This window comes from Cricetulus griseus, chromosome X (assembly GCF_003668045.3).
Source record: "Cricetulus griseus strain 17A/GY chromosome X, alternate assembly CriGri-PICRH-1.0, whole genome shotgun sequence".
NCBI classification, from domain to species: Eukaryota; Metazoa; Chordata; class Mammalia; order Rodentia; family Cricetidae; genus Cricetulus; species Cricetulus griseus.
In genome coordinates, this window is record NC_048604.1 from 10,831,424 (window position 1) to 10,975,602 (window position 144,179).

Sequence of the window (144,179 nt, forward strand, 5' to 3'; positions counted from 1 at the left end):
ACCATGATCAAGTAGACTTCATATTAGAGATGCAGGGATGATTCAAAATATGAAGCACAAAATAATAAAAAAAAGTAATCCAACATATAAACAAACTGAAGGCCAAAATCACATGATCATCTCCTTAGAGGCAGAAAAATCCTTTGACTAAAATCTAATACCACTTCATGATAAAAGTCCTGGAGAGATTGGGGATAAAATGGATTTCTCTCAACATAATAAAGACAATTCATAGCAATCCCATAGTCAACAGCATCTAAACAGAAAAAAATATCAAAGCAATTCCACTAAAGTCAGGAACAAAGCAAGGTAGTCCACTTTATCGACACCTATTCAGTATAGTACTTAAAGACTTAGCTAGTGCAAGAAGACAGCTGAAGGAGATCAAGGGGATACAAATAGAAAAGGAAGAAATCAGCATATCTTTATTTGCAGATTTATAATTTTATACATAAGTGACATGAAAAATTCCACAGGAACATTCTACAGCTAAGAAACTATTGTCAGAGTTTCTGTTCTGCCTGGTTCTGTAGCTGTTTAGGTCCAAATTAACACAGAGAAGCTTATATTAATTATAAACTGTTTGGCCAATGGCTCAGACTTAATATTGGCTAGCTCTTTCTTAATTATTAACTCATTTCTACTAATCTATGTATTTCCATGTGGTCTCAGCTTACTGGAGAATGCCCAGGCATCCTATCTTCCCAATAGTTAAATGGCATCTCTCTGGTGGCTCCTCTCTGCCTTCCTACTCCCTGAAATCTCCTATTCTAGTAGCACCACCTTTATCATCAACCAATGAGAAAGAGCATATATTCTCAGTATACAGAAGGACCTCCCCATCAAGAAACACTTCCATGCTTATGTATCAGAAGAACTAACAGTGAAAATGGCTTTCCTACCAAAATCAATTTGCAGATTCAATGCAATTCCCATCAAATTTCAAAATAATTTCTCACAGACCTTGAAAGGACAATTTTCAGCTTCATATTGAAACACACACACACACACACACACACACACACACACACACACACACACACACACACGATTTAAACAAAAAAAAATTGGTTAGATAAAAGAATCCTGACTAATAAAAGAACTGCTGGAGGTATCACTATCCCTATGTCAAATTGTACTATAGAGCAATAGTAATAAGAACAGCATGGTCCTGACCCCTTTGCTCTTCGCTCCTCCCTCTCTGCCCCCGGATTCCGGAAGTTCAGCTCAGTACTTAGCTGTGTGTGTCTGCTTCAGCTTCTATCAGCTACAGGATCAATACGGCATTTAAGGTAGTCATCAATCTCATTATAGGGGAAGACCATGCTGGGGAAACTCACAGATAGAGCTGACCTGAGCAAGTGGGAGCTCACATACTGCAGACTGACAGCTGTGGAACCTGCATAAGACCGGATTAGGCCCCCTGAATGTGGGTGTCAGTTGGGGTGTGCTGGGAAGTCTATGGAACTGCTGGCAATGGAACCAGTATTCATCCCCAGTGCATGAACTGGCTTTTTGGAGCCCATTCCCGATGGAGAGATACTCTCTCATCCTACATACATGGGGCAGGGACTTGGTCCTGCCACAAATGATGTGACAGAATTTGATGATCCACATGGGAGGCCTCACCCTCTCTGAGGCTTTGATAGCTGGGTGGGATGGGGAGAGGGTGGGAGTGGGAGGGCAGGAGGGATAAAGTTCTTGGAATGGTATGTAAAAGAATATTGTTTTTAATTTAAATAAATAAATTCAAATATAAAAATAAGAACAGTATGGTGTTTTCATTAAAACAGACATATTGATCAATGGAATCAACATGAAGATCTAAAAAATAAAGTCTACACGCATATGGAAACTTGATATTTTGTAAAAAAAAAAAAAAGCCAGAAATACACACTGAGGAAAAAAGACAACATACTTAACAAATGGTGCTGGTCAAAATGAACAGCTGCAAAAGAAGAACCCAAATAGAAGCATACATATAAGCCTTTACAAGCTCAACTACAAATGGATTAAATACCTGAATTAAGGCCAGATACACTGAGTATGACAGAAGGAATAGTCTTGAACTCATTGTCAGTAGAAAAGAGTTTCTGAGCAGAATACAACAGCAGAGGCATTGAGAATAAAAACTAATAAATGGGACACTATGAAACTGAAAAACTTCTGTGTGGCAAAGCATGCCATCATTCAGACAAAGTAGTAGACTAAAGAATAGGAAAACAATTTTATCAATTTTACCAACTACATATCTGATAGAGTGCTCTAATCTAAAATATATAAAGAACTCCAAAATTGAGGCAGGTGGGAGAGCTGGCCCTGAGTTCCTAAGAGCAGGAGAGCTGTCCCTGCCCCCATCAGCTGCAGCACTCAGGAGAGTGACCATTACATGACTACCTGAAGGTAGGAGGTGTGGGAAAACCCACCCTGGGGATGTGAAAGCATGAGAACTGGCCTCACTGCTTGCTCATTGCTGCAAGGAGGGAACTAGTCAGGACATTCCAGGAGAGCTCACTCTGGTGCTGAGGACAAGGGAGAGCTGGGGAACTGAGCAACACTACAAAACTACTCAGGCCCAAATCCAGGGTCATGAATTGGCCCACCCCAACATCCACCACATCTATGATCTGCTAGAGTGCTTGAAGGAACCAGTCCTGCAGACACAAAGCCGCAAGATCTCCAGGACACAAGGAAAGGACAGGATGTCAAGGAAGAGTCCCAGTGAGGGCCCGGCATAGACAGTGCAGCAGAAACCAGAGGACTCAAACCAGACCAATGACCTTTTGAAATGAATACTCAAAAGCAAAAATATATGAATAAAAGGGCTTGCTGCATGACTCACCATATGACACTGCAGCTTCCATGATGGGATTGATTTTTTTCTTTTTTTCCTTCTTTTTTCTCTTAAATTATATTTTACTTTATATTATTTGGGTGGAGTAGGTTGCAAGATTAGAGGGAGGATACGAAGAGATGGGGAAATAAATGGGATGGAGATGCATGATGTGAAGGACACAAAGAACAAACTTAAAAAAGGAAGTTAAAAAATTGGGTAAAGATCAAAACATAATCCTCAAAACAGTAAACTCAAATCTCTGATAAATCACTAAAAGAAATGTTCAAAATCCTTAGTCATCAGGGAAATGTAAATCAAAATTACATTGGAATTTCATCTTACAGGACTCAGAACGGCCAAGATCAATAAAATAAGTGACAGCTCATGCTTCAAAGGATGTGGAATTAAAGGAACACTCATTCACTGCTGATGCAATAGAAGACTAGTACAGCCACCATGGAAATTAGTGTTTCTCTTTCATTGGAAGCTGGGAATAGATCTACTGCAATAGCTAGGTTTATAACTCTTGGGCATATACCCAAAGGACAGTCCATCATACTGCAGAGACATTTTCTCAACAATACTCGTTGCTGCACTATTCAGAGTAGCCAGAAATTTGAAACAACTTCAATGTCCTTCAACAGATGAATGGATAAAGAAAATGTGGTACATTTACACAATAGAATATTATTCAGCTGTTTAAAAAATGAAGCCATGAAATTCTTAGGTAAGTGGAAAGAGCTATAAAAATCATCATGAATGACTTATCCCAGACCCAGAAAGATAATTATAATAGATAAGTGTCTTGCTCAGCCACGATCAGAGAAGCAGTAGATGGGAACAAATGCAGTTACACAACTGGGGTAAAAGTGCAGAGTTCAGAGACTTTGAACACTCAATAGACACAAAAGCCCTTATGCCTAGCCTAGACACTGTTTTCAATTGATAACTGCTCTCAAAGGAAAATTAGTTTACTCCAATGATGTCTCACAGTGCAAAAGACACACTTAAGTGTAGGCCTCATGCCTAGAAATTTAGATCACCAGCACAAAACAAACTCAGTGGTATTGTAAAAGTTTTTGTCTTATAATTCTTTGTTTAGGCATTTTGTCCACTAAAACTGTTTTACTTATATTTTATGGTTTCCAATTTTGTGTCTTTATGAAACTTTCTGTGCCTTAATGTTTGTGTCTGTGTCTATGTATTTCTTGTGCTTTGATTAGTTTTGTATTCCCTGTTAATTTGTTTGTTTTAGTTTTATCTTATTTGGTTTTTCTTCTTTTTAGATGCCTACTTGTTTTCTAATAATAAAGAACAAAAAGGGGTATGGATTTCTGGGTGGGGAAGTTGGGATAATTTGGTGGAGTTGGTGGAGAAAAAACCATAATTAGAAAGTATTCTATTTTTAAAAATTGGATTTTAATAAAAAAACATGGATGCAGACATAAGAATCGTATTTATTTTATAGTGATCTTTAGACACTGAAGCTCCTGTTTTCACTTCAGTTAGTGAAAAACCATTAAACTATGTGGTGCACTAGATACTCTATTAAGTTTAATGCTTATTTTTATGTATATGTTTGTGTTTCTTTGTTTGGGTATGTGCAAGTGAGTGTACTTTTCTGTGGAGTCCAGAAGAAGGTGTCAGATCCTTCGTAGCTCTTTGATCAACAGGGGATGCCTTAGAAAAATAACTACTAAGCATACAGGAAATTAGTTTGACCCTGTGATAAAGGCTAAGAATATCTTGTTTCTTCCACTTTGTGATGAGCAGCTTTGATTATATCAGCCTTCCCAGAAGTGAGGGGAAAAGGAAGAGACAATGATGAAAGCTTATGAGCTGTCAGCATTTGCCACACTCTGAATATTGCTACTAAAATGCATGTTGAATTGTTTTCACATTTAGGTATTAAGGGGTGAGATTCAATGGATATTTTAACTGGTGATTAGTTTCTAAATCCATAAGACTAGTGATAGCTTAAGGAGTGATGGGTTATTTCTTTTTTATTTTTCCATTTTTTATTTAAATTAAAAATATGTTTTACATGTCAATCCCAGTTCCCTGTCTCTCCCCTCCTCCCCTGCTCCTCACCAACTCCCTACCCATCCCTTACCTTTTCTGCTTCCCAGGGAGGGTGAGGCTTTCTATGGGGATCTTCAGAGTCTGTCATATCCTTTGGGATAGGGCCTATGCCACGCCCACCCCACCCCCCGTGTGTCTAGGCTGAGGGAATATCCCTCTATGTGGAATGGACTCCCAAAGTCCACTCTTTTGATAGGGATCTGTACTGATCTACTACCAGAGGTCCCATAGATTTCTGAGGTCTCCTCACTGACACCCACGTTCAGGAGGCCTGGATCAGTCCTATTCTGGTTTCCCAGCTATCAGTCTGGGGTTCATGAGTTCCCCTTGTTCAGGTCAGCTGTTTCTGTGGGTTTCACCAGCCTGGTCTGGACCCCTTTGCTCATCACTCTTCTCTCTCTGCAATGGATTCCTGTTCAGTTCGGCAGATATGTTGCTGTCCTTCCTGTATGCTCTTCTCACTATTTCATGCTCTGCTCCCCATTGGACTCTACAGTTTCCATACCTCCAAGAAGATGGCCATCAAATCTGGCACTCCCTCTTCCCAGCCCCAAGATGTTTTATTCTAATGAAACAGATCAAGGTAACAATCAAATAAAAATGAGGCTAATTATTATACCCCTCTTTTCCACAAATATCACACTTTGCCCCCTCTACCCTTGCTTCACAACCCTACTGAAGCACCAAACCCATTTCTTCCTCCCCAGTGCAAGACAGTCTTGATGAAATTCTTCAGTGCCCAGCCTTTTTTCCTGTCCCCATTTACTGTCAACTAGAAGTTCCACCCAACAACCCTAAGGCATCCCATGTCTCTTCTTCCTCAAACCCTTTCCCCTTGACTGCTTTTCCTCCCTTCCCACCAACCAACCAAAACACACAGTGAAACAAAACTCATTTTCATTTGATATTTTATTACATTTGAATAAACAATGATCATTTAATGATGTAATACGCAGTTTATTTAGTAGGGTGAGGGAGGAAACAGAAGGACCTCGAACGACGTTGGAACCAGATGGAAAAACTGCATTGTTTGGAGTATGATGTTCTTCAGGACCTTCTTCATTATCGTTTTCTTGATGTTTTTACTTTTCTTCATTCGGCTGGCAATAAAACACCATTATGATAGGTTGTCTTTCTTCCTTATCATTTTCCGAATTGTATTCAAATACAGATGTTGTTTTTATCACCACTTTCCAGACCTGTTAAAACAAAAGTATAGCACTTTCTATCAAAACATAAGAGAAAATGGCTATCGGTTGAAGATCTATTCTGTAGCAGATAAAAGCAAGGAAGGAATAATAGGTGAGGAACTTGGGAGAAAAGAAGAGAAACATAAGATCGTCTGACCTTTTTGCTTCTTTTGCTCTTCGGAAGACAACTATCATGCTTCCTCTTCTTGATATTGGTGCTTTTGCCTCCGGTGTTTGTGATCGTTTTAAGTTCACCCTCACAGTTGGATTCAGAGATGACCTGTGACCCACAGCCTTCCGGCTTCTCACTAACGATCATCTGCTCACTAACCTCTGGCTCCTGGATAAGTGCAGGCTCCTTAGTAAAAGCTGCCATGTCTTGGCTGAATTGGTTACAACTGACTTCAATACCTGCGAGACAGCTCTATATATACCCACCCAGGACAATGGAGTTCCGTGGCCTTTGTTTCTGATTGGTGAACAGGAAACCGCGTCAGCCAATGACATGTCTAGGATTCTGTGGCTTTCAGAAAGCCACACCCCTTAACAATTCCATGTTCTGAGTGGGAAGGACGGTTATAATGACGCAGTTTAGATGAGCTGCTTTAAACGGAAAGTGTTTCTACAGTACTACCTGAAATAATTTTAAAGTGATCGTGCACCCTTTCTAGCTTCCTGTTTCAAAAATATTAATGAAATGGTGAAATAAATTCTCCCATTTATTTTCCATAACAAACTCATTCATTATTTGCTAATTTTGTGGTATAGCCCTCAGATTTGCATAGAGCTTTAGATGTTATCTCTGAAATCCTTCTAAATATGTGGGCCTGTATTTAAGTCACCATAGATTTGTAAATTATCAGCCTTCTCTTGAACAATTGTCTCCACCGGGCAATTTTGTCCGTATGTGTGTTGTAGGGAGGAACTGAAAGTCAAGTCCAGTTCTTTTGTCACTAAATGATAATTAGCTCAATTTGTGGCTTAGATTTTGGATCTTTACTGGTTGTTTAGGACTATATCAGTGTACCACAAACTTTCACAATTCTATGCACAGCCTGGCTGGAAGCAGAATTGGGAACTGTATACTCATCAGCAGTCAGAATAATTCCAGAAACTAAAACAGAGCAAAGCCTATTAATGATAGTCAACAATAGTTGGACATTCTGATTGAAATGCCAACTATGTGATTGCTACATGGATAGGATGGACCCTATTTATACCCACAAGATGGTTCTTATGTTAAGAATGGTGGTACATGCACCAAAAGTATATGACATGATGAGAATTTCTGGAGTGCGGATGACAGATAAAAAGAAAGGGGACTGGGTAAACTTCTGGTAGCCAAATGATGAGGATGGAACTAGTTGCTCTCACTTTCCTAATCCCATGGTAATTGCCATGTAGGAGAAAATAGGAGCTGTTCAAAGAATTACACAATTTTTTGATGTTCTCAAACAGTTATTTCAATTTCTAGATACTATAAATATATCATCTAGCATGGAAAAGTAGAACTCACAAGGATGTTAGAGTAAGAGATGATGACATAGAGACATTACTTTGGATTACATTGTTGAAAAAAATTGCTTTTTCCTTATACACTAAAGAGTTCATAAGAAGCAGAATGAAGGACAGGGGTTTCATGACTGAGAATGCGCCAATACAAACTTCAAATACACCTTTAGTGTTACAAGAAACGTCAAGGGATTTGGTGAGTATATTATGTCCTCCTTCATTGTTGACAAAACCAACTCCAGGGAGGGAAGGTATATTTTTAATCACAATATGGTGAAAAGGATCTGTAGCATAGGCAATACAAGCTATTGTCTTCTTCATAAGATGGCTGATTGATAAAGACAAGAACATAACTGAAGGGGTTTTAAAAGTTAGTTTAGAATACTTCCATTTGAAAGAAATATACTTCTACTAGCTCCTTTTCCAGGCAGAGAAGATGCTCATAGTGGTTCATACATATTCTGCCCTGAACCAAAATAAAGCTTTACAATCCTCAACTCAGCAATCCAGCCAGATTGCCATAGTCAACCAGAGTGAAACTTGCTGCTTTTCTCAAAAATGTCTGCTGAAATGTTACCAGGAAGGCATGTGCTCCTGTAATTCTGATGCACTGATTCCTTTACTAGCATTTTAAAACTAGACTTATGCAGGCAAAATGGCACTTGCCCATAGAAGCAGGTGCTGACACAGGATGGAGTCAGGGTCATTTCAACAACATAGCAAGATTCATCTATCTTTTCTGTAAATATATCTTTCACCCAAGTTATTAAATGTAGTCTCCTAGTCAATTAATTTATTTAATGAATTTTGGTTTTAGTGAAGGCCCTCCCCCAAATGATGGGACAGACTTTGATAATCCCCCATTAAATGCCTCATTATCCTTGGGGAGTGTGTGGGGTCAGGTTGGGGGGTCGGGGACATGGGAGGATGGGAGGGAGAAGCAATGGGGGATTGATATGTAAAATAAGATTGTTTCGAAATAAAAATAAAAAATATATGAATGAGTTTTGTTTTGCTCAAAAGAAAACTGAAGTTGAAATTTTACAAGAAAATGTACATACTCAGAATGTATAATGTTATACATATAATATAATAATGTTACACAATCACAGAAAGAAACAATACATTATCTTTGTGAGTTTGTACTATTTCTATTCATGTGTACCAGCATTTTAGTGTAATTTTAAGGCATATAGTGAAGCAAAGAATTTAGTGTACTAAACTAAATGAAAGTCATTTAATAAGTACTGGAAAAAATAGTTAATAGCAAACAAGGTATGAACCAAGGTTTAAATATGAATATATGAAGCTTCTTGTGAACTGAGAATGATAACATCCTTTGGGCACTTTAAGTTCATAATTCTTAAGCATCAGAAAAATGGCTAATATTAAAATGGGGACTGAAGACAGTAAACTAGCATGTATAATTATGTAATTGCAAACATTTTTAATTTTTATTTAAATTGAAATTAATCAATCTTATTTCCCATACCTATCCCAGTCCCCTCCCCCACCCATCCTCACATGATGTCCACCCATCCCATCACCATCCAGTCCTCAGAGAGGATGAGGTCTTCCATAGGGATCATCAAAGACTGTCACATCATTTGGGGCAGGACCAAAGCCCTCCCCAGTGTATCTAGGCTGATAGAGTCTCCCTCCATAGGGAATGGGCTCCCAAAAGCCTTTCATGCACTAGGGATAAATACTGTTCCACTGACAGCAGCACCATAGACTGCCCAAGCCCCGCATCTGACACCTACATTCAAGGGGCTTAGTTTGGTCTTAGTTTGCAGGTTCCCCAGATGTCAGTCTGCAGTCCATGAAGTCCCACTTGTTCAGGTCAGCTCTTTCTGTGGGTTTCTCCAGCCTGGTCTTGACCCCTTTGCTCATCACCCCTCCCTCTCTACAATTGGATTCCAGGAGTTTGGCTCAGTGCTTAGCTGTGGATCACTGTTTCTGCTTTCATCAGCTATTGGATGAAGGTTCTACGATAGCATTTAAGGCAGTCATCAATCTTATTATAGGGGAAGGACATTTAAGACAGCCTCTCCACTATTGCTTAAATTCTTAGTTGGGGGTCATGCTTGTGGATACCTGTGCATTTCCCTAGTGCCAGGTTTCCCCATAAGCCCATAAAGACTCCCTTTATCAAGGTGTCTCTTTCCCTGATCTCCTGCTCTGTTATTCCCACAACTCCACCTTCCTGATCCCTACCATTCTCCTCTCCACTCCTCTTCTCCCCTCCTCTTTAACCTACCTCTCATGCCTCCCACATGCTCCCAATTTACTCTGAAGATCTTGTCCCTTTCCCTTTCTTGTGGGTCCAAGTATGTCTCTCAAACCTAGATGCCCCTGAACTGAAGAGTGGATAAAGAAAATGTGGTACATTTACACAATGGAGTACTACTCAGCAGAAGAAAGCAATGGAATCTTGAAATTCGCAGGCAAATGGATGGTATTAAAAGAAACCATCCTGAGTGATGTAACCCAGACACAGGAAGACAAACATGGTATGTACTCACTCATAAGTGCATGTTAGACATAAAGCAAAGAATAGCCAGCCTACAATCCACATCTCCAGAGAAGCTGGGAAACAAGGAGGAACCTAAGAGAGTCATACATGGATCCCCTGTGAAGGGGAAAGGGACAAGATCTCCAGAGTGAACTTTTCTTTACTTATTCACCTACATTTGGCAGTGAATTAAAGTTACTAAAATACCTTCACTACTTTAAATTGTTATCCAAAGTTGGTAGCTAGTGAGTCATTTTTGAAGATAAGAAAACAGAATCCTATAGTTTTCTTATCTTCTCACCTTTTCATCTCTATGGTAAATGACCTGACATGAACAAATTAAAAGAAGAAAGACTCATTTTGGTTATGATTTCATAAATTTCCATACAGCAGTGCTTGGCCTCACCCTTTTATGCTTCCATCAGGTGCCTTGTAGTGGAACAAAGATAATCATATACTGAAGATCAAAAAGAAGGAGGTGACATAACTCCAATATCCTTTTCAAGTCTAAAGACCTAACTTGCTTCAAGTGTGTTCTACTTCCTAAAGATTTCACTACTTTCCAATGCTGCTACCCCGGGGCCTAAGCATGCAACCCATGGAGTGTTACAGAATTATCCCATTTACAATCTTCAACAAGTCACTTTGCTCAATATTAACCATTAAGCCAGTGATAAGTGTACATATTCAACGCATACATGCTGATTCTTAAGCTTTTCACTGCTTAACGTAGCTTAAGATCTCTAAAGACCATTTCTAGCTGCAATAAATTTGTGAAAAGTGTAGTATTCTCTAAAAAAGGAGTAAGTAATAAATTAATGAGTAAGAACAGTGGAATGATTGTAGTCCTTATATTGATTTAGAAAATACTATATGGACTTAGAATCTTACCTAATATCAATTGAAAATTGGAGTTCTTTATTAAAATGTTAATGTATTTGCAATTCAAACTTGCCACACTGGCATATCTCCTTCTGTTATAATTAACATTAAAAAGCACCCATTTTCAAAAGTAAGCTAAAAATGTTTGAACCCCAATTGCCAAGTCATTTCATAAAATATATATTTAGCCAAAATTTATGCAATATTTAGTGTCTCTAATAGGAGCTATTTGGATAAAATGACTTAATACTATGCCATTTAAACATCTTTTCTTCATATCTTTTCAAAGGTTATTCTTCTAGTTATTAATATAATTTTAGTGCTATTATTTTAATCATATGATATGACTATTTATGGATCTAAAATAAGATATAATGTTGCCATGATCTGAATATTTAGTTATACTTCATTTGCATAATGATTAAATGAATTTCCCGAAGCTGGTGTAATCGCTTCCTTATCTTACATCTCAGGAATTTACAGACAAATATGATACGAAATGATTATGATTATAGGAACACAAAGCTTTTTCTTTTCAATCTGGAAAAATGGTTTTAGTCTTTTCAAAACTGATTTCAGACTCTAAGCAAGAATAAAATTGATTTCTGATAATTAAGGAACAGGATAAAGGGGGACTGATAGTATTGTTGCTTAATACATTTACTGATTGATAAACTGCATTGTTTCTGTCATGAACAGACAGAACTTATTAATGGATACAGCTGTGATCCAAGGAGGCCAAAATACGTTTCAAGCTGGCAACAAAATTTGGCAGTGTTCTGTAAGTGGTACCAGTTTTGCAGGTATGAAAGATGCAGGATTGAGGGTATTCTGAGCTTACTTTGATGTTTTACAGAAAAGCTGGAAGCAAGGAGAGTGTAGCTGTGCCAGAATCCCTAAAAGGAGTCCCTGGGAGGCTAGTTAATGAAGCCATGAAGACACTTAAGTTGCAATGAAGCCACCTAGAATGTTGGAAATGCCAGAGCTATTGGATGTCCATAAAACAAAGCTGTAGGTATGGAATGGAATCAGCCCAAGATAGAAGTGTAGGAGCTACAGGCTGCATAGCTAGAGGGGTGAGACTACTCAAGCCCTCTGGAGTCAAGATGAATCAATCACAAGCTTCCAAATCCATACACACAGATGAAGGATTGATTTTGTGTTTCTTTTTTTCTTTCTTGTTTAGTTTTACCATTAATATTAATTATGTTCCATTCTTTTCTTTTGGAGAAGAAATGTTATATTTTTGTGATATTTTAAACTGGTTGCCTGTGAGTTGTTTTTTGGATTTTGGAAGACTGATAGGTAAGGCATTGCCTCAGTCTCAGAAGAGACTGGATTCATTATTTCAAGCAGTGCAGGAGTTGATAAAGATTGGAGGGTTGTGAGATTTAATGTACTTCGAATTATGAGATGGCCATGAGCTTATGGGGCACAATGGTGGGTGATTGTCACTTAAAAACAATGAATTTGATGTCATGATGCTAAGGGGTAGAGCTTTGAATATTAAAATTGATTATTAATCCGACAAGGTCCTGGAACAACTAGGAGAAAAGACCCTAAGCATATTAGTAAGGGATTATCTAGATTAGATTATTTGAGGTGAGAAGAGCTACCTTATCTTTCAGATATGCTATTCCTTAGGCTAAGGTTGGAGAGTGAATACAAAATAAAAGCAATATACAGTAAACCAACAGCCAACATGAAACTAAATGGAGAGAAACTCAACATAATTCCTCTAAAATCAGAAACAAGACAAGGCTGTCCACGCTCTCCATTTCTTTTCAATATTGTCCTTGAAGTGCTAGCTAGAGCAATAAGACAACAAAAGGAGATCAAGGGGATACAAATTGGAAAGGAAGAAGTCAAACTTTCACTATTTGCAGATGATATGACAGTTTACATAAGTGACCCAAATACTCTACCAGGGAACTCCTACAACTGGTAAACACATTCAGTAAAGTGGCAGGATATAAGATTAATTCAAAAAAATCAGTAGCCCTGCTATAGACAGACGATAAGAGGGCTGAGAAAGAAATCAGAGAAACATCACCCTTTACGACAGCCAAAAACAACATAAAATATCTTGGGGTGATGCTAACTAAACAAGCGAAAGACCTGTATAGCAAGAACTTTGATTCTTTAAAGAAAGAAATTAAAGAAGATACCAGAAAATGGAAAGATCTCCCATGCTCTTAGATAGGTGGGATCAACATAGTAAAAATGGCAATCTTGCCAAAAGAAATCTACAGATTCAATGCAATCTCCATCAAAATCCCAACACAATTCTTCACAGACTTTGAAAGAATAATACTCAACTTTTTATGGAGAAACAAAAGACCCAGGATAGCCAAAATAATCCTGTACAATAAAGGAACTTCTGGAGGCATCACCAATCTTGATTTCAAGCTCTATTATAGAGCTATATTCCTAAAAACAGCTTGGTTCTGGAACAAAAATAGACAGGTAGAAAAATGTAATTGAATTGAAAACCCTAATAGTAACCCACATACCTACGAATACCTGATTTTTGACAAAGAAGCTAAAGCTATACAATAAAGAAATAAAGCATCTTCAACCAATGGTGTTGGCATAACTGGATGTGGTATGTAGAAAACTGCAGATAGATCCATGTCTATTGCCATGCACAAAACTTAATTCCAAATGGATCAAAGACCTCAACATAAATCCAGCCACACTGAACCTCTTAGAAGTGAAAGTGGGAAGTACCCTTGAATTAATTGGTACAAGAGACAGCTACCTGAACATTACACCTGTAGCATAGACACTGAGGTCAACAATTAATGAATGGGACCTCCTGAAACTGAGAAGCTTTTGTAAGGCAAAGAACACAGTTAACAAGACAAAACAGCAGCCCACAAATTAGGAAAAGATATTCATCAACCCCATATCTGACAGAGCGTTAATGCCCTGTTCGAAACAAGCAGAAAGTTAAGGGGCCTGAAGGACCTGACAGAGAATCTGAAGACATATCATGAAGAAGTTTGTGCATGCTAAGGAGATTATCATCATATTGTTGACCGCATGTAACCACTGACAGAATGAAAGACACAGTGTGACAAAGTTAGATCTGTTTGGGTAGATTATTCCTGGTGTAAATCTAGAGGAAAAACGAGAATAAAAATTGGAGAGGAAGCCAATAAATATATTTTTTTCCTAAAGTGAATCTAGATTTGAAGATATGTGTTCATGTGTAGCTGTGTGTGCATGGGTATACACACATGACCACAGTTTCTCAGGAAGAATTGGATCAGTGAGTTAAGGAAATGAATGAGAGGTAAAAGTGGCATACAAATAAGCAAAGACACTGTATACATATGTACAATTATATGTGTGTGTAATTTTGTATAACTAAAATACATATCCTCATGAAACTCATTTTTTTACATGAAAGCCTACTAAAAATGAAAGATAATTTCAGAGTTAAAGGGAGTGTGGAAGTTTCATTGCTATTGTACTCTATAATCACATTGGGAGGGGTACTATTAGGAAGCATGGCTTTGTTGGAGTGGGTATGAACTTGTCACTGTGGGGGTGGGCTTTCAGTTTTCCTATGCTCAGGATACCATGTAATGTCTCAGTCCATTTCCTGTTCCTTGCAAGATTTAGTACTCTCAGCTACTTCTCCACCACCATGTCTGCCTGAATGTCACCATAATCTCTCTGCGATGATATTAATGGACTTAACCTCTGAACTATAAGTGAGCGATTCTAATTAAATGTTTTTCATTGTAAAAGTTGCCTTGGTTATGGTGTCTCTTCACAAAAAATGTTGAGATTACCTGAATAATTAAAATATTTCATATATATGGTTGATTTTCAGGAAAATTTGTATAGGTAACTGACGTCTTTTGTTTATCAGCATATCACTTCAGAATATATTTGTACTTTTGCCCATAGTACTGTTATCTCTTCAGAATATAAGACTTAGTGTTACTATTGAAATTTTTTTCTTCTCTATGTTTTATCTGGTTATTTTGGTAAATGAGAATATGCTTTTTGGGCAAAATTACTTGTATTTTGTCTGATCAGAAAAATCAAACAAAGTGTCAGGGAAATGCTTATGGGATTTTTATAGTGGAGGGGTGGGGGAGTTTACTACAATGGTGCCCTGAAGAAAACCTATTTGAACAGGAAATTTGAAATACCTCTCAAAAGAGGAATTTTCTTCCATGAGTAAATGTCAAATCACAAACTTCTTTCTTATCTTTATATTCCCACAACAGCAATATTGGAAAGATTTTCAAGGTCTCTATCTAGAGAGCAAAACACAAAATTATGAGTTATGATAAAAGAGATAAGCTAGATATTGAAAAGGTCTCAAAACATGACTTTTATTTCAGATGCAACTCATAATATGGGCTCTCATTGTTGCTGATAATTTTAAAAATGCTCAATTTAAATTCAAGAACATGCTATTTAACTGAATTATTTTATTAGATGTTCCCAAAGGAACCTAATTAGCAATTTAGTAATCAAGAAATATTTTGGGGGTCTCCTTTTTGTATTTTCAGTTGATAAATAATAACTGTGTATTTATGAAGCATAATATGACATTGTAATCTTTGTATGCATTTTTGGAAAATTCAATCGAGCTAAGTAAATCACACAGACATATATACACACTATATCATCATAATACAAAGAGCATCATAACTTCACCAATTTATCATATTGGCAAGCTTGTTAGTTTTTATGAAACTCCTAACAGTGGGAGTAGGTGTGTCTCTGACACTTTTGACTGCTCTTGACACTTTTATTCTTCTTAGTTTGGATTGTCCTGCAGGCTTTCACCTTGTATTGTTGTATTTTGTTTTCTGTTTGACTGTTGCCTCTTTGAGAAGAGTAGATCTTGGGAAGAAGGGATGCGGTGGGAGCTAGGAAGAGGAAACTGCATTTGGGATGCATTGTATGAAAGAATAATCCATCTTCAATACAAAGAATTTTGAGGTTTATATTGAAATCTGTAAATACATTTTTGGAATCTGAAAATATATTATTACTGTTGATTCTATGTAGGTCAGTAGATCAGAAAAAAATGGTTTGGTTTTGTTTTTAGCTGAAACCACTGTATTTTTCAGAAATATTTTCTTTTCCACATCACTACGCCCCCTAACCTCTGTAAAACATCTTTTATACTCACAATTTCTTTGAGTTAAACATATTCAATTCTTTGTCTCATTAAATCATGGTTTATTTGTATTTTCATTCATGACTTATGTCATTTAGCATGACTTTTTCTAGTGTTATATGTCTTGTTATGAATGATATGTTTTCTGTTGTATAGTATTCATATATGGTATATATGGTATACATGGTATTCATATATGGTATACATGTACATGCATGCATTTAAAATAACTTCTTTATATATTTGTTTAGCAATGAACATCTGTTTGCTTCTATATTTTGACATTTAATAATAATGCTAAAATAGATGGTGTGGGTCTCAGAAAGTCTCACTCCTAGTCTAGGATCTATTGGTATGGCCAATGGGATATGGAGAACAAGGTTTTCTCAGGGATGTTCTAGTAATAGGCTGCCAGTTCTCAAGTAGTTAGCCATACACACATGTATAGTAATGATAGTACTCAGTAGACTTAATATATTGCAAAACAGGACATGGAATTGAAAAGAAAAAGTAGCTGTTTGGGAGAACTGAAAGGGAGGGAATAAGGAGAGGAATTGACCATAGAACATTATATGAAATTCTGAAACAAATTAAAAACAATAAAACTGAGGAGCTAAAGATATCACTCAGAAGTTAACAGTGCTTGCTGCTCTTTCTGAGGACCCAAGTTCAGTTCCCACCACTTAAATCTGGGTGTCCATAACTGACTGTGACTCCAGCTTCAGAGGATCCAATGACTCTTCTGGACATTGTGGGGTCCAGCACACATGTGACACACAGATACATGCACATAAATAAAAAAGTAAATCTTAAAATAAAAAAAATATTCTCAACATTCAACCTTAATGGCCTAAGAACCATCCTTAAGGCATGTGGTGGAAGAAAGAAGAAAGTTGTACTTTAATCTCCATACACGTTCCATAGCATGCATGCTCATGAACAAAGAAGAATGGTAAAATAAAATTTTTGAAAAACCAAAAAAGAATACAGCAGTTAACATTGAAACATATGCTTTTCCATCATAATAATTTCCACTACATCATATATTTATGGAGAAGTAGGAATACAGGTCATAGGGTAATTCTGGTTTTAACAACTTAATGGAACTTCCACACAGTTTTCCAAAATAACATCCCTTATTTACATCCCAATCAATATTGAACATTTAATTCTCATTAAAGTTTGTAATTTCAGTAATACATATTCCTTTATATGAAGGAAATATTCATTGAGATGTGAGTCTGCATTTTTCAGAAGATTAGAGATCTTAAGCTTTTTCATCTAATAATTGTACTTCCATATCTCTTCTATTTGGAAATTTCTGGTTTTTTGTTCATTTTCAACTAAGTTATTTGTTTCCTTGCTATTTATTTGTTGAAACTCATTGTACATTTTGGATATTAGACACTTGTTAGAATGTAGTTTGTATATATTTACTCCATTGTGTAAATATTCTCTTCACCATGATGACTGCCCCTGTCTGTCCAGTAGATTTTTATGAAATTTCTGCTTGTTTCTTATGTTTTTGTAATTATGTAAATGAATACTTTCCCCAAAAATGTCATATGCGTGAGAATAGAAATGAATTATTTTCTTCTCTACCCACACTTTTAGGTATGATCTGCAATCTCTGCTAGTGGTTTAACTGCCAAAAGCTTTTCAAAAGTGCAAAAAAACCTCAAAACTAAAGCAATAAAGTGAACAAGACAATAAGCTGTAGTTTGGCTCATTCTGTTAGAAGTTTGCTTTTCTTCAGCAAATCTAAAAGAAAATAGTCAATAAGCATGAATAATTAATGACACTTTGACTAAAGAAATGAAGATTTTCAGAACACAGTATTGGGTTGCATGTGAAATAATCTGCCACTTATTTTGTTGTTTACAGTCCTATAAATGGTATAATAATAAAGTTATTGAGTCAGATAAAAGTAATTTTTTTAATATTTTATTGACAGTCTTATAATTCAGGCATAATTCCAGTAGCTGTAGTTTAAAATGTGAACAAGCCTTATGCAGTTCTCACTTAGGGAGTAATAACAGACACCATTTTCAACTTCTAGGAGTTTACAGTCTGGAAGAAGACACAAATAAGTGTAGCAAAGGATGATAACTGCTATGGTGAGGTAAGAAAAGACAAGACGACAGAACATAGAATGATTCCTAACCCAGAGATTGCAAGCAAAACAAGGGGACAAGACAGCTAAACTGGGCTTAGATATCGAGAATTGCCAAGGGAATTAAGGTAGACAGCTTTGGGGGAAAGTTTGTTCCTGGCAAATGGTACCTCTTATGGAACAGTTAATTTATTTCATTCTGAGAGACTATCCATAAAGTCAAGGCAAAATTCATGGAATTAGTCTGTAAGGTCAGTGTATGTTATGTCATGCTTCTTGGCAATGTGCCCTTTCTACCTAATCTTTCTAAAAACATAAATAAAATTGCTGAGTAAATATAATTCTACCAACTCACTCAAATAGACTTGAATTATTCAAATACCATGGACCTTTCCCTTATTAATATAAGTTACTAATACAATCAAATTGTTGCTTCAAATTAGCACACTCATACCACATCCAAGGTACTTTTCCATGGAATTCTATGAAATAATTTTTGCAATGCTTTGAATCAAACCTTGCAACTTGCATAGGCTAGGTCACCTCACTCTGTGACTGAACTATAGCTCTAGTCCTTGTTCTCTAATATTAATGAACATAATTATTAATCCTTTAAAATATTATAGTGTTTCATTATTCTCATTAATAAATTATGAATGCATTTTTCTTCTATTTGGACACCTTCACATTTTGTTGCCTTTTAAAAATTACAATTAACATTTTAATAAATTTCTATAGAAATCAATTTTTGTTGCTACTACTTGTATGCATTGAGCATTAAGAATAGAACTACAGTATTGCTGAAGTTAAGTATTCATGGAAAAAATGGAGCTAAGATTGAGATGCATTTGTATCTGTTCCTGGGACAATAACTTCATTTGTTTTATCTATGGTTCTATCATCTGTAAATTGTGGAGACAAATAGATCTTGTCTCAAAACTAAAGAAGTTAAGGTAAACAATGTATATAATAAAGTATTTGAAATGTATAAAATACAAATGCAAAGGGACTACTCTACTATTTACCTGCCCAGAATAGATGCTAGAAATGACTGGTAAGGCTAATCATAAAAGAATTGGAGGTTATTGGGTAACTTTAAAGATTTTACATGTAGTGTAAACACACATATGTACAGGTGTGTACATTTTCTTTACATATTCACCTTACAAAATCAAATCCTACTCTGTATTGTGACAGTATAGTAATGACACTTACCTATAAACTGTGGTATTACGTAGGAACTGAATGAGTTAATTTTTTTTTCTGAAATAGGTAACTACGCTGAGCTCTGCTAAACTCCTCTTATCCAAGGAAGGAAAATGCTTGCAGGAACCTGACTTAAGAAATGATTAGCACTCTGTCTGGTCAAAAGTCAAGTTGCAAATGCTGTTTGCTGAGAAAGGAATGTTTGAACTGCTACCTGTAATGTTTGTTCCTGCAATCATGTCTGACTGGGATGGAAATTTACCTTGGTGGTCATGGGACTCACAGATCTCCCTTAAATGGTCATGTAGAGTGGGATTTCTACACTATAATCTAACCTATCTGTAAGAAACTGTAGGTAGAACCTGGATTTTACAAAGCCCACATGAATAAAGCTGAGTTCTTTAATCAAGTGCATGTTTGGTTCTTTACTGTCTTCTGTATTTCTATCATTAGGAATGAAAATAATATAATTGATAAATTCAGAATTGGGAAGACTAAGGGAAGAGGATTTTAGTATGCACCAAATTGACACCAAAAACAGACCAAAGTATGGTTCCACCAAAGGTCAACTTAGCTCAACAATCAGTTTATTGAGCATCCTTGTAAAGCCCAAGTGAAGAATTACTTATAAGGGTTTCAGTTTCCCCATTGCAGATATATATAGCAAAGTCTCTCTCCCCATGAGAGATGAGGGCCACATAGAAGCTGTATGATGTAGTCCTGCCTTTAATCAACCTCCCAATTCCTACATAGTCTAACATCTCTCAAGATCACGTGCATTTGGGAAGAAAGTAGAGAAACAAACCTGGAATATTAGGTAAAGATCTCCCAACTCTTTTTTCCTCTATTTACTAAGAAGTACTAATAGTTCTAATATTGTTACAATAGACTTCGCTACCACTGTATTGTTTTTCTATAGTTGCCATTGGCTACAAGGAAGGGTCCAGAATGGCTACTTGCAATGACAGAAGGAAAAATATACTATGGAACAAGAACTCACTTTATAAGTGTTTATATGTGTGAATACTTTTAGACATGAAGCAGAGATGTCAACTAGGTAATTGTAAATACAAGCAGCATTAGCTTCTTATTTAAAGAAAAACTTCCTCAGTTATATATGGGAAAGAGTTATACTTATAAGTTATTTTTATAACTATGCAGTGAGGCAAGATTGCCAAAAAAATGCAAGTAGATAGAATATAGAAGAGCGTAGGGATTGATTCATGGGCTTCTCCAACATTTACTGTGCAGGTGCATGACAAGCAAGTAGAACAGTGATTAAGGATGAACTGGTGAGATAGGAGAAGAGCGAGTGAAGTATGGTGTTGCAGAACCCTGGGGAAGCAAAATATGATCATAACAGCCTTGGATAAGAGATTTTGTAAATGTAATAATTTACTAATTCTTTGAAACTTCCATGCATTGTATTTTGATCATGATCATTCTCCTCCTACAGGATCCTCCCCAAATTTCTTGCTCACTTTACCCACCCAACTTCCAACACCCCACATACACTCTAATGTGTGCTATAGTGCTCTAAATAATATAATCTTGCTTTTCTCAGGAGCATTTGTTCATCAGCAAGGCATGGGATTTTATGCCCACCTCCCCTCCATCACGTTGGGATTTTGGCTGACTACAGTTTTCACACCTCTCATGTATGCTATCATAATCACTGTGAGTTCATATTGCACTATCCCTATGGTGTGTAGAACAGCTTCCTTGAAGTCATCTAGCATATCTGGCTTGACCCCCCCTTTTCTTCATAGCTCCCACAGCTTTAAGGGGAAGGGTTTGCTAAAGATACCCAATTTATACTAGTGTTCCAAAGTATTTCACTCTCTGCCCATTGTGCCATTGTTATTCTCTGTGTTAACTACCATCTACTACAAGAATAAGTCCCACTAGTGACAAATAAGTGATGCACTGATCTATGGGTACAGTAGGTGTCAGGAGTCATTTTGTATATATATATATTATATATATAATATATATATGCTTCACATGTCAATCCCAGCTCCCTCTCCATCTCCATCCCCTTCTCCCCATCCCCCACCCTGATGGGGAAGTACTTCTTTGTATGTTTATCTTGTTGGTTATTGAATAACATACTGTTTGGAAAATGAAACAGCACGTTAGAAGGGACTAGGAGTCAAAGAGGATTCTGGGAAATGTAGTAGAGAAGTGGTGATCCAGGCAGGAGGTGACACAGCAAGGAGACTCATATTTAAACAAGGAGAAACAGGAAGTGTCGCTCTTTTCCCCTCCCATCCTGCTCCAGCGGCATAATGTGATCCACTGGCAAGGAGGGACACCAATAAGGCGTCCGATAAGTCTTATAAAATATATAGGTTTATGATAGCTAAGACTGAGCTAACAGATGAGAATCCTAATCATTGGCCAAGCAGTATTTGAACCTAATACAAGTTTCTGTGTATTCATTTGGGCCCTAACTTGGGAGGGCGGCTGGTGTAGAGCACACACATGACGGTGGGGGGCAGCGGCTTTTGGAGGAAAGATTTATTATAACACCATCCCATCCTCCCTCAGCTACCCAGGGAGGGTGAGACCCTCCATGGGGGATTGCCTAAGTCTCTCATCATCCTGGGCAGGACCTAGGCCCTCCCACATGTGTCCAGGCTGAGAGAGAATCCCTGCACTTGAACTGGGCTCCCAAAGTCCATTCATATACACCAGGGATAAATACTGGTCTACTACCAGAGGTCCAATATATTACTGAGGCCTCCTCACTGTCACCCACATTCAGGAGGGTCTGGATCAGCCCCATGCTGGCCTCCCAGTCATTAGCCTGGGGTCCATGAGTTCCCCCTTACCTCTGGCGGGCTATCTTCTGACTTGGATAGCTCCCTTCTTACAGCCTCAGCAACCATCCCACTTCCTATTGCTAATATTTTCAATTTCCCAAAGTCAGTTTCCTGGTCAACAAGATTTGTACCATTTTTGAGTCATTCAAACTTGCCAAACTGGACATCAGCCACTTTGAAGAATCCCTCTTAGTTCTAGTAAAAACCCTAGCTCCCTTAACTTCTCTGTTGACAGTCCTTCTCAGATTTAGTCCTAAATAAATCTATGTCCACCTCAGGTGTCCTTATATGAAAAGTAGCACTAATCTATCAGTTGCTACTATTCTTAATTCAAGTTTTATCCATGGGTTTTGGTTTATTGTCATTACCCCAGGTCTTGGATTTACCGCAGTCCCCTTATGCATTACACAGATAATCTCTTAATGGTCTCTAGACATAATAAAAAAATCTTTTTATCAACAAGTTTTGTTGGAAGTTTTTGAAATAAGTGGTACCTTACCTTTGTTTCAATTGTTTCATGTTTTTAAGTGCCTTCTGTTATCTGTTGCTGTTTGTCTTACTGAATTATGATATTATGATTTCACTGACTTATTCTGTTTAACATGGAGGAGAAGATGGGCATTCTCCCATTGTTAATGATAAGTTCTAACAATCTAAAGATATATAAATGAAGATATTTTCAGTATGTTTTCTTAAATAAAAAGAAAACCTGTCCTCAAATCAGTGATTAAATGTATGTATCTTTTTAGTAACTGTTCATAATGAAGTATCAAAAATGCTAGCTATTTGATTGCAGTTCTAATGAGGTCATGGAAAATCAGGAGGATATAAATTCCTATTGAAAGACATACTGAAGAATGAACTATATTTAACATAACATAACTATGTATATATACTTTCTGCCCTTGAAAATATTGGATCTTTGGGACCTTATATGGATTCCTTCATTGAAATTTATTTCCTTTTTTCATATAAATATATTTGTTTTCTCTTTTTCTAAAGAAAATAATTATTACTGACTTTGAAGTTTCACTGAGGAATGCAATATTTTAAAACTTAAAACATAGGAAAACATAAGGAATTCTGTAGTATGAAGTCATGATAAGAACTCATGGACTCAAAAAAATCAGAAACAAACAAAACAAACAGGTGTGTTCTGATTCTGATTCTTCCTCTAATTCTACTGCTTATATCTGCTAATTCCCTAAGAATCCTATGGGCATAGTCTTCTCATCCAGAAAAAGAGACAATAGTTAAATTATATTAGTGCTTTTACATCATTATTCCATAGTGGTATCTCTATAAGCAATGGATTTGCATATTACAAGTATCTAAAATCAGAGTCCTTGAGGTCAGTCACTGAGACTCTTATGCCTTGAAGAAAAACAAAAACAATAGTAATTATTTAAATATAAAATTTAATTATCTAATTATCCATTTACCATATGTTGTTTGAGAAAATATTGCCCCACTTAGAGTTAAATAGTAATGTGAGTACTGAGAAAACAACAGGGGTGAGTATGCTGGCTTATATCCTATACATGTATATACTTGTGAAACAAACTAAAAAACATCTGGATTTACAAGCAATTTAAATTCCATTTGACAGATTTGCCTAAAACCACACTGTGGTCACTGTGTTCCTTACTAAACTAAGTATAAATCTCCTTCATATTTTAGCTCCTTAAAAACAGGGCACAATTTATTAAATACTATTCAGTAGATACCCCTGTTTAAATTCCATGCACTTTATCACATAACCTTTCTTTCTGAGTTTCTGAGTATATCCTTTCCTGAAAACAATTTAACCAGAGACTACATGGTGCCATCCTCATGTGACTGATGACCAAGATGGATTCCACTGATGTTTTGGCCAGATATGATTAGTCTTGATTCTTATTCTGCCACAATTATGTCTGCTACTTAAGCAAAAATCAAGTCAAAATGGCATGGATTTTCTAATTCATCTTGGTTATTAACCTATGTCCCATTCTACTTATCAAGGATACTAATTTATATTTATGATGTTAAAATGTCCCAAATGAAAACAGGTTACTCCCATCCTGAGTTGGCCAATGTCAAGTTGTTTCTGTTATTGACAAACATACTGATAAAGTTTGGATTAGCAAACCATAAGGAACTGTTGCCTTTTGATATATAGGGCATGCAAACTGTTGTGTATTAAACAGTCTTGGACCAATCTGTGTTATTATAGGAATGTGACAAAGTCCTTAAGAGATGATATTTAGTGAGAGGTCTTTGTTCCACTAGGGAATGATGAGAACCTAACCCCTTCCCATTCTATGAATTCTATGATGTTCCTTCTTGTACACTCCCTTCATGGTAAGCAGGCTGGCAACAGGCTTAGTATGCACACAAGTTATACAAACTAAACCAAATCATCTGTTTTAATACAAGTCTTAGAGCTCCATTGCAATCCACTCTTAATGTTGTTGTCATTACTATAGGTATTGTGTATTAATTGTGACATCTTATGGAAGATAATCTTGTTTCTTCCTCTGTAAAATCTAATGAAAATGCATTTATAAGACTTTTGGCTATGATAACATAAAATATATAAAAAACACAAAAATCTAATGAAAATACATTTCTAAGACTAAATACCAAAGACAGTATATAGTTCAGAGAAAGGACCTTGATGTTGTAGCCATATTTTTTCTAGTTCTGACATGAACATTATATATATATATATATATATATCTATATATATATATTATATATATGTATATATATATATATATATATGTTGTGTGTGTGTGTGTGTGTGTGTGTGTGTGTGTGTGTGTGTGTGTTGTATTTTGAGACAAGTATTAGACTGCAGGCCTAAGAATTGTCATTCTAGAAAAATGCTGAAGGATTCTTATTTGTAAAAACATGATAGTAAAAAATGGTTATGTCTTAAGAGTCATTGTGATCATTAAAGGAGTTAATAATATATGTGAATACTTTGTAGTCAATATCCAGCTGATAATGTTAGTGTCATGCTGGCTGCTAATTCTTTTCACCATTTTCTAAGATTCTTTGAAAAATTTACTTTTATTTTATTTTAGTGTGTGTGTGTGTGTGTGTGTGTGTGTGTGTGTGTGTGTGTGTGTGTGTTGTGTGTGTGTGTACATGTGTACAGTGCATCTGTCTATGGAAGCCAGAAAAGTTGTTGGATATCTTGGATCTGATCTTACAGGCAGTTGTGAGCTGACAGATCCGGATGCTGGGAACCAAACTCAGATCCTTTGCAAGAGCAGTAAATGATCTTAACTGCTGAATACCTTCTCCATCACCCCAAGATTCATGTAAAAAACAATATCAAGATGGGAAAGAAACATGAGAATTTCATGGTTCCATTTTATGAGTGCAAAGAAAATTTCTACCTTATATTTGACATATATTAAAGCACGCAAAATATATTTTGAAACTCTGCCTTTCATTAGTCATCATATTTTAGAACAGTCTATGTGCTAGTACATAGTTTCTCCATGAAAGCACTATGGAATGGTGATGAGTTCAATGAGTAAGTTTAATTTAGGCATTTAGAGAAGGCAGTAGCCATTGAGCTAAGATCCAGGTAGTAAGGTTTCTGTGTGGCAAACTTCCTAGAGAAATTACAGCAATGGTACTCAGGTCTCTGGATGTCAATAAGCATGTCCTGTTTTAGGAAAAGCGAGGAGCCAAGTGAGCCTGGATATGAGTGATAGAGAACAGTCGTGATGAGATGAAATCAACTAGAGCAGATTGCTATAGCAATACCTCATAGTCTAATTCCATCTTTTTGATTTGTACGCTAAGCATATGGGATTTTAGATATGGGACTACTGTTAACTTATTACCCTCAAAATGTTTCTTATTTGTAACATGGAAAATAGACTACAGTAGAATGAATGTATGGAACAATAACCGAAAAAACGGACCAATGAAATAGACTTTTACCATGATCCTAGATTATCACGTGTAATGAGACCTCTATCACTCTCTAGGTATTATGCTTTCAATGATAGGATCAGGCAGGATACCCACATGGAGCATGTCATGATTTGTTCCTCCCTTATCTCTGGGAATAATTAGACCAACAAACACCCTACACCCCAGAAGACTGTTTAGGCTAGTGACATCCTAGAATCTTAGTGTCCACACAATAACAATGTTTAATTAAAATCAATTTTTGGTCAAGGTGAAGAAAACAAAATACTTTGTACACCCAGTTCTAAATAGAACATATATATCACACCCCTCTCAAAAACTCAGGGATCTTCAAAAAAAGTGTGTGGAAAGATTCTAAGAGGCACAGATGGTGAATAACACCAACAAATCAGTGAGTTATGGACACAAAAAGTCAGATACATGTATGAACTAAGTTATTAAGACTGTATATACAAGGCTTGCACAAGCTCCAATTAGACAAAAGCACCAAATAGAGAATAAAATGTTGACATGTAATCCTACAACTAGCTGGGGCACTATTAGCTTTGGGAGAGAAGACTCAGTTTTCTTTAAGATGTGACTCCTGTAAATTGACCACATGCCAGGGGTCACATCACTGTAGTTTTCAAAATCTTTTGAATATTACATTATATTACTGATAATTATCCCCATATATGATAAAATCATCAAATCCATTCTTGAAATATTTCACAGAATATCAGGGGTCAATTTTTTTAGAAACTCAAAATATTAAGAGAGTGTCACATAATAACAGTGGAAAGGATGGCCAATTTCAAGAGGCTTCAGTAATCATTAAAAAAACTGTATAAATGTAGGGACTCATTACTCCTTTACTTTTATGATAAAAATGTATTCTTATGATAGAAACAAAAGAATGTTCATCCTGGTTTTGTTGGTTCCAACTTAAGGTTATCACCAGGAGAATCTCAGTTTACATAGTAATGCTAATATTTAGTATCATCATCTACAAAGGATAAGTAAACTTTAAACTTAAAATGATATTTGTTTTTTTCTAATCACTTGGGTTTAATAGAATATGCATAAGGGCCTTTGCCAAAAAGCCACATAGGACCATGTTTTAATTCTGCTCAGATTTTAAAATGAGGATATAACCAGAAGAACATATGCTTCTCCAGCCATCCTGATCAATGTTGTGACATTCAAGATTTTAACATTTCTACATTTCTCAGAGTTCTCCCTGTAGTCTGAAGTCTGTGTGATCCAAATGTATTGGACTGGTATCTATCTTTATTAATTATTTCCCCTTCAAAATGTCATAAACTTGCCAGGCATTGGTGGTGCACACCTTTAATCCCAGCACTCGAAGGGCAGAGGCAGACAGATCTCTGTGACTTTGAAGCCAGCCTGGTTCCCGGACAGGCTGCAAAGCAATACAGAGAAACCCGTCTCAAAAATCCAAAAATATGTCATAAATTTAATTAAAGTGAAAGGTTTTATCTCTCTAAGGATCCTTCTTGACTATAGTCACATTTTCAATAATGAAAAGCAAATTAAAATTCAATTTAATATAGCAAAATTAACCACAATAATTTTACCACAAGGCAGTATTTGAAATAGCCAGTGAAAATTATTTTTGGTATACCATGGTTCTTAGAATAATAAATAATCTCTTTGCCGTTAGCATTTTTGTGGTGGCACCCTGCTGTTTGGTATCTTCTTCTCCATCCTCGTCTCTGCAGGCTGTAAAGAGATAAATTTCCCCACATTTTAAGAAAAAATAAAGTAATATTTTTTCTATTAGAGTTTAGCTTCACTTAAAATTTTTTCAGTAGTAGTTATATATTCTTTGGTGTGTTTCTTTCAATTCATGTATTGTTTTGGTTTAGTCCCCATTAAGGGATGATAAGGATGATGTATAGTTGATCCTTATATCCAGTTATCAAGTGTTACCATTACTTCATTGTCTCATTCAGAACACCCAAAATTAATAAAATTAATAGTAACTAAAAGATAAAGGTATGTTGGAAAAATCCATTGATGATCTTGAAAGGAATTTTTACATGAAAGGAAATAAAGACTAGAAACCTAATGTAGTTTTTACTCTAATTTGATTATAATATCTCTACTGATCATCACAATATTTGTGTCTTCAGGACTGGTATTTCACCCAAGCAGTGAGCTCACATGTCTAGAGCTCCTTTAGATATTTCCTTCCTTTAAATTTGAGCACATTCTTGAGTGAACTTAAAAGGTACATCACCATGTACTCAGACATTATCTTTCGATTCCTCATAGATGATTGGCACATTCCCTGAAGCCCCAAAGCAGAATATTTGAGCATCTGTCAATTCACTGTCAATGTTAACATTAAATATACATCTATGTTTTATCTTACATATATATATATAGATATATAGATATAGATATATATTTCCTTACTATTATAAGCAACTTACAGAACCAACAGTATACTTATTTATATTTTATTTTATTATTTTTTCTTTTTTAAATTTTTTATTTGAATTAGAAACAAGATTGTTTTACATGACAATCCCAGTTCCCTTCTCCCCTACCACCACCCCCCAGCTAAAACCCTCCCTATCACATATCCTTTCTGCTCCCCTGGATGGTGAGGCCTTCCATAGGGTGTCATCAGAGTCTATCATATCCTTTGGGATAGGGCCTAGGCCCACCCATGTGTGTCTTGGCTCAATAGTATTCCTCTATGTGGAAAGGGCAGCCAAAGTCCACACCTATGCTAGGGAAAAGTAGTGAACTACTACTACAGGTCTCATTGATTTCTGAGGTTTCCTCACTGAAACCCATGTTCCTGGGGTCTGGATCAGCCCCATGCTGGTATCCCAGCTATCAGTCTGGAGAGCAAGAGTTCCCCGATATTCAGGTCAGCTGTTTCTGTGGGTTTCACCAGCCTGGTCTGGACCCCTTTGCTCTTCACCCATCCTTCTCTGCATCTGGGTTCCATTTCAGTTCAGTGATTAGTTGTGGGTGTCTGCTTCTACTTCCACCAGCTGCTGGATGAGGAATATCAGGTAACATATAAATCAGTCATCAATCTCATTATCAGGGGAGGGCATTTAAGGTAGCCTCTCCTCTGTTGCTTAGATTGTTAGCTGGTGTCATCTTTGTAGATCTCCAAACATTTCCCTAGTGCCTGATTTCTCTGTAAACCTAAAATGTCTCCCTCTATTATGGTATCTCCATTCTTCTTATCTTCTATTCTTCCCCGGACTCAAACTTTCTTCTCCTTCATGTCCTCTGCATCCCTCCTCTTCTCCCCTTCTTACTCTCCTAGCTCCCTCCCCCCTCTTAACGTATTCCCAATTTGCTCAGGGGATCTTGACCATTTCCCCTTCTCCATGGGTCCTCCTTGTTTACTAGCTTCTCTGGCAGTGTGGATGGTAGGCTGGTAATCCTTTACTCTATGTCTAAAATCCACATATGAGTGAGTACATACCACGTTTGTCTTTTTGTGATTGGGTTACCTTGCTAGGAATGGTTTCTTCTAATTCCATCCATTTTCCTGCAAATTTCAAGATTCCATTATTTTTATCCACTGAGTAGTACTCTATTGTGTAAATGTACCACATTTTCTCTATCCATTCTTCAGTTGAGGGGCATCTAGGCTGCTTCCAGTTTCTGGCTATGACAAATAGTGCTGCTATGAACATCATTGAACAGATGTTCTTGTTGTATGAATGCGCTTCTTTGGGTTCTATGCCTAAGAGTGAAATTGCTGGATCTTCTGGTAGACTGATTCCCATTTTCTTGAGGAGTCGCCATACTGATTTCCAAAGTGGCTGTTTGAGTTTGAAATCCCACCAGCAGTGGAGAAGTGTTCCCCTTTCTCCACATCCTCTCCAGCATAAACTGTCATTGGTGTTTTTGATTTTGGCCATTCTGACAGGAGTAAGATGGTATCTCAGAGTTGTTTTGATTTGCATTTCCCTGATGGCTAAGGATGTTGAACACTTTCTTATGTGTCTTTCAGCCATTTTAGATTCCTCTATTGAGAATTGTCTATTTAGTTCTGTACCCCATTTTTTAATTGGATTGTTTGGTGTTTTGGAGACTAGCTTCTTGAATTTTTTGTATATTTTGGAGATTAGTCCTCTGTCAGATGTGGGGTTGGTGAATATATTTTCCCAGTCTGTCGGCTGTCGTTTTGTCTTGCTGACTGTGTCCTTTGCCTTACAGAAGCTTCTCAGTTTCAGGAGGTGCCATTTATCAATTGCTGATCTCAGTGTCTGTGCTACTGGTGTAATGTTCAGGAAGTGGTCTCCTGTGCCAATTTGTTCAAGGGTATTTCCCACTTTGTCTTCTAGAAGATTCATTCTGACTGCATTTATGTTGAGATCTTTGATCCATTTTGTCTTATGTTTTATGTAAGGTGATAAGTTTGGGTGCATTTGCAGTCTTCTACATGTCTGCATCCAGTTATGCTACCACAATTTCTTGAAGATGTTTTCTTTGTTCCATCCTATAAATTTGGATTGTATGTCAAAAATCAAGTATTTATAGGTATGTGAGTTTATATCAGGGTTTTTAACTCGATACTATTGCTCTAACTTACTATTTTTGTGGCAATACCAAGCTGTTTTCAGGACTATAGCTCTGTAATAGAGCTTGAAGTCAGGGATAGTGATGCCTGTAGAAGTTCCTTTATTGTACAGGGTTGTTTTGGCTATCCTGGGTCTTTTGTTTCTCCATATAAAGGTCAGAATTGTTCTTTCAAGGTCTGTGAAGAATTGTGTTGGGATTTTGATGGGGATTGCATTGAATTTGTAGACTTCTTTTGGCAAGATTGCCATTTTTACTATGTTGATCCTACCTATCCAAGAGCATGGGAGATCCTTCCATTTTATGGGATCTTCTTTAATTTCTTTCTTTAGAGACTCAAAATTTTTATGGTACAGGTCTTTCACTTTTTTGGTTAGTGTTATCCCAAGGTATTTTATGTTGTTTGTTGCAATTGTAAAGGGTGATGCTTCTCTGATTTCTTTCTCCACCAATGTGTCATCGGTATATAGTAGGGCTACAGATTTTTTTGAGTTAATCTTGTATCCAGCCACTTTGCTGAAAGTGTTTATCAGCTGTAGGGTTCCCTGGTAGTGTTTTTCAGGTCACTTATGTAGACAATCATATCGTCTGCAAATAGTGAAAGTTAGACTTCTTCCTTTCCGATTTGTATTCCTTTGATCTCCTTTTGTTGTCTTATGGCTCTAGCTATAATTTCAAGGGCAATATTGAAGAGGTATGGAGAGAGTGGTCAGCCTTGTGTTGTCCCCTGTTTTAGAGGAATTGCCTTGAGTTTCTCTCCATTTAATTTGATGTTAGCTGTCGGCTTGCTGTATATTGCTTTTATTATGTTGAGGTATGTTCCTGTTATCCCTGATTTCTCCAAGGCCTTTATTATGGAGGGGTGTTGGATTTTGTCAAAGGATTTTTCACCATCTAGTGAGATGATCAAGTGGTTTTTTTCTCCACATTCTGTTTATATGGTGGATTACATTGATGGATTTTCATATGTTGAACCATCCTTGCATCCGTGGGATGAAGCCTACTTGATCGGGATGGATGATTCCTCTGATGTGTTTTTGGATTTGATTTGCCAGTATTTATTGAGAATTTTTGCATCATTGTTCATGAGGTATATTGGTCTCTAGTTCTCTTTCTTAGTTGTAACTTTGTATGGCTTGTGTATCAAGGTTATTGAAGCCTCATAAAAAGAGTTTGGCAATGGCCCTTCTCCTTCTATTGTGTTGAATGATTTGTGGAGAATTGGTATTAGCTGTTCCTTGAATTTCTGGTAGAGTTCTGCAGTGAAGCCACCTGGCCCTAGGGGTTTTTGATTGGGAGACTTCTGATGACTGCTTCTATTTCATTAGGGGTTATAGGTCTATTTAAGTTGCTTATCTTTTCGTGATTTAATTTTGGCAAGTTGTGTCTGCATTCTCATTGAATTCTAGGAAAAATTTAATTCCTTTTTTTTATTTCTTCCTGGACCCGTGAATTGTGCAATTGGGTGTTACTTAATTTCCATGAATTTGTAGGTTTTCTGTAGTTTGTGTTGTTGTTGAAAGCATGGTGGTCTGATAAGACACAGGGGGTTATTTCAAGTTTTTTGAACCTGTTGAGGTTTGCTATGTTGCCCAGTATGTGGTCGATTTTAGAGAAGGTTCCATGTGGTGCTGATTATAAGGTAAACTGTTTTGTATTTGGGTGGAATATTCTATAGATATCTGTTAATTCCAATATGCCATAACTTCTATTAGATCTTTTGTTTCCTTGTTAAGTTTCTGTCTGGTGTTTCTGTCCAGTGGTGAGAGTGGGGTGTTGAAATCTCCCAATATAAGTGTGTGCAGTTTTATGTGTGATTTGAATTTTAGTAATGTTTCTTTTACAAGCGTGGATGCCTTTGTATTTGGGGCATAAATGTTCAGAATTGAGACTTCATCCTGATGGATTTCTCCTATGATGAGTAGGAAGTGACCTCCTTCATCTCTTTTGATTGATTTTAGTTTAAAGTCCAATTTGTTGGATATTAGGATGTCTACCCCTGCTTGTTTTTTGGGTCCATTTGATTGGAAAATGTTTTCCCAACCTTTAATTCTTAGGTACTGTCTGTCTTTGAAGTTGAGGTGTGTTTCTTGTATGCAGCAGAAGGATGGATTCTATCTTCTTATCCATTCTGCTAATCAGTGTCTTTATATTGGCAAGTTAAGACCATTAATGTTGATGGATATTAATGACCATTGATTGTTCAGTCTTGATTGTTTTTGATTTAGTGAAGGTGGCGAAATTATGTGTGAGATTCTATCCCTTTTTCCTTTTGGCTGTTGGTAAAGTGGGATTATCTATTTTCTACTTTTCTCTTGTTGTAGTTAACTTCCTTGAGTTGCAGTTTTCCTTCCAGAACTTTCTGTAGGGCTGGATTGGTAGATATGTATTTTTTGAATCTGGTTTTGTCATGGAATATCTCATTTTCTCCATCTATATTGATTGAAAGCTTTGCTGGGTATAGTAGTCTGGGCTGGCATCCATGGTCTCTTAGTGTAGACAGAATATCTATCCAGGACCTCTGGCTTTCAGAGTTTACATGGAAGAGTCAGGTGTAATTCTGATAGGTTTGCCTTTATATGTTAATTGACCTTTTCCTTTGCTGCTTTTAATATTTTCTCTTTATTCTGTGTGTTTTTGTTTTGATTATTATGTGGTGAGGATACCTTTTTGGTTCAGTCCATTTGGTGTTCTATAGGCTTCATGTATTTTCATTGGCATGTCTTTCTTTAGGTTGGGAAAATTTTCTTCTGTGATTTTGTTGAACATGTTTTCTGGGCCTTTGCATTGGATTTCTTCACCTTTCTTTTGTACCTATTTTTCCTTAGGTTTGGTCTTTTTATGTTTTCCCATATTTCCGGATATTTTGTGTTAGGGATTGTTGGACTTAAGATTTTCTTTAGTTGATGAGCGTATTTCCGCTTGTGTATCTTCAACTCCTGAGATTCTCTCTTCCATCTCTTGTATTCTGTTGGTTATGTTTGTGTCTGTAGTTCCTGACCCAGCTTTTCTATTCCCAGAATTCCCTCAGATTGTGCTTTCTTTATTTTCTCTATTTCAGATTTTAGGCCTTGTACTGTTTCCTTGAGAGATTTGTTGATATCTTGTATTTTTTGGTTTGTTTTTTCTTCCATTTCTTTAAGGGATTTTCTCATGTCCTCTTTGAGGTCCTCTATCATTTTCATGCAGATGTGTTTAAGGTCATTTTCTTCTGTTCCATCTGCATTGTGATGTTCAGATTTTGCTGGTATATGATTCTTAATCTCTTTTGGTGTCATATTGGGTTTTCTTTTGTTGACTGTGCTTTTACATTGTGCTTTGCTCATCCTTTCTTTTTGTGGGTGTAACAGGAGTGTCTTCCTCTCCTGGTGGGTAGGGGACCAAGCTTCCCTTCTGGTAGATGCAAACAGTTCCAATATTCTGATGTCTGTCCTCTTCTCGTGGATGAAGGTGGCACTGTTACCGGGGCCTTGGCAGTGTCCGGGTGTGCTGGATGTCACTGCCAAGCTCGGATGGGGTGATCAGATCCCCGGCATCAGATGGTACAGCTGGGCTGCACAAGCGGAACCGGAAACAATCCCTGGCCTACCTGGGCTGGTGGATGGAGGCAGAACTGCCACTGGGGCCTCAGCAGTGTCCAGGTGTCCAGTTTCCTTATTTTTATCCCACATCTCATATCATCTTTTGGTGATCCAAATACCTTATAACAGCCAGAGTTATCTTCTAAAATATGGCATCACCCAATCCCCATCTTTCCCAATTCCCTTCAGTGGTACTGACTTGAAAGAGCATCCTGGTAACTACAAGAAACCAAAAACAGCAAAAATCTATGTTCTTTACTGTGCAATATCTGCATATTTATTCTTATCCAACATTTTATGATTCTATTAATTTTTACCTGTATGTGTGTATGTAAGTCAGAAAACAGAGGTTGGTTTTCTTCCATTATGTGGGTATCAGGGATAAAACACAGGTTGTCAGGATAGTAGCAATAACATTTACCAGCCAACTCTCAGTCTTACACCAAAATTTAAAAGGCTTAATTCAGTTTCATGTCAATAGCATGACTTCTAAATGCTTAATTTTGTCCAAAAATTTACAGAATAGAGGAGGTTGAAGCAGGTACTGTTTGTAATTTTAATTTAAAATTTAGTTTCCCCCTTGTTGTTCATATTCAAATGACTAACTTTCTTTTATCCCCCAAGAATGAGTTGACTAAAAAACCATGGTATTCCTTATTCATAACAAGGAATATTTCCTATTCATAAAACAAACTTTGAAATTGAATTAAAATAATTTAATTATGTTATATAATTAACTTCCACAATTTTTAAAGTCAAGAGGCTCATGGGATCTGGCTATTTGTAGAGATGTTTAATCCTTTTTTACTTTAGTATTCATTAAACAATAGTAATTCCTTTCTAATTCCCCTCTGACACACATTATGCCTCTAAAGAAGAAAAGACCTTAAACAGAGTCCTTTCTTTAAACAGAGCTGCTGAGTATGTCAAATTATTCAGGCAAGAACTCACTGAACAACTAAAACAATAGTTTCAAACAGATGACACTGTGTTTTAAGAACAAAAAAAATGTTAAATAAACTATTGGGGCATGAATTAAGCTACCAATGGGAAATCTCAGTGAGCTGTAAATGCATGCCTGAGATTCAAAATTATTCCCAAGTGTATCCAGCACTTTAAAAGGCCTTTATGCAAATCTAATCCAAATGAAGAGAAGGAAAAGTACAGGTGACAAAGAGGTATTCTTATGCAGTACTGAAACTCTTCTTCAGTGTCCACATATCTACTTCAATTATTTCCTTCTAGCATTGAAGTTGTATTTGGATTCGTAGCATAATATAGCCTATTCTTTAGGTTACAAAGCTGGATGAGGCAGAGTTTTGGGAGATATTTGATTACACAGTGAAAATGAGAGACAGTGTTAATAAAATTAACTTTGAATCAGGATGGATCCAGTGACTAATTGACAGGAATTATCCATAGGGAGGATGGGGGAGCCAGAAATAAGAATAGAGAGGGGAGAGATGCACAGGAAGGAGTAGAAAGGGGGGACTTAGAGATCCATGCATTTATTTTATTTCTTTATTTCTTTATTTATTGGTTTTGGAATGAGTGGATAGATAGATTCTTTCTTGCAGGGTCTCCAGTAAAAAAGAAGTTCACCTGGTTCTTGACTTCTCTGATCTAGTATGTTTTCATCCCAACATCTGACTCCTGAGTCTTTATTGGTGAATAGAGCAACACAGATAAAAACAACACCAAGGCAATGTGAATTTGAAAGAAGAGACATTCCAGAACTTGAGGGGGGCAAGGATGTCATATCATTAGAAACACTCAGATTCCATACATAAAATTTACATGAAGAGGATATGAAAATATTCGTCACTCAAATAAGCATCTATAAGAAAAACTACTAGATAGAGATTGCGTGATACGAGCACTGATGCAGAAGTAGGTACAGAAGTGTCCACAGTCAATAAGGAGTAGTCATTAATGAGCTCATTAGACTTAAAACGTTCTTTGCTGGTTACCGAGAGCTTTGCAGGTTGCAAATCTTAGAGCAGATTGAAAGAATATCGTCTGGTGCTAGCATAACAAGGGCTATAAAAAACCCCTCAAGATATACAACCAAGATGTTCAGTAATGAAAAGAAAATGAATAATGAGGAGAAATCTCTTATAATACAATTTAAATAATGTAGGATGGTTTTACATTGACAAATGAAATATTAAATCTAACCAAAGAGGAGAAGAGATACAACATACACCAGAGGAGATGGGTTTACTTCTATTTTTTCTCTTTTGTAATGTATAGTTTTCCATTGTTTCATCTACTAGTGTATTATTTTTTAATTTAATTAAATTATATTTTATAAAATTTTGGTTATCTTCACATTTCTTTGGTGCACGATTTTAGACATTTTGCTCAACTTGGAGATTGCAAATCTTCAATTTGCAGTGATACAGATTGCATTTGTAGTAGCTGAGCTTCACCGATGACAAAATCTCTGTATGCAGCTTTATATTTCTTCTCCAGTCACAGCAGGGTATTACATCTAGCATCTTTACTATACTTCTTTCAACAGAGTTATCACTAATATTTTACACACTGCTGTAAATAAGTCAGGAAGTAAGGGGAAGCATTAAAAACAAACTATAAAATGGTACCCCTTATTTTGCATGGTACATGTTGTTCTAATTTTTGAAATTTCTTAGCATGATGTAAAATTCCTGTCTAGTAACCCACTGCAACCTAAAATAATCTCCCTTAGGTATTTCTTGTGGAGCAGATTTCTAAGTAACGCTTTACTTCACTTATGTTTATTTGAAATTGTAACATGTCTTTCATTGCAATAGAGACTTTAATTCCACATAAAATTGTTAATTCACAATGAGTATTTCTGTGTTTGTCTGTTTGCATTTTCAAAACATCCTCTTACTGTCTTATAGATGCAATATTGTGGATGAAAAATCTGCTGTTTATATTTCTAAATATGTCTTATAAAATTAATAACATTTTCTTGTGCACTTAAATATCTCTGTTAGGGTACAGCTTGACTATTTAGAATATATTTGTATGTGAATATCTTTCTTTTTATTCTTCTTAGAACTCACTAATTTTATTGAATGAATAGACTGATAATTTGTGCCAAACTTTGGATGTTTCCAATTATTGTATTTTCAAATTTTTCTTCCCCATTTTTCTTTCCTAAAGCCTAGATTCTCAATATATATCACAAACTCACAAACTCAGAGTAATGACCTACCATGTATTCGGCCCAATACCTGATACACTTTTTTTTTCATTCATCATTTGGTATACATGTGTTTTCACATGAGAACATTTACAAATATTGATGCCCTCTTAAGAATTTATATTAAGTAGCTGTATACTTTCACTCTTGCAAGTATATACCTAAAAGTAGATGTGGTAGGTAAAATAGTAATTCCTTTGAACTCTTTTGGAGAAATATGAAACTTCCAATACTAACTGAATGAATAGTCCTATCAGTAGTAATTTAAAGGCTGTTATTTTTCTCCAATACTTCATAATTTTATTTGTGCACTATTGACTATGCAATAGTAACTCACTTTGTTTGTGAATCTCATATTTCTAATGTGTAGTAATGGTGCTGACCAACTTTGCACATGGATGCTGAATAATTACATATATTTTTAATGAATGATGAATTTCAATATATTCCTTACTTACTTGTCTTGCATTTGAAGAAGTAAGAATCATATTCTCTTGGGAATGAATTCTTTCTGGTCCATACACTTGGTAAAATTTTCCTTCCTTCTATTTTGTGTGTTCCTATTTTACTTGATAGTTTCCTTTCAAGTGTAAACACTTTTGCTTTTGATACAGTAGAGCAGCTGAAACATTTGGTTTTCTTTGGTAAGTTGTTCTTTTTTTCTGATATCTAATAAGTCTCTGGCTTAAAACTAACCAATATTTATATCTATGCCATTTTTTTTGAGAATTTTACTTTATTGGCTTCTAGATTTTGATCAATGATTCACTCTAAGTTAATATTTCTACATGGCTTAAGTAAGTGCATAGTCACAAGATCATTTATTAAAAATATTCTTCTCACATTATATTGAAAACTTTCTCAATAAACAAATGATAATAAATGTGTGGTTTTGTATCTGGATTGCAAAATGTATGCTCTTGGCCTATACACATCTCTCAGTGTATCAGCACTATCCTAATTTTGACAACAGCTGTGTTATAAGGTTTAAAATTAGAAAATATGGTTCTTAAAACCTGGATCTTCTTTTACAAAACACTTTTATCGAATTATGATTAACATAAAAATACCCATTTAAAATGCAGAAAATTTCATGACTTTGAATGTCACCACAGATAAAGCAATAAACATAACCAGCATTCCTTAAAGTATCTTCCTTTTCTTTTAATCTCTGCTTCTTATTTTGTTTAAGGCAAAAAAAACACATTCAACCCAGCCTCATAAAATCATAGATTATATCTAATATTATTAATTAAAGTTGCTATGCTGTGTTGAAGATTAATACAATTTAGTAATTGAGCACTAATGAAACTTTACAACCATTGAACTTAAAGTCCCCATTATCTCTCCCTCTGAGTTTCTGGAGACCATTTCTGTACTTTCTGAATATGTATTTGAATACTCTCCATTCTCCATACTCTAGTTTGAAAGTTCATCTTCTCCAAAGCCAGTTAAAATTTTGTTGCCATAATAACAATATTAAGAATATTATGAAGTAAGACTTTCAACATGTGGTTATAAATGCTTTCAATAATGTGTTCAAAGACTTCTGTGAATCTCATTCCCCAGCATTTATATATTTTTTTCAATCTTTCCCCCACTAGTATTACCAATTCAAGCTGATAAAAGGATAAATAGTGTGGTTGACTGTTTTCAGTAAGTACCTTAAAATAAGTTGACCATTGGTCATGCTTAGAAACTGATCATGTAAAAATGAATTCGTTGAACAGAGTTTTCCAGATGCTGCCAAAGGGTCAAACACTGATAATTCTTTCAGTCTGGCAATTTGTGTCCAAGTACAAACCTTTCCTTTCTTCTCTTGTGACTTTTGGGATACGTGTTTTCATAACTATCATAATTGTGAAAGTATTGATCGTCAATATTTCTATAAATGTAAACTGTGGAATGGAAAAATGATCATGAGAATTCTTAACAGGATCTGCTCATTTACAGAAACTTCATTTTTTCTTCAATATAAATTCTCCAGTTTTGTAAGCATTTTTAAATTTCTACAATTTTGATAATGTTTATTTTAAGAAGTAGTTCCAAAATTTCTTACTGCTCCAAGAGACAGATCTTATCTCATAACAAAAGAAAAGTAGGTTATAAAATTCCAACACAAATTCACAAAACAGAATAAAAAATGAAAAACTACCACAATAATTTCAGTTGTTTGTTCCTGAACTTGTCATAATTATCCTACAGCTCCCAAGTATCTGTGCATATTGTGGTAATTTGTATACAACATGATATACCAAGAAAAACCTGGAGTGAAAGTATCTATTAATTTGACTGTGACCTTCTTCCTTGCCACCCTGAAAGTGTGATGTTTAGAAATATATGCTAAGTTGGGAAGGATTGATTAAAGAGTGCTTGCACAATGGTATGGATTTCAATGTAAATAAAAACCTTCATATAAACAATGAATTTACATGTAACTAAATAAAATTTGCTCCAGTGAATGTTGTATTCATTTTAGCTATGAACTATGAGGGATTGTTTGACATTTATTTTGATGTTTTTTTCAATGTATGCAACACACATTCATTTGAGCATAGAGACAAACACACTTACAGACTTTTAAAACTCGATGTTACATTTGCAGTGAGTGCATGAGTACAAGATGTTCTGAATATTTTACTCTCCTAACATACTGTTTGTTTATACTTTTGAAGTTATTGTCTAGTGGGGTATCCTTAAGAATAAACTGAGCATTGATTTTTTTTATTTTATTGATTTCACCTTGCATTTAAGATTCTATATGTGAGTTGTAAATAATGGAGATATCTCAATGAGTATTGTCCCTGTCTATCTATAAGCTTTCTTTTGGCAATGTTGTTATTATATTATTGACAAAACATGAAGGAAGGAAGGAAGCTAAATGTATAGTTTACTGAATGTCTTCATTCAAGATGCAGAGAATCTGAGTGAGGTTTACAGTTCTGTAGAAGACTAGGTCTGCACAGTAGCAAATAAATGCACTTTCTTGAAATCATTAAGCAAAGCTGTTCCATTTCTTTTCTGTTGGATGTTATTTTCTAAAGATGTAGGTACCCTAACTTTACTCTCAGTTCAGTTCTCACTTTGGCTTAGTAATATTATGTATATATCTAGTTATATTAAATAATTATATTTAACCCTTAAAGTGCAAATTTAGTGACCCTCGTTAAGTTTGGCACATTCCAAAGCTTTCTTCTTATCCAACACTGGGTCTGAGACTCTGTGGAGACAGACTAACTAATGAGGGAATAATTCATCAAAACTAGAAAGCTCTAGTTCATTCAATTAACTTGGTGTCTAGCTGCCCGTAAAAAATAGTTCACTAGGACAGCAATTTGCAATAGTGGTATTAAGGAAACAATTATGACTCCATTGCCTCCATAGGTGGCATATTAGAATGGGAGTTGCTATACTTACTAGGAAATCCCAAAGAAAGTATAGTGTTGCAATTGTCCTATGGAAAGAAACTAAAAGGAAATGCTGAAATAAAATATTTTACTTAGTTATTTTCCTGTTGGATATAACATATGCATAAACAACAAAGTGTGTGTGTGTGTGTGTGTGTGTGTGTGTGTGTGTGTGTGTGTGTGTGTGTGTGTGTGTGTGTGTTTTGTTTATTTTTAGATAACTGATGGGGGATGTACTTTTGTGTATGTTCATCTTATTGGTTGTTGAATAAAGTACTGTTTGGCCAATGAGGCAGCAAGTTAGACGGGACTAGGAGTCAAGGAGGATAGGAGGATTCTGGGAAATGTAGCAAAGAAGTGATGATCCAGGCAGGAAATGATATAGCAAGGAGACGCATACATAAACAAGAGAAGGAGGAAGTGGGCCCTTTCTTCCTCCAGAGTTGCCATGTGATCCTCTGGCAAGTAAGGACGCCAATGGAAGGCATCCGATAAGTCTTATAAAATATATAGATTTATGATAATTAAGGCTGCACTAACAGATAAGAATCCTAGTCATTGGCCAAGCAGCATTTGTACCTAATATATGTCTCTGTGCATTAATTTGGGCTCTAACTCGGTGGGCAGAACTCAGGTGGCTGCCGGAAAGTACCCACATGGTGGTAGGGCTTGGGCGACTTTTGGCAGAAAGATTTATCGTAACAGATAACATAGACTATAATAGTTTTTACTGTGACATTTTCTCATGTATACACCATTGTCCTTTGTGCGTATTCATTTCCCCCACTGACTTTTCCTTTTTCCATTTACCCTTCCTACTCTTTCTGGTACCCTCATTTCTAAAATGTTCCTCTCTTGCTTTCATATGACTTATATTCCTTTATGTTCTTGTTCCATTTTTCATTCCTCTATTTAGACTCATCCTTTAATTTATTAGTCTACATTCATGTTTTCTCTATATTAATTGCAACACTATTAATTACAACACTGAATGTAATGGCACAGAGAAAAACATTTCAGGCCTTGATAATGTATGGCAGGGGCTATATTCATTAAATAATATACGGAACATTTCAGATTTTCTTATCTCAAAAAAACTATTTTTCTTAATCATTGGAAATTCTTTTGGTTGGCTCTCTCTTCCCTTGTATATAAACTCTTCCTAGTGGATTCATTGTCAAACATTTGAATATCAGATTTTACGTTTGGCTTCATTATTTGATGTTTTCACTTGGGTGTCTCATCACCATTTCAGTTATAAAACTTCCAATGAATAATTTCTACTTAATATAGACATTTTGTTTTTTGAGACAGGGTTTATCTGTGTAGCTCTGGTTGTCCTGGAACTCACTCTGTAGAACAGGATGGTCTTGAACTCATAAATATTCACCTGCCTCTGCTTCCCAAGTGCTTGGATTGAAGGCAGGCACCACTGTGGTTTCAATATACACTCCTGAAATCTTAGAATTTGATCCTGGTTCAGCCTCCAAACCCCACCCCATCAATTATTTTGCCATATATGATTAATTATTTCCTATCATTGATGTCCTACATTCAATTTAACAATTCTTGGACTATACTTTCATATGATATCCCCAATCAAACCAACTTTCACCACTGTCATTACAATTAATTTCTAGTCAAAGCTGTGTCATTCTTATTGACTGTATTGAAATAGTTTCCTGCATCTACCATTGTGGTTTATTATCAGTTCTCTACAAGCAAGATGTAGGTTCTTTTAAACAATAAGTTATGTCATGCCATTCCACTAATGAAGTACCCATACAGCAGAATAAGATTCTACATCCTTACAATGTTGTGGTAGATAGAATTTAATCTTAGTTCTTCCTGCATACACATTCTTGCAATGTGCTTAATATGGAAAGACCTAAACTCCTCTCACTTTTATGTATGTTCTTATGACTTATATTATCCAATGCCATGTAGTAGTAATAAGTGCAGTATACTATTTTGAATACCAAAGTTTAAAAGTCTGCATTTGGTTCTTTTGAATATTCTGATCCTGTACCATCTCCAGAACACCATAGCCAAATACTTAATAGGCATTTTAGGGGGAATTTTTAAACCTTATCAAATGGCCCATTCACAAGCCACAGCCAGAGAAAAGAATTTTAGTAAACCCACAGGTCTATTAAAAAGCAGACCTATCTTCTCATGATCCAGTTAGCTCACTCAGTGAAAGCTGTTTTAAACAATGTAAGTTAGGGTAATATTCATGATAGTATCCATTTGATACACATGACTTATGAATATTAAATTATCTTGCTTCTACTCATTTTTTTCATATTCATTCCTACTGCTCTTTTGGTATACATACACGTCACAGAAACCAAGCTATTTTCTTTGACAGGACAATTATTTTGTCTACTCTCTTTCTATAAAAAATCCTCCATAAAGCAATTTACACATTCAATGGAATACCAATAAAAATCCCCATGATATTTTACACAGATATTGGACAATTCCTAAAATTCACATAGACCCATAAATGAACTAAGAGTATCAAAGCAATCTTCTGCATTTATGTGCAATATTATCCCTGTTTTCTTTTAATGATTTCAGGATTTCAATTAAGGATTTGGTCCATTTTTATTAAGCTTAATACAGAGTGATTTAATTTTGTTCTTTAGCAGGTGTATATCCCATATTGGCAGCATGAAGTGTTGAGTAAACTATCTTTTGTCCATTGTTTGTTTTTTATGTCTTTGCATAAAAAATTTAGGCAGTCATAGCTGTGTGGGTTTATTTCTAAGTCCTCTGATATATTCCTTTGGTTTACAAGTCTGCTTTTGTGCCACTATCATGCTTCATTTGTTAGTATTTCTCTGTAGTATAGTTTGAGGACAAATGTTAAGATACTTTCATCAGTATTCTTTCTTAAAATTACTTTTCCTATATTTTGAAATGATTGATATTTTAAAAATTTCCAACATCACAACACAAACTGAAACCAAAATTATGTTGCAAATGTTTACCTACTGTGCATTAGGAAAGCAAAATATAAATGGAGTTGTCATCAATTTATGTAGTCTGAACTTTGCATTTAAAATGGTTAAAATGAATATTTACAAATTTCTGGTGTTGCTTGTACATACTTACATATTCATCTATTTAATACTGTAAGCCAAAAGTGTAAGCCAAAAGTAAAGTTATATTTATTTAAATTAACTGTGGAAAATAAACAAATATCAATCATTGTTTCAGTACTATTTTGGGTTATATTTCTTGTTTTGTGTTTAAGTATTGTGATCAACTCAAGGGCACAAAAGAGGAAACGACATTTCATATGCCATATTTCATCAGTTTCCAAACAATTTTTATCCTCCACTATAAGTACACAGATATGTTTCAATGATACAAAATAAGGGCCATTGATCAACAAACATTAATGCTTATTAGTCATTTAGCCCTTCTTGTAGAATTTTGACCATGTCTCTCCAAGCTCTCATGTGTTCATGCACATGCATAGCAATAAGCATATGCCTTCTCAAAATGGATTGAGGATAAAAATTAGAAATTTCTTCAGGCAAACATTTTTAAAGATAAATTGCTGTTATATATTTCCTCACTGATGTCTTTTAACTTTTTTATCCAAAACAATGAGACTGTATTTTCAAAATAAGTATTTGTGTGCAAATACTCTCAAATTCACCTTAGAAATACTTTGTATGGTCAATGGTTTTGTTTTTATTTTCTCTCCCTTTTCCAAATGAAATCACAAAACTCTGTGGATTTGTTGTTTTATTTTGTAGTCAATATTTTCTTCCACTCATCCTTTCTACTCTTGTAGTCTCTCCCGATAAGCAGTATATGCTGTATGCATATCTATTGACTTTTGGTCAACAGTTATCAGTCTTCATTGCAGTAGATAAGAAATAATGCCTTACCCTGTCTAACAGTCCAGGCTGATCTTCATTTGGGAAGTTAGACCACCTTATTCAACAGACACATTGACTCTACATATCTGTACATAGTCTTCATGGAAAAAATAATTACATTGATTATTACTAAAGAGCTCATACACTGAAAAAAGTCTTGAGATTGAATGCCTGCTCTGACTCTTACCCCTTCATGATGAACACCAATGGGCTGTGTCTCCTATTCACTATGTATAAAACATGAATGTCAATAAATAGTCTTATCTCTAGGGTTTCATTAAGTGAAAAAAGTATGACACATATGTATTTGCATAGTGTTTAGTTTATATTAAGAACTGATAATAATTTACATAGTAATATTAATGTCATTATTACTATATCCCAAAACAGAATCACCCTTTCTTCCATCTTTCCATGAGTCAGTGAACTATTAAGCCATCTCCAAGTATTTACCACTGAAGTTTCTTCTATTTATCTTCATAGAAAAATACCAATATTCAAGTTAATAAGTAAGGTGTCAAAACTGGGCCACATAAAATAGGTGTTTGTGTATATATTCAAACTCTTATTCTGAAAGTAACAGAGAATATGAGCTTTAGATTGATGCTTGGGTTTCTACATTGGTACTTCATTGATTTATCACATCTGAGGCCTTCGCAGACACAAAACACCTATTCTGGACACATCCCTTCTAAATGGATGAAAATCAGTTGGGAACATCTTGATAGACTGACTAGAAGAAATTCTAATTAATTTGTTAATATAAAGTTCAGACACACATTGCATCAGATAGCTCCTTCTTTGCACACTGTGGTTAATTGCCATACAAAGTGACCTATTATTTTTCATTATATGAAAAACAAACATTTCAATAATATCTACTTTTTAAGCATAACTGATTCATGTGACTGATGCTCTGTATTACAGTGCTTGAGTTTGAAATGAAATATTCTTATCAGTAAACTGAACAAAGAGTGCAAGATCATGGTTCTTCCAACATCTGTAGCTACTTTTTTGTGTTGGTAGAGTAGACATTTCAACTTTCCTTGGATCAGTTTCTTTAACTAGAAAAAGGATTGGTAACACAACCTGTCTCCTACACAGGCTGTTTAGGAGTTAATTAGACATTGAACAAGCCTGTGCCAGTAGCTAGGCAGAACTTTTTTTCTTGATTATAAATCTGGGATGGTTTGCTCAGTTGGTTGGATTCTAGTGATAATGAGGGACATGACAAGTTATCTGCACATAGGGGAATAATGCATTCTGTTATAAAGCCACACACTGCATCCTTCCCCATCTGCTGAATGTGTTTCTTCAATCATGAAGGCTAAGGAGGAGCAGCCCAGTGAGCCCAGATGTTTTGGCATTGTCTATTGGGAAGAACAAAGTCTTCTGATGCTGTCATAGCTCTGATTCTCTAATGATCATCTGTGTGGTTCTGTAAAGTTGCTAACCTCTGTACTCTTTAGTTGTTTCACCTGCAAAACAATCTCTAATTCTTCTAATTTTAGGCTTGATTTCTGTAGTAAAATGGAGTGACATGGGGCTGGAGAGAGAGAGTTCAGTGGTTACTAATACTGCTTTTGCAGAGGTCCCCAGATTGGTTCCTAACACACATATGATGGTCAAAACCATTCTATAACCCAGTTCCAGGGGATTTGTTGCCTCTTCTGACCTCCTTGAACTCCTGAAAACACATACACTCAAGTACGCATGGAGAAATTAAAATAAATATTCTGTAAATGGGGTAACAAGTGTAATGAATCTTCTAGAGGTTCCCTCATTATCTGAGAATGTTAGTGAATATATTTCTTTCCTGCCAGACATTTAGCACTACATATGTTCATAATACTGTATCAAAATCTTGAAGGTAGGACTTGTGCATGTATTAGTGACCTTTGAAAAGGAGCACAGAAACCAGACCATAACTCTACCACAGAAGGACTGTAAGAAGGTAGCGATCTGTGTAGCATGTCTTTTTCTGTTCCACCAGTCAGCTCCAAATAATGTCATGGAGACTGCTTATTAATTATGAAAGATTGGTCTTACTTTAGGCTTGTTTTTAACCAGTTCTTATGACTTAAATTAAGCCATTTCTATTAACCTATGCTCTATTATGTAGCACTACCTCTCCTCTACCTTGAATATTCTCATTCCTCTCCATATCTCCTGCTTCTCCTACCCTGGGGTTCCTCCTCGTCCTCATTTCCCTTGTATGTCCTGCTGAGCTATTGGCCCCTCATCTTTTTATTAAACCAATCACAGCAATATACCCTCACACAGTGTACAAATAGGCCACAACAGATCCCTAAACTAAGAAAAGATCTTCATTGCGAAACTGCGTCAGCTAATGCCTTGATCCTGAGACTAGGTTCCAGAAATATGAGACATAAATTTTCATCATTGCTGATACTGAGAGTGATTGTCAAAACCACCTTTTGCTTAATTGCATAAATACCAGCAAGTTTAAAAGTGATATATAGAATGTTATTTCTGAGAGTACTTGTTTCCTAATATTCTATGAAGCAGCCCATATTGCTTGTCCTTTTTCAAATGGAAAAATTAAAAAAACATAGAAGCTTGCTATCTTTGGCACCTTTATTCATTCTGCTTTGTGATGTTGATGTCACTGAGTTTCAACAGTCAGCTCACTTTTATTGCAGTCAATCTTCAATTATCTCAACTAATGCAAGAGACTATTAACAGAGATAACACAATTAATGAAATAATCTGTTAAGAGCCTTTTGCACTTCCACTCTACTACCTAAGTTCCAGAGATCTCATTAATGATGGCAGAATCAGGGAGTCAAAACAATCCCCCTATGAAAGAATGGCAAGAGATAGTGAATCCTGATGTTGTCTTCTTGCCTTATTTGATATAAATCTCTGAGGGACTTTTCTTGTGTAATTATCCCAAAAGCCTGTGGGAGCTAATTCAATCTCCTATTCAGTTTAATTCTAAGTGTATTCATTAAAGGATTATGTTGCCGAAGTGTGAGACATACAGACCAAGAAAGATCATGGGGTATGTGAAAAGGATATGACCTCTAAAATGACAAACAGATGGTGGGAAAAAGAAATTAAACCTTTAATTTCTTAAGATCATCTGTATGTTCACCATATATATAACAAAACACTAGGCCTGTGGAGTAGACACATTTACACAAGTATTGCTGTAGACTTGCAGTGCTGTGATGAAAATGAGATATAGACTGCATTCATCCACAGCAAAACCTGAAAACTTATTTCTTTTTTTCTGTGATGTGTGACATGGAATAATTTTCTTGGCCTTTCTGGTGATTAGGTCTCAGAATGATAATAAGTCACCCACTGAGTAACATAATGTATATAAAGTACCTGAATGAAAATATTTAAAAAATAAAAGCAATGCTGTATAAGAGGGTTATATGCCTCAGAGACATACTACAATGCCCTGATAACCTTGTTGCATTGTCTCCAAATCTGAAAGTGTGACAACAAAATGACTGTGTTGTGTCTGTCATAAATAATAGAGCCAAGACGCTGGCAAATATCACAAATGCACAGATTGACCTAAAACCCTACTCTTATTAAATGCTGCTGGCTGTCTCAATACTTTTTACAGGCACAGCCTTCACTGTTTTTCTTGAAAAATATTTGTGCAGGAGGTCAGACTATCATAAGTACTATGTTCTTCTTTTCCAAAACACCTTTTTCTAATCAAGCTGATTCCCTCTCTGGAGTGAAATGAGAAGCACACATCCTTCCTGAGCATCTGGCATCTCTGTGATTTTTATCTTCGTGTCAAAATGACAGACTCTTAATTATACCAGGGCTCCTTGGTATTTCTTGTAGCAGTGCATCGTGACATTTTCTTTCTCATATCATTCCTCCCAAGCCATTATTTAGTGTTCGGTCAGAATTGAGAGTATAGTAATGTACTAAAGAGCTTTTTACATTTTAGTTTTATGGCTTTTCAACCTGTAAAAGGTGATTGTTACGTTGGTCCCCAAGACCAATACCGTGATTTGTGTGTTTTTAAAACATTCTTACCATTTCTATCATGGCCATGGTGGCTTTATTTAGGGTCTATTCTTTGAAACCCAGTGCCCATGTAGAGCCGAAAGAGGTTCTATACAGGACTCAAACGTATGCAGTTTTTTTGGTGTCTACTGAATAGAGGTGAAGGTTCACAACCCCATACTCTAGGCAGGAAAATGTGTTCAAGTGTTTTTCTGTGAAGTATTTACATTATTGACAATTTCTAAGTCTGCCCATAAGCAGGTTTCCTACTTGATTAAAATGAACTCCATCTATTCTAATATATCTTATGATATTTGTAAGGAAAATAGTTTCTTTTTGACTTGGTATCAAGTACTGCTTACTGAACTGTTCTTCAGAGATTTACTTCAATTAAATGAATTTGATTTCCATGAGATAAAACAGCAGATCTAAGCATTTTCACTGGGCTTTGACTTCAAGAACTATTCATCTGTGCATTTCTTGATCCATTTCATTTTTAGGTTTTCAAATAATATTTCAAAGCCAAAGATGCCTTAGGATCCAAGTGCAATCACAATAATTGTGACCTCTTTCAAACACCTAGCAGCAAAGTGATCCAAGTGTCCCAGGGGCAGTGGCTGCACTTTTTCCATCAACCAGGAGAAAGCCCTTGTAGAAGGTGAAGAGTACATATAATAACCTCTCTTTGCCAAATTGAATTAATACTAAATGCTTGAGTCAATGAATCTAAGAATTTTAAAGGCCTGTGAGAAATTTGATGATACACCCCCTAAACAACACTTTACTTGATGACATTCCTATAAGTAATAAATGGGCCTTTTTTCTCCCTCCCTTGCTAGCAAGGGATAGTAGCACTTTCATTTTCCTTATATGATAAGTGAAATTTGGTACAAGCTTGTGGTTTCTATTTAAATTCAGTTGATTATCCCAAAAGAATGAATGTTTTACCTCTACATTAACAAACCTCTTTAAAAGTGATATTTACTTTTATTTGTGTGTATGCATGCATGCGTGTGTGTGTGTGTGTGTGTGTGTATGTGTGTGTGCACATGCACCTGTATGTGCCAGTTTGTATGTGTGTATGTGTGAGCATCATGCAAGCATGCATATACAAAAGTGTTCATATACTGGAAGGATCCAGAAGACTGATCATATCTCCTAGGCTTAGAGTTAGAAACGATTGTGGTCTACTGAAGATGGGTGGTGGAAACTGAAATAATGTCTTTTGCAAGAGCAATAGGCACTCTTATCCATTGTGCAATCTCTAAAGCCATAGTGCCAAGATCCTTGCTCTTTGACTATTGCCTAAGTTTCCAGTCTCACATTGACAATTCCTGACTGTTATTGCACTTAACTAACTACCTGTCTAAGTGAAAGAAATTCTCAACAACATTCATTCTTGGGGTTCCACCAGAAAACATTTTTTAAAATATCAAAAAGAAAGACAATGAAAGCAGGACCAACATTGCCAGAAATCAGGCTTCCTCTGCCATGCTGATTTTTATCACTTGGTCTGCTCTCCTTCTGTGTCCATTATGTTTCTGTTAGTAAATCATCTGTTTTTTTGCAAGGAAAGCATCCCATCTTTATAAGGTGTTTGACTATTTTGATAGCAATGTATATTTGAAAGCAGAACACCTAAAACAGACCTACCCAACAGCAGCATTCCTGTAACTAATACTATATGAAAAAAATGAACCAAGCAATAAGCTTCATTAAAAGAGAAGGAAAATGCAGTTTCTATGGATGAGCATTTTCCTTTTAGCATTTTATTTCTCAGTGAAACAGATCTAGTAAATACAAGCAAGCTTATATTTAATGAGATCTCTGGATCAGCACATTAGACTTTAAAACCAATCTTCAATGCACATGTATGTTATACTAATCATTTTTCTAAATCTGTAGGATTTCATGAGGATTACCTTAGTTTCTGCAAATAACTCTTACCTAAGAAGCTACTCGGTAGAAGACTGGTATTCAAAGAATGTCAGGTTCTTGTCAATCTTATCTTAATTGCTGCAAAGGACCTAGTCTCTCTACTTGGAGAAATAAATTAGGTATTTGAGATTGATTATCTCAGTAGGAATGCAAATACTCATTTTTCTTATCATTCACAGGATACTTGTCTCTCATATTTACTGTTCCTTGATAGAGTGAACCAAGTAGAGATTTTACCACTTTCTGAAATAGCACTTTCACCTCAGCAACATGTAATTATGCATTTGGAAAATAAAATGAATGGAAAATTGAGGGATCATTTAATAAATTTGTAAAGAAAAATATCATTTAAGTGAATAGTGTAGATAACTTATTCCATATGTTACTAAGGAATATTATATATATGTATATATATATTACATTATATATATATATTATTTCTTAAATAAATATTGGTCAAGATAATTGAAGTCATGCATATTTTAAATATATAATGTCCAAAGCAAGAGTAATTGTTTAGTCTGAAACGTATTTTAAACTTGCATTCAATATCAACTACTGTGAATTTGATTGAGGTCTGGAGGTTGGAGGAAAATCTAACTGAACTGACAATCTTAAGTAAAGATTCTAAGAGTTTTCAGCTCCTGTGTGGTTAAATATGAATGAAGGAATGAAATTAAATCATATGCTATTGATAATTACTGGCTTGTTTCTTTTTGCCACAGTGAATTAACACACAGTCTTAACCATATGTGAGGGAAATAGGAGACTAAATGATTGAAAGCTACATCATGCAATTTTGTTCCATTCTTACTTACCATTATGCTTCACACTATCTCCCAACTGTCCGTGCAATAACAGCTACTCCCAGATCCTTTCATGGATTGGCATGTTGTTATTTCAGGTAGATAAGTCATATAATTGATAACTGCTGATATATAGATAGTGAAAACAAAATATCCACATGGATTCTGTACATACTTACTGAATTAATGGTAGAAAAGACTTGAGGAAAATGAAACAAACAGTATTTTAAATGACTGAGATTAAAAACAAAGTTCTAATTTGTTATTGAAAAGGGTTGATATTTTCCTTCATGCATCTATTCTGAGCTTTCAGTCTTTCTCCCTGGTTTCATCCTTTTATTCATGGAAATGCATAGATTTTGTTGATCACCAAATGTTATACATTGTAGCATTGCTCTACTTCTGGTAACAAGTGTATTCAAAGCAATTCAAATCTTTCCTTCTGCTATTGCCTTTGCATTCTTTCTATTGTGGTGTTGAAGCATTCACGTGATTGCATGATGCACTGTGTTCCAATGGGAGTTTCACCTGCTTGGTTTTGCCTCTGGATAACATTCAGATGGCATAACACTTTTTACATTGATTGATTTTTTAAAATTGCTGTGTGAAGCTGTGGCTTTCCTTTGAGAGCATCTCATGGTGAAGAAGAGAAGCAGCAGGGATTCGGTGCTGCTAGCCAAAACAACATCACAGCTCTTAAAGGAGGCTAAAACAATCAATGACATATTTGAGCAGGAACAATATCTCTTGGCAACATTCCTCAACCACAGCTTTCAAAAACCAGATGGAATCCTTCCACATTATACAATATACTGCTGAAAAGCCATGATGTAGCCTAGCCATGTCTAAGCCAACACAGTCAGGAGAAATCATTAAAATCCCTTCATTCACCCTCCTATAGCTACTCTGTGCTATATTGCTAGTGGAGTGAAAAGTAATCTATTATCCTAAACCTAGCTCCCCTTGACTCTTTTCTATCTCAATAAAGAACAACAATTCATTTATCTGTTCAAGCATGAAACCTAGAAGATAACTTTATCTACCCCTCCCTCATTAATGTCCCTTAACACATTAAACCATGAAAATAGCTCATTAGAATTTTTAAACAAGCTCCCAAAACAAGATAGTATTCTCAACTTTCATGGCATTTTCCAATCTAAAATATCATTGTTGTTCATCTGAACTATTGAATTAGCATCATAGATAGTCTCTTTCTTTCTTCCTTTTTCTTTCTTCCTTTCTTTTGGCAAAATAAAATATAATAAGATGAAGTAAATGATAATCACATTGAAGTTGGTCATGGCAACCCAACTGGAGGAAAGAAATCCCAAGAATGAGATACCCACTCATTCTCACAGTCAGGAGTCCCACAAAAATACTAAACTAGAGCTATCATATACGTGCAGAGGACCTGAAAGAGATCCATGTAGGCCCTGTTGTTGATGTTTCAGTTTATCTGGGCTCTCCTTCACCTTGCTTAGTCACTTCAGAGGGCCTTATTCTTCTAGTGTCCTCCATCTCCTCTGGCTCATACAATCACCACAGATTTCCCTGAGCTCTTAGGGAATGTATTTGATGGAGACCTCCAAATTAGACTATCTCTCCACATAGTGCCTGGCTATGGGTCTTTGCTTCTATTCCCATCTGCTGTCAGAGGGAGTTTCTCTGATGACGACTAGATCTATGAGTGTAGCAGAGTATCATTAGAATTTTTTTAAGACCCAGTTGTGTTTGGTTTTACCCTAGGTCTCTAGGCTATCTATTCTCAGGTTCTTGATTACCCAAGTAGTGTTGGGTATGGGATCCTTCTCATGGAGTGGGGCCTTAGGTCAAATCAGACATTAGTTGACTATTCCCACAAGTTCTGTGTCACCATTGCCCTAGCATATTTTGTAGGCAGTAAGGATTGTAATTCAAAGGTTTTGTTGTTACGATAAATCTTTCCGCCAAAAGCCGCCTGAGCCCCACCGCCACGTGTGTGCTTTATGCTAGTTGCCCGCCCGAGTTAGGCCCAAATAAATACACAGAGTCTTGTATTAGGTTTAAAGCTGCTTGGCCAATGACTAGGACTTCTCATCTGTTATCTCAGTATTAAATATCATAAATCTATATATTTTATAAGACTTATCTTATTGGACACCTTATTGGCGTCCCTCCTTGCTGGTGGATCATATCGTGCCGCTGGAGCAGGAGCAGAGGTGAAAAAGGGGCCCTTTTTGTTTTTCCTTTGCTTAAATATGAGTCTCCTTGCTATGTCACTTCCTGTCTGGATCATCACTTCTCTACTACATTTCCCAGAATCCTCTTTGACTCCTAGTCCTGCCTAACTTGCCGTTACATTAGCCAAACAGTATTTTATTTATCAATCAATCAGATAGACATACACAGTACATTCCCCATCATTTTGTGGTTACATTGTTGTCTGTTTCTCTTTCAGTAGCCTGCAGAGTACCTTCCAGAACCAAGGCATTAGAAGATAGGGGGTAAGGCTGCATGTAGGCCCCAGATTCATTTTTCCATGTACAATGAGTTGTATGTGTGTTTTCCGCAGCAATGAGCCCAGCTGCCAGTTTGTGGAGAGCAACCCTTTGTCTTACCAACAGCCTGGGTTGTTTGGGGATTTCTATGGGACCCATCTTGGCCAAAATTCAATTGAATGCAACCAATCCCTGGCAACAAGACATGGCTCCGTTGAGACTCGTATCCCCCATTGTTAGGAGTCATCATTACGGTCACCTTCATAGATAGCAGGCAGTTTCCCCCTACACTAGATTTCCAAACTACCCCCCCAATACTCTCAAGTTCTAGTCAACCATCCCCACACTCTCTCCTTCTACCTCACCCCACCTGACCCCTCCTACTCATTTCCCCACCCACTCCCAGTTCACCAACAAAATCTACTCTATTCCCCCTCCCAGTCTCTTTCAGAAATCCACTATTTCTGTAACTCTTTATCTAGATGTGATCTTTAAGTAAGAAATACCACTCATCCCATATTTCATATTTCAATATATGTCACTACTATTGACTCAGTTGTAAAAAATAGGAATATTACAGTTTCTATTTGTACAGATTCCTTACCATCCACATTCCATTTATCATAAAGCCTTTCATTGATTTTTACTAAAAATATACTGAGCATGCATTTTTTTGTATTCTTATCACTATACACAGTCACATAATTCTGTTATGGTCATATTTAACCAGATTTTCTTTTTTATCTAATTTCTATATTGCTCTTTATAAATTTGTTCACAGGTAAAATATAGAGTACTCTTTCATAAAATATGAATCAAATTTTAAAGAGAAAATAGGAACTTTATAATTGTGAAAAACAAAATGAATTATGTTAGGCAGGTAATCAAAGATAACATCATTATTGCTAGGTATGTTTTGATACATTTTACTTGCTGATATGGGCACAAAATCACTTTGTTTTATTCATGGTATGGTAGAAATGAATAACTTCAATCCCATCTTAAACAACATCAGGCAACTATAAAAATATTCAATAAAATTATTAGGTGATACACAAATTTTCTCAAACTCAAAGTATAGAGGAACAACAAGGAATTTTCACAAAACGTAGAATAATAGAGTGGGCATGCAGAAAAGTAAAATATGAAATAGTAAATCAAAAATAAAATAATGACTCAATAGTGTAATTTGTTAAATTCATAAATGTATGTATAATTTCTACTGCTATTATTATAAAGATTAATTTCTCAGAATTTTAATTGTACTATAAGTTTGGTAATGGTAACTTTAGAGCAAGCTGGTTAAAGTATGTAAACAAATTACCTGGTCTATAATTATTTGAAAAAGAAAAATTCAAAAATAGCCAGAAACACAAAAAAACCCACTGCACTGATATTGTATCTTACACACTTAGCATGGTTATTATCAAATAAACACATGATGGTAAACATTGGTGCTAAAAATGATACAGGCACTAGGTGAATAATGCAGTATAGCACTATGGAAACCAGTATAGAGTTCCTGAAAACACTAAAGATAGAACTACCATACGATCCCATATTTTTGACTCCTGGGTATTTACTTGAAGAATTTTAAGTAAGAATACTATAAAGGTATTTTATTGTTGTGTTTATTTTTGCACATCACATACATAAGTCATAGTACGACCCTAGGTTAGTGCTCAGCTAGCTACATATTTTTATGTAGTCTAAGTTCCAATTCCAGGGAATAATACTGACCCCTGTAGACTAGGCCTTCCCACCTTGCTTAACTTAATCAACATAATCCCTCAGAGGCATGACCACAGGGTACCATAATATAAATAATGTCTCACAGATACATCTGGAGCCTTATCTCCTAGGTGATTCCAGATCCTATAAAAATGCCAGTCAACACTAAACATTACATATAGCTTGAACCAAATGTACAACTTAAGGATGACCTTCATATTGTATTGATGACTAGAATTTTAAACATAATGGTATGAAAGTTTAATGACTTAATTAGTCAATTACTAATATAGATTTGACATCAAAACATTCTAATTTGATAATATCCACATTAGTTCAGCCTACCAAAACAACCTGATCCAGAGTATTAAGAAATAGAGGGTAGGCCAAGACTGAGGTGTGGCCAAACTCAGGGTGATCTGTCTTACCAGGTCAGGTCCACTCTATGAGTGGAGCAGGCCCAGGAAGATCCAAGGAGGGGGAGATGAGCTCAAGAAACAAGCCAAAATACACCCAACAATACAATTAAAAAGTGGGGTGCAGAACTAAATAGAGAATTCTCAATAGAGTAATCTAAAATGGCTGAAAGACTCTTAAGAAAATGCTCAACATCCTGAGCCATCAGGGAAATGCAAATCAAAACAACTCCAAGATACCATCTTAATCTTCTTAGAATAACTAAAATCAAAAACACCATCAACAGTTTATGCTGGAGAGGATATTGAGAAAGGGGAACATCCCTCCTCTGCTGGTGGGAGTGCCAACTCATACAGCCACTTTGGAAATCAATACGGACATTCCTCAGGAAAATGGGTATCAGTCTACCAAAAGATCCAGCAATTCTGCTCTTAGGCATATACCCAAAAGGTGCATATTTATACAAAGGCATCTACTCAGTCATGTCCATAGCAGCATTGTTTGTAATAGCCAGAACCTGGAAGCAAACTACATGCCCTTCAACTGAAGAATGGATAGAGAAACTGTGGCACTTTTACACAATGGAGTAATACACAGCAGAAAAAAAAATCAATGGAATCTTGAAATTCACAGGCAAATGGATGGAACTAGATGAAACCATCCGGAGTGAGGCAACCCAGTCACAAAAAGACAAGCATGGTATGTACTCACTCATATATGGATTTTAGGCACAGAGTAAAGGGGTACTAGCCTAAAATCCCCACTGCTTGAGAAGCTAGAAAACAAGGAGGACACTAAGAGGGACATGCATGGTACCCTGGAGAAAGGGAAAGGGACAAGATCTCCTAAGCTAATTGGGAGCATGCGGGGAGGGGAGAGCGAACTAGAAGAAAGAGATGGAGAGAACAGGAAGGGAGAGGAGGATATGAGAGAGGAGAAAGATTTAGTCAGGGGAAGAACTGAGGAGAGCAAGAAAAGTGATACCACAATAGAGGGAGCCGTTATAGGTTTAAAGAGAATTCTGGCACTAGAGAAATGTCTAGAGATCTATGAGTTTGACTCCAACTAGCAATCTAAGCAGTGGTTGAGAGGCTACCTCAAATGCCTTCTCTGATGATGAGATCGTTGACTACCTTATATGTGATCCTAGAACCTTCATCCAGTAGCTGATGGAAGTAAAGGCAGACACCCACAGCTAAACCCTGAGCTGAACCCCGGAATCCAGTTTCAGAGAGGGAGGAGTGATGAGCAAAGAGGTCAGAACCAGACTGGAGAAACCCACAAGATCCAGCAATTCCACTCTTAGGCATATACCCAAAGAATGCACATTCATACAACAAGGACATATATTCAACTATGTTTATAGTAACATTTTTTTTTGTAATAGCCAGAACCTGGAAGCAACCTAGATACTCCTCAACCAAAGAATGGATAGAGAAAATGTGGTACATTTACACAATGGAGTATGATTCTAAAGGGTTCCTCTTAAAATGGAGAAATGTGCCAGACACACTGTGGCCTATGGGCTAAAGATGGATGCCCCAACGTTACAGAGGAACTTTGGGTGACTATCCAGGTAGCGAGAAGTCTCTGTCAATTCTAGAGTTCATATATTATCCTTCTGTGGTCTTTGATAGAGTTGAAGACAGACAATTATGGTTATAGTTTTCTTTAGTTATTATAAAAGTTAAGTTACCCTTCTTTTTATTTAGACAGAAAAGAGGAGATGATGGGGAATGTACTGTGTATGTTTATCTTATTGATTGTTAAATAAAATACTGTTTGGCCAATGAGATAGGAAGTTAGACAGGACTAAAAGTCAAAGAGGATTCTGGGAAATGTAGTAGAGAAGTGTGATCCAGACAGAAAGTGACATAACAAGGAGACGCATATTTAAGCGAAGGAGAAACAGGAAGCGTCCCTTTTACCCCCGTTCGCCTCCTCCAGCAGCAAGATGTGAGCCACCAGAAAGGAGGGACGCCAATAAGGCATCCAATAAGATAAGTCTTATAAAATGTATAGATGTATGATAATTGAGACTGAGCTAACAGATGAGAAGTCCTAGTCATTGGCCAAGCAGCATTGTACCTAATACAAGTTTCTGTGTATTCATTTGGGCCCTAACAGAGGTGGACGGCTGGCGAAAAGCTTACACGTGGCAGTGGGGCTCAGCGGCCTTGGCAGAAAGATTTATCGTAACATGATTCAGCAGAAAAAATATTGGAATCTTGAAATTCACAGGCAAATGGATAGAAATGAAAGAAAACATGCTGAGTGAGACAACCTAGTCACAAACAAACAAGCATGGTATGTACTCACTCATATATGGATTTTCCACATAGCACAGAGGATTACCAGCCTACAATCCACATCACCAAAGAAACTAGGAAACAAAGAGGACCCCAAGAGAAGAACGCATGGTCCCTCAAAGAAGGAGAGGTGAACAAGAACCCCGGAGCAAGTTGGACGCATGGAGGGGGAGAGGAGGGAGGTGGGAAGAGGAGAGAAGAAGAGGTGACAGGAGAACAGGGACTGAGACAGGGGATGAATAGAGGTGGGAAAGAAATAAGATGCCTTGATACAAGGAGCCAGTATAGGTTTGAAGAGAGGTCTGGGACAGTTGGTCTGGGAGAGGGAGGAGGGATGAGCAAAGGAACCAAAATAGTGCTGGAGAAACCTGCAGAAACAGTGGACCTGACCTAGTGAGAGCATGGAGAGCCTAGTTATAAAGCTGGGGAAACAGCATTGGACCGAATCAAGCCCTCTGAATGTGGGTACCAGCTAGGAGGCCAAGACAGTCTATGGGACCTCTAACAGTGGAGCCAGTCTTTATCCCTAGAGCACAAATGGACTTTGGGAGCCCATTCCCTATGGAAGGATACTATTGCAGCCCAGATACAAGGAGGGCCTAGGCCCTCTCCCAAATTATGTAATGGACTTTGATGGTCCCCCGTGGAGGGGCTCACTATCCTTGGGTAATGGGTTTACGGGGGTTAGTGGGGAGCATGGGAGGATAGGAGGGCAAGGGAATGGGAAATTGATGCGTAAATAATATTACTTCTAAAATTAAAAAAAGAAAAACAGAAGAAAGTCTAGGACAATACAATTTTTAAAAATAGAGGAATGAGGTCAAAGTGTCCTTGTAGTATAAATGAAATATTTAATGCTTCTAAGTATGGTTCTTGTAGCCTCATATCTGATAATATCCTTACCCCTAAGCAGTCACCCTTAGTTTAATAAACTAAAATGATGTTATAATATAAAACCATAAAGATAATTCAACTGTTTCCTCTTATTTTCTAAAGCATGACTGAATGAATACATAAGGCTGAGGACCTAAACACACATCTAACATTTTAAAAATGAGAATTATGTTTTACCTGTTCCACAAAGTACTAGAAATTGTTCAATGCACTTATTCACCATAAATAGAGGGAAAATGAAAATAATAGAAATATATTCATCTAGAACAGATATCATGTTTCTTTCAAATTCCACATTCTCTACCACTTCCCACCATAAGCCAATCAGCAAATAAGCCCAACTGAGCACGTGTTTGTCTGTCTTAAGGACTTTCCTTACTATCCTTTCAATAATGGTCACCATTAAACCTTCTTGATTAATGAAATATTCTGTCACATGGATTTGTGTATGAAAGCAGGGGTATGAATTACTAAGTTATCTTTAAAAAATAAATATTTAAAGAGGTAAAAAAAGTCTTATCTGATTGAAACAAAATAAGGCACCAAATTCCCATGCTTTGTTGTTCACTTAGATCCTCCTCTTTCACCCTCTGGTAATTTTGTATAGGGAAGCCTGACATTTAATAATGTGATACATAAACTAACACTAAGATCTTTGGTAGATGTGATCATGGAAGAGTATCATAGAGCCTCTCCTATCTCCCTGGCATTTCAACAAATGGCTATCAGGGGACTGTTCAGATCAACATTTTGGTAACTATTTGAAAAGGCAGAAAAATTCTATTGGTGTTTTTTCCTTCCATGAACAACACTTATGTTCAAAGGACTGTTCTTGATATCTGAAGATGAGAGAACCTGATTACAAAATGGTCTGAATAACAAAGAACTATAATGTAATCATAATGTAAACTGCTATCCTTAGCATAAGAACACACACAGCTATAATAACATAGGTGAAAATTTTTGTTGAATATGCAGGCTTTAGTGAAAAACAGAAATCACAACTCTCAAAATGATGAGAAAGTCTATAGCCTCTTCAAAGCTTTGTTAAAAACAATGTAGCTTGTAGCAATAAAATGACCAGAAATCCTTCAGCAAAATCAACATTCTACAAGCCAATTTCTGTTTTAGTGCTTTCTCCCTAATGCATTCTCACTGAACAGTTAAGAATTAATGTGCCAATCATCCTCTCACTGAGAAGATTTGAAGGTGAAAGAGAAACAGGATAAATGGCCAATGATTCCGTGATTTACAGAATGAAATGTAGGCAAACTCAAATGTACAGATGTGTGGTGGGGGGAAACTTGTGATACTAAGTAACCTGTGCCCACTTCATCTTCTATGGGTTCATCATGACAGCTCTCATCTCAAAGGGAGTAATATATAGTTATTCTTGAGTAAAGTAATGAAGTAAGAGTGGCTATGTCTTAGGAGCATGTATTTAGACTACTCCAAATTCCATGAAAATGTCATAATAACAGAACAAACAAAGACATAAAGAAAGATACATTTTAAATACATTGATAGAAACATTAAGCAGGCAGCTGCAGCAAAGAGTGAAATGTCAGCTGTAGACCAAGATGCTATCTGATGATACTCTCTCAGTTCTTTGGTTGCTAAGGTTTTGTTAAGTTAATTTATTCCAAAAGTTCTTTCACTTGTTAGAATTTTAGATATGGCTTTATCTCTTAGTAAGAGTATGTTATGTCTGAAACTGGGTTGGGGGCAAAGAAATGCCTAGTAGGTTAAAGATATTCCAAGATAAATTGTCATGGGCCTGCAACATTCCATCCTCTCCACATCACGGAATTATAATAAATCACACTTTGCAGAGACAGCATCTTTTCTGGAATTATTTTTCACATGACTGACCAGGAAAAGCACAGTTTGACACTATTTCTCTAGACTTTTTCTGGAACTGTCTTTTTAAAGCCCAGTAGTACTTGGGTCCTGTTCACTTTATTCAGATAAGTCACATTCAACATTCATTCCCTTTTCAGTATAAATATCATTTACTGAGATTGCCTTTTTCTGATATTCACTCTCTAAGGTCTAAGGGAGATTCACTATGTTTATCCCCATGGTGCTTATATCTCTCTATCATAGCCTTTAACTAATTTTAAATGTAATACAATTTTCTTGCAAGAAACAAAAATAGTATATTTGACAAAAATATCACAAAGGGCTAGGAAAGAATAAATGATAATACCTTCAACTGTATGTGAGATAGAATCACATCACTTCAAAGTAGCCTATGGTAAATATGGATGATAAAGAATGCAAAGCATCTTCTAGGAGACAGAGACAGGTGAACAATACCTTAACAATATAAGAAAATAGAGTATCAAATACTGAAGAATAAATTATATTAATTATTCATGATCTCTTCCAGAAAATTCAATAGGAGGGAAGACTTCCAAGCTTCTTGCTAAAGACCTTGAGTACTCCAGTGCCAAAGCAGTCAAATGAAATGCATGAAAAGAGCAATGCAATTAAACACATAGTTCTCCCTCCTCTCCTCTCTCTCTCTCTCTCTCTCTCTCTCTCTCTCTCTCTCTCTCTCTCTCCCAGTGTGAGTGTGTATGAGAGAGAGAGAGAGAGAGAGAGAGAGAGAGAGAGAGAGAAGAAAATGCAATATCAAGTTCAATGTATCCAAGGAAGGAAAGACAGCTTTAACATATGAAAGCTAATGACAATTCAACAAATTAAGAAGCTAAAAGGGAATAATGATCATATGAATAGTTAAAAGGAAAAACAAACGTGATAAATTCTAATGTTTGGTTTATGTAGTTCTTTTGAATATGATCCATACTCTTTTCTTTGCCTAACCCATGACAATAGTGTACCTCCATGAGTTTCAATGTGTGCTATTAATTAGGCATAAAACCTCAGTATAAATGTGAAACCTATACTATAATTAATAAAATTTTACACTCATCTAAAGTAGCATTTAATTTGATATTATATCTTTCCTAAAATAACTGTCTTCTTTAAGGATTATGTAACACACTCTCTGCAGTTACCATAGAAATAGCCCTTGTCATAAAGTAAAAGTAACAATCTATTAATTTATTCGGTTGAAGTAAAAACTCAAATATTTTTGTGATCAACTGTGGCAGCACACAGTTGAACAATGGAAATCTAAAACAAAATAACAACATAGAGGTGAACATGATGTAAGATCAGCTATGTATTGGCTCAGGTGTCAATCAGGGTTAGGGTTGAACAACAACAGACATTATCTATATTGTTTTAATCATTATACTCTTATCAGTCACAAAAGTCACTTCTGCTTTTCCTTATTCTTATATTTTTCCTCATTTTTATTTTTTCATTTGTTTATTTTTAAAAACATCATGTAACAAAATAAAGTACAATAAGTTAAAACAAAAACTGTCACATCAAAGTTTGACAGGGCAAAGCAATAAAAAGAAAAGAGCCCAAAAGAGGCACAATAATCAGAGACCCACTCAAACACACACTCAGGAGTCCCATAAAAACACTAGCCTATTAGCCATCATATAACCAGAGAGGACCTGATGCACACCCCTGCAGGCCCTGTGCATGCTCTTTCAGTCTCTCTGAGTTCACATGAGCTTTGCTCATATTGATTTAGAGGGCCTTGCTCTCCTGGGGTCATCTTTTCCCTAGGGCTTTTATGCTCTTTTTGCCTCCTTCTCTGCAGGGTTCCATGAGCTCTGAGGGGAGGGATTTGATAAAGACATCCCATTTGGGGATGATGGTTTCAATGTCTCTCTCTGTGTTTGCAATGTCTGGCTGTGCGTTTTGGTATTTGCTCTCATCTGCCACAGGAGGGAGCTCCTCTGATTATGGCCAAACAAGGCAGTGATCTAGGATTCTCACAGAATATCATTACAAGTCATTTGATCATCGCATGTTTCTTTTTCTTTTTCTTTAGATCAGTATTATTTGTTACTTGGTTTTACTTTAGGTCCTGGGGCTATCTAGTCTATCTAATTGTGGTCACTTGCTTACAGTTTCAGATGTTCCATCCATTATCGTTGTTAGTATTTAGGCATACAAATGCCATGGAGTTCTGACAAGATATTCCCTCAGCTGCTGCCACTAAGAGCACCAAATGTGCCTGTTCAATATATTCCCTGCCCATTCTCTCTCTCTCTCTCTCTCTCTCTCTCTCTCTCTCTCTCTCTCTCTCTCTCTCTCTCTCTCTCACACACACACACACACACACACACACATACTATCTAATATATCTATAGTTCAGTGAGAATTCTAATCCTATGATCTGTCAACAGAATATCTCTTTAAGATCTGCTTAGTACATGCTAGGGTGGCTCTTGTTCATTCCTTCAAACTTTACCAAAGTTCTCTCACAGACCAATTTGAATGGCTTTTCCATATCACTTTTGTTATATGCAGTAACATAGCCACTTTTAATTTTCTGTTTTAGGCAGTTTTCTATGACTGTAACAAAAAACCTGAGATAATTTTTTAATGTAAATTTTTATTTTTGACTGAGTTTGGAGTTTTTCTACAAATACAAATTCACTTTGTTTCTTTGGGCATGCACTTATGACAAAGGAAATTGGAATAACTCATTGACAGATATAAAGGACACAGAAGGGAAGGAATAGCTTCTTACTAATCACTTCAAGGGCATGTCATCAATGACCTAAATTCCCATCACAAGACATCCTCCTGATGATTATACAGCCTTCAAATTGTATCATGGTTTGGAGAGCAAGACTTTAAGATATGGGACTTTGGGGAAACTTCTCTAAAGTAAAGCAACAAAAAGAATATTTGAATTTCATCTATTAAGCAAAGCCAATCAACAAACTCCAAGCACAAACTTTCAGTGGGATCCAGCCTGTGAATATTTTTGAATGTTTTCTTTTTACACCTAGAATTGCCTTCATTCACAAAAACAAACATTAGTAGTCCCCCATTGACATTCCCTTACAATAGAAAATCCTTTCCAACCCCTGACTAAGGGATAGTTCCCAAATTTGTTGTTGTCATATGCTCTTCCAACATGCTTGATTGTAATGTTTCTTACTTTCCAGTGTTGTTTATTCATTCTCCCTACATATTTAATATTTTCATTCTTCTTTGTGGAAGAGACAAGTGTTGGCATCTCTCTTTTTGGCCATCTTGAATATCATTTTCAAGAGAAAGACTTGTCTACCTAAATGTATCACAGCATCCAAACTCTGAAGAACTCTGTAATATTTTGTTTAGAGTCTACCAAATAAACATCATTTTGCAAAACATGTAATAGGTATTAATCATTTAAACTTTCCATTAATCTGAGATTATTTCTCTGACTAGACATTCTATAGGTGAAAAACACATGAAGAAATAAGACATTTATCATGGCTAGATCACTTTAAATTGTAAATGGAAAAATATTACTCAAAAAATCATAAAGTATTTGTGTTCTTGGTACATTTAGGATATTAATTTTCTATTGAACTTATAATTGTCAAAGATTATTTCCTACTTTCTGGGGTTGCTCTTCACTTGACTGATAGTTTTCCTTACTGCACAGATTTATTTTTTTATTTTTGTAAGTCCCATTTGTCAATTGTTGGCCTCAATTCCTGAGCAAATGGAGTCGTATGCAGAAAGTCCTCTAAGGCACCTATTTTTCTGAGCATTGCCCATGTTTTCTTCCAGCAATTTCAGTTTCACGTTGAGATTTTCATTTGACCTGGGTTTTTTTTTAGTGTGTGTGTGTGTGTGTGTGTGTGTGTGTGTGTGTGTGTGTGTGTGTGTGTGTGTGTGTGTGTTTGAGAGAGCGAGAGAGCAGAGTGGTATTATCTAAAGTTTGAATTACATTCTTTTATATGTATACCTTCAGCTTTCCCAACACCATTTGTTGAAGATACCGGTATTCCCTCCTGTGTGTATTTTTGGCATCTTTGTAAAAAATATCAGTGTATGTTATTCCAGTTTCACTCATTTACCTGAAAATTTCATGGTTTCATTTTTTCTTCATGGATGAATAGAAATCCATTGTTCATATGTATGTTTTTCACTATCTAATTCATCAGTGTATGGACACAGGCTGATTCCTTTTCCTGGATACTGTGAATAGGGAAGCAATGGACATGGCCAAACAGTCATCTATATAAAAATAAAGTTATGATTAAAAGTTGTGTCTTGATTTCTGGCATTTGTTTTGATGCTTGTCTCTTTACACTAAATTTGAATTTCAGTTGTCGTTGCCTTGTTTATTTTGTGTAGCCTCTTAGATACAGTTATTCCTCTTTTAAATCTGAAGTATTGCTTCTAGTACTCTCTAAAGAGTTGATGATCCGGGCAGTGGTGGTGCACGCCTCTAATCCCAGCACTTGGGAGGCAGAGGCAGGCAGATCTCTGTGAGTTCGAGACCAGCCTGGTCTACAAGAGCTAGTTCCAGGACAGCCTCCAAAGCCACAGAGAAACCCTGTCTCGAAAAACAAACTAACAAACAACAAAAAGTTGATGAATACTTTTAGCTCGTTCCCATTTTGAGAAATGTTTCTTTCTCCTATAATTACAGCATACGGTTTTTCTGGGTAAACATTGTGAGCTGGAATCCATGGTCTTTTAGAACTTGGAGTGCATTGCTCCAAGCTGTATTAGCTTTTAAAACTTCCACTGAGAAATCTGTGGTTATTCTCATGGGTTCACCTTAAGATGTGACTGGTGGCTCTTCTTTTGAAGTTGTCAGTACCTTCTTGTTGATGTTCTATATATTTAGTGTTTAACAGTAATTTAACATGGCGACTTTCTTGGTCTTTTGTATTTGGTGTTCTTTGTTTCTTTTATATGAATGTGACATTTCTTTGTGGTGATACATTATTTATAATTTATGAATGCATACCTGAGGGTAAATAAAGCAAAACTAGCCACAATCACAGAGATCAGGTAAGGGTGATACACACCTTTAATCCAGCAGCCATACTAGCAAGCCATGGAGCCAGGCAGTGGTGGCACACACATTTAATCCAAGGACTCATGAGACATGCAGATGGAGTTCATTGAGTTCAATGCCTTTCTGGCCTACATAAGAGAGAAGAGTAACTTAGCTCATGCCTTTGATCCCAGCACTTGGGATCACACACCTTTAATCTCAGCACTAGAAAGACTGAGACAAGATTGATATGGCTGGATGGAGAAAGGAATACAAGGATGAGGAGACAGAGACTCATAGATTTTTGTCTCTGAGGTTTTGTGGAGACAGGATTGCCATTTCAGATTAGTGGAGGTAAGATCTACTGGCTTGGGTGCTTTTCTGATCTCCACCTTGGAGCTTGAACCCCAATATCTGTCCGAGTTTTTATTACTCATGATACATTTCTTAATTTGAAATTTTTATACGATACTGTCAAAGATCTGGTGTATAGTTGACATTCTTCTCTTTGTGCTATGTCTATAATTCATAGATTGGGCTTTTCATTGTATCACCAATGCTTTTTGGCATACTACTTTCGTGTATTTTTGAGGATTTATCATTTCCTTTACTTGAGCGATCCAATTTTTCAACATTTTCTTTAAGTACCTATTATCTGTCTTTTACTTGATTCATTCTGCAGTCAAGGCTTTTTACCATATTTTTAATAGGTTTATTGAAATTTTTGATCCCATCTTCAGTATTTTTACCACTTTTAAATTTTAGATTTCATATCATGATTTGTCTTCATTATTTTATTAATGGAAAAAAGATTTGAAGAAGATCAGTAAAGGTATATGGGATAACTTGGATGGAGGAAAGGAAAAGGAGAAATGTTATATTATAATTTCAAATATAAAAATGAATTTAAAAAAGAATAAATAAAACACCTTCTTTGTATGGTAAGTAAATCCATTAACTTGAAAACAGTACTACAATTATGTTCTTCAGTAAAGACTAATGCAATAAAAGCTTAATATTGGTCGAACAAACTACAAAACAACCAATATCAGACTTCTGTTTTGAAAGTTATAATTCTAACTGCTCAGAAGAGCTTTGGGCAGCCTTGAAAGTAGGAATGACAGTCAATGACAATAAACAGACAATAAAAGAAAGTACATGTTAGAAAGAGAGGGTAGTACATTGCTAGGAGGTCTTTATATAGATGATAAGGAAATAATTAAGTTCATAGTCTTGTAAAATACCTGATGTTTGCTTATATTTTGGTGGCAGGCTTGGAACCTCACATGCCAAAAACTGCAAGCTTTGCTACAAACTCCTTGTATCTCACTGGCAAGCTATCATAGATTAAAAAAAAAACTATAGATATGCTAGACCAGTTTTCCTTATAGACTGTCTTTTACCCAGATAAGCACAATTCTTTAAAGTGAAGTGTGACAGTATAGAATATCTAGTCCCAATACATTATTTTGCCCACAGATGATTTGAGACTTAAGTATTTCACAGAAGTTAAGAGCATAGACACAGGAATGCCATACAAAGCTCAGTTTATAATTATGTAAATCGGAGACAGTCACTCACAGTCCCTGACCTATATCTTGCAGATGAGGTCAATGTGCTAACTTGTATGATCCAGCACAAAATAGGTACAGAATGTGTGCAAGTGTTAAAAATGTTGCTTTTGTCCATCTATGTGACTTAGCTATGACTGTATGCTGGAGTTCATTAGTATCAGTTTCTTCCTATTTTCCTTATCTTCAGTAACAAGAAAATTCCCTAACTCATTTCCTGTGGCAATATTGAGAGTCTCTATCTATGCCACAACCAATATGTGAACATGAAGAAGATCTATGTGATCTATGAATGAGAAATAACCTACTCATGAATTATAAGGGGGTCATGAATTTCTGGGTCATCACCTAAAGACATTAATGTGAATGAGTGATAGAAGAAGAAATGTTCTCCTTGAGAGGAAGCAAAGGCAAAGTCCATCTCCTTAAATACATGGGGACCAAGTATGTCTGCTGAATGACAAGTGAGTGTGTTGGGAAAAATCACAGCTATAGTTAAGTATTTGCTAACCAATTATGTTTCCTTGTCAGCACTGCTGGATATCTGTCGGTATTGACTATTATAAGGAGTGCTTGTCTTAAATAATACTTTTGGCTGGGATTGGTAATTAACCTGAACACATTGTAGGTTTTATTTGTGACTGACAACCAGTTGTGACTGTCTGATAAGCAAAGTTTTTGCTATGATTTTTTATTTGTGTTTGAGGTATGGTTGCTTCTTTAGCTGCTGTTGACATTGTATCTCTGAGCCTCCTAAGTACTGGGACTGAAGACATGCTCCATCATACCCTTCTATGACTAAATAGGTTTTCCTTTGGTTTCTTTTGTTTGTTTTGAGACAGAGGTTCAAAACTGTTCAAGACAGTGTAGCTCAGGCTGTCCTTAAAATTCCATCTATTTCACTGTTCTCAATGCCTTATGTAGGGGAAGCTGTAGCCACGCCTGCTTAGGGGCTGGCTACAGGTCTGTCTGACCACGCCTGCGAAGGCGTGGTCAAGGTGAAGTAGAGTGAGAGGATCAGGGCTTCGTTTCAGTTTGGTTTTCACCCCTTTTGGCTTGCATACAGACTGATGCCATGCCAGCTGGAAAGGGGTAAAAACTGAAAGCAAAACAGCCAGCTCAAACTCTTACTATCAGGCATGATCAGGCAGACCTGTAGCCAGCCCCTAAGCAGGCGTGGCTACAGGTTCCCCTACAGCCTTACCTGCTTGCAGAACAAAGACCTTAAATCTCTCAATAAATGATTAGTGGAATGTGGAAGAAATAGAATATACAAACCCCCCTAGGCAGTAATAAATGAGTTATATTGAAGCTATTTCCCAATAAAGAGAAAATATGAAAGTTTGGAATTTCCTGGTAAAACATGTAAAAGATTTTGATATTTAGGGTTGACCTAAATCTTAAGTGATGTTTACTTTGGAGTGGAGGCAAGGAGGAAGGGGTATAATAAAAAAGAGAAGGAAGAATAAAAGAGGAGGAGGACAAGGAAAAGATGAGGAGGAGAACAATGACAACAATGAGGAGGAGGGACCCTAAATATCCTAGAGTCATTAGAGTGACATAGTCCTGTGCAACCTGCAGCACTTATGCGGACTACATCCCAGGATAACCATGGACATGGCTCACCACATTTGCAGACCACAATGTCACATTACAATTTTAAAAGGTTGGATAGCTGTTATATATGTTTCTTCCAAATTGAAATATTTCATCCAGGAAGGAGAGGATACTGAAGAGATTCAGGAGGTAAACACATGTCAAGTGTCTGGGAAACCTAGAAGTTGAATGATTCACCAGGACCCCTCTTCAGGGGGGAGTCTCTGACTAACTGATATGCACAAAGATATTTATTAGATCTGTTGAAATGCTTGAAGTTTGTGTAGCATGCTCCAGAGATATGATATTTTGTGAGTCACCCCACTATGTTGGAGGTGGCTGTCTTTGAGTCATCCTGTAAGTAAATTGTCACCCAAACTCCAGTCAGTAATTGAGATAACAACACATTGTTTCACCAAGTTGGACTTTGATTCAAATGTTACTTTTTGATCTGCTTTGGGATTTCTTTATGGAAAAATGAGACTCAGAGGAAGGCTCACGTACAACAATATCCCAGAGAATTAATAAAATAAGAAAGACTTGCCTAGGATACTGTCTGATTAGGAAGTTTGACACATGAGGAATAGGAGGCCCTAAAAGCTGAAAAAGAAAGGAAGATTTAAGGAAACTTTTTTAGATCATTGACTGTTACTCTATGGTCATCTGGTTACTGTGATCTCCAATTGATCACCAATTTGAGATCTAAAAATATCCTGAAATAAATTCCCAAAGATATTAGACTATTTCTATTCATGCAATCCATACTGCCACATGCATATTTATTGTTTTCTTTTGTTTCTTTAAAATTAAACATTTGAACAGTATTGAAAATTATTTTGCAATTATGGAGATATTGCTGAAACAATCTGTATATTCAAATAACACATACAGGGAAATCATGAACCACATGCAAGTTAGAGAATAAAGGACCAAATGTGGAAGTTAGAAAAATGTAAAAGGGGATATTCAGTCACACTGTGAATCCTGAATTTGCATTTGTGTTAATAAATTAAAATTAACCAGTGGCTGAATTAGCAACTAGTTGACAGAAAGTAATCATAAAGTGTCAGAGGGCATCTGGAAGAGATAGATGCATCAGAACTCGTAGGGAAGGGATTTGAGTGGCGCATGTTTTTCTGGTTTGGCAAAGCTGAAGCATGGGTCTTTCAGAGGTTAGCTAGTTGTGACCCAGCCTCTCTGAGCTTGCAGGTTTATCACCCCAGGCTTTGACTCTTGGGTCTTATTTATAAACAGAGTGATAGAGATTTAGTTAAAGCTATCTATAGTAGCAGTGACAGAGCTGATTACCTCAGGAACAGAATTCCCTCCAGGGTGCAGCCTGAGTAGTCAGGCTGCTGGCAGAGAAGCAGGCTGGTAACTGCAAAGTTGCAATTGCTGGCTGAAATAGCAGTTGATTAAGGTGCAGCCACTGTGCCAAAGATAAAACAACATCAAAATTCTGTTGTATGTCTTTCTATGGTAACTTATTTCTCTCATGAATTTTAAATAACAAAGTTCAGAGCTACCAATGTTTAAAGTGTAAATAACAGGCACAATAAAGGTCAAACTTCTATTAGAATTTGATGTATGGTTCTACAAATTTAGTCTACTTTCAAACATCACTTACTTTCAAAGCAATAAGCAAATTACCAGTTCTTAGCATCCCAGAGATTAGATACAAGAGCATGTGTAGAATGACCAGGGAGTTAAGGGCTACAGGCCTTGTGAACTTGGCCCCTGAGTCCAGGCATCTAATTAATGGATTGTGAAGTTTGCATCCAATCCTTAGAATAGTGAATTACAACTCAGAACACATTTCAGCTTGTAAGGCTCATCTCCATTATGCACAATAATCAAAGCTAATGCCTTATTTCACATAAGATAATTAAAAAGTGGTTATCAATACGTGAAAGGACACATGGTGTGCCACTTTCTATTCTTGATTTTGTTTTCCTTTGGTTTTTCGAGATAGGGTTTCCCTATTGCTTTGGAGGCTGTCCTGGAACTAGCTCTTGTAGACCAGGCTGGTCTTGAACTCATAGAGATCCACCTGCCTCTGCCTCCCGAGTGTTGGTATTAAAGGCGTGTGCCACCAACGCCTGGACTTGATATTTTGCATATCATAAATTACATCTCACAAGGAAGTCAGAAAGCACTATAGTCTATTGTTTCTGTAGCAAACTGTCACCAAATAAATTGCCACAGAATAAACAATACCAATTTACTCTCTTACAATTTTGAAATTCGTAGGTTTGAAATAGATGGCATAGAGTTAAAAGTATAACATCAAGAGGGCTTCCTTCCTTCATGAAGGCTTTAAGGGTTAATTCTTACTTTGCCCTTTCCAGATTTTAAAGACCTCCTAGTTTTATCTTATTGATCTCATTCTCCATTTCAAAGCCAGCAATGGTGAGCTGATTCCTTCTTATGAGGTCATCTCTCTAATTCTCTGTATGACCAGAATCAGGATATATAACTTACCTTCAAGGAACTATAGGAACCATCCAGATATTTCAGTCTAATATTCTTATTTCTTAAGGTCTTTTACTAAATTGTTATCTTCATTGTCCTTTGTGCTATATTCATAGTCTTTGGAGATTAGGGAGTTGACATATGGGATAATATTAATTAGCACATTATGTAGTATTTTACAGAATAAATTTTGTACTTGTAGTAATTTTAGCAATTTATCCAAAATATTAATACCTAAGCTGCTGTTTTAATATGGTGTGGCTCTACACATAGTATGACCTTAACCAGAAGATGGAAGTATTAAAGTTATGATGAAAGAACTATGAACTCTGGTGATGGCTCTCATTCTTCCCTGGATATCAATCCTTTTTGATACCATTAAGAACTATTTTAATTTCCAGGAGACTTCTTTGTACTTCACCATTACAGCACAATGTGAATTCAATTCTAGAATTACCTCAAGGATACAGGTAACTTGGAGATGATTTTTTGTTTTGTTTTGATTTTGAGACAGGGATTCTCTGTGCAGCCCTGGCTGTCCTGGAACTCACTCTGTAGGTCAGGCAGGCCTTGAACTCACAGAGATCCACCTGCCTCTTACTCCTAAGTGCTAGGAGCAGTGGTGGCACATGCCTTTGAAATGATTTTAATCCTGAGATGATCTACAAAGTTACAAAGACCTGTCTAAGGTATTCAAAATGGTATTCAAAATACAACTAAAACTCCACAAAAACCAACACACACACACACACACACACACACACACACACACACACACACACACAGAGAAAGTGAGGAGGACTCTAGATGTGAGATTCCCAAAGTACTTAGGTAACATTCTTAACTTTCATGGTCTTCAACATTATATTACAACCCTTAATAGAGCGTTGAAGTAGATAACAGAAATCTAGAAAATGCTTATCTAATGCAATATTAAAATATTATTCTTCACATGTATTTTTCTATTTAGTATTCTTTGGGGCCTTTTGCCAACCAAGATGTAAACTCTTGGGTGTCTTCTGCATAAAAGCTGTAATTAGAATATTTATGTATTTTAGAGCAATAAAGGAGTAACTGAGCGTCCATATTTGAAAAACACAATATTTGCATAATGAAGACTTGTCTTTCAGTCCCTGGGCAGCTTTCTTTGCATCTTGACAGTTGCATTCCCTGGGGTCAGTCATCATCATAAATTTAAAGTGACTTTTACAAGAACTCAATTAAGAACAAATTCAGAAGTTAGTGCACATGTAATTCATGTATTTACTTGGCTACATGAGTAGCATAACAATGACTAGTGATTTGTAACTTCAAAAGATTCAGCACTACATACTTGTTAGATGTTCAAGTATCTGAACAAATGCAAGCAGAAATTAAGCGAGAACTATTTATCTAAAGAATGCACTATGAGCCTCCTTTATTAGTTTAGGGTAGGGGTTAATTGTACAATTAATTGTACAGTTAATTCATAGATGCAAAAATAGTTTAATCATATAACTGAGAACCAATGCACAGGCACAGAATAGTCTACTTGGCTCTGAAACCTGGATAGGAAAATATAAAACTGTAATGTATTTGTTATAAACTATGTGCATTAAGAATAAGCAATTTTAAATAAGTGTTTTTAAAATCTTATAAAAACATTCTCTCATTGGTTCTTATTATAGTTTCTATAAATTACTTATAGAGAAACGCATAAATGGGCAAACTTACAAGGGTTTTTCTTAATTCTTTTTCAGTGACAAAGAAGACAAGATCTTATTCTTCACCTATCTTTGACATGTATTCAGAATTAAAAATACTGCTTTAACAAGATCTGCAAGAAAACAGATAAACATGTGTAAAATAGTCAGTGTTGATATCTTTATTATCACAAGTAGAAGAGACTGAGACAATTAATTAGCTGATTGATGAAAATCAGGTGTGTAGACTTTAGTTAACGAGAGTTTTATTTTACTCTACCACAAAACCTCTTTGAATAATATAATACTCCCCATATTTTAAAGCATTCCTTTTATAAAAATAATACCTCTTAAATAATTTTAATATGCATCTCCTCACACAATTTTAAAACCTAATTAGCTACATAAAGGAAGGGGAACTGTGTGGAAGATAGCAGTTATACAAAATTTCCTTTTGAACATAAAAGCAGAACTATCAAGAGGGTTTCCATAATATTAATAGTGCATTACCTCTGCTTTTCATCTTACTGTACTGATGGAACAAATTGCAGTTGGAGAAGTTAAGATGAAAGTCTCTCTCTCTCTGAAAAACTAACTCATAAATGACCAGTTGTAATATCAGAAGTGCTGTTGTGTAGCACTTTGCTTCCTAAAGTCCAACAAAGGGAAATGCAGAGAACTAAAACATGGTCTGCATAAAAATGTGAATTCTAGTTGTTCCTGAATGAATTTCTCAGACATATTGGCAGAGAATGCAAATCCTCCTTATGTTTTATGAAATAGAGTCATGAAGATTTCAAAGCCACAATTAGCACTCGAAGTAAGTTGCTTACAAAAAATAACCACAACATTTTAACTTAGACATTGCAATTTAGGCCTGAATCTTATCATATTTTGAAAATGCTGATGACTTGAAGACAGGGCTTTCCTTCTCCTCACCATTTCATGATGCTATCTCCCTTGTGTTTGCTTTATTTTTAACCCATTGCTGAGCGAAACAGTCAGAAAAATAATTTGACTTTCTCTACAGAATGCAAATGATAGATTTTTTTTACCACCAAGTGAAACATCATGTGCCAGGAATGGGTTCCATCTTGAGTCCTTGGCAAAAAGGACCTCAGGAAAACCCCTAAACATGTCGCACTACTGCCAAGGCTATTGGTTGTTCTCCACAAACTTATGTTAAGGTCTTACCATTGAAGAAAACACTTAACTGTCCCATTGATCACAGAGAAGTTGAATTGGTCCTAACTAAAGCCTTGTCACCTACTGCCTAGTACTCATGGTAATTAAATGTATTCTGCATGATGCCAGAGGAAAAAGTTAAATACCAACTCATATATAAACCCTATGATCTACAATGGTGACTTTGCTTATGTTATATGCTGGTGAAATGGTGGCACAAGTAAGTCTAGTACTGACCAGCCACTGTCTGATTGCATCTAAGACCTACTCCATGAGATGGAGCATAGACATCCATTAACATGAGACTAAATAGGACATGTGCCTAGAGGAAAACCAAACATTATTGCTCCTCTAAAAGAACATAATTATAAAATGACACCCAATGACATTTACTATGCACATACATCTTTGTTAGGGTTTCTATTACTGTGAAGAAACACCATGACCATAACAACTTTTATAAGGGAAATGTTTAAGTAGATCGGCTTACATTTTCAGACATTTCATTCATTATCATCAGAGATGGCAGTATGTAGCCAGACATGGCATTGAAGCTGAGAGTCCTCACATCTTGATCCTAAGGCAACAGGAAATGGTCTGAGACACTGAGTGGTCTCTTGAGCATAGGAGACCTCACAACTTGCCCCCACAGTGACATGCTTCCTCCAATAATGCTACATCCACTCCACCAAAGCCATACTTCCTGATAATACCATTCCCTTTGGTGGTGACTCTTCACCTATACCATGTATCAGTGCTTCACTCAGTCATTATCAGAGTTGTCTGCTTTTATAATAGATGGGAACAAACACAGAGTTCCAGGTAGTGCAAAGAGTGAGAGATTTTGGAACTCTCAGTCATATATGGGATGTCTTTTTACACTCCTTACCTTGGGTCTCAAGAAGCTATTTGTAAGAAGAGGCTTAAATATAGTAAGAAACAGAGAGCATAGTCATGACTTCCAGACACAACAGGACTGAGGTACATATGAACTGACAGAAACAATGCAGCATGCACAGGACCTGCACAGGTTCAAGCCAGTATTGGTCCCAGCGCTTGGAGAGGGAAGAAGACACAGGGTACCATCCCTAACCAAGAAGCTCTCCACAATAAACATGTGCTTGTAAAGGAAAAATTAGTTTTCTCCAATGGAGTCTGACCGGGTATGTTAACCATACTTAAGGGTAGGCGTTTGTCTCATTTGTCTCATGTTGCATTGTTTCAGCAAATTTTGTTAGTATTACTGATGTTTTGCTTGTGTATTATGAGTTCTGATTCTTTGTTTTAAGGTGTATGTATATATATGTGGGGGGGGGTAGCATGTGTAATTACACTTTGGGGTTCTTGTTTTGTTTTGTTTTTTATTCTTTATTTTTGCCCACCTGCTTGTTTTGTAAAGAGATAGAGAAAGAAAAGATGTCAAGTTGGGTGGGAGGAGAGGTAGGAAGTACCTGGGAGGAGTTGGGGAAGGGAAAATGTGATGAGAATGTATTGTATGAAAAAACATTAAATTAAAAAGAAAAGAAAGAAAACCTGTGAACTATGGAATATTTTTAAGATGTTGTTAGTGACTATTTGGTACATGTTTGTTTAAGAAATAAATATACTAGTCTAGATAAATGATTTTCAACCTTCCTAATGCTATGACACCTTAATATAGTTCCTCATGTTTATCACTAAATAAAGTTTAGAATAACAATTCATCATTTAACATAGTACCTAGTATCATATGTGACAATAAAAGTAAGAAACACAAGCCTCACTGCAGTATGGAATTGACAAGAAGTTATGTCCTCTAGTGAATATGGTATTAGTAAAGCCATAAGTTACTCTTCGTGAAGCCTGTTGAAACTAAGTTTGCTGTGCTTTGCTGTGTAGGTGACTGGTCTGGCTGTGAAACACTACTTTCATTTTTACTAATTCTCACCTCCATGATTCCACTCATATTTTATGGGAAATAAAGCAGAACTTGCATCCTTCCATTCTGACCCAAGAAATAGTGGCAAGAAATACGGATAATTTCAGACAAGTTTCAGGAATTCCTATTGAGCTCCTCTTTTAGTGTCTGGTGGTTGTCTGTTGAGACACTTTGTCATTCATTATCATTGCCAATATGTGCTACTCAGCACAGAAAGAGAAGGTGGAGATTAGTCAGTTTGATTCGAAAAGCCTTAGTGGTGAAGAGCCTTCTGTGGTTCATAGAAAACTTCTGTGCAACATTAATGTACATACATACAATGGAGAATTACAGCTGTAAGATTTGATAGTAAGGTTTGAAGTACTGAATCAAGCAACAGATTTAGAACAAAGTACAAATTCAAAGCTGAATGAAGTTTTCTTATAAGTGTTCTTTAGTTGTATAGTGAACTGAATCTTGGAAACAGACATTTTAAGGACTATTCTAAGGACTTGTATCTTTATAAGTAAATGCACAAAAATGGGTGCAAGAGAGATGACTCAGATGACTTAAGTACTTGCTGGTCTTACAGAGTACCTGAGTGTGATTCCCAACAACCGTTTTGATCATCTTACAACTACCTGCAATTTTGACACTAGGGCATCTTTCTCCTCTTCTTGCCTCTACTAGAACATGACCTCACATGTGCACATCCATACACACAGGCACAACATATATACATAATTAAAAGGTAAAATTAATCTTGTAAAAATAGATAATGTGATTTAAGCTACACAAAGTCAGGAATGGTGATGTATGCTTATAACCAAAGGAATTCAGAGAATGAGATATGATGATTTTAAGAATTTGGGACCAACATGGACTAAGTTGTTAACTTGAGGTCAGCTTAGACTATGTAGTGAGCAATAATCTAAAAAAGTAGAGATCTCCAAAGCACATACAAAATGACAAGCTCATATTTTCACTTTTAATTTCTTGGAAGTCTTTCCAGTAGACAGAAGGCATTAGGAATGGCATTCTTAAATTTCTTCCACAGTAACTCTTTTCTTGCCAACATTTTAATTTGTTCTGAGTTCAAGTTTATACTAAGCATTTTCATTCCAAAATGGCTTATATGGGAAATATAGAATGTCCCAAATGAAATAGCACACAACACCCAATGCCTAGTGTCATGGTTGCACAGTTACAATACTATAAACACTCTGCAAAGAATTTTTTAATGTAAGAACAGGAAACACAACCAGGACGTAAAAATTGGGATTTATCCTTTTTTAAGATAGATTTTTTTCTCTATGTATAAGCTTTAATAGAGAATTTAAAAGAAATAAAATTGGCTGAGCATAGTAGCCCATTCCTATAAGCCCACTACTGGAAAGGAAGAGGAAAGACAACTGTGAATTCAACACAAATATTGAGAGAGAGAGAGAGAGAGAGAGAGAGAGAGAGAGAGAGAGAGAGAGAGAGAGACACAGAAACAGAGACAGAGACAGAGACACAGAGAGAGACAGAGAGAGAGAGGATGAAAGGAAGAGAGTAAAGAAAGTAAGAGAAAGAAAAAGGAAGGAATGAAGGAAGGAAGGAAGGAAGGAAGGAAGGGAGAGAGAGAGAGAGAGAGAGAGAGAGAGAGAGAGAGAAAGAAAGAAAGAAAGAAAGAAAGAAAGAAAGAAAGAAAGAAAGAAAGAAAATGGTGAAAAAGTAATTGACCATGTCCAATAAACTAACTAAAGTATTTTATCTTACAGAGAATAAATGAGTTTTGGTATTTTTGATTACCCATCATTCTACCAAAAGTGTTTTCTTAACTACCTCATAAGATATTTTTACATTTTATTCCTCTACCAATCATTTATACCCTTTAAAAGATAAATAGACCCACATTTAATTACCATTAAACGCTATTCTACATAAAATGGGCAACTATAAATGCTATCAATTGACTGTATGCTTCTATAACTTCAGGCTAGAGTTTGAACTATCCAAGAAACAAACATCTTTCCTCTGTTTTTAAACATTATCTTGTAATGTCTGGGACTCCACTGAGTAATATGGACCTTTATATCCCACCACATTTCCCCTGCATAAATGTCTTTGCCTTTTAATTACATTCTGCTTTGCTGTGCAGTTGTGTGGTGCAATATATAACCAGCAACTTTTCATATGATGTTAATGGTCAAGTGGTCAAGTGGGATCATTGGTCCCAGGCAGCAGCTTCTGATTTGTTCATTAGTAAAAGTCTGTATAAATCGTTGTATACAACTGCTTAAATAAGCTTTCAAAAATAAAAGACAAGCAAAATGAAAGGGTGATTTTTCTTTAGAGTAACAATCCAAAAGCTAGTGTTGAAACAGCCTTACTGGTAATATTAAATCTACCAGAACATTTGTTGCAGGTAGCAATTTGTGCCCTTTTGGTATCCTTTTGGAGCAATAAACTTGGCAAAATGAAGACAAGTGATCATTTCAGGGCAGGAACACATCACAACTGAAGATTTAACAAGATTGCCTAGTTATTGCACTGAACATTTTTGCTTTAAAAATGAAACACTGTGGTTTAAAAGTCTATTTAGCTGTAGTTTGTAGTCCTCTTAAAGAAACATCATTTATTTAATTTAAATCAGTCCCAGGAATTGAATTTTAACCAATAAACTAAAAGTTAATATAAAGGAAACTTATAAAGTAGATGTGCTATATAACCCATGCATACACTATTTATTTTGATGAGTATTAAGATAGAAGTTAAATTTCTTAAAACATAAATATTTACTGCTGTAGTGGCTATCTCACATTACGATGGAATTCTGAATGATTCTGGGTCTTTTACTTTGTGAAGACACTGACATTTGTGTTCTCTGTCTCGGCTTTGTCACAGAAATTTCTAGCTCCTCCACAATAACAGTACAGAGCAGGGAGGAGGCACAAGAGTTGTGGCACCGGATTGATCTCATTTTGGCCATCATGGACTCTAAGATTTCAGTACTTTCAACAGAAAGATGAGTGAGTTGATTATCAATGAGACAAATCTAGTGATCTTTTTTTATGCTTAAACAAATACTTATGTTGTTGACTTGACTGCTTTAGTCTTCCCTGGCTAGACATAAAAATCATAATAGAATTGCTCAATAGTTTGTGTGTTATTTTAGGAGGTGGGATGGGGAAAAGCTGGTTATGGCATGAGACATTTAGAGTGGAGAAGAAGAATACATGTTTTAGCAGTAAGCAAGTTAGATAAAAGAACTCCAAATTATCATTTATACAGGGAAGACACACATTGTTTTCAAAAGTACAGCATTAAGAGACATTATTTTATGATCAATTTACTCACAAAGTAAATGCTGATATTTTAGAACACCTAAATAATTTTACAAAAAAAATACATTTTATCAGTTATTTCAGAATTCATGCATGCTTTGAGCATATTCCTCCCGAGTTCATCTCTTATTCCATACATCTTTTCTGAACCTCCCAAATTTGTATCCTCTTTTTTAAATCAATCAAGCCCAATTTGTGTTTTTTGTACTACAGAATGTGTTCTCTTTGTTTGACTGTGGTCAACCCACCAGGGGTTGCATCCTTAAATAAAACTAACTTTCCTTCTCCTAGCAGCTATCAATACTCCTTGGATAGATGTGGGACTTGTTGAACAACTTCATTCTTCTTACTGGAAATTGATATAGCTTGAGCTTGTGCATGCTGTCATAATCGTTGTAAGTTCATATATGCATCTGCCCTACTCTATCCAGAATGTACTGATTCCTTGTCAACCACTGCCTCTGGCTCTCACATTCTTTCTGACATCTATTCTATAATTATTCCTGAGTCTTGGGAGGAGAAGTATTATAGAGATGTCCCATTTAGTGTTGAGTATTCCATGGTCTCTTATTCTCCACATATTGGATAGCTGTGGGTTTCTGTGATAATCTCTATCTATTGCAGAGAGAAACTTCTCTGTTTCTATGAGCATAGTGAAAATTCATCAAGGGTCAATGTAATACTATGCATTTTCAACAAAATACTAGTAGTGGATTCTCTCCTAGGCCAATCATAGATTCTTAGCCTGAAAGTTGTATGAGGAATGGGTTTCATCCTGAGTAGGACTTACATCCAGTCTGAAAGTGGTTAGTTCCTCCAATGATGTTCATTACACTAATGCACCAGTGAGCATATTTTAAAATTTCTCTACCAGATATTGGAACACAATTTAGATTTGTCATTTCTGTATCCCAGAACTTGCCTTCTACATAAATCACATACAAATGTTGGGAAAAATCATAAAGTGAGATTTAATTATGATCTCATATACTGTCTTTTTCTTAATAAAAGTAAAATCTCTTGAAACAAAAACTCACAAATATTTTCAATTCATTGTTTAACTTATATCAGAAAAATGACCCACTTCTGTTACCCACTTGTCCTTTATTCCTTATATAAATCCTGTAACACAAGAGGCATTTCAAAACATAAGGCATACAAATAATAAATTGACTCATATACTTTATTTTAATAGTATCCAAGAAAAATAAAAATAAAGTAGTAATAATGGAATTTCTTTATGTCTGTGCACTTAAAATAATGTATCATATGAGATTACTGCAGTTAGTGTATAATCTTACTGGTGTGTAGAGAAAGTGTAGACACCATTTAGTAAAACAATTCTCCAATGCATATACAATTGTATAAAAACTAGTTGGTCAATAAATGCTGATCCAGGAAATTTGGTCCAAAGAAATAATTGAACTTGATGAACACATGTATTCTAAGGCAATGATATTCAACTAACAGCAATTTGATACCCAAGAGATATTTGGCCATATCTGGGAAGGTTTCCTGCTTGCCAGAAATGTGAGGATTCTAATGGAAGAGGCTAGAGATAGTGTAAATGCTGTCCAATGCACAGTGCAGCAAGCAGCAACAAGTAGTTCTAACAATGAGAATCATGTAAACATAAGTAATTGACAACTTAAATTTCTGTCCTTGCATAAAGAAATAGATGCATATCAATATACCTATTTAGTATGATGCTCATATTGAAAATGCTAGGATGCTTGAAGTGTAACACTGGAAATGTAAACTAGCAATTACTGAGGAGTATGAATATGATGAATCTGGGTGAACAATGAGTCAGAAGCAGAAGCTGCTGTCATATTATAGATTTGCTGAGAAAAATTTATAGACTTGTAAAAAGGAGAAATGTAAAATATGTGCAGTCAGAACAAATGCATCAGGACAGTCTTCTTGACTCTCTTCCCTTCTTCTAACAAGTCTGGCCAGGAAAAAAAGAGAACTGATCAAAATAAAGAGACAATGCGTCAAATTGAGGCAAAGACCATAAAAATCTTTATGGATTTTGCTGACATAAAATTTATTCCCTTGAATTCAAAGACGCTCACATCATTCAGTCTGTTCAAAGAACCAATTAGCAATAACTCATCCTCAGCAGAATTTAGGGCATTCAATTTCTTGTCAACTGAGACTGATTTTTTAGATAATACTAGGTCAGAGAACAGGGAACGTGGTACATAATCTGGAATAAGGTTTATACAATACTGCAAAGAACTAATAAAATGGAAACATATTACTAATTTCCTACCAGGTACCCCTAGAGTGCAGAGGCCTCCTCATTGACATCCATGTTCAGGGGTCTGGATCAGTCCTGTGATGGCCTCCCAGGCAGCAGTCTAGAGTCGATGTGTGTAGGGGAACATGTAGCCACACCTGCTTAGGGAGTGGTCAGGGTAAAGTAGAGTGAGAGGCAGTCAGGTGGCTGGGCACTTTCGGTTTCACTTTCAGCTTGCTGTACAGACTGCTGCCACACCCACTGGCTAGGTTGCTCTGTAAGTAAGGCTTTTCCCTATTAAATACCCTTGTATTTCTACCTGGCTCCATATTGGTAATTTCCCACTTTATCTGGTGTCAGAAGTGGGATCATTGAATAATTTATTGTCTGATTACCAGAATTTTCCAGAGGGTTAATGGAAATTCTAATTTTCCCTAGTCAACAAAATAGAATCCAGTGGGTCTGGAGTGATAAGAAACCTATACATTTAACAAGCCATCATTCAGCTAATTCTGATGACAAAGGCAATCTGAGAGCCTGTCAAGCTTGGATTTTCTTTTCATTTGTCCCATCACAATGTGTCTTGGCCTGTGTGCTACCCATGGTTTTTAAACATATTTTGATTTTTAAAATTTGCCAAGTTTTTTTGTTTGAAAATTTTATGCATGTATGATGTTCATTTTGATGATTATAAACCCCTCTAATGTCCCTCCTACTTCTACCACCTTCCTCCCTCAACACTACGTGTTCCCATCCCACATTAATAAATTTTGTTGTTACTGTCAAAATAAGTGGAAACATATTTAAACTAGTGAGTGCTGTTTGTGTAGATTTGCATGTGAGCATACTAAGTAACATAAGGGCTGTAGTCTTTTATCCTTAAATTACTCAGAGATATGAAAGAAGTAGGATTGTGGGCAGCATCTAAAGAGTAGAAAGGGTAACAAGTGCTCTCAAAGATTCTGAAGAAAGCACATCTTTCCAGACCCTATTCTAATTCATTAAACTTGTATTCTATTTCTGATCTCCAGAGCTACAAGAAAATAAACTTGTGTTTTATAAGATACAAAGTTTCTAGTTGTTTGTTCTGGAAACCATGTATAACTATGTATATGATGTGTTTATTCATATGTGTGCAATGAATGCAATGGTAATGTTATCGACTTGACAGACTTAGAATCACCAGGGACATGGCTTTCTGGTCCTGGCAGTGAGAGATTATCTTAATTGAATTAATTAAGAATGGAAAACACACCCATGCGATTTTTTAAAATCTGGCTTGGATCCTGGACTATGTAGGTGGAAAAAGGGAGTTGAGCAGTGGCATACATCAATCATACATTTATCTTCTTGACTCTAGACTTGTTTGTGACAAGATGCTTCAAGTTCTCACTGCCTCGACCTTCCCACCATGCCTTGACCTTCCCACCATGACAGACTGTACCTTGAAATATGGGCAAGTATAAACTCTTTCTCCTTTAGGTTGCTTTTGTCAATTTATTTCATCCCAACAATGGAAACGAAACTAAGACATTGATAGAGCATACATGTGTACTTTGATCTTTGTTTTCAGTCCTGAAAGGCAATGCTCTAGAATTGTGTTATCATTGCAAGTAACTTTCCTGGCAGCTGTATATTTGCCTCAGAAACAAACTGCTTCTCTGGCTTCTATAGAGAATGCAAAATTTAAGCAAAAAAAATTAGGGAAATGTTACAGCTCTCTTAAAATATATTTATCATATTCTGTGTAAGTGAACATGTGGTATGTGGGTGTGGTTGCATGGGAGTTATGAGTGTGTGGTAACAGGATAACTTGTAAGAGTCAGTTCTTTCTTTCTACTGTGTAGAACCTGGAGATTGAACAAAGGTCACGAGGTGGCTTGGTGGCAGGTTTCTTTACCAACTAAGCCATCTTGCGCACCCAAAGAACTCTTTATTAAGACTAACTTCACAAGTAGTCAAAGTGAAAGGAATATTTATGTTTTTCAATAAATACTCAAAGAATTGAAGGATAATGTGCTGGATCATTATAACAAATAGAGTTCGGCACATTAGGAGGTCATATCCTGGCATGGATAATTTCAGTGAACAATGGCAGTTTCTACATCAAAGTAATTATTTCTTAAAAAATGTTTCACTCCCTATAAATTTTGTTTGTAGTCTAGACATGTTTAATAACATATAGACAATTGTTCTTCCAAGCATGAAGAGCTAAAAACAAGATATTTTCCACATTTGTTTGTTTTTTTTTGTCAGCAGTCATAAAACTCACAGCTATACTAATACATCAAAATAACAATGTGGTGTCAGTTGGGTGATGGTGCGTGCCTTTAATCCCAGAATTTGGATGCAGGCAGGCCTCTGTGAGTTGAAGACCAACCTGTTTTACAGAGCAAGGACAGGCTCCCAAGCTACAGAGAAAACCTGTCTCAAACTCCTCCCATCAAAAATGATCACAATGTGGTGATGGCTTCTGTACTAAATTGCTTTCTGCTGTAAGAAGACACCATGACCTAAACACACAAAGGAGGACGAGTTTATTTGACCAGGATCCAGTCATACTCTATCACTTAGGGAAATTTGGACAAGAACTTTAAGGCAGGAACCTGAAGGCATGAACTAAAACAGAGGGAGCTACCTATTGGAATGCTCTTCCTAGATTGCTCAGTCTGCTTTTTTAATAAAACTCAGGACCACCAGCCCAGTGGTGGCCCTTTGTGCAATAAGCTGGGCTCTTCTATATCAGTCATTAATCAAGAAAATGCTCTGAAGACTTAGCTATCTACAGATCTGATGGAGGTAGATGTTTTGTCAATTAACATTCCCTCTTCCCAGATGACCCTAGCTTCTATGAAGATTATATATAAAAAAAAAAAAAAAAAAAAACTAAAACTATACCATGGCCAAGTTGTCTACAAATATAAACATCATTTTTTTATTTTTAATTTGTCCCCAAGATCTTAGGTTAATATCACAGTATAACATTCAACATAACTTTAAACATTCCACAATTTAGAATATTTGGACATCTCAAAAGTTCAAGATATCTTCTAAAAAATCATTATTTCTTTAAAATTCTGAAGTATCTTGGTTTAAAAAAATTTCTCCTGTAAAATCAAATGTAAGTTACTGTGTTATTCCAAGAGGGAATAACTAGGGCACAGTCACCATCAAATCAAAGCAAACCCAAGTTAAAGGTAAAGAGCTCAGTCTCTGACATCTGGAACTCAAGATCTGGGTTCCAAAGGGTTTGCACAGCTCTACTTTTCTGAGTTTTCCCACCAGAGTACACACACACACACACACACAGCTGGTCTCATAGGTTCAGGATTATTCTATTCCATACCTGCCACTGTCCTTAGTGATCACCCCACCATTTCAGGATACCAGGATCTCCAATGCAACTGAGGCTACACCTTCTCCAGTTGTCCCTCCTGTGCTCTCTTCAGGGACTCTAACCCTGCCACATGGTGCCAATCCTCAGCTTGTCCCTGTTACTCCTTCCATCATGGAGATTCTATTGCAACTGAGGTCACACTTTCACCAGTACTTCTCCTGGCCTTAATACCAGGCCTCAATGTCTCTCCATGATCCCTTTAATCCGGAGGTTGCCATTTCAACTGAGGTTGCATCATTACTTCAAAAATGGCCTCTCTAAGCCACTAATAGTACCATTCCTCAGCTTTTCTCTCTGACCCTTTCAATCCTGCAACTTCCATGCCGCCAAAATCATTAACAAATTGGACACTCTAAAAATTTACTAGATTGAGATGCAGCCTTGCTACCTTAAATCCCAGCTCTGTGTGCTGACCCAGAGGAAGTACTCCCTGAAGATTTCAGGTCAGTAATGTCTGTCTCTTGTTAAGCACAGCTCATTTCTCAGACCTACCTAACTTGCATCAAGTGTCAAAGCTAAGTAAAGATTTCATTTCAGTGGTTAGGGTTAGGATTAGGGTTAGGTCTTTTGTGAATCATAGCTGATTCCTCAGCCCTAGCTGACCAGAAGCCACAGATTCTTAATACAAAATAAGCACACCACAGAATATTTGAGGGATGCTCAATCTTCCATCTGAAAGTTTACAAACTGGCCTCCATTTTCGGAATTGTTCTAAGCATTGTCATCCAAGGCTCTAAAGAACAGCTCATGAAGCTCTGAGCATTCAGTACATTTTCCCAGTCAAAAGTTCCAAACACTTCATCTATTCCCTCCCAATGCAACATGGTCAAGTCTGTCAAGGTGATGACTCATAATCCTACTACCAATATCTATCCTAGTTCATTTTCTAATTCTGTGAAAAACACCATAACCAAAATCAACTTTGGGAGGAAAGCATTTACTTTAGATTACAAATAAAAGTCTGTCATTGAGGGAAGCTAAGGCAGGAGCTCAAGGCAGAAGCAGAGAGACTGTAGAGGGGTGCTGCTTACTGGCTTGCTCCACATGGTTTGCTCAGTCTGCTTTCTTATAAAATCTAGGACTACCAGCCTAAGTGTCACAAACCCCACGGTAGTCTGTACCCTCCCACATCAATCATTAATGAAGAAAATACTCTACATATTTGCCCACAGTCCACTCTAATGGAAACATTTTTTCATATATTTTTTTTAAAAACCAACCACCACAGCCTCTTTACTGTGGCAGCACTTTTCAAAGTTTCTGACTTTAAGCCTCTTTTATACACATTATAGTTATTGAAGGGACTGAAAGTAACAAAAATTTCTCTATTAGAAAATAATGTCAAAGTGAAATAAATCTGTTACAAAATAAAAAGAAATATTTACGAAAAGAACCATTTGCAACTAACTATGAATAAGGGAAGTACTAATACTTTATATTTTTTTACAAGTTACCTTCATATATAGTTTAACAGAAGACAATTGGATTCTTACATTTGTTCCTTACCCATCTTTTTTGTAATAAATCATATTGGTCGAAATATAAGAAAAAAAAACTATGTACTAGCAGCAGTTAGAAAATAGTGGGGTATTCTATTACCCTTTTCAAATATTTTATTGTTTTTTCTAAGACAGCATGGGTAGCTAAACTTCACAAGTTGTTCTTTCAACCTATTCTCTCAAATAAAACAGAGTGTTTCATGCAAATAACAAAGTAAGACAAACTTAACAAACTGAGACAACCACTGTGCTTCAGTTTGCAGCAGAAGTGACTTCTGTGCACTTAGCTTTTCATCTCAATATGTAAAATGTTAAAATGTTAAATGGAATAAAGCCATGTTCTCAAGGTTCATAATAGTAAATTTAATGCATTTGTGGCTTCATTCAAAGCATAGGTTCCTAATGAAAACTGGCTTGCATTTTAACTGTGCGAGTCTGACTCTGAGAAATACAGATGATGAGTGTGCTTCAGAGTACACTTCAGCACATTGGTATCTTTCTTGGTTTTTGCTGCTATACAGTTTGATTCTCTTATTTTTCTTCCACAACAAGTGTAAATATTAATGCAGCCCAAAAGGCAAAATTAATTAATTAGGAAAGAGTTCTAGCCATGTAGATTTGATGAAATGAGAGATATCCTTCTTTTACTAGATAAATTGTACAATTCTATGCAGACCACACAACTCTCTGTGTGTGATTTCTAACTTAACCTCAAAACTTACATCTTAGCAACATTGAAGTTCATTTGCTAGTAATTGTGAAATGTGTCAACTCTTGACTAAAATATGTTCATACACAAATCTCTGCTTTCTAATCAATTTCCCATCCTCCTTGCTGCACTGTGATAATAATGTATTTTTCTTGCTCTTCTAGATATGTTTAACAGTTGCTATAAATGTTAACATCGTAAATAAATATTTAAACTCTCTTTCTTGTGGACTGTTGCAATGTGTGCACTCCTTAGTATTTTCTGAATATCTCTATCACATATTCAATTCACACCTGTACATTTCTACATAATTACCTCATTCTACCTCACAAAAGATTATGGGTTTCGCCTGGCGTTGGTGGCACACACCTTTAACCCCAGCAAAGGCAGGCGGATCTCTGTGAGTTTGAGCCCAGCTTGGTCTCCAGAGAGAGTGCCAGGATAGGCTCCAAAACTACACAGAGAAACCCTGTCTCAAAACCACCCCCCCAAAAAAAAAAAGATTATGGGTTTCTTTTGAGGATAAATTCTACATTAATGTAGATAGCTATAAGCTATAACCTTGCCAGCATGGGGTTCATGTATTGCTGATTGGATGAGAAATAGGTTTTGGGTTAAATTTCCACACCAGTGCCACAAGCAGATTTTCAACTTAATATGCTATTCAACTAAATAACGAAATTATATTTTTGTCATTAACCAATACCCATTCAATTAACATATGAAAAGCCTATTTTTTCTTGTGTCTATATTTCTTGATAGAGGAGATGAAATTCACTGTTTATAACATGATAATTAGTTGTTGGTGTGACAAGTAAATATATGGGTTCGGAATCAAATGAATCTTTGATCTGACATCTTCCACTTACTACCTATGCAACATTAGCACAATCATTTAGTTCTTATGAGACTTAGTAGAAACAATATGGAGACAAGAGTATCTGTTTAGAACAGATAATTCTGGGTCTGATATGAATACAACTCCAAGTTCACAATCAGTGAGCTTTCTCTGAGCAAATAAGCTCTCTGGGATCTTCTTTGTGAACTAATTCAATTTGCAGTCTCACCAGTGTCCTTCCCAAAGTCCTATATTTTTAAAATTGTGTCTTTTAGTTTTTGAGATTATAATGTAATTACATAATTTTCCCCTTCCTTCTCTTCATCCCATTTGTCCATCTTTGCTCACTTTCAACTTTATGGCCTCCTCTTTCATTAATTGTGTGTGTGGGGGGGGGTGTGTGTGAAACAAGCCTTTCTCTGTTCCACAAGAAGCTCTCAAATAACAAAAGAGAGACTTATTATTGGTTATGTAAGATCTGCCTTAGCTTATGTTTGCCTTACTAGCTCTTATAACTTAAGTTAACCTGCTTTTATCAATCTACATTTTACTGTGTGGATTTTTACCTGTCTTTCATTCCATGGAGGGAGTCAGACATACAGGATCCAGACACGCTGTGTATTTCCCATCCTTATTGACTTATTCTTTTAATATTACTTCATTGTCTCTTTAAAGACTTATTTTTCTCAGATTTTTTAAATTTGAATTAGAAACAAGATTGTTTTACATGACAATCCCAGTTCCCTTCTCCCTCCCATCATCCCCTACCACCCCCACCAACCCTACCTATCACATGCCCTTTCTGCTCCCCAGGGAAGGTAAGGCCTTACATAGGGTGTCATCAGAGTATGTCATGTCATGTGGGATAGGGCCTAGGCCCACCCCTGTGTGTCTATGCTCAGGGAGTATTCCTCTATGTGGAATGGGCTCCCAAAGTCCACACCTATGCTAGGGATAAGTACTGAACTACTACAGCAGGTCCCATAGATTTCCGAGGTTTCCTCACTGAAACACATGTTCCTGGGGTCTGGATCAGTTCCATGCTGGTATCCCCGCTATCAGTCTGGGGAGCAAAGAGTTCTCCAATGTTCAGGTCAGCTGTTTCTGTGGTTTCACCAGTGTGGTCTGGAGACCTTTGCTCTTCGCTTGTCCTTCTCTGCATCTGGATTCCAGTTCAGTTCAGTGATTAGTTGTGGGTGTCAGCTTCTACTTCCACCAGCTGCTGGATGAAGGCATATAAGTCAGTCATCAATCTCATAATCAGGGGAGGGCATTTAAGGTAGCCTCTCCTCTGTTGCTGAGATAGTTAGCAGGTATCATCTTTGTAGATCTCCAGACATTTCCCTAGTGTCTGATTTCTCTGTAAACCTAAAATGTTTCCCTCTATTACGGCATCTCCATTCTTGTTATCTTCTATTCTTCACCTGATTCAAACTTTCTGCTCCCTCATGTCCTCGGCATCCCTCCTCTTCTCCCCTTCTCATTCTCCTAACTCCCTCCCCCCTCTTCCTGTGCTCCCAATTTACTCAGGGGATCTTGACCCTTTACCTTCTTCAGGGGACAATGTATGTCTCCCTTATGGTCCTCCTTGTTTCCTAGCTTCTCTGGCAGTGTGGATGATTGTAGGCTGGTAATCCTTTACTCTATGTCTAAAATCCACATATGAGTGAGTACATACCATGTTTGTGTTTTTGTGATTGGGTTACCTTGCTCAGAATAGTTTCTACAAGTTCCATATATTTTCCTGCAAATTTCAGGATTCCATTGCTTCCCCCACACACTGTGTAGTACTCCATTGTGAAAATATACCACATTTTCTCTATCCATTCTTCAGTTGAGGGGCATCTAGGCTGCTTCCAGTTTCTGGCTATTACAAATAGTGCTGCTATAAACATCGTTGAACAGAAGTCTGTTTTGTTGAATAAATGTGCTTCTTTTGGGTATATGCCTAAGAGTGAAATTGCTGGATCTTGTGGTAGACTGATTCCCATTTTCTTGAGGATTCACCATTAGGATTTGCAGAGTGGCTGTACAAGTTGGCATTCCCACCAGCAGTGGAGAAGTGTTCCCCTTTCTCCACATCCTCTCCAGCATAAACTGTCATCAGTGTTTTTTATTTTAGCCATTCTGACAGGAGTAAGATGGTATATCAGAATTGTTTTGATTTGCATGGCCCTGATGGCTAAGGATGTTGAACACTTTATGTGTCTTTCAGCCGTTTTAGATTCCTCTGTTGAGAATTGTCTATTTAGTTCTGTACCCCACTTTTCAGTTGGGTTGTTTGGTGTTTTAGAGACTAGCTTCTTGAGTTCCTTGTATATTTTGGAGATCAGCCCTCTATCAGATATGGAGTTGGTGAATATCTTTTCCCAGTCTGTAGGCTGCAGTTTTGTCTTGCTGACTATGTCCTTTGCCTTACAGAAGCTTCTCAGTTTCAGGAGGTCCCATTTATCAATTGTTGATCTCAGTGTCTGTGCTACTAGTGTAATGTTCAGGAATCTGTCTCATGTACCAACTAATTCAAGGGTATTTCCCAATTTGTCTTCTAATAATTTCAGTGTGGCTGGGTTTATGTTGAGCTCTTTGATCCATTTTGACTCACGTTTTTGCATGGCAAAAGGCTTGGGACTGTCTGCAGTCTTCTACATGTCCACATCCAGTTATGACAGCACCATTTGTTGAAGATGTTCTCTTTTTTCCAGCGTATACACTTGGATTGTTTGTCAAAAATCAGGTGTACATAGGTGTGTGGGTTACTATCAGGGTTTTCAACTGTATTCCATTGGTCTACCTATCTATTTTTGAGGCAATACCAAGCTGTTTTCAGGACTAAAGCTCTGTAATAGAGCTTGAAGGCAGGGATGGTGATGCCTCCAGAAGTCCCTCTATTGTACAGGGATGTTTTGGCTATCCTGGGTCTTTTGTTTCTCCATATAAAGTTGAGAATTGTTCTTTCAAGGTCTGTGAAGAATTGTGTTGGGATTTTGATGGGGATTGCATTGAATCTGTAGATTGCTTTTGGCAAGATTGCCATTTTTACTATGTTGATCCTACCTATCCAAGAGCATGGGAGATCTTTCAATTTTCTGTTATCTTCTTTAAGTTCTTTCTTTATAGACTCAAAATTCTTACAGTACAGGTCTTTCGCATTTTTGGTTAGTGTTACCCCAAGGTATTTTATGCTGTTTGTGGCAATTGTAAAGGGTGATGTTTCTCTGATTCCTTTCTCCACCAATGTGTCATCGGTATATATTAGGGCTACGGATTTTTTTGAGTTAATCTTGTATCCTGCCACTTGGATGACAGTGTTTATCAACTGTAGGAGTTCCCTGGTAAGAGTTTTTCAGGTCACTAATGTAGACTATCATATTGTCTGCAAATAGTGAGAGTTTGACTTCTTCCTTTCTGATTTTTATTCCCTTTATCTCCTTTTATTGTTTTATTGCTCTAGCTAGAACTTCAAGGACAATATTAAAGAGGTATGGAGAGAGTGGACAGCCATGTCTTGTCCCCGATTTTAGAGGAATTGCCTTGAGTTTCTCTCCATTTAATTTGATGTTGGCTGTTGGCTTGTTGTATATTTTGCCTTTATTATGTTGAGGTATGTTCCTGTTATCCCTGATTTTTCCAAGACCTTTATCATGAAGGGGTGTTGGATTTTGTCAAAGGCTTTTTCGGCATCTAGTGAGATAATCATTTGTTTTTTTTTTTTTTCCTCAGTTTGTTTATATGGTGGATTACATTGATGGTCTTTATTACTTTTTAAATATTTATTTTTACTATGATCATCTATACCCATTTTTTTCTTTATTTAGTATCTGATTACATTTTTAAACACACTGTAATATGTTCAGAGGTTTTGTTGGCCCCAGACCATGACTGTGTGTCTGTGTGTGTGTGCATCTCTAGCCTCCTCTGACTGCATGAGCCAAATCTAGGCTTCAGACTCAAGGCTCTGCTCAGCATATGGTGCACTGGCATCTGGCCCCATGCCTTGGTTGCTTGATTGCCTAGTCTCATGTTGATGGGTACCTCCCTGGAGCTGCATTTACTGACACCTTCTCTGGGAATTTGTTGTGTCTGTCAGAAGCAGGAGTTTATATCAAATGCATCTGCTCAAATGTTCAGCTGTACAGCAGGGCCTCTTCAAAGATGCATGCCAGTACACACTGAGCCTACCCCAAAGGCCACTTTCTCAAGCCCTGTGTAGATATTCGAGCCTCTATGTTGGATGCCTTATGTAAAAAGTCTTTCTCTGTCCCACCCACCAACATTCAAATAACAACACAGAGAATCATTATTAATTATAAAAGCTTGACCTTAGCTTAGGTCTGTCCTACTAGCTCTCATAACTTAAGTTAACCTGCTTCTATTAATCTATTTTACCATGTAGGTTTTTTCCTTTCTTTCATTCTGTATGTCTGAGTCTCTTCATGTATCACTGACATCTCTTCTTTGCTGATTCCTTCTCCTGTTCCTTTCTCTTCCCAGAAATCCAGCCTCTATCTCCTGCCTAGCTATAAGCCATTCAGCCAATTAAGCCAATTATAGCAGCATATCTACAAACAGTATAAAATATCCCACAACATATATTCCTAACTATAACCTTCTTTGTATAGTTTGTGTGTGTGTGTGTGTGTGTGTGTGTGTGTGTGTGTGTGTGTGTGTTCTTCAGCTCATGTTTATGCAGTTATGTTTGTGGGACTTTCTGTGTGTACTTTCTGACATTAAAAAGAGACACAAGTATAATACCTAACTACATTCTAAACATTTCTCCTTACACCCACAGATAAGTAGAGTACTCACCCCTCAGCAAACAAAGTTCTCTTTGCCAGAGTTGAAAACCATAACCAATCTAAATGCAAAGTAGTAGAGGCCAGTACAAGTAGATACATCTACAAAATATTCCTGCACCTAAATCTCAGGGAACATGGCATAAGAAGGGGCAAAGAGTCCATAAGAGCCAGAGAATCAGGAAGTTTTCTGTAATGTTGTGTCTCCTACTTTTTATGCCAACATGTTTGAGGTGAAGATGCAAGGATTCAGACTCAGGCACTTTTTCAGATGAAGATATGGTCTTGGTTACTCTTCTGGCAAAAGAGAGAGTTTTACACAGTTTCAAAGCTGATTGGATGGACTGACTAAATATTGGTCTATAGTTCCTATAGAAGATAAATTAATGGAAGATAATTCTTCATACTGGCATAATCCCTACTGTTTAGCTAGGGATTTCATCTCATGAAATGTTTCTGAATATTTAATAAAAACAAATGCGTATTTACCAAGTATTAACTCTAGCATATAAATGTTCTTCTTCAATAGGAAAGGTGCAAAGTACCAATCTCTTATTTTTTAATCAATGAAGTAAGACCTTCAAACTCAAGCTATATTCTTTATGATTAGATATTACATAAAATTACATTGACTTCTTAGACTTTCCTATTCATATGACCTACTAAATACATTGTATATAATATATATAAGTAAATAATAGGAACCATTACAGCATATGAATATTTCTGTCTTATAGTTTTATTCACCAAAAGCACTACTGTCCCTATTTTACAAACTGGAAGCTACAACACACACCTGTGAACAGTGGAATGAAGATATATTGTTAAACATTGATGATTCATCAAATTATTTCCTTCTCAACACAACAACAGATTGTTCCTTAACATTACTTTAAATCATGTTTAGGTTATAATTTCTTTCTGTAGCTATGAGCAGGTAATTAGCCTGTGCCTTATTTTTTCATCTGGAAAACAGTGATATTACTAGACTTTCTTACGAATTAGGAGTGCTGTGTGCAGAGATACTAGTGAATATGAACAATTTTTGAATTCTTGTAATTTAATTTCTTTAAGATGATATTGATCTTGGTTGGTAAGAGTCCTGACCCTAGTTTGAAAGCTGAGATTGCTGTCAATGTAAGTCACTCATTAATGTATTTCTATTAGCATATATTAATTATACAAGATATTGGATTCCATTGTAACTTTTCATGCACTCATTTAACATACTTTTATAATGCAAATAAACTACTGTTATCTTCCCTTGTAAGAAGAAACAGGAGCTGACATGCAATATGAACCCTAACTCTTTTTCTTTGATCTTCATCCTCTTTTCCAACACGAATGTTGATAATTACATTTGGTTTTATAATTTTTATATTTTGGTGCAATATATTCTGATCACAGTGTTTCTGATGATAAGTGAATGCATAATCATTATAAAAATCTTGGAGAATGCATACTTCCAAATTGCCTTTCTTTCTCTTCTCACTGACTCCACTTAGGTAAACCTGAGCTTTTCAGTATGTTTGGATGTCTATTAGTAACATGAAATATCAATGGTGAGCTTGGAAAAAATAAAAATAGACATATACAGAAAATAATGCCATGCACATGTGTTAAATTACCATTTGGGAAAATACAGAGTTATCATGTTGGTCTATTTCCTTTGTGTAGATCATTATATTTAATGTTTATATTCTTCTGAAACTTATCTTTTTTGAAGATTAATGTGAACTAAATCATTTCCCATGTTATTTAAATATAGAACAATTTTGGATTATTGCCAAATTTGTATAATTATAAATAAATATCTTCATATACAAGAGCTTGTATTCATTATGACTTATTTCTTTCTGATTTTGTTTTTTGAGGAAGCCTTATGCCACATGGAGCCCAAGATGGGCTGTTATTTTTCCTATGTATTCCAGGATGATATTAAACAAGAAATCTTTCTGCCTCAGCCTTCTGAATTGTGTGATTACAGATGAGAGCCACTATGCAATCTTGACCTATTTTCTTAAAAATTAAATTTAGTAATTACAATTTTGGACCTAATTGTGTAGAGTTAATAATACATGACAATTCTATACCTCCAGCAATATTTCAACTGCATGCTTAATGTGTTCTTTTTCACTAACAATCTACAAGTGAAACTAGGCTTCCTATAAGTATATGTATATGGTTATATGAGATGCAGCTTCATTTAAAGTAGATGAATGGTAAGTATTTTCAATACTTGGTAATAAAACCTCAAACACCAGCCAGTTCCACAAACTAAGTAAAATGTGTGTAATGGATATTTGGAATATGGATTAGGTGGACTTTGAGTTAAGGTTAGGGTTATGGTTAGGGTTAAGGTTATGGTTAGGGTTAGGGTGTGAATATATGAAGGCTGCTAGATTGTAAACATGGCCATTGGCAGAGATAAACATTTATAAATGAGTAAGGAAGAAATGACAATGGTATTGATTTCCTCTATCTATGTCTGGTGCAATGTAGAGGAACCCTGAACTTAGTTCCACTCTCTGTTCCCACCATTGTGTAATTGGTAATACTTTTGGAGAGAGGGGCTTCATTTTTCCACTTTGCACTTGGTCCTATTCGGGAAAGTATTTAACCATAAGAATAACCCATGATTTGGAAATCAAATGAGAAGTTCTGATATTTTATGAACATTGGTACTGTTTTAGTTACTTTTCTGTTGCTATGATAAAGCACCATGAGGAAATGAACTTAGATAAGGATGGGTTTATTTGGGGCTCACAGTTCCAGATGAATAGAAGTCCATCACCATCGTGACAGGGGGCATGGCAGGAGGAAGCCAGACATGTCATTGAAGCACAAGCTGAGATCCAGAGCCACAAGAAGGTAAGCAAATAGTGAGTACTACTGGTGGTAGCAGGAGTCCAGGCATGTGGGGCATCTTGTAAATCTTAAGTCTATTCCCAGTAATAGGATTAACACCTCTTCCAACAAGGCCACATCTTCCAACCCTTCCCAAAAGGCCCTAAATGACAATTAAGTTTTCAGATACCTGAGACTTACGGTATGACATCTCATTCGAATGACAACAGGTAGCATGTAAATTTGTAAAATTAAAAACCATATAAAAACAGCTGTTTGGATAAAAACCAGGATAGTTCTGTCTTTTCATTATACTGTTTTAAATGAGCCAGCCCTATCATGAATTCTGTAAAGATCCCCATTATTTCTAATAAGTGTATACCAAGCATTTTCCACTATCCTATTATGATTATCCACTATTTGAATTAGCCAGCATTCAATTATTATAACACAAATATCTGAGAAACTTAATTTAAAGGAGCAAGGAATTATTTTGCTTAATGTTTCAATAGATATGAGCCCATGGTTAGTTGTATCCATTAGATAAAAACTGTAGCATGTTAGAGAATGATGGCAAGGCTTGTAATAAAGTAAAGCTACTCACCTAATAGCAGACAGGCAGCCAAGAGGTAGAGAATGTTCTACCCCCTAAACTAATTAGGTTATGAATTCATGAATGAACTAATAAATTATTAATATCAGAGACCCCATAATTAAATCACGATAAAATCCTCCTTTTGCACATGTTGCACTGAGTATAAGAATTTCAACACATGAGAACTTGACCGACAGTCTAGATACAAACATCACTGCTTCTCACATTTGGTTTGTCTTGATCTTATTATATCTCTTTCTTGTACCTGATTTCTAGGAGTGGTCTTTATAATGTTATTAACTTCCATATGAAGAATTTGTTGTCTGTAAATACAGCTTGTTGGAAAAGATGCGGCAGTAGTTCCCTTTATTATGATAGCTTGTTTTAGTATGCTGTATTCATTTCAATTCATAACACCATATCATTACATTACTGTTAGCTATAGACCAAAATATTCATTCTCAAGGTACTGCTTTCAGTGGGTTTCAACAAATATCAAGGGACATGGAAAAACAAGTTACCATTTGGAATAATGTCATTGTTCTCAAAGTGTCTTCTATTCCTCCTGTTCAGTTATATTCACCATCTCTCCTAAATGCTCCATACTTATCTGGATATATCAGTGAGACTTGTTAGTTGCATAGCCTTGTACTTGGGATAATGCCACATAATTCATTGTTATGATAAATCTTTCTGCCAAAAGCCACCTGAGCCGCACTGCCACGTGCGAGCTTTATACCAGCCGCCCGCCTGAGTTAGGGCCCAAATGAATACATAGAAACTTGTATTAGGTTCAAAGCTGCTTGGCCAATGACTAGGATTCTCATCTGTTAGCTAAGTCTCAATTATCATAAACCTATATATTTTATAAGACTTATCTTATCAGATGCCTTATTGGCATCCCTCCTTGTTGGTGGATCACATTGTGCCGCTGGAGCAGGAGCGGAGGGAAAAAGAGGGCCCTTCCTGTTTCTCCTTCACTTAAACATGAGTCTCCTTGCTATGTCACTTCCTGCCTGGATCAGCACGTCTCTACTACATTTCCCAGAATCCTCTTTGACTTCTAGTCCCGTCTCCTTGCTGTCTCATTGGCCAAACAGTATTTTAATCAATAATCAATAAGATAAACATACACAGTACATTCCCCATCAATTCATTGTAACTTTTCAAACTGACTTTTGAAACTTAGAAACAGGCTTTTAACAATGTTCCATGTCTGTTCCTGGATAGCTTATTTCTTTTTGCTCTCATTAATATGTGATTGCATGGATGTGCTATGGATGGTTTATCATTAATCTACTGAAGAATATCTTGGATGCATTGTAACTATTGACAATTGTGGACAAAGTTATTATAAATACCTGTGTACAGATTTTGGCTGAACCTTCATTTTCATCTTACTAAGAAAATATAAAGGATTGTATTGTTTGCGAAGAAAGATGTAAAACAGGACAGATTGCATATCCTCCTCTCATTCTTTTCCCTATGGATTTTCTAATATGACAATTGGCCATTTATGGGTTAGTTTTTCCAAGTCAAAGTCTTTCATTTTAACTTCCCCATTTGAAATTTATTCCATCAGCACAATAATATAAATAGCAGAAACAATATGCTATTATTGTTAAGGATATCCTCTTGATATACCAGCTTTTATATTCAAAAGGAAATTTTGTATCTCAGTTCTCTTCCACACAATTTTCCTTCCTTATATAGATAATAGCATTAAGAACTATATAATAAGATGCATATCAAAAATTATTCAAGAGCTATTATTTTTACAGAAGGAATGTTTTAAGACATGGGGAGTGATAGATAATTTGAACAGGTCCTTTTGTGTGGGGAATTAAAGTAAAACCACACTTAACTAATATCTAGGAATCTGATTTTCCTCAAGCATTTAGCCAACTAACTAATAAAATTTATTCCTCTGTAAATGATAAAGATAGAAACAATGAACATTTTGAGCTTATTTTGAGCTTATGTAATTAAGGAAAACCAATCCTGAACTTTTCTGTTCTATTAGTCATGGATTCCTGGCCTTCACAATGATATTTCAATCTGGTTTCATGGCCCTTTAATCCAGGGGATGGTGGTAATGTAGTAGCAAACAACTGACTAATAATCTATTTTTCCAATGTAATATATCTGTAAAATCTATATTTTCAAATTTAATATATATTATATTTCTTAATGTATATATAATGTATATATACTCTTTACCAAATATAAGGAGTTTCAGAATGTGGAAAAGGTTTGAGAATTTAAAAAAAATGTCTGAATGATATTGCGTCCTTTTTATCACTCTAAATATCTATGATGGAAAGCTATGTAATTCATCCATGTCGATTTTTAAAATTCACCTCACAGCATTATTACTTTAGATAATCTAGAAAAGATGCATATTCTACTCTCCTATTACTCACAAACTGAGATATTTGAAAGTATTCTTGCCACCAATGACTGAAACTCTAATTCCAATGACAATTTCCCGACAAGTGTCATCTTGAGTTCTTGACACTGTAATTTATCTTTTTCTCAGTACTCTTTCTTTCCTTGTCATCTCTAACTTATTCTCACATTTTCTTCTTACCTTTCAGGTGTTCTTTCACAATTTCCTGCTGACACATCTTCAGAGAATGAGAAAACTTAATCTTCACTTGCTTCATGCTCTGGTGTCTGAGTTGAGAAATGATAATAATCCTAGAAATAAATATCCTGATGTCTGATATTGTATGAGACATCTGGATGAAACTTATACCTGTACAGCAGAATACACACACACACACACACACACACACACACACACACACACACACACACCACACACACACACACACACACACACACACACACACACACACACACACACACACACACACACACACACACACACACACACTCACACTCACACACACACACACACACACACACACACACATGCACACACACATTTACAAGTAGTCTAGACTTACTTGTATGTTAAGAATCCAAAAGTTTGAGTGATAGTGATTATAGCCATAATAATATGGTCAGGAAATATATCACCGAATAATAAAATGACTTGTATTGAGCCTTTTCATAACATCAAAATACTTTCAAAAATTTAAAACACCCTGGCTAAACATGTTCATAAAACTGAAGACTTCTTTCATATAAAATTATAGCATTAATTATAAATTACAAAGTCCCTCAAAATTTTCTAAGGCATTGCTTCATAAAACACTTATTGATTTAACCCCCAGCTATAAATCTTAAGACATGTCAGGAGATGCAGCGTGTGACTGCAAAAATCTATACAATAAGGGAAAACTAAAAAGCATTCACCAAGTCATACTTTGGCAATGTATTTCAAATTTTTAAGGTACCACATAATCCTGTGGCAGATTTCCATTTTGTGATTTTGCTATAGTGTTTGTTTTTGTTTGTTTCTGAAATCTTTTATAAGATATTACTATGATGTAGATAGTTCAAATTATTTTGATACCCTACATTTCTGCTACAGGCAAATGTCTCAAGTAGGATAATGAATAAAGTAAGTCAAGTTTGTAAAGCTACAATAATCACTCAGAGACTTAATGTTAATTACAAACTGTTGGATTAGTGCTCAGGCTTTTTACTAACTAGTTCTTACAACTTAAATTAACCCATTTCTTTTCATCTATATTTTGACACATGGCTTCGTGGCTTACCTGTTCTCTAGTATATCTTGCTGATCCAGTGGCTTGCTGGCATCTGCCCTGACTCTGCTCTTCTTCTCTCTGTATCTCTGCATGGATTTCCCACCTCTATCCTCTCTTGCTATAGGCCAAAGCAGTTTCTTTATGAACCAATGATAACAAAACATGTTCACAGCATACAGAAGGGTTATCCCATAGCAGACAATTATGTTTTCAACCTTGCTTTGAATCTTGGCTGCTGTCTTGGGAATATGATCTTTGACTTAAATTTTTGGACAAAGAATAGTGAAAGTTACCTCAAGGCTTATGATAATCCCTGTAGAATATTCATAGAGATTCATACAAGATTGCACATTCAATTATACTGACAGAAACATTAATAGCTGTAGAGGTTTGCTGATTAAAGCCTACCTTGGAGTACCCTTAATAGCGCCTGATTAAAAATTGCTGATCAATTAATGAAATCAGTGTGATGCTTAGTGTTGTCAGTGTGGTGAGATACATAATCACCTGGGAGGTGGGAACCTGGGTATGCCTGTGACAGGTTATCCTGATTGCACTAATTGATGTGGAAAGACTTGCACATTGTGGGTGGCACCATTCCCTGACTAGGATCAGGGACTATATTTAAAATAGAAAAACTAAGCTGAGCATGAGAAAGCATGTATTCAGCATATCTCTCTGCTCCTGATTATGGAGGTTTAGTAACCAGCTCCCCTGAACCCCTGCTGTGATTCCCCACTATGGAGTATAACCAGGAACCATAAACCAAAATTGAAGTTCTCTCCCTTAAGCTTATTTTGTCAGAATAATTTATCACAGCAAAATATACATTAATCAAACTGACCACTGTGATAGTGAATATGCTTAGTCTCAAAGGGTCCACACTACTAGATAAATCCAGCTCTAAAACTCATATCTATATTTGCCATTCCTTGGGACAGAAAGTTAAATATTTGATGAGTGAGAAATGCTTATTGCTTAGGAATTTAAGCAACCTGTTTAAGTTGTGTATTCTGCTATGAAAACACACTTAAATACATAATGTAGATTATATATTCATATATGATATATGTAATAATGTTTATTGTTTGTCTCTCACTTGAAAATGAGCAATTTTGTCTAATTCTAAGAATAAGGACAGATGATTGAGAAAAAATTCTCATCATCACTACCTACTGAATAAAGTTATCAATTAGAAGATCTCATGTGTGTTAAATGGCTTTACAAAATAGTACCGGTAAATGAGCACTTTATTGAAACAAATAACAGATCTGCCTAACACAGCACTCCTACAGATGAACCTGTACCTGGGGTACCACTTCTTCAATTGTGGATAAAAAGAGGAGAAAATAATCTGGTGGGCTTCATTATCAAATATTGGACCTTTGTTTTGTGGTACTTGAATTATATTCTTTCACCTGTGCTTAAAATCTCATCCCTGCCTTTTGACTTTTTCAATTTTGTCATATTATTTTTTGCTATTTTTATTAAAAATAGATTTTTCATGCTATACATTTTCATTATGTTATTCCCTCACCAAACACTTCCTGGATCCTTTCATCCTCCCCTCTCATCCAAATTCCACTAGCTCTTAATTCCCATTCTAAAAATTATTCTCTGATTCTCAGAAAACTGAAAACAAAGAATGAATTTAAAGCGTTTCAAGGCTGGTTTCTGCTAAAAAAAATATTTAGTATTGCAGTATGTGATGGAACAAGCCTTTAATTTCAGCACTTGTGAGGCAATTACAAGCATATTCTGTGACTTGATGTTGAGGCCAGCCTTGTCTATATAGAGAGTTTAAGGCCATTTGGGTCAACATAATGAGATGATCATTTCTCTGAAAAAATAATTCTTGTGTGCAGTGGGTGATAGGAGTCTAGGCCTTTGAAATATACATAGTAAGTTAATGTGAATCATTTACTAATATACTTTTCTCTCTATAAAAATTTCTTCAATATATTTGTCAAATTCAGTTTGGTGGGGACATATTTCAATGATTTCTATTCTGTTCCATTGTTCATTCTCTTGTTTAATGTAGATTTACAACTAGGCATAAACTTCAACAGTATTTCTCAAGATTCTTGATTCACCCTATAAATATGTTGGATATTGTAAATGCTTTGAATTTTAATATGAATTTTGGAATGGTATTTTCAACTGTATTTTTTAAATGACTAGAAGCTACATCAGTGTAGTCTTTAGGAAGAATCTATTAAATACTATCTATCATGATATTCAACACTATATGTATGTGTGTGTGTATACATATGTATATATATGCTCTATGTGACTGAGATAAGTCCCATTTATTTTTAATTTATTGAGTATTTTTCTTCTAAGCAGACATAATTTTTTCCATTTTAGGTTAAGAAAATATATTAATTTAGGCCTTCATTATATTAATAAACAGGATTATATTCATCAATCTTCATAAATTGACAACTCGTATTTTTTGTGTAAAACTCCATTTCACATAAAAGTGGTGTGCTTTGTATATTTGGACGAATAATTTTCCAGTATTTAGTTAAACATTTTACATGTGTATTCTTTCCAAAACTAATAAATCATTAGTTTTATCATTATGTATATTTGTACATGATATTTGTGATGAGCATATTTGTGTAAATCACAGGATAAATTTGAGTACTCAATTCTCTCCTGTAGGTTCCAGGGATCACACTCAGATCTTCAGCACTGGTGGTAATTATGGATACTTCTGAGGCATCCTGCAGGCACACATCTAGACCCTTAGTCTCTAACCATATTTTTTAAATTTTAGACACATATCTAGAATTAATGACATATAGGAACTTTTCAATATATAGTGTGTGGGTTTTGCTTATATTTTACTATATTTTCTGCCTTCAATATCGAGTTTACATTATAAAACCTTTGGAGACTACTCCCTGTTCTACCTCCTGGATGAGTTTGTACATAACTGTTATTAAGTTTTCCTTAAGTGCTGCAGAACACTGACTAATAATGACTTCTTAGAAGTTTTCCTTGTGGGATGATTTTTAATTACAAAGCCCAATGTTTTCTATTTACAGCTCAATCATGCTTCCTGTCCTTTGTTTTCTTAATTGTAATTTAATACTGAACTAACTTCAAGAAATACTCTATTTTATAGCTTTACTAAGATACAATTTACACATCATTAAATATATACAATTAAAGTACAGAATTCAGTTGTTTCTAGTGTATTCAGAGTTGTACAACAAAGGGCGCAATCTCATGTGCAGACATTTTGAATACCCTTGAATGAAATGCCAAAACACCATTAACCAATATAACTACCATTCCTACACTCTGTGTCCTCTACTTAACCCCAGAAGACAGAAGCCTACTGTTGCTCTGTTGCAGATTTTGCATCCCTATGAAAATCAAATTAGACAATTTGTGGCTTCTTTCTGTGTCTCTGTTCACCTAGCATAATATAAAATGTTATCTATGCTCTAAAATGTGTCAGAACTTAATTAATTTTATGAATGAAAGTGCCCTAATTCATATATATATTGGTTTACTCAGCAATACATCAATTCACAGAAATAAGAATTAGTCCCAATCAGAATATAATAAATAATACTGCTGTGAACAATTGTATACAAGGTTCAGTGCAAATATTTCCAAATCAATCAGTATTATACCTACTTCCTCTAATATCAATATTATAGTAAGCATCCAAATTTTATTTGCCATCAACATCATTATTTATCACCTTTATTAATTTTTTCTAGAGTAGAGATAATGATGACTCTGCAGTGGAACTTTACTGTAGTTTGCATTTGCATATCTTAGTAGTTTTGTACATTATTAAAAAGAGATGTCCACTCTAATATATTACCAACATTTCAGTTAGATTGTCTGTCTTGTGTTTTTGAGCTGGAAGAGGTCTTCACATACTCTACAGTTCGACTTTGTCTGATATATGATTTGCAAGTAATTCATCCAATTTTATATTTCTTCCTTTGCTGATTTGATAGTGTATTTCTTTTCCTTTATTTTTGTTTCTGTTTTTTGTTTGTTTGTTTGTTTTTGGTATTTCGAGACAGGGTTTCTCTGTATTGCTTTGGAGGTTGTCCTGGAACTTGCCCTGTAGACCAGACTGGACTTGATAGTGTTTTTCTTGATACATTAAAAAGGTTAATTTTTCTGTAATCCAATTTGTTTGTATTGTCATCAAGATTAACACAGTTCCACTCCTTTGCAACTCCAGTAACTGTCATCATATGTAATGTATAATTGTATTTTCCTACTATAGAGAGTCTAGATATATTGTCTTCTTTTGAAAAATTTTATTATTTATTTTCTCTCTCTCTCTCTCTCTCTCTCTCTCTGTGTGTGTGTGTGTGTGTGTGTGTGTGTGTGTGTGTGTGTGTCTGTGTCTGTGTGTGTGTCTCTGTGTGTGTGTGTGTGTGTGTGTCTGTGTGTGTGTGTGTGTGTGTTTGTGTGTGTATGATCGAATATGTGTACAACCAATTGGATGTCCATGGAGGCCAGAAGAGAACATCAGACACTCCTGAAACTAGATTTACAAAGGGTTTAAGAGGGTATCTGGTATGGATCCTGAGAACTAACTAGGATCCTCCAGAAGAGCAAAAAGCAACTTGTGAGAGTTCTTCAGCCCCTGTTGTCTTCTTTGAAGAATGTTTTATTATTGTTTTTGTTTTTTTGGGGGTTATTTAATGCAATAAACTGATGCATGATCACATATATTGAGAAACATTATTTCATGGTTTGTTATAATTAGTCTGTGAAATATTGATGCTTGAAATCAAGTTTTGTAATTGTTGAAATGAAAACAAGTTATACAAACCATGAAGAAAAAATGTGGAGTATTCCCTAATACACTATTTAGATTCTAAAACTTAAACAAATGAGTGTTTGACACAATGCTACCTTTGGCTTCTTTAGGGGCTAGACTTCCTTGACTTTCGCTTCATGAATGAGATTAATGCTTGTTAATATTTCTTACCAAGTAGACGGTGACTTTCTCTTTAAGAATGTTGTGATAACTCAGGATTGTCACAATAGAAAAGTTATATAATCATGAATCTTACCCTGTGAACCCTCCTTTCACCAAAACTTGAATCACCTCCAATTTCTGTTTGTTTTCATTCCTACTCTAATACCTCAAAATCAATTCATTTTAAAATTGGCCATAATGACAAAGTCATTCTCTCATGAAATAAGCTGTATTTCCATTGTTATATTCCATAGCAACATATTTGTTTAAATGAAAACACTAGAAGGCTTTGTTCTTGTGAAGCTATAATTTTAAAAGCCTAACTGAGCCCCAGAGTCCTTTTTATAATGTTCCCACATACCCAGGCCTGCTTCAGAGTGTGCACCAGCTGGGTAGTGAGTGTGCACCAGCTGGGTGATTCCCACACACTGACTTCATGCCGATATTATGTGTCCAAGACCATTTGTAGTCCCACCTGAGTATGAATTACATAAATGAGTCTCTAAGACTCCCACCTGCACTGCCTCTGTTTGCTTAGACCAATCCAGGCCTGCACCAGTATGGCTACCATCTGAGTCAATCACCCCAGACCTCCTCTCCTTTCAGGCCTCTCCTGGGGTCAGACCCACTTATGCTCTCTAAGTGCATCCACTTCAATCTCTAGCCTTGCTCTAACCCTCCATGTCCATACACAGCCATGAGTCACATTCAACACTCTTTAGGTGAATATGCCCAAAGCTCATTTTTTCTTTTTTTTTTTATAATTGCCATTGGACCAATTTTAAATTAGAAACAAGCTTCTTTTACATATCAATCCCAGTTCCCTCCCCGATTCTCCCCTACCCCTACCCCCTATCCCAACCCCTTTCTGCTCAGGGAGACTGAGGCCTTCAAAGGGGAATCTTCAGAGTTTGTCATATCATTTGGAGCAGGGCCTAGACTCACCTTCACCCCTGTGTGTCGAGGCTGAGGGATGGGATGGGGGTCGGTTTGGGGCATGGGAGGATGAGAGGGAGAGAGAACTGGGACTGATATGTAAAATAAGATTGTTTCTAATTTAAATTAAAAAAGAAAAAGAAAAAAGAAATTCAACAAGAAGATAGAAATACTGAAGAAAACAGAATTGAAATAAAAATGTAATTGAAGTTCAGTACCTGCTGTAGAAAACTCAGGGCAAATCCTTGCCATTATAAATTATCAAGTAAATGACCGAATATTAGGACATTATAAAGATGATAATTGCATAGCCTGCATCCTCCTAAATAGAGAAAAAAAATGAAGCAATCCTATTAAAATAAGGAATTAGTCAGGGCTGTTAAGCATCCACACGCCCTTTAAATATAGTAATCAAATCCCTACTTAGAACAAGAAGATAATATGAGGAAAAGAAGTCAAACTATTCCTTTTTGAATAAGACATCCTCAAAATCCCACCAGTAAACTTCTGAAATAATCAACAATTTGAACAAAGGGTTAAGATACAAAATTGACTTATAAAAATCAGTAGCTTGTTTAAGTACCAATAAGAAACATGCTGAGAAAAAGAGCTTGAACACACTGTCACTCACAATAGCTCCAAGTAAGTATCTAGGTATAAACATAACTAAGAATGTTAAATATCTGCACAATGAAAAACTTAAATCACTGAAGAAATTAAGGATATGGCACAAGATGGAAAATTTTCCCATGCTCATTGATTGGTAGAATCAATAGTGTGAATATTGTCATCCTGTGAAAAGCAATTTACAGACTCAGTGCAGTTTTATTCGGAAGCTCCATGACATTCTTCACAGAAACAGACAAATAATTCTGAAACTCAAATGGAATAACACAGGCCCCTGGAAAACCAAAACAATCCTAAGCAAAAAGAATGATGTTGGAAGAATCACCATGCCAGATGTAAATTTATAATACAGAGTCATAGTAATAAAAACAGCACTGGTCCTGGTATAAAAACTAACAGGTAGGTCAAAGAAACAGAAAAGAAAAAAACAAACATTAGTGCACTTAATTACAGCTATTTAGCATTTGACAATGATGTCAAAAATACACTATAGCAGTGGTTTTCAACCTGTGGGTTGTAACCCCTTTGGCCAGACTCTGTCTCCAAAAATATTTCCATTACAATACATAATGGTAGCAAAATTACAATTATGAAGTAGCAAAGAAAATGATATGGTTGAGGGCCATCACATGAGGAACTGGAGAAAAGGGTCACAGTATTAGGAAGACCCACTGAAATAGAGAAAAGATAGCAGCTTGAACAAATGGTGTTGGAAAAATTGGTGGTTCACATGTAGAAAAATAAAATTATACTCCTATCTATCACTCTCCACAAAAGTCAACTTCAAATCGATTAAAGACCACAATGTAAATTCTGAAATGCAGTAACTTAAAAGGAACTATGGGCAGTGCCTTACAAGGTAGAGAGGTAGGAAAGAACTTTCTGAATAGGATTCCATTTGTTCAGAAATTATGAACAATAGCTAACAAATGGTACCTCACAAAACTAAAAAGCTTTACAACAAAAGAAACAACTGAGTTAAAAGGAAGCTCACGTAGTGGGAGAGAATCTTTCCTAATCGCATATGCAATAGAAAATTAATATCCAGAATACACATATAACTGAAAAAACCAAGAATCATGGAAACAAGTGACCCATTTGAAAAATGGGCCATGGATCTGAACAGAATAATTTAAAATTTTCAAAAGAACAATTTAAAATGGCTAATGTATTAGTTGCTTTTCTATTATTGTGATAAAACAACACATCTAAGACAATTTATAAAAGAAAACATTTACTTGGGTTTATGGAGCCAGAGGTTAAGAGTCCATGATTGTGGAGCTAAGGCATGGCAGGAGGAAAAGGTGCGCACTCGCAGCTCAGACCACAAACAGGAAGCACAGAAATGAAAATGGCCCCTATAGGCTTGAAAACTTGGTTTTGAGATAGTGAAAGTTTTGAGATAGTGGATACGATTAGCAGGTGTGACCTTACTAGAGAAAGCATAACACTAGGAATGGGCTTGAGGTGTCCAAAGACTTCTGCCATTTCCCATTTTCATTAACCATATCAAACCACTGCAGCAAAGAAATATCTTTTAAAATTGTTCTACCTCCTTAGCAGTCAGGAATATGCAAATTAAAACTGCTTTGAGATGTCATCTTATTCCAGTCAGAATGACTGAGATAAAAAAGAAAAACTGACAGCAAATGCTGGTGAGAAAGTGGGGGGAGGGGGCTTTTCATTCACTGTTCATGGGATTACAAATTGGACATCTACCATGGAAATCAGTGTGGATAATTTTCAAAAAAGCTTCAAATTGATGTAATGCATGACAAGTTATACCATTCCTGGGTATATATGAAATATTCAGGAAAATGGATGGAGCTAGAAATAGCTAATGTTAGTGTAGTAACCCCATCTCAGAACTACAAGTACCACATGGTATCTCTTATTTGTAGTTCTTGACTCCAAATCTATAGATTCGACTATATTACCTTTTGTAGTGCCAGAATCCTAGAGAGTATTAGGGAACTATGGAGGGATAAGGAGCTCTAACCAGGGGTGTGATAGGTTATAGTTGTGGTTTAAAGGAAAGGGGGAATGTGGGGATGGAGACTTAACTCTTCAAGGAAAAGAGAGTAATGGAGAAGGGAGAATGAGAGATAAATAACAAGGATGCTTGAAAACCACAAAAAGTGTATTTTTATAAGCTTACTTGAAAACCATGCATACATACACACACACACACACACACACACACACACACACACACACACACACACACACACACACACTAGCATTTCAGCATACTGGATGACAATGCTCCTCACTAGAGCCATAGACTATGTAATAAAATCTTCACTGTCAGACAAGGGACATTTCCCTTTGAGCTGTTGGTCAGGAGGATCTCAAAAACCTCCCCAAACAATATAGGATATTGTCACTAACCTTGGTTTCCTCCCAGACTTAAGGTAAGGCCTTCTTACTGAAGACACTTTTCTTTGTGCACAAGACTTGGAGCAGTCTAGGTGGAACTGACTTGGAAGTCTCTTCCTGAGTACCAACTCTCACAGCACCTGAATGGGCTATTCATTCTTCCAAGGAAGAAAACAAGAGTAGCCCCATTTAGCTGTAAAGCTTACAAAAAACAATGACCAACACAGAAAGATGATTTCAGTGTTCGCAGTATTGGCATTTTGATCAGGGGGATAACAAACACCTGTCAATTGTATTAAAGGCCTGCACAATAGAAGGGAACTAACTTATATCTGATATTATGAACCTGACCAACTAGACCCTAGAAGAGAAACAACTACCATCAATTTTCTAAATTAATACAGGTTCTAACCATATTCTAAATACATATCCTTTATATTGGAGAAAGGCTTTCCTTATTAGATTTCAGATGAGTGGGACTGGATGTGAGAATCCCATGGGTGATGTGGAAAAAAACATAGAAGAAATAGACACACATGTAGGTAAGGAGGCACAAGAGACTGCATATCTATGTATGTATAGAGTCATTTCAGCATGATACCATTATCAGAAAATGAAACAATCTCTACAATCTCTCCACAAAGCATTTCTCTTTGGTGCTTGCTCTCCTATGGTCTTGGACTCTAGGCCCTTTGGTTTCTTGTCACAAGTTTTATTTACTCCCTTGTGAGTGGAATCTTGAGGGGAAAACAAGGCATAGACAGCATAGCTTCTGATCCTGAAAATCCCAAAAGGGAGGCTCTTCGTCCTCAAATTATGGCACTAGCAAGTCACCAGTCTGTGTATGCAAAAACTGAGAGGCATAAAATCATCCAGAAACTTTAGAAAAGATGGTGACAAGGGACTAAAATAAACCCAGCCAAGATCACCTTTTCCGATATTGGCTGTATTTAATTTTCAATTTAAAATAATCTCTATCACATGACTGTAACTCCAAAAGCGGGCTCCTCTCTAGACTTCAAGAAACTGAGATGTGGAAGGAAGCCTGAATTTTGCTGATTGGAGGTGGGTGGAGGGCAGTCAGTCTCTCTTCAGTTTTTCCTGGCCCATTTATCACCCTGGCTTAATACAGGTCTCTTAGATAAGTAGGATTGGATGTAACAAGCTGGCTCTATCCTCCAACTCCAGGTGCCCAAGTGACCCTAGTTCCACGCAGGGCACTCCACTGTTCCTGATACATTGTTATTGTTTCTAAAAGCAGCTTCTGCCTTAAGGACAGCGGGCCAGCAGACCCCTCTGGAGAAAGGGCTTCCATCTGGAGCTAGTAGACCCTAGAAGCAAAGTTGCCAACTTCACAGTTGCTATTGTTAAGCAGTGGCCACTTACCTAATTGTGAACAGTAGCACGGCTCTACCCTTGCTAGTGAGAGCAGGACACCCAGAGGAAGTGCGAAGAACTAGGTAGTATTCTGAATTATACCCTCTTGCTACAACTTGGGCACACAGCAGTGTTGCTGGAGTAGTTCTCTGGAAATACTTTGAGTTCTTTTGAGCCAGCTCTCTGAGCCCAATCTTTAAGGGATACTTGACATTTGGCCCAATTCCTTAATACAGAAGTGACATTTGCCTTGAATCAAAGACAAGGAGATACACAGAGAGCTATGGCAGGAACATGGATGCCTTGGCATCCACTCATGCAGTGACTCTGAGATGAAATTCTTCATAGGCAAAAGGGAAGGGAGGGGATCTCCTGAAAAGCTTGATATTATCTATGGGAACTTAGCAACCTCTTACTCTAGAGTCCCTGCAGTTGCTTGGTATGCCAAGCATGGGAAGCAGGGCAGAAAGCGGCCACTGCTTTCAGAATGCCTGAAAGATTTCCCCTTGATTTCTAGGTAGAGGTCAGCTCTGCTTCTCTCTCTTGGTCAATGGAAGATTAGGTGTGGCCTGGGGTATTTTCCAGATTAGTGGTCTCTTGTGAATTGGCATGTCCATTTTCCAAACCCAACTTCCTCATCTCCAGAAGATCCTGGCAGGTCATAAACACATAAGTGCTCAAGACAGCACCTTGAGTGGACAAAATGGTGAGGCAATCCACGTTCATGTGTTCAGGGTTAAGGGGAGGAGAAAAGGCTCCCAGAAAGAGTTGGATGGGTTGGTGGATCACTCTATACAACAATCAGACTGTAGGACCTTGTCAAGAGCTGGCCCATGGGATCTACTTCAAACAATGCTGGCGTAAGGTTGGCAGGAAACAGCCCTCCTATAGCAATAAGCTTCACATTTTGTGAAGCAGGGGAGGGGTCAAAAAAGAAATTTATGTCCTTTTCCTTTCAACTACATCTCTCTGCTGCTGGGCATCCTCCCATCCTAAACCTCAAGAAAGGCTGCTGAGCTTGAGTGAAGATACCCAAGTGTCCTCTGCTGGATCCAGGCCATGAATTTTCCAAAAATCTCAAGAGGAGGAAGAAAAGGAAGAGGAGCTGGAAGGGGCTGTGAGACCTGGACCTAGATCTTTCAAGCCAGTGGGTTCCCATACTGATGCCCTGGAGTTTCCTAGGTTGGCTGACGTAGGGAAAATGAACAGGGGAAATACTTCTTGGAAGGGGGTGGCCAGCCACTAATGGGCTTTCTGAAATACCAAGTGAGATCTGAGTGTGCTGGGGCAAGAGAAAAGTAGGATGGGGGGGGATCCAAGTAGACTGAGAAGGCAAGGAACCTCAGGAGCAGCCATGGGAACTTCCGTAAGCAGGGTGTCTGGAAATACCCCTTCTAACCTCTGTGATGCCAACACCTCCAGGAGCCCCCAATCTAAGGCTTTTCAGTCCTGGTCACTAAGTAATGCTCACCTAGGTACACCAAGGTCCTGAAGATGTGGAGACTGCAAATGAATGTGTTGCCTTTTCATGAATGAGGAAGGATGCTTCCTCTGGTGGTCTCTAGCCCTAAGGGATGTCAGCCCCAGCCCAAGTCTTAGCATTGTTCCATGGAGAATTAAAAATACCAAAGGAAATGTGGTGAAAGATCTCTCCCTCCTGCTCTCTCATCACCACCTCCCCATGTGCTGACCCTCCCCAATCCACCAGCCTGCACATGGCCAGGAAGCAGGAAACCCCCTTATCGCAGACCTCTCAGAGCTCCAGTGAGGAAGAAGATGAGAAAAGTTGAGGCTGATGGTTGTGGAGTTCTCTGTGTGCTGGGCTGTCATACCCTAGCCTCCAGCATCTTCTCAGAGTTTTTGTGTGGGCACTTTGACCTGCCATTTTTCAGTATAAAACTTGCACACCCTTGGTTGCTGTCTGCTGCAGCAAGGTCAGTGTCAGCAGCAGCCAGCCTGTTCTCAGCAGGACCTCAAGGTGCTGACTCAGCTTGTAATTCTGCAGTGCCCCATGTGGCAGGTTATGCAGTCTCTGCACAGCCTCTAGAATCTCAATAATCATGGAATTTAAGTTGGCAAGGACCAGGGCCTTGAGTGTCACAAACTCCTAATTTTTCTCCTCAAGCTTCTTGTACTGCCTCACAAGCTCCAGGATGGTTTGATAAAACTCTATCAACCTGGCCAGGCAAAATTCCACCTTATCCATGATGTAGTCTTTCAATTACACCAGCTTGTCATCATAGGGCAGTGAGAAGTACAGGATACCCAGGATGAGACTTTCCATGCAGGCACTCTGCATAAGGCTCCTCTTTTTCCCCAGAGACAGATTTAAGAAGCCAAGGGCATGTGCTTAGCTTAGCTAATGATGACCACAAACTCTGAATCTGCTAGGTTAAAAAGATTGGCATACCAGGGATGGGAGGCTTAGCAAACAGCTTGTCTGGCTCAGCCACCAGTAGATAGGAGACATTTTTTTTTTTAGCAGGTGGAGAAATCTGTTAGATTGGATATGGGCTCTTCTCTGAGTCACTTTTACTTCTAGTGGCCTCCATGCCCTCAGACAGGGTACACATCTTCTTTAGCATTCCCACTTTGAAGAAATACACTAAGCTGCAGGTCTAACAGGACTTCACCTTTGTTTGGTGACCTCACACTATTTGGTGGCCTGTTGGATGTTTCCTTGAATGGTTCTATTTCTTAAAGCCTTGTAAACCTCATAGAAGGCCATACAATCATTGTGGACAGAAGTAATGATCCCACATGTGAGGCACAGGCTCTAGGGCATAGCTGTGAGCATGTGCTTGCATTTAGTGGTCTAGTTCTCCACAATATCAATAATAAAGTTCTCATAGCTCTTGTGCCATGGTGTGTCTCTCAGCCCTTCACCTGTGAACACAGGTGGCAAGTCCAGACCATTGGCATGGGTACCCAGGGCCATGTCAAAACTACCACTGACATCCAACTGGGGCTCTGGTGACTGATAGAATCAATGCCTGAGAACTGGCTGGATGATTCTGTCTTGATGAAAGAGTTGCAACTGGAGCCCAGGTTCCAGTCTATTGAGGACAAAAGGCTTGGCATAAATACTGATTCTTATAACCTGTGATAAGTGAAGTTCCGACACCTCATGAAATAAGCTTTTGAAGCAGAAAGATACTTGAGAGATCCGCAGCTTGTCCAGATTCAGAGACTAAATGACCATTTGGGGGTATCAGTGACAGTTGATATATTTACTATATAAACTAAGTCCCAGGAGACATTTCAGGAGAGGAGTTAGCAAGACTGTAAGAACCAAAACCAGTATGAATGTCTTCTAGACATGATAAGGGTGTTGCTCCCATGAAATGTAAACAATATGATTTGCTAAACAGTACATACATAATCACCACACAAGTCTACAGGCAGATATGAATGGGGAAATTTTTCTGTTCTCCAAGCTCCAAATGAAGAGCTAATAGTCAATGGCTGCTGGAAAAAGGAAGAATTCGTTTTCTCCAGGGATGAACCCACAGATAGACTATCCATTCTCCAGTGGCAAACTCTAAGCACATGTGCATATATACAATGCTAAGTGGATTAAGTAGGTTATATATGTGCGTATATTTTATTTATATTTTGACAATATACTTTTACTTGACAATCGTATTTATATTCTAACAATAATAACTCGAGAAAAGGAGTTCCTGAATTCAAGAAGCAGCTGGTGAGGACATGGGAGGAAGTAGATAGGAGAGGAAAAGTGGAAATGGTATTCATACTGCTTATTCATATGTGAAATTCTCAAAACAAAATAGAAAAGCATAACTGAACTTAGATCAAAATGCATAGCACACTATTAGAAAAATGAATAATCTTTATAAAATGTATAAATTTATTTTGGCAACATAGTTTCAGGAAGTTAATTATACATATACATCAAACAGAATTATTATGAAAAAAATCCAATAAAACTTCAATTAAGCATCTAAATTATACAGTTAATCGTAGTTTTAAACTGCACAAAACTGATTAGCATATATTTTCATTTGAAAAATGCTTAATGTGAGATGAATATTGCACTTATGTGCAGTTGCAGATCTATTAGTTATTTCTACTGCAAATGGCAATGCGTTAATTTATCAAGTTTATTTTTGCTTCATCTGCAATTTATTGTTAACCTAAGACTTTTTCTTTCTTAAATCCTCAGTGCTGAAATTCAGAAAGTTCATTACTTTTACATTTAAATGCTACATTCATGCAATGGGCACTTAAAGCCCTAGTGTTCCTTGTATTGATGCATGCCTTGGTTGAGAGTGCTGCTCAATGGGTCAAATAGTCATCAAGGACTTTAATGTTCTGTGTTTGGAAAATCTTATGTGAATTAACAGCTCTGGATTTTCTCTGCTCCCATTAAAGTCAGAGTAACACAATACTCCTAACATCCCGAGGAAGTGAATTTTAAGTGAAAATTGTTCTAAGTTCCTTACAACCAAGAATACTAGATTTAAATTCATTCTTTTCCCTCAAATTAAGTTACAGTATGAAGATAATGGACACCGTTATTGTTCAGGATGCACATTACTATACTACACATAAATTTATGGTAGTTCTCATTTAAATATTGATGGCATCAGGAACCAGTGTTTTGTTAAAAGAAAGATTCAATTATGTGTAAATACATGACAAAATTGTTTGTGCTCTAATTCTAATATCTCCTGAAAGGAACTGGTGATTTAAAAAAATAGAATATATTCACAGAAAACTAAAAGCAAAAACAAGAAAAGAAAGTTTGAGGGCTCACAGGTAACTTCTATGTTCACACAGTCTAAGAAACACAAGACATTCCTTAAACTATACTGGTCTTGTTGAATATTACTCTTAGAAAGAGTCCAGTGTTGAGTCTAGTTAGAAGCTACATCTCTTGCCTTTTGTATTGTTTTGACTGAAAGGCACATTTCTAAACTGAAGTTACTCATCAACTTCTTTTGTTCAGTCAAAGTGAAGAGTTAAATGGATTGATCATTTTTCTTTCCCTTCGTATGTTCCTTGGAAACAGCACTAGAGGTCAAGATTAGTGGCATTCACTTCTGTCAATGTCAGCAAACATATTGAAATATATAATAGTAGTCCAAAAACACATGGGAGGTGAAAAGAGAACTCTTATCTCATAATGGATTCATGAATTGTGCATGTTTTGTACATATTACTTTAATATTCACTCATTTGCAATATATACTAAACTTTTGGTAGCATAAAATCAGAGCTGACACTTGTTTATGAATTCAGATTTAGAGTAAGAGTAGCTACTATGTAGTGATATATTATTTGATTTATTAAATCTTGCCTGAAGATTCAGAAAGCAAAGTCAGCCACAAGACATAGAAGCCCGGCACAGGCTTTAATCCCAGCAGCCTGAAGCTAGGAGGTAATGGTACACACCTTTAATCCTAGGACTCAGCATTAAGAGGTAGAGGGATCTCTGTAAATCCAAGGCCACCAAGATCTATACAAGAGTGAATCAGTCTAAAAGAATTGTAGCTCACACTTTAACCCCAACATTAGTAAATTATGTAAGGCAGAAGCAAGGTCTCATCATGAGGTACTTCTTCTCCAGCAACACTGAGGAGAGGCAGCAGTTTGAGACTTGGTGAAGAGCTCCAGTGTGGATCAGCCCTTTCAGCCTAAAGTAGAAGTGAGAACCAGTGGCTGGCTGCTTTGCTTCCCTGATCTTAAGGAAAGCTTTATAAATAAATAAATAAATAATAAATAAATAAATAAATAAATCATAAATAATTATCAGTATACTACTACTCTATTAAATGAACTTTGATTTAGATAAATATTGCTTTAATTTTAAATTACTTTTAGTAAATAATTCACATAATATAAAATGTGTTCTTTGAATTTACAATAAATTACTTTAGATACTGTCAGAGGATAGTACAGTCATCATCAGACGTATATTAGTTACTTTTCTATTGCTCTGATACAACACCATAACCAAGATAAAATCTTCTTTTTGCTTGTGATTCCAGAGTGTTAAGAGTCCATAATCACAGGCAAGCATGGTAGCAGGAACGGGAAGCTGAAACAAATGCAAAGATGAAGCAGACACAGCCAAGTGGAACTAGGTGAGGATTTTTATTATTGTTACTGTTATTGAAAGTGGATTCTTGGCCTGGCGTTGGTGGCACATGCCTTTAATCCCAGCACTTGGGAGGCAGAGGCAGGCAGATCTCTGTGAGTTTGAGGTCAGCCTGGTCTCCAGAGAGAGTGCCAGGATAGGCTCCAAAGCCACAGAGAAACCCTGTCTCGAAAAACCAAAAAAAAAAAAAAGAAAGGAAGAAAGAGAGAGAGAGAGAGAGAGAGAGAGAGAGAAAGAAAGAAAGAAAGAAAGAAAGAAAGAAAGAAAGAAAGAAAGAAAGAAAGAAAGAAAGAAAGAAAGTGGAATCTTCTCTCATCCAATATATCCTGATTATAGTTTCTCCTCTCTGTGTTGCTCCCAGTTCCTCCCAACCTCCCCTATTCCCTTGGTCCACTCCCTTTCTGTTTCTCATTAGATAAGAAGAGGCTTCTAAGAGATAACAATCAAACATGACAAAATAAAATGTAATAAGATCAAGCAAAACTGAGAGACCCTGGCCCTTCTAGTATCCATAGGCACCTTTATTCAAGTGAAAATATCCTTCATAGACATAAACACACACAAATAAATCCTTCAATTTTTAAAAAGTTTTACTGCTCCCAAGGAACATGCCAAATTATCCTATAGTCTCCACCTAAAAATGCAAAAACATACATGCATACATATGATCAAACTTGCAGATGTGTATGTTTGCACACATACACACAGATATAGAGTCTTCAGTGTTCAGTAGGAGGCATTCAGTCTCCAGCCACACTGAAGATGAGGAATTTGTTCCCCAGTCACGCTGAGGAGAAGCAGCAGTTTGATGAGCTCATGTGTGGATCAGCTCTTTTAGCCTGAGGTAGAGGTACTAATCCAGTGGCCAGCTGCTTTGCTTTTCTGATATCTAGTTTGAAGACTGAACCCCAATATCAGTCTCTGGGTCCTTTCATTTCTCAAATTACATGATACGGATTAATAGACAGACAAAATTAACTTTACACTTATATCACTATACCAATGCAAAGTATATGAGATCAATAGATGTATTTAATCCTATATTCCTATATTCCTCTAAATATAACAAATGTCCATAACCTATCAAATAACCAAAGATGATCCAACCCAGGCCCCCAAATTTATGTCATTTTCTTCAGACTGCTTCCTGCTATCTATGGACAAAGAATCGATATGGTCCCTGATAAAATTTTGAGATAATGATGAAGTCCTAGGAGGACCAGTGGTGACCTTCATTGATAGATATCACCTGTCAAGATTCAGGAGATCTCCATTGATCAAAGCTGGTCTTTCTTAACCTGGAACAAATCCATAGCCTCCTGTTTCCTGTGGAAACAAAAGCAAAACCGCTTCTCTAAAGCAATGCATCTTTTAAGTTCCATTTTACAAACATATTTTTTGTCTTCTGCTTTGAAGTTAAGTCACATTAAAAATATTAAGATTGGTATATTTTGTCAGTCTCTTTCAACCCCACATCTCCCAGCAGCTGTCCGTTGCTTTCCAGCAACAAAAAATAAAATAAAATAAATAAGTAAATCAAAATCAACAAAAAACATACAGGATCCAAATTACCTGTGTATTTCCCATCTTATGTGGCTTTTTTTCTTTTATTTGTATTTGCTCTCAAATGACTTTACTATATTTTAAAACTATTTCTTTCTTTCTATAACTGCCTATACCCATATTTTTATGCCAACACTCATTTTAAAACACACTGGAACCTGTTTAGAGGATTTTATGTTTGGACCTCTTCTTCCTGTGTATCTTTTAGCCTTTTTTGTCTGTATGAGCAAAAGCTAAATTTACCACATTGCATGTGGTTTGGATGCTTAGCCTGTCTGTACAGAGGCCTGTGTGATTGTGAAAAGCCACCATGCCACTTAGCTCATGGTGACTGGTAACCAGCTCCACCTTGCAGGTAGCTGAGAGGAGACACCTCTCTCTGTGCTGCTTCTGGAATGAGACTGTAAGACTAGAAAGCTGGGTGCAGTTCAGTTTCTGTGCATTCAGAACCTTTTTAAAAAGCATTCTCAGGTCCTGTGGAAATTCAAAAGTGTCACCATGATAAACCATGATACATCATTTGTAACTGAACATTTCTCTCCTGTCCACCAAGTCCTGAATAACCGCTCAGAGTGGTTAATAGTAATTACAAACTGTTTGGCCTATTAGCATAGCCTTGTTATTAACTAGATCTTGCAATTAAATTACCTCATTTCTATTAGTTTATATTTTACCACAAGGCTCATGCTTGTTACCTTTCATCTTGCTTCCCTAGCAACTACATGGTTAACTGCACTGAATCTGTCTTGTTTCTCCCTGTGTCTCTGCTTGGATTTCCCGCCTGACTCTATCTGCCTGGTTATTGGAAAAATCAGCTTCTTTATTAACCAATGGTAATAAAACGTATCTACAGTATAAAGAAAGACATCCAACACCAACTGTTAGTTGCAAAGACTAGCCTTTCTCCATTCAATGGTCCTGACATCCTTACTAAAAATGTGACTGATCTAAAATAATGGTTATTTCTTTACTTACAGATACACAGCTCATATTATTGATTATTTTAGTTTCTTTAAAAATTGAAAAGAGAATTAGATTTTTCCTATGTATCAAAATGATCTTGATACTTCTAAGCCAAATTTATGTAAATATAAATATTAGGATTAGCATTCCAGTTTCTATTACTGAAGATTGCATTGATTTATAGAACAATTTGCAAGTATTAATTACCTTATAAGCAGTGCTAATTATTCTGTCATATATATATATATATAAACTTAAATATATATATATATATATATATATATATATATATATATACCTTAAACTTAAATATATATATATATATATATTTATGACTTTTATTTTCTTTTTGGTTTTTCAAGACAGGGTTTTCTATGAAACAACCCTGGTTGCCCTGGAACTTGCTTTGTAGACTTGGCTGGCATCTAACTCATAGTGATCCATCTGCCTCTACTTCCTGAGTGCTGGGATTAAAAGCATGTGCCACCATGTCCAACCTTGATATTTATGACTTCTTACCACCAAATTAAAAATAGTAAACAGCTGTGTAGGTGTTCATTAATAATTTGTGTGCATATTATATAAAATTCAATCCTGAATATTGTATTGTTCATAAAATTATTTTATTGATTTTGTCTTTGTGTCATTTGCTCTTAGTTTGTAGATGGCAATTCCATCATTGAAGTATCATTCTATATTGTCTACTCTTTCAATATTACTGACTTTTTTATCCATTTTGCTGATGTTTTCTGTTACACTGCTGACTTTCCTCATCAAAGTCAGCATCGGATTTATGTATTTGTAGTCTCTGAAATTACTGCTTATTTTCACTAATGATTTTTTTTAAAATATTTATCCACATTTTTTATATTACACCTTTGATCTCCATAGGTGAGGATCTAGGGTTGCTTTGTTTAGGAGAATTGGTTTGTTTATTTGCTTGTTTTTTGTCTTATTGGAGGAGTCATGCTGCCTATTTTTTCCATACATTTATTTAGCTCATAAATAAAGTCATGCACAATTATGATACATAATACAGTATGTTCAAAATGGCATGGCTAAATTAAACCAGTTAACATGTTATATCACACTTATTCATCATATTTGTTTTGAGAACACTTAAAGTATACTATCTCACAACTTTTAAAATATAGCAAATTGTTATCAACCGTATTTCTCATGCTCCCAGTAGACCTCAAGACATCACAGAGTCCATGCCTCTTATACAACTGCAGTTTTATATCCTTAAACCAATCATTTCCCCATTGTTAAAAACCCACATTGAAGCCTAATAGCCACAATTCTGCTCTCTGTTCCCATAAGCTCATCATTTCTAGGTTACACATAAAATTGAAATTGTGTGACATTTGTCTTCCAGTGTGTCAATTATTATTTTTGGCAAGCATATAACTTTACTACTTACTAAAGATGAAATCAAATTTGCATGCACAGGTGAGCACTCACTGAAACACCTTGGATTCATCACATATTTGAGTTTCAATTATATATATATATATATATATAAATCAATAATGGCAATTGTTATGCATCAATAGCAACAGCTTTTCCAGGGTCTGCAGTCATTTGAACAAAATTGTAGAAACATCCAGCACACTCCATTTAAAAAAAACAAAAACAAACAACAACAACAAAAAAAGTAAAAAACAAAATCACAGAAAACAGCACAGTTCTATTACTCTTGTGGTACTTGGCACCATTTTTTTAATTAGCTTCTCAGTCATCATCTGGGAGGAAACCATTCTGAGCAACATCATTAAAAACAGCTCTGATAAAGCATGGTCACTACTATGTATCATAAAGCAGGTCCACATATGAGTACATATCATGTTTGTCTTTTTGTGATTGGGTTACCTCGCTCAAAATGGTTTCTTCGAGTCCCATCCATTTTCCTTCAAATTTCAAGATTCCATTGTTTTTCTCTGCTGAGTAGTACTCCATTGTGTAAATGTACCACATTTTCTCTATCCATTCTTCAGTTGAGGGGCATCTAGGATGCTTCCAGTTTCTGGCTATTACAAACAATGCTACTATGAACATGGTTGAGCATATGTCCTTGTTATATGAATGTGCTTCTTTCGGTATATGCCTAGGAGTGGAATTGCTGGATCTTGTGGTAGACTGATTCCCATTTTCTTGAGGAGTCGCCATACTGATTTCCACAGTGGCTGTACAAGTTGTCACTCCCACCAGCAGTGGAGGAGTGTTCCCCTTTCTCCACATCCTCTCCAGCATAAACTGTCATTGGTGTTTTTGATTTTAGCCATTCTGACAGGAGTAAGATGGTATATCAGAGTTGTTTTGATCTGCATTTCCCTGATGATTAAGGATGTTGAACACTTTCTCATGTGTCTTTCAGCCATTTTAGATTCCTCTATTGAGAATTGTCTATTTAGTTCTGTACCCCATTTTTTAATTGGATTGTTTGGTGTTTTTAAGAATAGCTTCTAGAGTTCTTTGCATATTTTGGAGATCAGCCCTCTGTCAGATGTGGGGTTGGTGAATATCCTTCCCAGTCTATGGGCTGTCGTTTTGTCTTGCTGACTGTTTCCTTTGTCTTACAGAAGCTTCTCAGTTTCAGGAGGTCCCATTTATTAATTGTTGATCTCAGAGTCTGTGCTACTGGTGTTATGTTCAGGAAGCAGTCTCCTATACCGATTAATTCAAGGGTATGTCCCACTTTATCTTCTAGTAGGTTCAGTGTGGCTGGGTTTATGTTGAGCTCTTTGATCCATTCTGACTTAAGTTTTGTGCAGGGTGAAAGGCTTGGGCCTATCTGTATTCTTCTACATGTCTGAATCCAGTTATGCCAGCACCATTTGTTGAAGATGCTCTCTTTGTTCCAGCGTATATATTTGGATTGTTTGTCAAAAATCAGGTGTTCATAGGTGTGTGGGTTAATATCAGGGTTTTCAATTCTATTCCATTGGTCTACCTGTCTATTTTTGTGCCAATACCAAGCTGTTTTCAGGACTATAGCTCTGTAATAGAGCTTGAAGTCAGGGATGGTGATGCCTCCAGAAGTTCCTCTATTGTACAGGGTTGTTTTGGCTATCCTGGGTCTTTGTTTCTCCATAAAAAGTTGAGAATTGTTTTTTCAAGGTCAGTGAAGAATTGTGTTGGGATTTCGATGGGGATTGCATTGAATCTGTAGATTTTCGTAAGATTGCCATTTTTACTATGTAGATCCTGCCTATACATGAGCATGGGAAGATGCTCCATTCTTTCCATTTTCTAGTATCTTCTTTAATTTCTTTCTTTAGAGATTCAAAATTCTTACAGTACAGGTCTTTCACTTTTTTGGTTAGTGTTACTCCAAGGTATTTTATGCTGTTTGTGGCAATTGTAAAGGGTGATGCTTCTCTGATTTCATTCTCCACCAATGTGTCATCTGTATATAGTAGGGCTACAGTTTTTTTTTTTTTGAGTTAATCTTGTATCCTGCCAATTTGCTGAAGGTGTTTATCAGCTGTAGGAGTTCCCTTATTGAATTTTTTGGGTCACTTATGTAGACTATCATACCATCTGCAGATAGTGAGAGTTTCACTTCTTCCTTTCCGATTTGTATTCCCTTAATGTCCTTTTGTTGTCTTATTGCTCTAGCTAGAACTTCAAGGATAATATTGAAGAGGTATGGAGAGAGTGGATAGCCTTGCTTGTTCCTGATTTTAGAGGAATTGGATTGAGTTTGACTCCATTTAATTTGATGTTGGCTGTTGGCTTGCTGTATATTGCTTTTATTATGTTGAGGTATGTTCCTGTTATCCCTGATTTCTCCAGGAACTTTATCATGAAGGGGTGTTGGATTTTGTCAAAGGCATTTTCGGCTTCTAGTGAGATGATCATGTGATTTTTTTCCTCAGTCTGTTTATATGGTGGATTACATTGATGGATTTTCGTATGTTGAACCATCCTTGCATCCCTGGGATGAAGCCTACTTGATTGGGATGGATGATTTCTCTGATGTGTTCTTGGATTCGATTTGCCAATATTTTATTGAGAATTTTTGCATCAATGTTCATGAGGGATATTGGTCTGTAGTTCTCTTTCTTAGTTGTGTCTTTGTGTGGCTTAGGTATCAAGGTTATTGTGGCCTCATAAAAAGAGTTTGGTAATGACCCTTCTGCTTCTATTGTGTGGAATACTTTGAGGAGAATTGGTATTACCTGTACTTTGAATTTCTGATAGAATTCTGCACTGAAGCCATCTGGCCCTGGGCTTTTTTTGGTTGGTAGACTTCTAATGACTGCTTCAATTTCATTAGAGGTTATAGGTCTATTTAAATTGCTTATCTCTTCTTGATTTAATTTTGGAAAGTGAAATCTGTCCAGAAAATTGTCCATTTCCTTTAGATTTTCAAATTTTGAGGAATATAGGTTTTTAAAGTGTGGCCTGATGAGTCTCTGGATTTCCTCTGTGTCTGTTGTTATGACCCCCTTTTCATTCCTGATTTTATTAATTTGCATCTTCACTCTTTTTTGTTTCATAAGTTTGGATAACGGTTTGTCTATCTTGTTGATTTTCTCAAAGAACCAACTTTTTGTTATATTGAGTCTTTGTATTGTTCTCCTAGTTTCCATTTTATTGATTTCAGCCCTCAATTTGATTATTTCCTGGTTTCTGCTCCTCTGGGGTGTATTGGCTTCTTTGTTTTCTAAAGCTTTCAGTTGTGCTGTTAATTATCTAGTGTGATTATTCTCCTGTTTCTTCATGTGGGCATTAAGCGCTATGAACTTTCCTCTTAGCACTGCTTTCAAAATATCCCATAGGTTTGGGTATATTGTGTCCACATTCTCCTTGAATTCTAGGAAAATTTCAATTTCTTTTTTTATTTCTTCCTGCACCCATGAATTGTGCAATTGGGTGTTACTTAATTTCCATGAGTTTGTAGGTTTTCTGTAGTTCGTGTTGTTGTTGAAAGCATAGTGGTCTGATAAGACACAGGGGGTTATTTCAAGTTTTTTGAACCTGTTGAGGTTTGCTATGTTGCCAAGTATGTGGTCGATTTTAGAGAAGGTTCCATGTGGTGCTGAGAAGAAGGTAAATTGTTTTGTATTTGGATGGAATATTCTATAGATATCTGTTAAGTCCAATATGCCATAACTTCTATAGATCTTTTGTTTCTTTGTTAAGTTTCTGTCTGGTGTTTCTGTCCAGTGGTGAGAGTGGGGTGTTGAAATCTTCCACTATAAGTGTGTGCAGTTTTATGTGTGGTTTGAGTTTTAGTAATGTTTCTTTTACAAATGTGGATGCCTTTGTATTTGGTGCGTAAATGTTCAGAATTGAGACTTCATCCTGATGGATTTCTCCTGTGATGAGTAGGAAGTGACCTTCTTCATCTCTTTTGACTGATTTTAGTTTAAAGAACAATTTATTGGATATTAGAATTGCTAGTCCTACTTTTTCTTGGGTCCATTTGATGGGAAGATCTTTCCCCAGTCCTTAATTCTTAGGTACCAACTGTCTTTGAGTTTGAGGTGAGTTTCTTGTATGCAGCAGAAGGATGGATTCTGTTTTCTTATCCATTCTGCTAATCTGTGTCTTTTTATAGGGGAGTTGAGACCATTAATGTTGATGGATATTAATGTTCATTGATTAGTGTTCATTCTTGTTTGTTTTTGATTTGGTGATGTTGGTGAGATTATGTGTGGGATTCTGTCCCTTTTTCCTTTTAGCTGTTGGTTAATTGGGATTATCTATTGCCTATGTTTTTTCTGGTTGTAGTTAAATTACCTGGGTTGGAGTTTTCCTTCCAGTACTTTCTGTAGGGCTGGATTGGTGGATATGTATTGTTTGAATCTGCTTTTGTTATGGAATTTCTTGTTTTCTCCATCTATAATGATTGAAAGCTTTGCTGGATATAGTAGTCTGGGCTGGCATCCGTGGTCTCTTAGTGTAGGTAGAATATCTATCCAGGATCTTCTGGCTTTCAGGGTTTCCAAGGAAAAGTCAGGCGTGTTTCTGATAGGTTTGCCTTTTTAGGTTACCTCTTAATATTTTCTCTTTGTTGTGTATGTTTGGTGTTTTGATTATTATGTGGTGAGGTGACCTTTTTTTTGATTCAGTCTATTTGGTGTTCTGTAGGCTTCATGTATTTTCATTGGTATGTCTTTCTTTAGGTTGGGAAAGTTTTCTTCTATGATTTTGTTGAATATGTTTTCTGTGCCTTTGAGTTGGATTTCTTCGCCTTCTTCTATACCTATTATTCTTAGGTTTGGTCTTTTCACAGTATCCCATAGTTCCTGGACATTTTGTGATAGGGATTTGTTGGACTTAAGACTTTCTTTGGTTGATGAGTCTATTTCCGCTACTGTGTCTTCAACCCCTGGGATTCTCTCTTCCATCTCTTGTATTCTGTTGGTTATGCTTGCATCTGTATTTCCTGATCGTTTACCCAGCTTTTCTTTTTCCAGCATTCCTTCAGATTGTTCTGTCTTTATTGGCTCTTTTTCAGTTTTTAGTTCATGAACTGTTTCCTTGTGAGATTGATATTTATTGACTTGAAGATTGATACCTTGTATTTTTTGGTTAGTTTTTTCTTCCATTTCTTTAAGGAATTTTCTCATGTCCTCTTTGAGATCCTCTATCATTTTCCTGAAGACGTTTTTAAGGTCATTCCCTTCTGGTTCATCTGCATTGTGATGTTTAGGTTTTACTGGTGTATGGTTCCTAGTCTCCGGTGCTGTCATATTGGGTTTTCTTTTGTTGGATTTGTTTTTACCTTGTCCTCTTCTCATCCTTTCTTCTGGTGGGTGTAGAAAGAGTTTCTTGTTCTCCTGGTGGGTGTGGGAACAAGGTTCTCTTCTGGTAGATGCAAACATATCCAATACTCTGATGTCACTCCTCTTCTCATGAGTGGAGGTGTCACTGTTCCCTGGGTGTCGGCAGTGATCAGGCATGCAGGGTCCTGGGCCGGTGTATGGAGGCCAGTCTGCCTCTGGGTGTTCGGAGTTCGGAACCCACCATCGAACTGGTCCAGCATGCTGGTCACTTGCATCAGGTCCATGCTGCCTATTTTTAACCCCTGTTTTACTTCTTTGATACATTTTGATCATCCGTTACATCAGATAGCTCCCCTTGCTTATCTGTAGTGCCTCCTTTTGAGCAGACTATTCTTGAGGGTTTCATTCCCAATGGCAGCAACATCAAACTACACAAGATGTTGAAACAAACTTAAAATTGAATTAAAAACTATATTCCCAATAATCATAAACCTACAAAGGGGAACATTTTTTTCTTTTCTCAGTTATGTATGCAACTTTATCTAAATCAAAATATGTTATCAATTTCACCTACAAAATTTTTGCATCTGATAGCATTATAATAAATTAAAACCATAGTCAATAATAAAGAAAATTAAAGAAGTTATACAAGTACTTGCAGAATTAAAAATATATTTAGAAAAACAGAGAAGAAATTTTAAAATCTTCTTGTGATAAATTCCAAAATAGTAAGTGAATGTGAAAAAGACCAGAGACAGAGGAAAAGAAAACATGAAAGAAGCAAGTTTAAATAAATGTAAGTGAAGATGGGTTGTGAAGGATGTTATAGAGGGGGAGTAAAAAGATACAGAAATTACAAAAAAAGAAAATGAATGATTAAATAAATGTATAAAGAGAAATGAAAAGCATTGTTGTTGTTATTATTTATTATTATCATTATCATTATCATTATCATTATTGTACTTTTACAAGACAGGGATTCTCTGTAGCTTTGGAGCCTGTCCTGGAACTCACTCTGTAGATCAGGCTGGTCTTGAACTCACAGAGATCCTCCTGCATCTTCCTCCAGAGTGCTGTGATGAAAGGCATGTGCCATCACCACCAGTGAAATAATTTTTAAACAACAACAAAATAATATGAAAATTCTAATAGATAATAAAAATGGGAAAATACAGGGGATATAAGCAAAAAGAACAAACAAGATAGGAAAAAAAGATTGCTGGATAATGACTAAAATTATAAACAAAAATAGATAAATGCATAAAAGAAAATAAGGAGTAAAACATGCTTGTAAAAATAATAAAACATAAAAACATTGGTGATTTAGTAAGCATACCTGAAGGTGCCTCCCAATTTTGTTGGAACACTAAAAAGTTGCCATAAGCAGTGAAATCCATATAGGTGGAAAATCTGTCCTTATAATTCTGTGATCTCCTAATACTGGATGTGTGTGTGTGTGTGTGTGTGTGTGTGTGTGTGTGTGTGTGTGTGTGTGTGTTGAGTGTGGTTCAAAAGTTTCAGAGTTTTCAGGCTCAATACCAGAAGCATCTTCAAAAATTGGTGCTGACATAACTGGATGCTGGCGTGTAGAAGACTGCAGATAGATTCATACCTATCACCATAAACAAAACTTAAGTCAAAATGGATCAAAGACCTCAACATAAATCCAGTCTAACTTAACCTCTTAGAAGAGAAGGTAGGTGGTACCCTCAAGTGAATTGGTACAGGAAACCACTTCCTGAACATAACACCAGTAGCACAGACACTGATATCTACAATTAATAAATGGGACCTCCTGAAACTGAGAAGCTTTTGTAAGGCAAAGGACACAGTCAGCAAGACAAAAGGGCAGCCCACACAATGGGAAAAGATAAACACCAACCCTACATCTGACAGAGGGCTCATTTACAAAACATACAAAGAACTCAAGAAGGTAGTCTCCAAAACACCAAATAATCCAATTAAAAAGTAGGGTACAGAAACAGAAAATTCTCAATAGAGGAATCTAAAATGGCTGAAAGACACAAAGGAAAGTGCTCAACATCCTTAGCCATCAGGGAAATGCAAATCAAAACAACTCTGAGATACCATCTTATTTCTGTCAGAATGGCTAAAATCAAAAACACCAAGGAGTTTATGTTGGAGAGGATGTGAAGAAAGGGGAACACTCCTCCACTGCTGGTGGGAGTGCCACCTTGTACAGCCACTATGGAAATCAGTATGGTGGTTCCTCAGGAAAGTTGGAATCAGTCTACCATGAGATCCAGCCATTCCACTCCTGGGCATATACACAAAAGATGCACATTCATACAACAAGGACATCTGTTCAATGATGTTCATTGCAGCATTATTTGTAATAGCCATAACCTGGAAGCAACCTAGATGCCCCTCTACTGAAGATTGGGTGGAGAAAATGTGGTACATTTACACAATGGAGTACTACTCAGCAGAAAAAACAATCGATGGAATCCTGAAATTCACAAGCAAATGGATGGAACTAGAAGAAGCCATCCTGAGTGAGGTAACCCACTCACAAAAAGACAATAATGATATGTGCTCACTCATATTAGGATTTTAGACCTAGTGCAAATAAGTAGCAGCCTATAATCCACACCGCCAGAGAAGCTAGGAAACAAAGAGGACTGACCCTAAGAAAGACATGCATGATCCCCAGGAGAAGGGGAAAATGGACAAGATCTCCTGAGCTAATTGGGAGCATGGGGGAGCAGAGAGGGAGCTAGAAGAAGGAGAAGGGGAGAAGAGGAGGGGAGAGGCAGACATGAGAGAGCAGGAAGATCTAGTCAGGGGAAGAATAGAGGAGAGGAAGAAAAGAGATACCATAATAGAGGGAGCCATTATGGGCTTAAAGAGAATTCTGGCACTAGAGAAATGTCCAGAGATCTACAAGGTTGTCCCCAACTAACAATCTAAGCAATAGTTGACAGGCTACCTTAAATGCCCTTCCCTGATAATGAGATTGATGACTACCTTATAAACCATCCTAGAGCCTTCATCCAGTAGCTGATGAAAGCAGAAGCAGACACCTACAGCTAAATAAACACTGAGCTGAACTCCTGGAATCCAGTTACAGAGAGGGAGGAGTGATGAGCAAAGAGATCAAAACCAGGTTGAAGAAACCCACAGAAACAGCTGACCTGAACAAGGGGGAGCTCATGGACCCCAGACTGATAGCTGGGAAACCAGCATAGGATTGTTCCAGACCCTCTGAAAGAGGATGTCAGTTTGGTGGTCTGGGCAATTTATGGGACCTCTGGTAGTAGATCAGTATTTATCCCTAGTGTACAATTGGACTTTGGGAGCCCATTCCATATAGAGGGATGCTCCCTCAGCCTGGACACCTGGGGGAGGGTCTAGGCCCTGCTCCAAATGATATGACAGACTTTGAAGATCCCCCTTGGAAGGCCTCACCCTCCCTGGGGAGCAGAAATGGTTTGGGATATGGGGAGGGGCAGGGAAGGAGGGGAGTGCAAGGGAATTGGGATTGACATGTAAAACAAGCTTGTTTCTAATTTAAAGAAAAAAGAAAAAATACCAGTGAATGACTATTAGGCTGATCTCAGGGTTAATGTAATCAAACTCCAGTAGTACTCTAATTTGAAATCAGCTTCCAACAACCAAGAATATAGCTGCTTTCCCTAGGCACACTATTTCTAAACTGTGTCTATTTGGCATCTTACAGTTTTGCAAGTGTCTCTTCCCACAGCTGCTTCCCTGTGCTGTCTTTCACCCTAGAGCTGTTTACATATCATCTCCTAATCTTGTAGCTGTTCCTCCTTGAGGCTCCAGTGTAGCTCAATTTCCAAGGATAGGTTATCTCTCCAGTTAGCAAGCTGTCCCTTCTCTCCAAGTTATAGAACTTGATAGAATGAAATTTCTTTCCACTGCTGGCCATCCTGTAGAGGATTACTCTCTCACCTAAACCTCCATCTGCTTTTGAATTTTGTAAGGCTGTGGACTTCTCTTGAAGGTGAGAATGACTGCAAGATCCTTATCCTCAGGACTCCCAGGCTTATCTTTTGGCAGGTTCTTTGGTGTGAATCCAAGAATGTAGAGCGAAGTTCTGTTTGGTTTTTTTTTCTATGAATCACTACTATTTTTCTACACAATTTTCAGGTATGCTGTCAGTGTCTTAGGGAATTTCTGAGACTTTTCTTTTATCTTCTTTCTTTCCTTCTTTCTTTTTTCTTTCTTTTTTTCTTTAGAATGTATCTATTTTTTCATATTCTGACTCTTCTGCTTTACTGGATCACATGGAGGCAGCTTTTAGTCCATTAACAACCCCAACTCAATCATTTAACTATTACACATTATTTTGTATAATGTTAATACATTATTTTGAGATGTTAACATAAATAATACCTAGAGTAAATTTCCCTTATACTGGATCACCCATTATCTATGCTGATAGATAAAGTTTGATAGTATTTTTTAAAGGCCTTGTAACACACCAATGACTCATTTCAATGAACATTTACAAGTAAAGATGCATGGACTAAAAGGTATACTGTGTGACCCACTGTGTCCCACTAAAGCTTCCACATTGATATTTTTTAATTGTTTTGTTGTTGATGATGATGTTTTGATTTTTGTTTTTCTTTCCTTCTCTATATTTTCTTTTTAATTAATCATTATTTAAATTAAAAACAATCTTATTTTATATATCAATCCTAGTTCCCTCTCCTATCCTTCCATCTTCCCATCCTCCCATCTTGCCATCATCTCCCCATCCCACCTCCATCCACTCCTCAAGAAGGGTGAGGCCTCCTATGTGGGATCCTCAAAGTCTGTCACATCATTTGGGGCAGGAATGAGGCCATCTCTCCTGTATCTAGGCTGAGAGAGTTTCTTTCCATAGGGAATGGGCTACAAAAAAGCCAGTTCATGCACTAGGGATAAATACTGGTTCCACTGCCAGCGGCCCCATAGACTGCCCAAGCCCCACAACTGACACCCATGTTCAGGGGGCCCTGTTAGGTCTTATTCAGGTTCCCCATATGTCAGTCTAGAGACTGTAATCTCCCACTTGCTCAGAATAGCTGTTTCTGTGGGTTTTCCAAGCATGTTCTTGACCCCTTTGCTCATTACTCCTCCCTCTCTATAGCTGGATTCCAGGAGTTCCCAGATGTGTTTCCCTCGACATTTCATCCTTATGTATTTCTGTTTCAAGTCTTCATTCCTAAGCTGAATACTTTTATTTATTGAACTTGGATTTCTTTCTTCCCTGTTTAAGTTACAGACCATGTGGCCCTGACCCTATTAACAGATTTGTATCATATCACTTTCAATCATCGAGGAGAACTACATACCACCTGGCGTGCATTAAGTGCATTTGAGAGACAACAGACACTCATTAGAGTGTTCAAGGAAGTGGCTCACTCAGAATAGTACAAAAGACAGAGCTGGCTTTCCCTGGCAGGACCCAGAGGCATTGTACAGCAGCAGATGCTATCTAGAATATCTCTTGCCCACCCCTTGTGCCTGCATCCTCAGACCACACTGAATCTTGAAGCTGGATTTAAAATTCAAGGATACACTAAGCCTAGTCAGATAAGGTATTGTGCACCACAAGCATACTCCTTACCAAGATTCCACACCTCCTCTCCTCTGGACCCTACTTAAGGCTATGTTGAACTCTATAATCATACCTAAGTGGCAGCTATGATCAGTCTCTGGATAGGCTTTGCATTTTTTCCTAAGGACTTCAGGAATTTTTTCTCCTATGGAAATTTCTATGGCCTCTCAGGTCATGTCTGTTTATACACTGACTATCCTGTTTGTCAAGAAGCTTCTGTTGGTATATTGAATTTTTAAATCACATTTATAGCAACCCCAATAATCTTAATGTTATTACATAAACCCAACCATCTATGGATGAAGATTAATTTTCTGATTATTTGAATGATAAAATGCTTCTGGGGACTGGGAATTTCAAGACTGGTAAATTTGACATTTAATAAGAGCTGCTGTTTACTTCCAAGGACACAGCTTTCAAATTTTCTGGTTATAAGGGCAAGATAACCCTAGAAAAGAAATCAAAAAAATTATCCCCATTTATGCTTTGACTATTTGGACAGCATCTTTTTTGTCAACTGAGACATTTTGGAACAGCAAGAAATGAAATAAGAAACCAAAGGCCTGCCTTGGGCAGGGAGATAGGGAACAAAGTGTGCTATAGACAGACTCTTCTACAACCCTGGCATGTACCAGGTGCCTGATATTTGTGCAATTACAAAGAATCAGAAACTTCATTTGCTCTCTCAAAAGTAGTTTGAGAAATGTGGCAGCAGAGTGAAAAATCATTGATCGTGGAACAGCTGGCATCCTGCCTAAATATATTGGAAGTTAGTTTGGATATCAATTTGAGTATAGACCCTTCCATCTTCTTCCCTGGGTTTTGTTGTTGTTATTAACTAGAGTATGTCAAAAATGCAACTCAAGGAGGAAAAGAACACCAAATCAGAAAAAAATGCTTTACAACTAAAACGGATATATTCCCTTATAGATGGTATATTATTTGGGGGGTAAGAACACTGTTCTTAGCTGATAAAATGAGAATCTATCCTAGATTAAGTAAAAAGATAGCTCTTCCTCTTCTCTGTTTACTGTTAATTCTATGTATACTTTGTACAGTAACGTCACTGCCACGAGATCCTTGATCTTGCTTGAATTTGGACAGGTGGCAGTCAAGAACACCCACTTTAATGTGTTGTAAGAGAGAGGGCCCTGACTCACAGGTTAGGGGAAAGAGTGATGCACTGATAATTTGTAGACACACTCAAAAGGTGAATCTCTTTCTTCCTAGGAAATCAATCCCTGGACTTTTGAGCATAGAACACTTAGTTTTGATCTACCAAACCTGTGTCCTGTGATACCTTTCAAGGCTTAATATAAAATATATTCCAAAATATTTAATTTCCCAAATCCCCAAATTTCACTGGATCTGAATATTTGCACTTGACTTCTTCTAACCAAAACTGCTCCTCCTCATTTGTTCCTTCTTTCCGCATCTTCTTTACATCTTAACACACGTCTCCCCCTGCTCATTATATGAAAGCTGTTCTCAGAATCTGCCATTCCTTCAGTAGGGAAGTGTCTTATTTTTCTGTGCACTTCACGCCAATATCATATTATTTTCTAAAAAGAAAAGATTCACTCATATTTGGTAAATGAGTCAGTGAGCAGTCTTTATTAAGATTTATTTATATGCCCGATTTTCTTACATGAGCCTGGTAAATATATACTGCATTTTAATTTTACAGAATAAACTAAAAGTATTAAACCAATTCAAAAGTTAACTACATTACACCATTTTCCACTACATTTTTTTGAAAAAAACTAATAATAAGTGTGTTACCAGTTTCAATCTTGGATTCTAAAGTTAATCAACTTTTGCTTACAAGGAATAACATTTGAAATTAACCCCAAACTAAACAGCTAAGCAAACCCCAAATTAGCATAGTGATTTTTCTTACATTTTCTAACTTAAACTTTTGGCTGCTCTTTTCAAAATTATAGTGAACCCATGAAAAACAGGTCCCTCACACTGGGTAAGAGAAACTGATAATCAGCGCTCTACAAGCCATGAAGTTGGGCTTCCATTTGCAGAGTCATTCATGGCCCAGGCCCTCTCTTCCTCCTCTCTCAAAGCCTCTTCATACCAGACTGAGAAATCAGTTGGATCACACCCATTCATCTTTGCCAAGAACTCCAAAACTTTCATCTTGGTAGTTTCAGCATAGGCTCTTGGACCCCACAGGAACTCAAAGCATGGAGGCTGGCTATCAGGCACCTGCCGATACTCCAGGTAATTTTGCTGCACTAGGTCTATGGTGAGGAACTCCCTGGGATCCCCACAAATGAAGTGCTCCTCTCCGTCATGCACTCCCACCAGCTTCAAGAATTCCCAGATTCTTTCTTCAGAAGCACAATTCCCTTCTATGAATATTACACCCAGAATAACTATCAGAAAAGCATTTCTAGGCAGTCTATCATTGTCACTCAGCATGTCCTCATAGGTGAGGTTCAGTGAGTTGACAAAGACATAAGCACTGCTTAGAAGTTCACTTTCCTTTATATCAATACCAAAGGTCATCTCCAAGCATTTAGAAGCTTCCATGAAGATGACAGGAAAATGGTTCTCATAATCTTTTGTGACAACCTCATAAATTTCTGACAATGTGATGGGTTCCTTCATTCTATACTTGTAAATGAAAAGAAACACCAAATCAGTAGCCTTTTCTTGTATCACAATATTCAGCAAGGCTTCAGGGTTTTCTGGAGACTGGATGGCACCCACACTCTCATCCTGGTAGCTGGTTCCTTCATCTAAATTCCCCCCTATGGCAGATGATGGGAAGAAGCTTTGAGCATTCTGAAAAATACTCAGCATCCCAGGGGAATAGCCCTCACTTCCGCCTAGGTTGCTCTGAAGCAGAGAAAAGAAGGAAGAAGAGGAGGATGAGGAGGAAGGGGAAGGAGGGGTGAAACTAGGTAAAGAGACATTAGATGAAAAAAAGATGGAAGCTATGTCTGATTCTTCCTCTCCTGTCTCAATTTCTTCCTCTCCTGCATCATTTTCTTCCTCTCCTGTCTCATTCTCTTCCTCTCCTGTCTTATTTTCTTCCTCTCCTGCCTCATTTTCTTCCTCTCCTGCCTCATTCTCTTCCTCTCCTGCCTCATTTTCTTCCTCTCCTGCCTCATTTTCTTCCTCTCCTGTCTCATTTTCTTCCTCTCCTGTCTCATTTTCTTCCTCTCCTGTCTCATTTTCTTCCTCTGCTGTCTCAATTTCTTCCTCTCCTGTCTCATTTTTTTCCTCATCCACTTCATCGCAACCCTGTTCTTCTCCATCTTTTTCCCCCTTTGATTCATCATCTTCTTGCTTCTCATTGTTATCTTCCTCATTTTTCAGCTTATTGTTATCTTCTTCTTTAATCTCCTCTTCTCCCTCTCTCTCCTCCTTCTCAGCTGTGGGAACCAGAGGCAACTCGTCTGTTTCAGGTGGGTCCTGGAAGTTTACACCTTCCTCCTCCAAGCTGAGGCGTGGGTGCTTTCCGTAGCGAGACATTATTTTGTTTCCTGGAGACAGAAGACAGAAATGGAAACAGGAATAAGGGTGACAAGATTCTATAGGCATGGGGAGGCAATAGGAGGCATGAAAAAAAAAAGCAGCCTCAAAAGAAAATAGCAGCTCATGAAAGCTCTAACAAAGGTCAACTTACAGGTCTTTTCTAGGTGATATGGTATAGCCTCAGAGTTCCACAGACTTTCTGTTTGGCTTTTCCTTTAACCTACAAAAGAAAATGATAAAGGTTCTTAGGGTTCAGCCAGATGGCAGGGTCTGACTTCAAGACGTACACTAGAATATGTGGGACCAATTGCTTGGGGTACCTGTGTTTTTCAGTATAATGTTTGCGCATCTTCAAGTACACACCTCACTTTTGGACTCTTAACACTTTCTGGATCTCTTTTGCTTTATGATTCTGAGAACATGTAACTGACCACAATTTTCTCACTATAGTTCCTGGAAGCTTTGTAACAGGTGGCATCCCTAGGTTAAGAGTGAATGTAGAGCGTTGGGCTCTCAGTGCTGTCCAGGCTCAACTCTGACAGCTGTAGGGTGAAAGGCCCCCATTTGTGCTTACCCTTACCCTAGAAAGGGATGGATTATACCCATCTGGTAGACTGAGGTCAAATTCGCAGGACAAGACTGAACATTACTAACACAATGAAGTGAAAATGATGGAACACCATTTAGAACCATATCAGGCTAACCTGAATGACAATGAAATGCCAGCCAAACTGCAGTGATCACCGTTCTCCTAATTTAGAGGTTCTTTTATTCTTTTTTTCTGTTTATGAATCTATCTATCATCTATCTATTTATTCACTTATTTTATAGCCTGATTGCAGTTCCCCTATCCTCCACCCCTCCCATTCCCTTCCCTTTGCTCCTCCACTCCACTCCTCTGTTTCTGTTTGGAAAGGGGTAGGCCTCCCATGGGTATCAACAAATCATGGCATATCAAGTTGCCATAAGATCTTTCATTCTTTATCATGATAACTTTCAGAATTTTCCCTTTGATGCCACTGGTCTGCCCCTCAGGAAAAAGTACTCAATATGTGAGCATAGAGATAGGGTATGAACCACAAATAACCATGTACACAGCTCCTCCAAGAGATGGCAAGAGGACATAGTTGAGCCTAGTATGCCTTTTGTCCTTAAAAGGAGGGTAAGGACTGTGTCTTTGTTCCTCATTCAGGAATATTACCTGATCTCCACACAGATTTTTCTCTCTGATGATCTGCTATTCCTCTTTCCCAGATAGCCTTTTCTTCTGATGAAGATGCTTCCTTCCTGAAAATACAGACAACAGTGAAATACTGGTGAAGCTTTGACCCAAGAATTAAATGTTCTTTATCACAATAGAATTACAGGAAGACATCCCTAACTGGCCAGGTAGTTGTCTTAGGATGTTCCAGGTGATTCAGAATTGCTCCAGATTCTTGAGTTCCATGTTGGGACTCTGAAGTTAACGAGGCTCTTTTAGAGGGTGCTGGACTACAGTCCATGGAGGAGGAATTTCAGCATTGGGAAATAAGCAGAAAAGGGCCCCGAATGAGGAATGAGAACACTGGTTAGAATCATTCTCATCCCCAACAGATGTAAAGGAACTCATTTTCCCTTCTGTCTAATTTCCTATGGGGAAGGGGCTCCAGGCAGAGAGGAAGGTATGCTATATCAATGATTTCTTATTTGGGAGGCCTTTTTAGAAGAGGCATGACTATGATTAGCAGCAGAGGTTTGTAGAATATCAGTGATAGGACTCTGTCATATTTCCCCAGTCCTCCATCATTGCGGTAGGCTCTTGGATAATTTCAAAGGCAAAGAATCCTACCCAGCTTTTTGAAATACATTCTCCTTCTGATAGGATGGATCTGAACCCAGAATTGTGGTTAAATTGGTGTTCTTGCTGATGTTTAGTCTCAGCATTCAGGTAAGCAAGATGAACAGTACTGGTTTCTGAATGGAAAGGCAGAGTCTCCCAAAGGACCCTCCCCTTCTCTCATTATTTTCACAGGCCTCTTTCAGGTTATTTTTTTCCTTAGTGAACAGTGCTATTTCCCTACTATGTCTGTGGAAGAAAGGAAAGTTCTGATTCTTCCCTCAGAGTCATATCCCTCAAGACTGTTGGGTGCCTAATACCCTGCTGAAAAGACTCAACTCTCTCAGCCTCTCAGCAAAGAGTCCCATTCATCAGCCTGCCTAGAGTCACACAGGGACAGGAGCTGAGGAAAATAGTGGCAGAGGTCTATTTCTGTGGAAGACTGGCAGACTCTTCTTACCTCAGAGTCTTCCCAGTCCTCCCTAGAGATCTGCCCCTGATTTTTCTCCATGCAGGAATATCAGTGAAAAACCCAAGTCAATATCAGGTGTCAAGTTATTACTTCTCTTATTCCCTGAGCATTTCACAGGTTAGCAAAAATGTTTCCCACTGTGACATGGCCTAGAGCAGTGGTTCTCAACCTGTGGGTAAATGACCCTTTCACATGACTCACATATCAGATATCCTGTATATCATATATTTACATTATGGTTCAGAATAGTAGCGAAAATATCAGTTATAAAGAAGAAAATAAACTTATGGTTGGGGGTCATCACAAAATGAGGAACAGATTTAAAAGGTCACAGCATTAATAAGGTTGATAACTACTGCCCTGTAGCCCAATCAAGAAATTTCCTAGTCAAGCAGCACTGAGATTCTGTCCCAGTTTCTACAGGTTACAGGCACATTCCAGGGGATGGCAAAAAGGTTGCTCTCTCAAGGTCTTCCTTTTCAAGGTTCATATTCTTACATGTGATGACCAGAGTCCTAATCTTTCCACAAGAGCTTCACCTCCCTCACCTTGCAAGATAAAGTTCTAGAAACATTAGACTACTCATAGTGCCTAAAGCTTTCCTGAGATGAATGCTGTTTGAGATAGTGGAACAACCTCTCTAGCTGTGGGAAAGGGGTAGGCCCCAAATCCCTGCATTAGTCCCTTCCGGTTTCCGGAGTTCGGACTGCTCTGACAGCCATAGTCCAGCTACCTGATAAAAAGCCTTATCTCCCTCTAACTCTGGAGGAACAAACAGCATGAACCCATTTTCCTTGGGTCTTCCTGGATCTCCTACATCAACAACTTAGACTACTTATGCCTCCATTCATGGGAAGAAAAGGCTCAAATTATCCTTCAATGAAATAAGTTTATCTCCCTCCCTAAAAGCATCTCATCCAGGGAAGGGTTCATAACCACCTATTACTTTTGCTACAAACCAAGTTTCCCAGTCTTCCATCACTGTCCTTCCAAGGCCATCTATTTCTCCATTTCTTACATTCCTCTAGACGTGGACTTATTCCTTGCTTAGCTAGTTCTGCCCACTCTCTGTATCTTACTGCTTTCAGTATCCCAGATGAAAGCTGAACTAATATAGCACTTACCCTTTCTGGATCATTTCTGAGATGAATACTGGACACACCCAGTATATGTATGGATCCAACCATCCCTCAACTTGTTATTACACTCTCAGAGCTCTCTTATCAATATTCCCTGAGGTTGGAACCTGTGCTCTACTAAACCCAATGCCCTCTCACAAAAGGCCTTACCTCCCTTAGACTTCCGACACGGAGCTCCAGGTAACAAACACCAAGCTCGAATAGACTGGATGCCTCTGTGGCAAAGGTCTGTGCAAGTGGGATTGGCCACACCTTTCTTTGTTCAGAAATAGAAAGCCCCCACTACTGTCTGAGGCTCCTCCCACTCAAGGCCAAGACTGGTCCTGATAAACCAGTTCCAGTCTCATAGGCTCATCTCAAAGACCTCAAGTCCCATAGTCCTGATATTGAGCTGTGGAAACAATGTTTAGACTTCAACATTGCCTAGAGTTTCCCACAGCCACAATCTGGTCATAGAAGACTAAAGCCTTATTATTTCTGTAGGGGTGGGAAGGCTCCCAACCGTCCTTCATGGTCCTCCCCTCCAGATCAGTACTTCTCCTGAGTCCCAGCCTGTTCCAAAGCCTCCGATCCCACAGACTGCTGACATTTGATGTAAGGAAACAATGTTTAGAGCTGCAACCTTGCCTAGTAATTCCCACGACACAGCCTAGATAAAGAGCACATTCCCTTAACTATTTCTGTAGTGGTCAGGGAGGCGTCCTTCCATTCTTTCTTTAAGACCCTAACCCTCAGGGGTAGGATTCTCCCAAGAGGACTGTGGACCACTACCTCCTCCAAATAATGCACTGCCCTCAGCTAACCATATACAAGCTAGAAACAGCATTTTACTCAGCCTTTCTGGATGCTGTCTAATAATAATTCTGGGAAAGATGAGGCCCAAATCGCTATACATGGGAGGGAGTAGGAGATTCCCAAAGCCCCATCAGGATTTTCCATTCATTCTTCATGGGTTCTTCCTCAGTGTTTCCCAATTCCTTTGCTGACCTAAATCAAGCTCACTTATTAAAATATTAATCTTCCTTGGATTCCCCACATAGAATTCAGGAAAGCAAATTATCTCATCCAGAATTTGACAGGCAACCTATAGACTTTAACGAAACTGCTTGAAAGCACAGGATTGGAACCCCTAATATTTCTGGGGAAAGGGAAAATGGATAATCTTCATCTTCAACTGACATCATCTTTGCCTTGATGTTTACCAAGGTTGGAACTATAACAATTCAAAAGCCTCAATTCCCTGAGACTATCAATATGGACTCCAAGAAACAGCACACTGCTTATCCAGCCCATAGTGCACCAGAGATGATGGCTTGTGTATACAGGGTCAGCCCCATTCTTTTTTGGAAAGGGTAGGCCTCTTCATTCCCCCTTGGTGCCATGATAGTCCTCTTTCACTTGAATGTTTGTCTTGTCTGGGAATCCTTTCCAGAAGTTCTAAGTCCAACCACCCCTAAATCCTCTCCTCCTATGGACTCTGGTCAGGACACACCTGGAAAGAAGGAATTTGAGCCATGACCTAAAGCAGAGCACCCTGCTAGGCAAAAGATGGTGATCCCAACTATTTCTGTGGGGAAAAGAAGGTTCCATTCTAAGTCTGTTGTTTACACAGAAGGAAAATCCCTTATATTCCAGACATGGAACACAGGGAAAATATTTAAAACTGTAATGTAGCCAAGAGCCCCCACCCTCAGGAAGAAGTATCCTGGCAAGAGGGGCTGGCATTCTGTAAAGTCTGTGGATGAGGGAATGTTCACATTCGTCACCCAAGTTCCACCTCCTCAGGACTCAAATTTCAGTTGCCTCTTCCAAGTCTCAATTCCCTTGAGCAATCAGGATAGAACCCAGAAAATCATACATTGTTTCTCCTTCTTTCATCCAGGCAAGGATGGCTTCCTGGGAGGGCACAGGCAGAATAATTTTATCTGTGGGAGCAAAGAACACAGAAACTCTCCCAAGGCTCCTTTATGGTAAGGCCTTCACAATGGTGCTGGGAAGGCAAAGGTTTTGATAAGAATTAACTGCCGAAAGCTGCAGCAGGACCCTGCTAATTGTGTCTTCTGAAGGAATGTACCTTTGTGGTTAACCATTCCCGAAGTGAAGCTGAGTTTAGTGCTGCTTTATCACAAGCTAAGACGCCAGAACAATCGCCCCCACGTGTAAAGTAACATCCTTAAAACACCCTAACTTCATTATATTACATATTATTGTTTTGACCCTTTCGTACTTTTCTAGAGGATTAGGAAAGAAACTCCCTAAAAGGGGAGACCTTTTCCACCATTATTTGTAAGGGGACATTGTTGCTTATCTTTTCCTAGGAATGTGCCACATATCCCATGAAAACTCATACAACTTTTTTTTTTTTTAATTCTTACATAGACTCATCAGTGCAGCTCTTTCCTTTGGGGCAGGCCAGTCCATTTTGTCTTTGTAATGTTTGCTTTGTTTACCTTTGTTAAATAAACTTCTATTTAAACTGTATATATTTCTTGAGTCATTGAATTAATTCCTTCAAGAAGAGAAGAAGAACCAAGACACCTCTATAAAACCCACACTATTTGCTCAGGTTAGAAATTTTCCCTTAGCAACATGAGGACAGAACCCTCTGCAGAGAAGTTTCACTTCCATGATTTCCAGACCTGAAACTCTGGGAAACAAATTAGTGTGAGTCATGGTCAGGAATGGAGATTCTGTCAGAAACTTTCTTTGCATGTGGGACCAACACCCTCATGTCAATGTAGGGAAAGGCTCCTACTCATTCATCATGGTTTGTTAGAACTCCTCACCTGCCAACCCAAGTCCAGCCCTACATCCAAAAGCTTCACATCCCTCCAGCTTCCAACACAGAACTTTAAAAACTATCAAATTTTCATCTTTTCTGTCAAATACTTTATAACGAACCTTGAACTCTCTACTTTCCCCACTGTTGAGCACACATGCTCTCAGACTTCTTTCTTTCTTTCTTTCTTTCTTTCTTTCTTTCTTTCTTTCTTTCTTTCTTTTTTTTTTGATTTCCCAAGATGACAGGGTTTCTCTGTGTAGCTTTGGAGCCTATTCTGGCGCTCGCTCTGGAGACCAGGCTGGACTCGAACTCACAGAGATCTGTCTGCCTCTGCCTCCCGAGTACTGGGATTAAAGGTGTGCGCCACCACTGCCTGGCTTCAGTCTTGCTTTCTTCATCCCAAGATAGATGCCTTCTGAGAGAAGTCTAAGCTCCCTTTTCTATGCTTATTGCCCTTTGTGCTCCAGGAATATTTCACCAGCCAGTGGAACCAACTTTCCTTTTTTGTTAAAAAGGAATATTGGAGTAGAGACACGGCACAGCAATTAAGAGCACAGGCTGCTCTTCCAGAGGACCCAGAGTGAATTCCCAGCACCTTCATGGCAGTTCATAAGTATCTGTAACTCCAGTCCCAGGGCATCTAAATCCCTCTTCTGACCTCCATGGGTATGAGGCACATACACAATCCATATACATGTATGCAGGCAAAACACCCATTCACATGAAATATGAAATAAAATAAGGAATAAAAGAGAGGAATGTCTATTTACCCATAAACATCCCTCACCCCCTCTCCTTTCTTTTCCCTGCAGCTTTCCAAAACTAGCTAAGCAGGACTAGACTGTGAGGTTAGACCTGTGCAAATGACGGACAGCTGAGCCCCCTCTTGTGTTAGGTATAGAAAGAACGTGAAGGCCTTAGCTGCTGGATGTGCTTGCTCCACCATTTCTGTGCAAATTCATCATGCTTATGTTCTGAAGTAAAGTTGTCTTATCCAGACACTTTGTTCAGGTTAAGGATTTCTTTCTTTGTGACCCTAAGACTACCTCTAACAAAATTTAGGGAAATGCATTGTTCAATGTGTTTCCCTAAATGTACCTGGCCTAGAGGCTCCCAAGCCATCTCCTTGGACAGGCAGAACTTGGGTCCTATTCCTATGAGTGAAAGGACAAGTTCTATCTCCTCCCTCCCCATCATCATATGCCCCTCAGAAAAAGTCTTACCTTGGGATCCAGGCATGTAACACTTGATAAAAAACGGTTAAAGCAAGGGGAACTGCCTGACCGGGTGGAACTGATTTACCTGTATGTATTCCTCTGGTCCCTCCCAGCACTTTCTTAAAGACTTCCTCTCAATGGCTATCTAAGCAGGGTAACTTCTGACCCAAATCCAGTTAGCTTTCAAGTAGCCTAACACCTTTCAAATTGTGCACACAAAATCAGACAGGGAAATGGTTTTATCCCAAACCTGTACTAGACCCAATCTAGCTCAGTCACCTTCTGAAAAATCTAATTTCCCTCAGACTCTAGACGTAGAACTCAGTACCTGAGTTTAGGCCAAAAATTAGCCGAGAGATTCATGGAGCAACTACTTTGGCAAATAGTGTGGGAACCATGATATTTCTGTGAGAAAATTTCATACTCCAGCTCCTTTTTCAGTATCTTCCCACCCCTCTGATAACTAGAGTCTATCTCTACTAGAAAAAGTTACACTTCCATCCAACTCCCAAACTGGAACTCTGGAAACAGTACCTTACTGGAGCTGTTTGGAGACTTTCTGTGTTATCTGTTTCACAGGAGAACGTGAGCCCTTCTGTAGCTTTGGAGAAGACCAACAATTCTACTCTTCTTTAAGAGTCCTCTCAGTCTCATAAGCACCTCTTGTAGAGATTTCTGAGGCTTGGATTCATCTCCCTGCTGTCGAAATGTCAGCCCAGTCCCCCAAAGATGGCTTCATCTCCCTTAGGCTTCCCTGGTGGCACTCCCAATACTTATAGGAGCTGTGACGGAAAATTGAAGATCAAGGGTTAAAGCTCTAAGAAGGGAGGATTAGTAGCTCTATTTCTTCAGGAGAGGGGAGATTGCTCAGTCCTCCCGCAAGGTCCTTCCTTTAATATTTCACAAACCTAGGGCTGTTTCACTGCTGACAGAGTCCTGCGCTGTCACAAAGTCCCACATCCCCAGACCCTAAACACTGAACTCTGCAAAGATTACAACCCTTATCATGTTTGGTGGCTCCGGCAAAACTCCACTGACCTAGGGAATTCAGTGCTTTCTACATCGGTGATGAGAGGTTTCCAGTCCAAATTTGGAACATTCTGTTCATGATTGGCCAGGTCTAGATAACCTCCTTCACCTTCTGTGAACCATAAACCTTGGAATTTCCTAATGGAATTCAGAAAACAGTGTAGGTGGGGACCTTGAGCCTTCTTGATAGCAGCCAGAGCCCAGTGGGACTCTCATGCTCTGACTGAAGGGAGATCCCTCTCTCCTTTTGTTTCATGCTTACCTAGTCTAAGACTCC

At 37.0% G+C, this 144,179-nt stretch overlaps 1 protein-coding gene, 1 long non-coding RNA gene and 1 pseudogene across 2 annotated transcripts; all 3 read right to left on the reverse strand.

Moving 5' to 3' along the window:
* Positions 1-27,879: 27,879 nt before the first annotated feature.
* On the reverse strand, positions 27,880-75,430 carry LOC113837779. The gene is made up of 4 exons (XR_003488492.1): positions 75,343-75,430; positions 73,699-73,801; positions 70,822-70,942; positions 27,880-27,971 (listed from the first exon to the last, which is right to left on the reverse strand). It is a non-coding gene; the product is annotated as an uncharacterized LOC113837779 (long non-coding RNA).
* A 37,365-nt stretch (positions 75,431-112,795) lies between these two features.
* On the reverse strand, positions 112,796-114,050 carry LOC100774800 (annotated as a pseudogene).
* A 19,679-nt stretch (positions 114,051-133,729) lies between these two features.
* Positions 133,730-135,449, reverse strand: LOC100774032 (melanoma-associated antigen 10). The gene is made up of 2 exons (XM_035450300.1): positions 135,213-135,449; positions 133,730-134,978 (listed from the first exon to the last, which is right to left on the reverse strand). The coding sequence occupies exons 1-2, from the start codon at positions 135,442-135,444 to the stop codon at positions 133,945-133,947; spliced, it is 1,266 nt and encodes a 421-aa protein (XP_035306191.1). The 5' UTR covers positions 135,445-135,449; the 3' UTR covers positions 133,730-133,944.
* Between the last annotated feature and the right edge of the window lie 8,730 nt (positions 135,450-144,179).

Excerpts from the sequence above, each read along its gene's own strand:
- LOC100774032 (XM_035450300.1), bottom strand. The coding sequence starts at position 135,444 with ATGTCTCGCTACGGAAAGCACCCACGCCTCAGCTTGGAGGAGGAAGGT. Across the intron at positions 134,979-135,212 it reads AAAAGATGGAGAAGAACAGG|AGAATGAGACAGGAGAGGAA; the intron begins GTTGCGATGAAG and ends CAGGAGAGGAAG.